General features: G+C 45.6%; 7 protein-coding genes across 15 annotated transcripts; 3 read left to right on the forward strand and 4 right to left on the reverse strand.

Moving 5' to 3' along the window:
* Positions 1-10,788: 10,788 nt before the first annotated feature.
* On the forward strand, positions 10,789-38,579 carry FOXJ2 (forkhead box J2). Of its 2 annotated transcripts, none has more exons than XM_064463072.1 (11): positions 10,789-12,345; positions 26,924-27,276; positions 27,783-27,857; positions 29,940-30,008; positions 30,372-30,512; positions 30,954-31,149; positions 33,067-33,393; positions 33,794-33,895; positions 34,349-34,549; positions 35,336-35,434; positions 36,001-38,579. In XM_064463072.1, the coding sequence occupies exons 2-11, from the start codon at positions 26,944-26,946 to the stop codon at positions 36,087-36,089; spliced, it is 1,632 nt and encodes a 543-aa protein (XP_064319142.1). In that variant the 5' UTR covers positions 10,789-12,345; positions 26,924-26,943; the 3' UTR covers positions 36,090-38,579. The 2 variants fall into 2 exon arrangements, with proteins under 2 accessions (XP_064319142.1, XP_064319133.1); XM_064463063.1 differs by having other exon boundaries at positions 10,790-12,345; positions 30,951-31,149.
* Positions 38,580-39,574: 995 nt separating this feature from the next.
* C3AR1 (complement C3a receptor 1) lies at positions 39,575-49,552 on the reverse strand. Of its 6 annotated transcripts, none has more exons than XM_064463121.1 (3): positions 48,528-49,552; positions 42,956-43,148; positions 39,575-41,011 (listed from the first exon to the last, which is right to left on the reverse strand). In XM_064463121.1, the coding sequence occupies exons 2-3, from the start codon at positions 43,125-43,127 to the stop codon at positions 40,005-40,007; spliced, it is 1,179 nt and encodes a 392-aa protein (XP_064319191.1). In that variant the 5' UTR covers positions 43,128-43,148; positions 48,528-49,552; the 3' UTR covers positions 39,575-40,004. The 6 variants fall into 6 exon arrangements, with proteins under 6 accessions (XP_064319191.1, XP_064319182.1, XP_064319166.1 ...); XM_064463112.1 differs by having other exon boundaries at positions 42,956-46,894; XM_064463096.1 differs by having other exon boundaries at positions 42,956-47,217.
* A 299-nt stretch (positions 49,553-49,851) lies between these two features.
* Positions 49,852-57,358, forward strand: NECAP1 (NECAP endocytosis associated 1). The gene is made up of 8 exons (XM_064463141.1): positions 49,852-49,986; positions 51,233-51,333; positions 51,470-51,574; positions 51,951-52,032; positions 52,438-52,546; positions 52,626-52,812; positions 54,784-54,877; positions 54,998-57,358. Exons 1-8 carry the CDS (start codon positions 49,889-49,891, stop codon positions 55,044-55,046), a joined length of 825 nt encoding a protein of 274 aa, XP_064319211.1. The 5' UTR covers positions 49,852-49,888; the 3' UTR covers positions 55,047-57,358.
* Positions 57,359-57,504: 146 nt separating this feature from the next.
* LOC135315363 (C-type lectin domain family 4 member E-like) lies at positions 57,505-76,040 on the forward strand. Of its 2 annotated transcripts, none has more exons than XM_064463164.1 (6): positions 57,505-58,903; positions 70,639-70,755; positions 73,533-73,625; positions 74,243-74,394; positions 74,609-74,730; positions 75,439-76,040. In XM_064463164.1, exons 1-6 carry the CDS (start codon positions 58,864-58,866, stop codon positions 75,578-75,580), a joined length of 666 nt encoding a protein of 221 aa, XP_064319234.1. In that variant the 5' UTR covers positions 57,505-58,863; the 3' UTR covers positions 75,581-76,040. The 2 variants fall into 2 exon arrangements, with proteins under 2 accessions (XP_064319234.1, XP_064319224.1); XM_064463154.1 differs by lacking the exon at positions 57,505-58,903 and adding an exon at positions 60,738-67,430.
* Positions 76,041-96,885: 20,845 nt separating this feature from the next.
* On the reverse strand, positions 96,886-111,353 carry LOC135311576 (C-type lectin domain family 10 member A-like). Its single transcript, XM_064441472.1, has 3 exons — positions 111,299-111,353; positions 105,597-105,692; positions 96,886-97,283 (listed from the first exon to the last, which is right to left on the reverse strand). The coding sequence occupies exons 1-3, from the start codon at positions 111,351-111,353 to the stop codon at positions 96,886-96,888; spliced, it is 549 nt and encodes a 182-aa protein (XP_064297542.1).
* A 709-nt stretch (positions 111,354-112,062) lies between these two features.
* Positions 112,063-122,930, reverse strand: LOC135315371 (C-type lectin domain family 4 member E-like). 2 transcript variants are annotated; one of them, XM_064463244.1, is made up of 6 exons: positions 121,258-122,930; positions 120,639-120,731; positions 114,478-114,570; positions 113,709-113,860; positions 113,373-113,494; positions 112,063-112,664 (listed from the first exon to the last, which is right to left on the reverse strand). In XM_064463244.1, exons 1-6 carry the CDS (start codon positions 121,292-121,294, stop codon positions 112,523-112,525), a joined length of 639 nt encoding a protein of 212 aa, XP_064319314.1. In that variant the 5' UTR covers positions 121,295-122,930; the 3' UTR covers positions 112,063-112,522. The 2 variants fall into 2 exon arrangements, with proteins under 2 accessions (XP_064319314.1, XP_064319303.1); XM_064463233.1 differs by lacking the exon at positions 121,258-122,930 and having other exon boundaries at positions 120,639-120,952.
* Positions 122,931-123,029: 99 nt separating this feature from the next.
* Positions 123,030-133,411, reverse strand: LOC104052778 (TRPM8 channel-associated factor homolog). The gene is given in 8 exon segments (XM_064441594.1): positions 123,030-124,199; positions 127,828-127,937; positions 127,939-128,064; positions 130,020-130,221; positions 131,311-131,320; positions 131,726-131,820; positions 132,605-132,650; positions 133,367-133,411. Coding segments are annotated over 8 exon segments (963 nt in total). The 3' UTR covers positions 123,030-123,870.
* Positions 133,412-140,991: the final 7,580 nt, after the last annotated feature.

Raw genomic sequence — 140,991 nt, forward strand, 5'->3', positions numbered from 1 at the left:
TGAAACAAAGCCTTAAAATAGGGTTCATGTGTTCCCAGAGCTTCATCTACAGATCTCCATCTTCTTTCTGAGCTGGGGAGGAGAGCTTCTTCAAATCTTGTACAGCCTATCAAGAACTGAAGAGGAGTACTGGCAAATACATTGCATCCCTGAGCTACTGGCCTGCATGTGGCAGAAATCACTAAAAAGCTAGAGTTGGGGAAGCACAGAAGTTCTAAATCCGATAGGAAACAAATGGTAAATAAGTCTTCCAGGCCAGAAGTGGTCATTTTGAATATATGGTTACTCATCTTGCCAACAGTAATTCTTCCAGAGGCTGCAGGCTAACTTGGCTCTGAATATTTTGCATCATCACCTGCATGTTGTAACTGCAGCAATGCTATTTTAAGCAACCCAGAGCAGAACTGCTGGCTTATACAAATTCTTAAGAAGGGCTAAGGATGATTCACATAAAGATTTCAAAGCTCACAGACTGAACCAAGCCTACCGGCGTTTAGGGACTCTGCAAATGTTTATCATCAGTTTGTTACCAAGTAATCTCTCTCCCTGGCACAGACTCCTTAAGGAGAGGGCAGTATTTTCAGGACAGGAGCCATTCAAAAAGCCTTTGAAAACCTTACACATGCCTTTGTAAATAGGTTTTTTTTTTTCCCCTTCTATTCATCCTGTGTCTCCTCAAATGTTTGAGACAAAAGTCTTCTGATTATGCACAGGAACACAGTTATCCCAGTTCCTCCTTTATTGGAAAAGAAAGGCATCTGATGCTCACTTTTCCTATAAACCGACAACTTCAGTTTTGAATTTTGTCAAAAAATCCTGCAAGTAATTAGGGCCATGTCTGGCCAATGATAGCACCACTTGAAGGAATATGTTGTGCTTTCAAATGTGGTCTGATGAGAAAGCTTTAACAGTTCAGAGAAGAAACTGAATTAAGTTCAAGTTAAATGGCTGTTTCCTTTTCCTGTTTCCACTCTACCACCTTGGGCTGGGTGGAAGAGTAGGACGGCAGATGCCTGTCCATGAAAGGAAGTGTTAGTCAGCCCCCTTCTTGAGCTCTGTATCTTCATTTTAAATTCATTTATGTTTCAGTGTGACTCACACACCTTTGGGACATCCTTCGCTACAGTCTCTCCTGAGCATCAGTCAGTTACCATGCATCCCCAGCCAGGATGTTCCCCCTCACAACCTCTCAACAGCTCGTGGGGACATAACCCTAACAAATACCCCCGTTCCAAGTGTATTGTCATTGATGACAGTGCTAGACACTCATAAGAGCTACATAAATGTCTGGTTCTTTCTGAAAGCTAGTGCAGTATTTGGCTCAACCACTTCCTTGGGCAAGAAATTCACCAGTGTAATCTCATGATATGGAAAAGTGTCTCCCCATTTTCACTCCCCAGTTTCATTGAACGGTCCCTTTGATCTCATATTATGGTACAGGAAGAACAGAACCTCTCAAGTCTACTTCTCCTACTCTCGCGATTATTTCATAAACTGTCCACTTTTTTATCTCTCCTTTCCAAAATAGCAACCTCAATTTTCCTAATCTCTCTCCCAGAGTTTTTACAGGCCTTAATTGTTCATGTCACCATTTCCTGAAGTCTCCTCTTTAAGGGCAGCCTTGTGTGTCCTCCCCAGAGCATTCAGATAAGATTGCCCACACCGGCACTGAAATCTCATGCCTATGATTATTATAGAGTTAATTTAAACCCCAGAAGGGGTAACATCAGCCCTTGCCATTGCACTGTGACATTGAATTTCAATTACTGATGTACTGCCCAGTCACCTTCCCTGCTTAGGTCTGACTGAAGTCTTCCAGAGACCCCTCTAATATGGCTACTCTGAATTACTTTGTCTTCTGCAGAGGTTGTTGCTTCACTGTTTGTTTTTACCTCCTCTTTCCAAATGAACAGTAAAGAAACACAACAAAGGGCACAGGATAAATTGTTAAGGCATTTTGCTTTTAACCTTTTGCCATGATGAAAATTGCTCAATTCCACCCTTGCTTGCTGTTTAAGGACAGTTCTTGTTCAAAGACAATTCTTCTTGTCTTACACTGTAATGCTAAAAATTGTAAAAAATTTTTTGTTTGCACAATTTGGATAAAGACATTTTGGAAAGTCTTGATATAATTCTGGAATTTTTTTTTTCTACTGTTCAGCCTAACTTTGGCCACTCTATACCTATTTGTTCTTAAACTAGCATCATCCTTCCACTTAAAAGCTCCTTTCCCTACCTGTTGCTTACTGACAGGTGTGTTCGTGACCAACCATCAGATCTCTTCCAGTCTCCATTTTACTAAGCAAGGTTCTGGTAATAGGATCTTCATTCTCCAGAAAATCCTAGAAGCCATTCTTACATCTGTTTCAATTTGAATGAATCTTTATTGAGAATGAATGATCAGAATTATTCACAATATCCTATAGGAGATGTTTTGAATAGAAAATTCTCTTGATACTTTCCTGGATCCCATTTACCTTTTAGCAGTTCATGGTGCATGACCAGCTAATACTCAAAGATCCTTTCCCTCCTTCTCTCTTATTTCCAATTGGTGAGTTCTCAGGAATTTTGCATACCTGAATCTCATCCAAGATTTCATTTCATCCAAACCTCTGAGGTCTTTCAGTATTTGTTTATAACATCCTGATCATTCTGTCCTTGTGCCATCAGCAAATTTCATCCAAATGCTCTTTTTTTATTTTTGCCAAGGCCATGAATTCAAATACGAAACAAGATAAGGCCCCAAAGTGACCTACATTAGTAATCCCTTCTCCCTATCAAGATTCTGTCTTTGTGGAGCAGTCTAAGATGCCTTTTAAAAATCTAAATATATCCAATTAAATGTTTCTCTTTTATTAACTTCTTTATTGACACATCCAGAAAACAGAGAGGGATTTATGATATACTCTTTGCTTAAAGAATTCATCTTGGTTATCACAGTCTTCCATGTGCTTTGACATATTTTAAATTATCATTCCAACCAGCTTTCAAGAAAGAGATAAAAGTTTCACTATTATTCCCTGCTTCATCCCTAGCACCTTTTTTTAAATTGTGGTTACAGCCTGTATTGTCTCCCCTGATGCTCTGGTACCAATGCAGAGACCATGAGAGACCTACTATGAGAGACCACCTATTTTCCTAACCCAAGAAGCCAAGGTGCCAAACTACTTCTCACTTTAAGTTCTCTGGAATTCTTGGAGGTATGCCATATTATGTTTTAAAATTATTAGTTTGGTCCAACATTTCTCCTTATGACATCTCAATCTCCAAAAGCTACTTCATTATAAAAAACAGAATGGACGCAGGACAAGAATATAAAAGCCTCCCACATCCTCAAAACTGAAGGTGGATATGAAAAAGCAAACTTTTTTTCTTGATTGTCCTCTTTAATCTCCCTTGATCCAACACATCCACTAATTCTTTCACAGGCTTCCATGTTCTCACACCGTGTTCTAGCTTCCCTTCTAATTATTACATGCTGCAAATTCAAGCTACTCCCTACCGTAAATTTTGAAGAACCTATTGCATGATTCCCCATTTCTCAGAAATTATAACTTAAGTCACACGGGTATTCCTTTTGATCCACAGGAATGCCTGTCATCCGAGACTATCATTATTGCTGATATCATAGGTATCCACAGCACTTCTAAGGATTTTAATCTTACTATTAGCTCTGATGTCTGCTTCTCAGTCAGAATGCAATGGCATGAACTGCTCATGAGCTACTGCGATCAAACTTTATATCCTGTCTACATTTTCACACCATCTGCTTTTGAAGTGGTAGACAGACAGACTGTTAATCAGACTTACTGTGCTTCAATGTCTGTGAAGTGTAGGGGCTCTTTAAAAAGTGACTTGAGGTGGTTCTGCATTTACTGTTTCACAGCAACTTCTGTCTGCACTTACAGGCAGACAGAGCCTTCCTAGCTGCCAGTCCTGGGATGTGACCACAGCTTTCCTTCCCTGGCACTGTCGCCTAATACAAAGACCCACACTTGAATGCACAAAACAGGTTTTTCCTTTAAGGACAGCTAGTAATTTTTTTTTGTTCTTTATTCACTATAACTACTTGAAACTTAGAATACAATTTTGTCAATTCAGTTCAGGAAGGAGCAGTATCCAGCTTCCTCTCTCAGTTATTTTAATTCTGCAGATCTGACAAGCAAGAAAAACAGTAAAAATTATTTCAGCCCATCAAGTCAGAAGATTAGTCAGAATGCACCCAAGCATCTTAACTGCCAAGCAAGAAGGTATGTTTTCACGTACAGCCTTTTAGCAGAGAATCACTCTATAACTTTGCTGCATTTTGCTTTGTACTCGTTGAGCCTATAGTAATGTAACATGCATAACAGTACCTCTGTGAGCTTTTGGACCCTAGAATCTGATATTCATTACCAGCTTGCCTGTCTAACTACTGAAACATCTCACTTGTGAGATATAATCCTTAACGTAGTAATACTACGTAAACCTTCTGAGTCAGGAAAGTGCAATTATCAAGCAAATAATTTTCTCGTGCAAAACTTTTTAGATGTTTTACACTAAGGAAAAACAGCATGAATTGAAAATGTATGTAGAACAAATTCACTTCATACACTGACACCCCCCTTCTCTTCCCAAGAAAGCTCCTTTGCATCATCCAAGCCTGCTAGAATAGAGCACAGAAGACCCTAGGCCACTGAAAATGTTTCAGAAGGCCTTGGCACCCTTGTCTGCCAGTCCATGATGGCCAGGAATCTCAGCCCCAGGGGTCCTCTGCTCCCTAGCCTTACAAGCACCGAAATCACAGAGGAGTCTACATTTAAGTATTCCTTATTCTCATGTAAGTGCTTGCTGACTCTGTCAGCTCTGACTTCACCCTCCAAGCTTTTCAGCTTGAACAGAAGCTCCAGAACAAGACTCCTACGTATGATTTTCCCCCACCAATCTGTCTAGAAGGCATAGCTCCTGGAGGCCCACTCAGTGCACATCTCAGCCACAGGGAACCCATAGGAAGGGCTGGGGCAGACCAAGCCCATCATGGTTAAAACATTTTCCCCAGCTTGTGGGAGATCTGGATCCCAACTCCTGCCTCCCCACATTGCTTTCTGTCAGAGATATCACAGCCTGAACACGCAATTAAGTATCTTGCAGTATTTGTCATTTTGTATCTCCCTGGTATCTCCCATATACTGATTCAACATCCTGAAGACAGGGGTTTATAATCCATCTGTTTTTGTCTCTGTGAATATTTAATCACACAAAGAGGAAGAGCTTCAAGAAAATAAACCTTTAAAAAGCTACCGCCTCCGATTATTCAAAGCTGGGTAATGAAAGCATTTACCTAAGATATGATGGCATGTCTCGCTTTCAAATAGGGCATTTGACCTTGGGCAGGCACAGGAGCAGTCTCCTTCTGCTCACGATCCTTGGGAATAAGCCCTGCTCTGTTCTGATACCTACCTACAGCCACTAGCCACTGTCTGAAAGATCAAGGGAAAAGCAAGTGACCCAGGTTTAAAACTTTGCTATAAAGCTATGAGAAGAATAAAAGTCCCTTGCAGAGATCTAAAAAGCCAAGAACTTGTGTAGGGTTCATGAAAATAAGAGACCAAATACAGGAGAAAGACTATTTTTGTCCTTGCAGAGGGAAAGGTCATGGTACAAACCAAAGATTTAAAAGGCATCAGAGAACCAGAATGAAAAAAGACATCACAAATGCACCATTAGGGGAAAAGCTTCAGTAAGAACTTGTGCCTTATCAGTCGTCAAAGAATCCAATTATGAGACCAAAACGGATAAGGAACCAGGCTTTGTTAGTTCTGCAATTCACAGAACTACCTGCCTCAGAGCACACTGAAGCGCTACTGTAATCTGAAAAATGACTATCAAAACTACATGCAATGGCTTGGAGCCTGCACAGAGTCAGGCTTGGAGGAAACAAAGAGCAAACTATCAGTCACTAAGAAGTGAAGGCTGGGACTTCCCTTCTTTTGAAAAAAAAAATCAGTATTGAAAGCATGGCCAACGTCCCCATTTTAGACTTCTGAGGGTTTCAGGGAAGGGTTCGTATAGTTGCGGGTCCTATTTGAAAGAAGGGATGGGACCATGGCAGAGACAGGATAGACCACGTGGAAACTGTACTTCTGTGGGCGGTGAGAGACAGAAGGGTTTCTGTCCACCCAAAATATTACATTATTTTTCCCAGTGACTAAAACCCCTGGAGCAGGGCCGATTCGATTTTGTAATGTAACCTGGCAGGGTTACACCAGCACACTCCTTTAGCAGGCATGGCTGTAACAGATAAAACATGCTCCATTTTTGAGAACACAAGCAGGGTTTAAGTGGGAAAAGGATGCATTTCACCCTGTGAATTCTGTCATACCTGCTGGGCAAGTGACCAAATTAAATTCAACGGCTTCTTTTACTCCCATCTACAGTGGCATGAGCACAACTACAAGAGCAAGAGGGATGCTGCGCTCCCCCATGTATGGTCACCGCTACCCACCCAAGCGCTGCACGCTACGTTTGAACAGACGCACGAGGATCCCAGCGCGGGCGCCTGAAAGCCCCGCAGCCAGTCACAGCCCCGCTCCGCTCGCAAACGTCGCAGTTCCCCCGTGGGCGCTGCTGCAACAGACAACATGGAGCCCCTTCCTGCCATTTTGCAGGCGGCGGGACCGGGAGAAAGGGTCTCCCCCGCACGGCGCCACCGCAACCCGGCTGACCCCGCCTGGCGGCAGCGCCGCAGCCTCCCGCGGGAGCGCCGGGCCCGGGCCGGGCGGGGCGGGGCGCGGCGCCGACCCTCGAGGCCCGCCCACGGCCACCGCACCTGCCGCGCAGGCAGCCCCGTGCGGGAGGCGGCCCCGCGCCGCCCGGCCGGCCACCGTCCGCGACGTGACGTGACTCAACGCGCGAAGTGCGGCCAGGCACCGCCACACCCGCTGCGCATGCGCCGGCCAGAGGACAACGACGCCCGCCTCAGGCCGCGGAGTTAGCCGGAAATCGCCGGCCACGGACAGGAAGTGACCCCTGCGCACTTTGACAAACAGCCCCGCCGCCGGGGCCCCCTGCCTGCGCCCCGCGGCCCTTTGTGACTCATTTGACTGACACGCTGGGAGTGACCAATGGGAGCTACTCCTCCCTTCCCGTCTGGCACATCTTCTCTCGAGCCACGGCCAATCAGAAAGGCAAACGCTCCTCCGTGCCGTCGCCTTTTGATGGATGGAGGCAGGAGCCAACCAGACAGTGGACTGCGGGCTAGGGCTGCCCCCGCCTCCCGCCAATGGGCGCTACGGACTGAAGGCGTTAGCGGGACGGGACGGGGCGGGGGGGGAAAGGGTCGTGCCAGGCTCCCGCGCCCCCACCCAGGGAGAGCTGCCCCTGCGGCTGGCCGCCCACGAGTGCCCCCGCCCCCCGCGGGGGCTCTCATGGCGGCCCCGGGCCAGGGCGGCCCCGCAGCGGGCAGGCGCGCTCCCCCGCCACACGTTCCCAGGCTGGATCCGACACGGGGCGGGGCGGGGCCGCCCGGCCGCAGCTTGCGGGGGCTCCTCGCGCTCTTAAGGTGGCCCGGCCCGGCCCGCCTCGCCCCGCCCCGCCCCGCCCCGCCTTTCCCGAGGGCGTCCGTCGCGCCCGGCGCCGCCGGCGGGAACGGGACGTGCGGCCTCTGCCCGGGCTGTAACGGTGGCCGGCATGGCGCCAGGCGGGAGCTGCGCGGTATGAGGGCGGCGTGCGGGGCTGCCCGGCGTCTCTGCTGCCAGGCGGGGCTCCCTTCGGAGGGGCTGACCCGCGCTGCCCTCAGTCCGGGGTTCCGGGCGGAGGGGGAGGCCGCCCCAGGCTGTATGCGCGGGGAGGTGGGAGCCCCGCGCATGAGGCTTCGCGGTGAGGAGCCATTCCACCGAGGGGACGGCGGCGGGAGGCGAAGCCTGTGCCTGGGCAAGTGTCCGAGGCTGGGCCGGCCTCTGGAACCCCCCGCAGGTCCGGCCGCCGCTGGCAGAGGCGTGGGGCGCGTAGCCTTTCCTGTAGGCAAGGCCCATAACACATGTTTAAAGCACCCAGCTTTAAAGCACCGGGTTTAGCCTCTTGATCATCTAAGACGCATCGTTACATGTGGCTACCCTGAAAGGGGGGCAGATACATAATTTTCACATAGTACTTCTAAGGAGTGATACAGGGGATGTAACGTGAGCAACTAAAGTAAATTTTTACATACGTATTTACACACAAATACATAAAAAGGAATATTTTCCTGGGTAAGAGGTTCTGAAGAAACTCCACAAACCAACCACCAAACCTTGCTCAGGGAGGAAAATAAACAGGATACCTGTGTGTTACACTGGATCGCTGAGGTGCCTGTTTATTACCAGTTGCAAAATGGAAGGAACAGCCTTTCAGCCAGGATGTGGAAGAGAATTCCTTCCCGAGTATTGTAAGTTTCAGTGTCCTAACTGCCAAAAAACAAAGCTACCTCCTACACCTTCCTGGATACCAGAAGTCCCAACTGCCCGCTATCCATCTGTCAAAATTCATAGCTTTCCCTCCTAGACAAATATTAACTATTCAGTCATGCACAAAGCCAGTGGCATCTTGAAAAAGTGGGAAAAGGGTAAAATATGTTGAATGTAATGTAAAAATAAGTTACATGGTGACTGGTTTACTTTTTTTTCCATGCCTCCATCTGCTAGCCCCTATCTTCTACTTAGCTTGCAAAGGCTTTGAAATAGGTCTTTTTGTTCTCTGAATGCTAAATATGATAATGGGATCACAATCCATTCACTTCTGTGCATTTCTGCAATGCTGATTCTTTGGCCTGCCTCCCAAGGGCTTTTTTTTGTGTTGGATGGCATTTTTGTATTTCTGTTCTTTCAAGTAGCAGAGTAAGTTAGATACATCTTTGTTGTTGTTGTTGTTGTTGTTGTTGTTGTTGTTGTTGTTGTGTCTATAAAAAGCAGAGACTATCTCAGACATTCATTTGGTGGAGAGGATCCTGAAAACCCAAAGGAAAAATAAATGGGGATCGCACATCAGGTGCCTGGCATGTGTCGAGTCCAACCGCAGTTTTCTAACACCTCTGCAGTTGGCTATAGATCAAAAAACTCATAGATACCACCAAGTGCCTCCCAGCACAATGATGCTTCTGCCTTCTCTCTCAGTAGAATCAAGAGGAGCCTGTGCATAGTGTATCCAGGACTGGAGCAAGGCTGGGGGAAAGGACAAAATAGGACAGAGCTCTGCCGTGGCCTGCGGAGGTGGGAGAGAAAGAGATGGATGTTGGCCCTTGGTAATGATTAGGAACACTGTAATGGGATCGGTAATGAGATAATATTAATAATATGGGAAAAGGGGCATGAAATGCTTCTTGATAGGTAGTAGCACAGGGAGAAGAGCTACGGCCAGACCTGTTGGTATAGGAGCAGAGGAAAGGCTTGGTGTGGGAGAAAAGGACACAAATCATCCTGAAAGCATAGAGGTTGAGTGTTTGTTCTTGTGACTTATTGAAATAAAAGCATGGGACTTTGGCATAGCTTTTGACCTGTTGAAGGAATGCAAGGAGTCATTGCAGGTACATCGGCAAGCTAAGTCCTGCGAAAGAAGCAAGGCTTGCAACACCCCCTCTACTATCAGAACAATTAAAAAAAAAAAAAAAAAAGAAATTATTTTACTCAGAAAATGCCATTTTCTCCCAGCATGAGTCCTATCCTCTAGACCAACCCTTACAGTAGTGTTAGCATTTGGAGGGATGCAAATGTGAAACTACCCACAGAAAGAAGAGATTATTAAACACAAGGAGTCTTTCAGATAACTGGGGTAGGGACCCTAACGGAGGCTGTTTCATGACTGTGCATTTTGGATTTCCATGCAGAAGCGGCCTGTCTATGACATTGGCCTCAGATGTAGGGGGATCCCAAGCAGTTCCTGTTCTTTCTCACACACACATTCTGGAGTTTTTGATCTGTATAGTTTTCTTCACTGCTCAGTCCCCTTTAATGTTGTAAAATAATGGATGCCTTGGTCTGCATCCCTAAGACTAGCCTTATGACAGGCCAACATGAGACTCCCAGTTTCCAGCCAGCTGGGTGAAAGCAGGACAACGCTATATAATTCACGGTTTTCTATATGGTTTTGGCAATACGTTGAACAGACAATGATGAGACTGTTAAACGGGGTTGTGGCAGAAACGCGTCTTTAAGGTTTGGAGAGGTAACTGTGATAGGTTATTGCCAAATACAAGGCATGAGGGAAGAGAGATGGAGATTTTAATTTTGTGGGGTGGTAGACGACTCTGAGCATCCTGGGCTGAAATGGGACAACCATTGCACGGCTGGTAGAGGCAGAACAGGTCACCCAGGGCAGCAAGCCTGCCCCGTGGCAGGGGCTGCCAGGCCCGGGCCCAGGCGCAGGCAGCCATTTGGGGGTGGCGACCCCGGGGATCGCCCTGCGGCCGGAGAAGGCAACCGCCGGGCGGGTTAGCGACTGTTGCAGGGGTGGCACAACAGCTGCCACCGCCGACGGGGGGAGTGGCGAGAACCTGCTGCTGGCAGCGACCTGAGGGGCGAGGGCCCCCGGCCGGTGGCCACCTCCGGGGTGAATCGAGCCCCTGGGCCGGGTCGGGGTAGGGGTGCCGGGGGACGCCCCGGCCCCGGTCGGTCCCGACGGGGCACCAAGGCTCCCCGGCGCCGCTGGGGTCTCCCTCCTCCGGAGAGAGCAGCCGCAGCCCCCGCAAGACAGCCGCAGCTCCCCCAGCCCAGCGCCTCCTTAACCCCGGGAGGCGGGGGCGGCCGCGGCTGGGGGGAGCCGGGGGAGGCGGAGCGCAGGCCGGGGCGGAGCCGGGGCCTGCAGTGGAGCCGCAGCCCGGAGCAGCCGGAGCAGCAGCCGCAGGAGCGGCGGGGCCTGGAGAGACTCAGCGCCGCCTGGCCGCCCCCCCCCCCCCCCCGCACCGGAGCCCGGGGAGCCTCCCGGGGACGAAGCCGAGGCCCGGCGGAAGGCGGCGAAGGCGGCCGCTCAGCCCCGCGCAGGCCCGTGAGCCGCCGCGGCCTCCCGTGGTAGCCGGGCCCGGGCAAGAGGAGCTGGGGCCTGGGGGGAAGCCAGGGACGGCCTCCGGGCAGCCGGGGTGGGGGGACACCCCCGTAGCCTGTCGGGGTGGGGGAGAGACCCCACCCACAGCCGTGAGGGGACGCCCCGTTAGGCAGCCCTGCTCCCGGCGGGGGGGACGCCCCGGCGGCCCCTCGCCGCCCCCGCCCCGCTGGCAGGCCGGGGCGCACCCGCCTGCCAGCCCCCTTCTCCGCACCCGGTGGGGGACCTTAACACTTGCCCCCTTCCCCACTAACGAGCCCAAGGGTGGGCAGAGGCCCCCCGCACTTTGCCCTGGTAACTAGAAATAGGTCTGCTCTTTCTTGCTGTGGAATAGAGCCCCCTGGAGCTCCCTCAGTACCCCTTTATGGGAGAGGTGTTCTCAGACCCCAGTTTCTGAGGGTTGCGAGAATAACCCTTACTGCCTGCTCCCCCTGCTACTGAGGAAATTCCTTCCCCAAGCAGAGGAGACAGCTCTTCCCCAGACCAGGTAGCAACAGGGGAGTCTTCACAGAAGAAACCCCGTATGCCCAAAAGAGGCAGTCCCCAAGACAGAAATAGGCAGGAGCTCAAGATACTTACCTAGTAATTTTAATTATTTACATCTGCTCAGCAGGCAGCAGAGAAAGCAAAGCAAGGCAGAGAAAGGAGAGGCAGATTTAGATATTCTTTCCTTTTCCAGTTGCTCTTAACCACTGGAGATAAAGGTAATTTCCAATACTGACCTCATCTTCCTTCATCCCAGGGAAGATCCCTCAGCCCCTAATCTCAAGAGCATTTTCTTCAAATATCCTGTGCAAGAAGAGAAGACACATCTCCCACTTACAGGGAAAGGAAATAGCAGATTTTGCTGTTAATATCCGCAGAGATAGTAAAGAATTTTTTCAGAGGAGATTTGCCCACCCTTAAGGACAAGCTGTACCTAGAGGAAAGAGAGGTTGACAGGTAGGGGGAGGTTGGGGGAATTGATCTCTGAAATAATCTGACAATCGGTGAAAAGGCTGTCTCCTAGGGGAACACCCCTTTAGCAGTTAGCTGCCAAAAGGGAGAGAGGATATCCATCCTGGGATAAAACCAGCAGTTTTATGGGACTGACAATCCCAAGCAGATTGTTTTAATACTCAAGATCCTGATTTCATCCACAATCCCTTCGCCCTCAAAATATTTCTTGAAGAAGCTCTTGGAGTAGCTGACAGCAACACTCTGAGGATGAGTCTCAGAGAAGGGGTGTGAAGGGCAGCACCCCAGAAATCAGCTCTGAAGATAACCCACCTCCCTCCAGAAAATCTTCCAGACAGAGTGAGTGACCACATTATATCACCTCTCTGTTCCTAGCTGTCCTTCTCTTTTGCCTTCTGTCCTTGTTTTCCATGTCTCTTCTCTCACTGTATGTGCTTTCCTTTTAATATTTCCTCTCTCTTTCTGAACCTCTGCCCAGCCTTCTTTTTCTGCATGTCTTTCTCCATCTTTCTCATTTAACTCCCTTATATACTATATGGAATTGACCTGATTCTTCCCCTCACTATATAGCTTATTGCAGACCTTAGCCCTATTTAATTGTAAGAAACCTCTCTGCCCTTTCCCTTCTACTTTCTTTCACTGGTGTATTCATCCTGGACTCAGCCTTTACCATCACTGGTGTGAAATTAATTTCTGTCATTTAGGTGTCATTGAAAAGGATAATACTGGCCAAAAAAAAAGTGTTGAGGAGACAGGAGCAGTGATTTGTAGGGCTAATGTCCAAGAATGCACCCGTGGGGTTGGAGTGTCAGTTGTTCTCCATGTGGGTCCTACTATGCTTGTAACTGTGGGAATAAAATCATTGTGCGATGCAGACCTTGCTGTGCTCGGGAGCTGAACATACAGATCCCAGTGCTAGTACTCCAAGATGTGTGTGCTAATGTACCTAGGGGCTGTGGGATGAATTCTGGAAAGAGTGCCCTTGAGAGTGGGTTCTGTGGTGCTCAGGGGCCTGAGAATGAAAATTCTGACAGTGGATTTCAGAGCTAGCGGAACCTGCTCTGAAAGCCAAAAGAAGCCATTCTGTTGCCACCAGCCTTCATCTGTGTTTTATGCTGTGTTCAGGGGCTAGGAATATGAATCCTAACGCTAGTGCCATAGTGAGCCAAGCTGGCTGCTTTTTGTAAATGAGGCAGTTAATTTCCAGTTGCAAATGAGTATTCTGACACTAACGTGGTGATTTCCTGAGAAATCAAGTCCGAAGGAGACTTAATCTCAAATGAAGCCAAAGCAGGTTCCCGTAGCAGAAGAATCGTGCCTGAGGCTCTCTCACCTGAGATATTCCCGTTTCTGTTCTGCAGTGAGGAAATCCAAGATCAAAGGGTCCTTGGCCAGGACAGGAACCCTCTGCAATCCATTTGGGAGCAGAGTGGTTAACAGGGAGTCCCTGAAGAGGAACTCCTTAGTGTAATTTGCTAGCAAGATCAGACAAAAGATGCCAGGTCCTTCCATAGTGATTCCCCATTTTGGCAGTTATCTGTAGCTTCAGAAAGTGCCTGTTTCCAAGGGAAGGCTGAACCATGAAGCATACATACGTTCTGGGGGTACTGTTAGATGCCCTCCTTACCTGTTGCCTTTTAGTTATGCAATCAGCCTATTTTGGGTACAGCTGTGTTATGTAGCACAAGGGAAGAGATAACTGAGGCATTTTGGCCTTTGTACATTCAAGGGGGTAACTGACTTTTCATGCTCTTGAGGTTAATTTACCTTGCACTGCCCCCTTCCTCACAGTAATGACTTGACATTTTTCAAGTGCTTTTGGCTCTGATGGATGCCAGGGCATTTCACAGAATATATATGCCAGCCTTACAAAATTCTGCTCTCTCACAATTATCTTTCTGTATATGAAATGTTTTTTTTCTTCATTATTAATGATAAAGATTAAGATTTTGTATTTGCTGCCTGAGCTTTAAATATTTATTGCAGACATACAAGGCTGAAAGTCTTATGCTGTAGAGTAATTGTTATTTATTTGTTAACTGCTGACAGGGCATTTGGTGCTGACTTGGAAACACAGAATTAAGACAGACTATGAGATCTTCAGAGCAGAGTTTAAAACACAGCTATACAAAAGCTATGACATACTGATAAATTTAAGGAAGTGAATAATTTTTAGAGGGCATTGCTCTTCACTGTGATGATGGTATTTACATCAAATGTTCATCACAGGCAAAAATGCAGCTTCCTCTGAGGTGGAATAGTGCAGCTGTTTTGTACCATTTATTTAATACAAAAGTATCCATAAAATAAAAAAGAGTATTATTTGTCTTTATAAAAGTACAATGTACTTTATAGACACATGTAAACAAAAGTGCTATGTCTTTAAGAGTTTGCATTAAGAATGTTAAGCCTGAACACCTAAAATTAGACTTTAAAAACCACATTTAGGTACCTAAGTAAATAGCCTAATTATCGTAAGTGCCCAGGAACATAGAGTTGACTTTAACAGAAGCAATGAAGTCTTCAACATCTGAGTAAGAGACACTAAGTTATGTGTGTATGGGTTTGTAAATTTAAATTTGGGCATTCATGCTTCCAAAAGTTGACTTTTAAAGTTGAAGCAGTCTGATCTTGTCCTGTGGGTGCTCTGCTCCCATCTGAGAACGGAGCATGTGGCATTTCTCAGGTCAAGTCCTTAAGTAAAATGAAATGAGAAGGTCTAGAGAGTTTTGGGAAAAGGATTACATTACTGAAAGATCGTGAGGTTATATTAATGTTTAAGTATGTGTTCTCTAAGGTCTTGGGTTTTACCTTGAAATCTGGTTCTGTAGGCAAGTTTCTAGGATAGAATAAGGAGTCAGAAAAGTTGGAATGAAATACAATAAACAGTTTGAGGAGTTTGGATATAATTTCCCAGTCCAAGATGGGGTTGTGACTAGTGTAGTACTTTTTTTTTTTTCCCTCTCTCTAAAAATACAGCAGAATACCAGTGTCTATGGAGAAGTTTTTTCTTGCCCCAGAGGTACAGGTATCTCTTTTTACTACCTCCCCCCCTAAACTTCATATAGTGGGAGACTGAGCCTGTGTCACAGTCTGGATCCTTGGAAGTAAAGAGCCAAGTGTCAGAAAGGAGGTATGGTTAATGGCAACTGTGGTATGGACAGCTGTCCCTCAAAAGCAGGACTGAGATGGTTACCTCATTTTACACAGCTGTCAGACAGGAGTTACATCTTGGTCATTAGCAACCAAAAGATGCAATGCTTTTGAACTCATTTTTCTGTTTGCTTCTCCCTACCTTGGGTAGAATTGTAACCAGTAACTTTCATACAGAATCTTCTGTGTTTTGTAGTGTTCCATTTGCAGAATCTGTTGATGAGTGATGTTTCAGAATTGAAACTTTAAAAAATATTGTTTCTAGCATTTTTGGTCTGGAATACAACTTTGAAGATATAAGTAGTGCCCAGATTAATGGACAGACTAAAATGGCATCTCCAAAATGTTTGAACTCTGCAGTTGTGTTAACTCTGAAGGCTAAAGAAAAGCACTTAAATCTCTGTATTGCTGGACGTTGCACATCATGTTATTTTAGCAAGAATATCCAGTTGATGCATTCAACCTCCAAATGCTTATCATCTTGGTAGGAGTCAATATTGCTGCTTGCTGTTTTGCTGTTGTTGTTTCCTTCTTCCTTCTAAGGGACGTATGATGAACTTAAAAATCTATAACATATTTCTGCCCTGTACTCATGTTTTCACTTTTAAAGGCAGCCTATGTATGTGTATTACAGAGTGAGAGCAAGCGTGCTGCAGTATTTTTCACAATTAATTAATTGCAAATTTTAATTTTAAGTTTGAAATGAAAATGCAAAATATTGGGAATGTTTCAAAACGTGGAGACCTCACAACAGAGTTTAGGACCCATTTAACGTCATGTCCTGTGGTACTTTGCCAAGATGTGGACTAGACTGTTGTTTTATCCTTCTGTCTTTGACCTGCCCCATCCTCTATCCCATCCTATTATGAACCTTGGAGTTGGTGTCTTAAGGTAGACAAGGAACAGATTTTGCTTGTTCCTGACCTTTGTGAACCCTTTCCTGATCCCATCTCAGGCTTCCTAGCATCTAGTCATGGTCAGGTTCCCCTCATGCACCTTTAAGGCCCAGTGTGTTTCCACCCCGCCTGCTTCTTTGCTCTCATTTCCTTCTACACCCCACTCCTCCTCCCAGTTCTCTCTGTACTGCTCTTTGCATCTAATTTTTCCATGCTGTCCCTTTGGTATTCTGTCCTTTGGTCCTGTATGCCTAAAATGCTGCTTCTTTCTTCAAGCAAGCATCCCTCATCTCCTCTCTAGGATTCTTCATTGGCAGGAATCCTTTCTCACAGGCCCTGCTCTTACTTCCACACCTGTATTTTGACCTGTTCTTGGTTTGGCTTTCATTGGATATATGGTTGTTGTCTTGATGTTTCTTGCCATAACCTGTTCTTTTTTTTACCACTATATAATAAATAGAATTTTGTTCATCTGAAAGTATCCAGTTCTGCTAGGCTGGGGAATGGCACTTTGTCTCCATAATCCATCTGACTCATTCATTCTCCCACCCTCCCTTCTCCCCTGCCCCCTTCCCTTCCTCAGGAATAGTTGGATTTTAGTTGGTTAGAATGAAGAGCATTTGCGTAATGTTCCTTGGTACCTTCCAGTGCTTCAGGATCTTGGTTTTGAGAATAGGGGCGAACAATTCGTGCACAGTCCAGTATCTCATTCCTTATCTTTCTAAGCTGGCCAGTTTACTTGCTGTGAAGTCAAGAAATAAGGGAACGTGTGTTCTGTTTTGGCCCTTTTTTTAATGTGTAAGAGAGACTGAGGAATGAGGGAGGGGGAGAGGATGAGTGAGAGCTTTTATACCTCGAGGAAAAAAATATTTGCTTTTTTGTGTTTTTTTTTTTTTTAAATTAGCAATTCAAATTTTGTTTATGCTCTTTGCTGTATAAAGACTGTGGCTGATTATAGCAGAAATATGTAATTACTGTTTAAAGTTCACATCTGAATAATTGGGAAGGAATCTGAACTTTTTGTGGTCACAAATTAAAGGAGCAAAGTTTCTGAATTCTCAGTTTCCCCAAAAAAACTATTGTTAAGTAAAACCCAAACAATTCTGCCTCCCCATCAGGAACTTGCAGAGAAAAAGAAACAAGCTGCTAAAATAGTTATCTCTGAAATTCCCTTTATTTCTACCTGAACAAAGCAGACAAACTTTGCATGTAGAGAACTGGCCTGGGATTTGGGAGACCCGTGTTCTCTGCATGGTTCTGCCACTCCTTTGCTGGCTGACCTTAGGCTGTGTGCTTCTCCATGCCCAGCTTCCCATTTGTCCTGGAATAGGTTATGGACTCTTTATAAGGCTTCCAAAGTATAAGGATGAAAAACACTTCATAAAGGCTGGTTCTTCTTGCTGTTGGTTACCTTAACTACAATGTGATGTTGAATTCCAAACCTTTATATGCCACTTTTTGTGCCATTAAGAAACAGTGAAAGCATGATGACCCAATTAACTTTTGTTTCATGGAGGGACCGTGACTCCAAAACTGAGAGATCCTGTACCATGTCTGCAGCCTAAAACTGCTTTTTGAGTTGACTTAAGTATAGATGTTCTGACTCCCTTGAAGCTTCTCCTAAGATCTCTATTCCATCTTCATCCTTCTTGGCTCCTCTGCTGTTTTTGACACTTGATCATGCCCAGTCTTGAAATCTTGTCCTCCTTTGACTTCTGTGGCACTGTTTTCCTGGTTTCCCTCCTACTGTTCTAGTCATTCATTCAGTAGCTTCTGCACTAAGCTATTTACCTTCCTCCATATTTTTTGTTTTTGTAAGTTAGACACAAAGACCAAGCTCTGGTATTCTCTCTTCGCTTTTCTTTACCTCCTTCATGCCAGTGAAGTTAAATTATGCAACTTGGCATACTACTTTAACATCTTTGTTTTTTGAACAATTTGCTGCAAGTTTAAGATCGCTGAGGCCAAGATGGAACTCCAGAAAGCTCCTTTGAGATTTCCCTTTGTTTCCTGCTTTCCTCTGTTGTGAGCCTCCTCAGCTGGGCCTATAGGGGTTTCTTGTGCTCTTCTTGCCCTGCACATACAGGATAGGGGCTCATCTTCCAATTTCATGGCCTGAATCTCCTGCTGCTTCTTCCTCAGTCTCTTTGGGTAACCCGTATGCTTTGTCCTTCGTTTACTGTCTTAGTTACTGCTAGCTCTTCTTGCTGGCATCTGACAATGGTGTTACCTTCTTGTCTTGTTAAAAGTCTGTTTGTTGGCTATTATCCACTACATAAGGTTCCAGCTTCTTGTACTCACTGTAAGGGGCCTTCCCATTTATGTTTCTCCCCTATCTGTCACTGTCTCTTGCTGTCCTTTGCTCTGCCAGCAACCCAAGTGTGACATTATGCTTTTCCGTTTCTTGCATGAGCATCTCTTCACATTCTTCCTCAGCTGACTCATACCTTGATACATATAGGAAAATTGCCAGCCAATAGGGGCCAGACATACTGGAAACTACTTATTTGCATATTTGAAAATTATTCAAGAGGTCCAACTGATACTCAGCTGTAGTTGTCTTATTACATGTACCCTCTTCTCCCTGGCTTCTTTTGTTAAGAAGGACGATTACAAAAGTAAATAAAGATTGTGGTAAGCAGGGACACATCTCAAAGACTGGGAAGGTCAGGGTTAGAGCAGAATAATATTTACTTGCAGTTAAAAGGTGGCAACTGTGGCAAGTATGTGTGTGGAAGAAAGGGACTTCTTTCAGTACCTGTAAGGAAGTGAACAGGAGATTTAGTTTGAGGATAATACACAAAATGGAGCATTTTATGAGTAGGATGCAGACAACCAAGTAGCAATACTAGCGTTTTAAGCCAGAAGAAACTGTTAATGGGTGTGTGTTACTTGCCAGTGTGGTACTGAATACTCTTGACCTTCAAGCTTTGTACAAACCTTTACAAGTTGTGAGACTGGCTAGGGATTGTCAGGTGTTTAGTCTCCTGGAAGACAGTTCAGTCAGTTTAATTTTGAATTAACAGCTGACAGAATAGTGAAAAGGAATTATGTTAAAACAGTGGTTGAGACCTAATTTATGAGCTTGACACCGTATTACTTGATTCTTCTGATCATTCTCCAACTTCAGTTTCAGCTGCACTTTGCTTCCAGGCTCCTCTTTAACAGGCTTTTCTGTAGTGCTTTGATAATCTTAACTCTGGGAGCATCTGCTGTATGTACATCTTGGCCACGTGGTATCGGACTAATCTGCACTTGATACCAATTTCCTTATTTTCTATGAATTCAGTACCTAGTTCTTGCTAGGTGCTTGATAACCATTTCCACAAGTGGGACAGAATGGGTTGTGGCTTGTTTCAGCAACTATTACAGAGTTTATATTGACTAATCTATTTTCAGTGGTTCAGCCTTTGGTGAACAGGTTCTGACCACTTGCAGTCAGATTTTCATTTTCACTATGCCTGGCTAGCATTCATTTAGCCCTGGGAGCTCTCTTACGTTAGAAGCTTTGTAATATTACTGTTATTAAACTGCAAGGTTAACAGTAATTTTTCATTGATAGACTCATTTTTTTTTTAATGGGAATAAGAACACAGTTTTCATTTATAAGTGCATGTTGCAATCTTTTTACCTGTGTTTCTGTACCTATTTTGCAACAATGTGAAGATGATCTGAGCAAGATACTCTGCATGCTGATCTAATTCTGATGTTGTCTCTAATTTCAGAGAAAATCTAGGTATCATACCAGTGTTAGCATATCTTGTACTGAAGGTTTGATACTGGATGTGATTCTGATAGGCATTTAAAACTGAAATCCTTCTCTTCAACCTGGGTGCTCCCACAAGGCTGTGGGAAATACCTTCTCTTAGATACAGTTTCTCTACCACAGACTTTCTGCTTTCCAAGGGAAAATTTCATTGCAGATATGTGCTCATAAATTAGAATTATTAAAAAACCAATACCCAATACCTTTCTCAGTATAAGAATAATTGTTCTGTTAATATTCTTAAAGCAAATGCCAAAGACTTGACTTGCCTTCCTTGGCATATGTTTAGAATTACAGCTCTTGCTTCCAATGGTAAAATATTGAGTAGTGGTACTGCGCGTGGAGAGATGCTGTAGAGACATTTCTGTTGTGGTGATGTATTTTCATTGTGCTTCTTCAAAGTGCTTGGCTTACTTTTTACTTCAAATCTGTTATTGGGAGGGTTGTCATGGGACATTCGGCTTATTAATAGAATAAATCTTTTATAGTAGTCTTATTACAAAGAAAATAATTTTCGGCTCAGAAGTATTTTAGTCATACCAGTGTTCTCGATATCATTTGCTGTTTCTTTTGACAGGTGTTACATATTCCCCACTTTCACTTACGCAGCACCATAAATAAGCAAACTAATCTTAACTTTGAACACATATTTCCAGATTGTCTGAGGGGTCTCTGCAATGTTTGAGTACTATTTCTCTCTGCATTTTTACTGCATGTTTATATAGCAGACAAAAATATTTGATTAGTTGGTCTTATTAAAATCTGGCAAGGCACTAGCTATGCTTGATCCCAGCCTTTTATGCCTGTAAAGATACTGTTTCCCTTGACACAAAAATATTTTAGACTTTGGCTGTAATGCCATCTGTTGATAAGTTTAAATAAGCAGGTCAGGTTTTGTAAACTATACCATTTTGTCAGTTTCATACAAGACTAGTACATAATTGCTTTTGGAATTGGATCCTGATGCACTTCCAACATCAGGGTTTTGGTGACTTTATAGTCCCCACAAGACTTTGTGCTTCATTAGTACAAGAATGCATGCACTGTCAGTGCCATTCATTCACTAAATTCAAAATACAAAATTATTCCCTGCTCCTGCACCTTTCACAAAATGGAGGGAATTGAAAGATCCTGTGTTAAAATGTGCTGTTATAGTATTTATGCAATTAGTAACTATTATGAAAACAAATTTGTGTTCTTTTTATTTTTCCCTGAGACTTAATATGAACCTTATGTTGTTGAGATTTGTTTGTTAAAAGAAAACCATATATGTATAACAATGATAACAAAACAATTAGTTCAAAGATTTCTATTAGGTTATACATGGTCTAGAAGTTTTTGTCTTCCTGTTAGCCTGATTTTTCAGTACCATCTTAGTGTGCTGTGTTGTAACTTTTAGCAAGTTTCCAGTTCAGTGTCATAATTACTGTACCACCTGTGTTCTTTTACACAAAATAGCATTGAACATTCAAAGCCGTTCTGTCTTGCACATGAAGTAGTTTTGAGTAGTGGTATAGAGTCAGACCACTGACATGGACAGGCGCAGGTTGTGGCAGTTCATGTTAATATGGGTGATACTATGCTGTACGCTCTTAGTGACAGTAACTTCCTTTGGTTTAATTCTTTTTTCCTTTGTGGTTCATGACGAGTGAGAACTGTGCGCCCCTTATTACCATATCTGCAAGCCTATAGTGTATTGGGAAAATGTTTTTTGGCTTGTTCTACTGCTCCCAAAGAGAGGACACATGGTTCTAGGGTATGACAATTTCTCTTACCTCTTTACCTCAGGGACTGGTTTTCTGCCTTTCATGGCACTGCAGACAGACGTGTACTTTCAAACTGCAGTGCTTTTCTTTTGGTTTGCTGATATACTAACATGACACCTACCACTTCTTCCAGGTTAAGTTTCATTTTATGAACAATACCCAGCAGCCTCTCTCTTCCTTCTGGATTTGATTCCAGAAATGTAAACATTTCCTGAAGGTTTCTCACAAGTAGTTACCAAAATGATGGATACAATTACAGACTATTCAGGTAATCAGTATCCCTTTTTTCTGATTTCTTACATGAAACAAATATCTCTCGGTGATGATGTTTGCTTAGAGGAGATAAGATTTTTAAGTGTTTTGGTCCTGCCCTCTTAGTTCACACCTTGTTATTTTTGAAAGAAAGCACATATCTTATAATGGCAAATTTCTCTTCCTGCCAGAGTTAGCAAAATTGATTTTTTTCCCCTTTCTGTATTGGCATAAGAGTACAGGTTTCTGGCATGTGTAATTTACACAAGTATGTCAAAATTGCCTTTTTCCATTAAAGTAGAAGCTGTTCATTTCTCCATGCATGTGGTGGTCTTGTGTGTTACTTCTCTTCCTTACTTTTCAAAGCAACATCCTGCTCACCTTTGTGTCTCAGAAAGGTCGCAGTCAAGTGGTTCTTTTTTGCCAGTTTGTCAGGTTTGAGGGTTTTTTATTTGTTAAATACCTCAGAAGCTAGGTGCATCTCTGAGTATATTAGGTAGATATTGTTAGTTAGATCACTGGATCTGTGTTTCAGGCACCTAAATAAAAGTGGCCTTATTTTTAGATGTGTTCTACAGCAATGCCTCTCACTGCTTGGTAGTTTGTTGTGTGTTTCTTACTTCCCCGAGTTTATGTTGAGAAACCTAAGTTGACTCTCCTTTGACTGTTTTCCCAGAAGTGTTTCACTGGATTGGAATATCAGCAAATAAAGCAACAGTGAAAGTAAATATAGGAAAGTAAATGTAAATATTTATTCTAGAATATGCATCTTCTGTAGGCCGTGCACACCATAGTTTCATTCATTGTATGACTCTGCTTCAGTCGTAACTGATTCTGACTGGCTAGCCTTTGAGTTCAGCCTTAGAGAATGTTTCAGGCTATAAATGTTTATTAACTGCATTCAGTATGACCCTTAGAGTGCTGTTCCCCACATTTCATACATTTTTCATTCCTCATATATAAGCAGCAGTGATCTTGGATAAGATCTGACTGGCTTAGAGCAAGCGTTTGCAAAATAGCAGGGCAGGCAAAGTACAGATTTCTTCAGTCCAGTGGCAGGGATAGTACAATCTGATAGATAGAAGGCTTCCTTCCATTTTCAGCCTGAGGTTTGATTTGCTAGTTGCAAATATTCAAAGTAAGGAAGTAGCTTTCCTGGAAAGCTGTAGTGAAGTATTACTAATCCCAAGTGAATTAGTGGTATTAAAAGGTATTCAGTGCTAGGATTTTCTTTAACGATTAATAAATTTTCCTTATGAGTTAGACAGATTCTCGTCTGTTTAATTGTTCTTTTGGATCAGTGCTTGGCTGTCACTTTTGCATCTCTCTGACCTGTCTTGACCTGGGGTTGTACTGGAAGTAGTTAGTGCTTGAGAAATGAAGACTGTGCAGTCAATTTCCAGCTGTTGATTGTGCTTATATCTTGGCTACCTTACCCTTGGTTTTTAAAGTCAGCCAAATACATAAACAGATACAATTTACCATGTAAAGTAGGAGGTTATAAATTCTGGTCTTCAACTTTCTTTTTATTTTTTTAAAGTTAATTCTGGCTTGCTAATGTGGTAGGATTTCTTTAAACACCCTTGATTTCAGATCAATGTGTTTGTTAGTCACTAGTGGTTTTTTTTTCCTTTGTTTGAGTGGGATCGTAAGAGAAGAGTTTGAAGGAAGGTTTGCCAGGCAATAAACTGGGAAGGGAAAGTTGGAAGAATCATCAGCTGCTCTGGTTTGGCTGCAGTCTTGTTTTATCATACCATGAAGTAGTGCCAAGCTGGTGTACTGCTTGGATCAGGTGAATGATATATGCAGCACAAATTATAGCAACTATTACTGTTATAGTAAGTATTCTTTCAAATAGTTTAGTAGCCAATTACACCAAATTATTTTTGCACTGACAGTGTTCTGGAATTGTCACCTCACCTGAATTTTGACTATGCCTGATTATTACAGATCCCATATTGCCAGGACACAGACTTAAAAATCTAGTAACATGATGAAGTTTAAACTTGGGGGGTGTGTGTGTGCACGCGAATCTTACTTCACTGCTTTGAAATTTCCCGTGTGATTTGTACTGGGACTGAGTCTTTACTTTCTGTCCTAAATTACTGTCTAGTGTATGTGTTCTTAAAAAGCTGCTGTATTTTACTGAAAAGTAGTAGTTTCAGTACTGGGTGATTAGTGCATATATATAATCAGATTTTTTTTTAATTTAAGATTTTGGGATTTTCTTTACTTGTCAAAGATTTTTATAAACCAGGGAATGAAAATATTCAGATTCTTAGTGTGGGCATAATGTGACCCAATTCTAACCTTGCTTGTCTCCCTGACAAGTGTATTTTACACAAATGCACAAAAGTTTATGTATCTGACAGTTGGTGTGTGGTATATCAACCTTATATTTCACTGCATAGCCAATCATCCCAAATGCTCTACTGACATAATATGGGCAAATCTGAAGGTCTGAAAACTCCAGTGTTTGCTGCTGCTTCTTGAATTTCTGGTGTTTCAGATTGGTATCTTAACCTGCCATAGGCTTTTATAACCTAATTTTCTTGATTTCTGTGCTTGTCTTAAAAAAACAAAAGGGGGGGTGGCTGGGAAATTTGTGTTTATTTTACTTTGGATTTGTATTGTTAGCACAACTGATATTTCATAATGGCTTAACATCTGTATGATAAGCAGCAGTAATTTGTTCTTTGATTGCACTGTGGAAATTAAGATTTATATGAGGAGTACTTACAAAATTAAGCGTTCAGCTGATACTTAGTTCATGTTTGTTTTCTGCCAAGTTTTAGTGAGGGCTGTACCTGTAAAGTTACCTGTAAAGTTACGTGGATACCTTGGTGGTCTGTCCATTGTCCACTGGGTGAAAAAACGTTGTTGCTTTACCTTTTGTATAATTCAGGAAGGAATAGTGCTGCTTTTTTTTTTTTAACTGAAAGTGTTTGAGATTAAATCAATTCAGCCAAAAAGAGCTATATTCAATAAACAACAGCTTGCAGAGGGTGGATAATGGAAAGCCTTTTGCAGCTCCGATCGTCGAGTTAGCTGGGTAGCAAGTAGTCATCGTTATCATATGTGATAGTGTGGCAGATGAGTAGATAGATAAGTTAGTAGCAGTTGGGCTTTTCCTTTCCTCCACAGACAGAAAAATGTTTCCACTTACTACAGATACTGTAGTGCTGCAATTTTACCTTTCAGTCTGTGCGTGCATATGAGTGTGAGTAATAATGTTAGCTGTGCAATTAGGAGGTGTCTTCTGAGCCCAGGGCTTCGGAGCCACTGCTGTGGTAGTGGAGGGATGGATTTTGTCAGGGTATTGTGCAGATGTTTGAGCCCTAAGAGGTGTGGTGAGCACATGCATGAAAAGGAAAAGTTGGAGCATAGACTCTTAAGTGCTTTTGTGCTGAGAGCACTTTGGTGCAGAAGTGTAAGGCATAATGCATACGGTTGTTGGGGAAGAATGGGGAGCTTTTCTGTCAAAATGCAGGGTGTATCTGTCTCTGGATCTGTGCATCCACACTGTGTTATTGTCAAATACCTATTTTTAGAATGAGTATCTAATTGATATTCACGCAGATGGGTGTCTCCCTGTCTCATCTGATCCACTCATCTGAGTGATGCGCTTGGTGGGAGGTGTCTGCTGATGAATCTTTCCTAAGCAGAGTGTGTTCATGTCGGTCTGTTCCCTTTTACATGTATGCATGTGTTTAATTTGTTACACGAGTGTGTACATAAGTATGTGCACATGTGTTTGTGCCTTTACCTTTTGTATGCACTTGCATGGTCAAAGATTGTATAATCTAATCCTATAAAAAGAATAATTTCAAAAATGAAAGATGCAGAACTTACAGCCCTTCAAGACATGATTCTTCTCTTTATGCAAAGAATAAGTGCAGAGCAGTGCAGGTTGTGGCCATGGAAGCTTAGCTACCTCAGTCCAGACTTCAAGGGGTTGCTCCTAGTGTAGTGATGCAGCCAATTATGAGTAAGAATTATGGTCTTTATGCTGCCTTGACTACTACAAAAGATAGGATACAAGTTTGTGTGCTAAGTGCACAAGTTCATACAAGTTCATGCTGCTAAATATTTTCTTCATGTAAAATATTTGTTAAGTAGGAAACCCTGGATACAAATGCTAGCCATGTTGGACAGGTGTGTTTTATGAGGGGAAATATATAATATTTATGAGAGGAAAGATCCCGAGTCTGTTTCCACCCTATGGCAAACTTCTTGTGTAATTTTGGACAAGTAAGTTTTCTTGTGTCTCAGATTTGGGGAAAATACTTGCCTGTTAATGTTTTGAATTAGCAAGATTTAATTGAATAACATGACATGTATATTTAGGAAAAATGGGTTATGGTAGGCAAAGCTTTAACTATTATGAGCTTAATATAGTCTGTTCCACCTTGCATGGTAGATGTAATTATCTATATATAGGATTATGCATGATCTTGGTGTTTTAAAATGAGATATGTAATCCTAGCTCTAAGGAATAGATTCATTATAATGTCACCTGATGCAAAAAGAGAGGCTAGGCCTTAGAGAGAAGTTAATTTTCCCCCAAATTAAGATAGTCACAGACATGACTTTTCCAGATGATCTAATGAATTTTGGTTTGTATATGGCATGGAGTATTCCCTTTTAGCTATGATTTTCCTCTTTCCTAACACAGTAAATCTACTGGATTACAGGTAATCTTGGTGAAGGGTCCCAACACTATATTGTTTACATAGTAAAGGAGTGAATGTGATACAGCTGCTGAAAAGGCTCCATTTCCTTTGAATAGATCTTAGTTTTTTACCTGGGAACAGTGGGGATGCTCTGGCTAAGAATGTTCTAGCAGTGTTGCCATCAGCACTGTCCCAGCTACTGTCAGTAAGGATGGTCCTCCCACAGACACAGTCATAGGCCTTTTAGGGTGAATCTGTCTGGCTGTGAATAAGGTATATGAAGTAGGATGATCTTCACACAGGTATTTGTGATAGGAGGAGCAGACAAGGAATGCAAATGGATGTTTCTGTTCTTAGGGTTCACCTTGTTTGTATCTCAGGAGTTCCCTTTCTGCTCCTTTCTCCTCACAGATACTCCTGCTTCCAGCATCATGGCCTCTGACCTGGAAAGCAGCCTCACTTCCATAGATTGGCTCCCACAGCTTACTTTAAGGGCTACTATTGAAAAATTAGGGGGTTCCTCACAAGCAGGACCTCCAGGGGCTGCCCGAAAGTGTCCTCCAGGCTCACCGACAGATCCCAATGCCACCCTGAGTAAGGATGAGGCTGCAGTTCACCAAGATGGGAAGCCACGTTACAGCTATGCCACTTTGATCACATATGCCATCAACTCATCACCTGCCAAGAAGATGACACTTAGTGAGATCTACCGTTGGATCTGTGACAACTTTCCCTACTACAAAAATGCTGGTATTGGTTGGAAGGTGAGGACTTGCATCGCGAAAGTACCCTTTTTGTCTAATTACAAGAGTTATTTTCTTAATACTGAGCAAAACAGAAAGACAGATGTGAAACTAAGTTGACTGACTGGAGAAAATGCAGAGCTGGAAGTCCCATTTTCTCTGGGAATTCTGTTGTATGTATGTGGTAGGTCCTTAAGAAGGAGCCTGCAAAAAACCCACCAAGAAAAACAAAACAAACACCACTCCCCAACCCCTAACCCCACATCACTACCAACCTCTGCATCACGCTGATAGTATTTTCATTGTACCTTCTGTAGATGTGTAGGTGGTTCAGCCCCATAATATTAATCCTAATCCATCCCTCTTCTTTACGCAGCTTCTGTTCTGCTCCATTCCAGGTACAGGTAGTAAGCTTTGGCTTTTGACTATGCACCATCCTTCTATTTTCTCTGCCTGCTCCTGGGCATACCCAGAAGGCTGTATGTTTTTGTTGTAGCACTTACCTGTATCTCTTACTCTCTCGCCAGAACTCTATTCGTCATAACCTCTCTCTGAATAAATGTTTTCGGAAGGTGCCTCGTCCGAGAGATGATCCTGGGAAGGTAAGAAATCTGCATGCTCCTGGGTAAGCAATTTAAAACTGCAGGGAATAAGCCGGGGTTGCCCTTTCTAACTTATGGTTGGAATTTGAAACCTAAAGTGTAGGCAAAAATGGAAGCAGTAGTAAGATTTACTGCAGTGCTTTGGCTACAGAAGCATACACTTAAAGGGAACCTGTAAAGGGGCCTTAATGGTTGTAGCAATAATTTTTCTTATCTGTGGTCTTTGGCTGACTTAAAAGATACTGGAAGAAGGAAAAAAATTGGGTTGAATGTACTTTATTAGTTTTGCTTCTTTTTTGTCTTGATCTTTATGTGTAAAACGTGGGTCTAGTCCAACCTGTTCTATTACGAAAGACCAGGGGTGGTTACTGGTGAATGGCAGGACTATGATGTGACACGGAGGTCACATCCATGGTTTCATGGAGGCAAGATCCATGGAAGTAAGAGCAGATCTACTATCTATTTAGACTGCAAAATATTTGGTGTTGGAAAAGAATGTCACCATCAGATAGTTCAAATCTGTAGAAATCATTTGCAAGTAAAACTCAAGAATTTAGGAATTTGTTGGCTAAGTAAGGACTAATAATGCTCTGTTAGTGTATACAGATTGTAAAGGGGAATTGCTAGCAAAACCAAGACTTGGCATCTTGGCATGCAGATATTATTACTGTTAAAAAAACCCAAAAGAACAAGTAGGAAGAGATGGTGGGGACAAGAAGCTATGTATTTAGACAGAAAGATTGTTTCCTTCCCCCCCCATCCTAAAGTTACCAGAAAGGGCCACTTGCTCAGGCCTTTTATTTCAGGTTATATTTAAAGGACTAAGTGGTGCTCAGTTGGCATCTATAAATGGAAGTAGTATATCTTTGAAGATCACTGCTCAAAAATACTATTCATTATATGGCTTATTCCAGGAAATCCTAACTGACTTCAGTGCATATGTTTGCAGGTGTTCATTGGCATGTTGGGCTGGGTTTATAATGAAAACCTGTCCTGTGCTTGTCACTGATTATTCAAATTTCAATTGGAGGTTAAAATGAGCTAAATCACACTCTAGAGTTCTCTTTATACTTGGAAAACAACAGACATAATTATAGACTATTTTATGTTGAAAGGGACCTCTGGAAGTAAACATGCACCCCCACTCCCCTCCCAGACAGGGACAATTAGATTGGGTTGTTGAGGTCTTCAGTGAGTTTTTAATATCTCCAGGGATGGAGATATCACATCAGGGCACTTGTTCCAGTGCTGCACCACCATTATTGTAAAGAAATTTTTCTTTATATCTAATTGTAATTGCTAGAACTTGGTAGAACTTCTGTTTATTGCCTCTTATTCTTGTGCTGTGCATTTCTGAGAGGAGTTTGATTCTGTCTTCTCTATAATCTCTTTACACAGTTGAAGACAGTGATTAGATCCCCTTAGCCTTTTCTTGTGCAGGCTAAACAGATCTCTCTGCGTTAAAAGCTTGTATATCATGTTGGGTTGACTGTTGGAATTGATGATCTCAGAGGTCTTTTTCAACCTTAATGTTTCTATAAGTCTGTGTGTTTTAGTTCTTAACCATCATGGTGGCCTCTCTTTGGATGCATTCTAGCACATTGGTGTCTGTCTTGTACTGGGAACTCCCCAAATGGGCACAGTACTAAAAGTGGAGTCTCACAAGCATGGAAAAAGAGTGATCCTTCTAGCTGTCTCTGCCTGACCTGAACATTGAGTTGGTTCTCCTCAGTCAATAACAAATTCAGGTTGTGAGGAAGTTACTGAAGGGAGTGCGCAGGCCCAAAAGAGTTGGCCTAGCTTGGATCAAAACATCTTTTGCTGCTCTTGGTGTGCTATCTGGAGCGATGGAAATGTAGAGCGTTCTGCCTTCCCCAGTAGCATCATACCTCATTGTTCAATACAACCAAATGCAAGAGAGTAATCTCTTTCTAACACCCAAGTCTCAGTTGTCTGATGTTCTGGAGGGTGGTCCTTGTGGTCCTAATGTTTAGTTGGTGCTGCATTCTTTCAGTCAGTAACCCCCTGCTTTGGGAAGCTCTTTGATTTAATCATGCATTCACCAATGGGTTTTCTTTCCAGGGCTCTTATTGGACAATAGATACGTGTCCAGATATATCTCGCAAGAGGCGGCATCCTCCAGATGATGACGTGAGTGGTGTTCTTTCCAGCCAGCATGGAGCAGGAGTGGGAATTCCTTTCTTGTTCCAAGAAGTCCTTCCAGCACCAGGCCATAGTATTGTTCTGGGGGCAGGGTGTACAGATGGGGAGAAAAAGTTTAGGACTGAATGAACTAGTGTGACGTCCTGCTGATTGGCTGTTGTTGCTGCAGTTCAGTAGCAAAGTTAATCTTGTCTAAAGTCCTTTATCCTGACTCTACAGTGACTAAGGCCCAGTCCTCCTCTTTTCTATGAACTTCTACATCAAGGGAGGTGGCTTCCCATCTGCAGTTTCACTTCTTCATCTGTTTTTGATTTCTGCTCCTTTTCTTTTCTCTTTCTTCCCCATCCACAGATACCACAAGACTCCCCAGAGCAAGAGGCGAGTAAAAGCCCCCGAGGGGCTGTTCCAGTCAGCACAGAAGCTTCTTTGCCACCTGAGGCCACCCCTCAGCTGTCGCTCCAGAGCACCACCCCTATTGCCAACTACAGTCAGGTGAGCAGCACGGAAAAGGACGGAAGCCTTCTAGTGGGGTAAAAGGAGAGGAGTGCATGAATGGACAAGCAAAGTGGTGAGAAGAGAGTGAATTGTGAAAATGGTGATCTAGAGGCAAAAATAAAAAAAGGGGAAGAAGCTGAAAGTGCAGAGACAGAAAATAAGGAGGAAGTGAATTTTAACCAAGAGCTGGATGGGGATAAGGATAAAGGCATAATGGTACTAGATAGCTGAAGAAAAGGCTGGAGCCAGTGTGCTGCAGAGGGAAGGTGGTGGTTGATCTTCCTCAAGGAAAATGGCATTTGGGAAGATTTGCTGGGAGATGAGCTGAGTGATATGCGGTATCAGTGCATGTTCTACCTGTATCTAGTCTCTGGATCCCTGTCTTAAATTACAAAACATAGCACAAGCTAATGGCCTTACTTCTGCCTTCCTTAGCAGGGTGCAGGGCCTGTGGATGTTGCCTCTACTGTAGCAGGGGGGCAGGGCCGTGAAGGGGCTGATGTGCCACCCCCACTGTACAGTACCAACCATGACTTCAAGTTCTCCTACTCTGAGATCAACTTCCAGGATCTTAGCTGGTCCTTCCGAAATCTCTACAAATCCATGCTGGAGAAATCATCTTCCTCTCAGCACGGTGAGTAACTATATGCGTCATGTGGGGTGGGCAGGTATCTGCCCACACAGTCTTGTCCACTGATCTATCCTTGGTATCTCTCAGATCTTTCCTTGTTTAGGAGCCTGTGCAAACAGACTTTCCTTTTTTGGCATGCTGTAATTAGTTCTGCCAGGAGCAGATAAGAAATCTGCACGTCCTTTATCTGTTGCTTCCCCTACTTCTCTCAGAATAAAGAGGATAATGATTTAAAAATACCTTGCGTTGATGCAAAAGCAAATACTAAAATGGCAGAAGCTTAGAGAAATGAAGTCCTGAAGAAAAGCATGTCAGAGAAGTATTCACAATCTGTCAGGCTAGAAACCATAAGAGGGGGGTTGGTGCATGTGGAGTTTCTCCAAAACAAGAGCGGAGAGTCATCGTTCCTCAGATCTGTTAAAACTAGGTTTGCACAAGGCCTTGGAGAATTGAGCTTTGTGGATTGAGAGCGCAGAAGAGAGAGCCTGCAACTCCGTTCATAACTTGCATTTCTGGGCTTGAGGAAGCAGCCACCAGAGGGCAGAATCGCTGTAGGAATGAGAGGAGATGTCCGAGGAAAACACTTCAGAAAAACCTTCCATTGTTGTTCTTGCCTTTAAACACTCTTCTAAGTACTAGTCTGCTGTAAAAAGGAATATGTGATTAGATAAGCCTCTCACCTACACTGTCTACCATCATACAGTGCAGGCAAAGTTTGCTGCTCTAGGAGGAGCCTCATGAACTTGCAGTGAAATAATTTATTACTTTTACAGCTTTCATCATGCTGGCACTTGAGATTCCTAGTAGGAGCCTGTTTTGTGACATGTTGTAGAATGAGCAAGCTACAAAAATGTGGAGAAGAACCTTGACTCAGTGTGTGCCTCTCTTTGTAAAAGATTAGCAGTGGTCTGTTTTGGGTTTGTGGTTTTTTGGGTTGGGTTCTTTTTTTCCTCTCCCAAGTCTTCAGCTATAAGGTAGTCAAGGAAAACTTGCAGTTTTTGAGGAAACTTTGTGGGCAACTTTTGAGTCAGGATGACAGTATTCATCCTTTTGCCCCATCACAGTGTAGGATGCTCTAAGGGTTGACTTTGGATCTAGTGAAAAACTGAGGCTTCCCTGCAGATGGTCAAGAAATGGGTAGCTCAGGTAGTGGCATCCAATGTCCTTCAGTGTGATTTTTTTTTTTTTTTTTTTTTTTCCCCTGGAAGTTCCACAATGTAAGGGGAGAATGAACCAAGGAAGCAGACATAAGAGATATGCTGAGCTCCTGATGTGGGGAGGAATGGAGAACACTGATACTCTTGCATGTAGGGGATGGCTGAAATACAAGAGGATAGAAATGACACTCCCAATGAGTCAGAAGAAATGGAAGTAATAAAGGAGCCCTGATGCATGCAGTGTGGTCTTTGTACAAAAGCAGTAGAATATGTGACCTCCAATGATCTGTGTGAGAAAAATTGTGAAGGTTCCCAACTAAGCTGCTTGTAAGATAGGAACTTGAAGGGAGCTTTTGGAAACAGCAAGTTAGATTTATTAAGTTATCTGTTTTCTAAATGTCTTGTTTAAGTTTGCTTAATGGTCACTTCTAGGAAAACAACACATGTATAAAATTCCAGGAAAGCATGGGTTACTTTGGTAAATACAGGAAAAATCCAGGGAGGAATTTAAGTGCTTTAAGAACTCTGTACTAGAAGTTTAAGTCCTGCTGGGGCTCTGATGTAGAGCCTTTTGTTTTGGACAGAATCTGGAGCACGGTGAGGGCATAACTGTGTAGGTGATAGTTGTTGGCAGCCTGCAGAGGGCACTGCAAAAGCTTCATAAATAGCAGAATGAGCAGTGTGAAATTAAAGATGGGTAAGTTAAGCAGAGGTCTGAACCAGGCAGCTCTTAAAGCTCCCTCCTCTTTCTTTTACTTGGCAGGTTTCTCTTCTCTCCTTGGTGACATGCAGCCCTCCAACCACAACTACTACATGTACCAGCAGCAGCAGCAGCAAGGCCCCTCATCAGTGGGTGCTGCTCCCCCACTCCACACTCCAACCCCAGAGGGTTGCCCATCCCAAGGGGGAAAGCAGCAGGGTGGTGAAGGTTATGGCCCTCCACCAGTGATGTCCATGCATCCACCCCCAATGCAGCATGGAGGCTACCACCAGCATCAACAACATCACCCACACTCCCACCCACAGCAGCAGCCACATCAGCACCAGCAGCAGCAGCAGTCCCAGGCTTCAATCAACAATGCTGGCTTTGGTGAGTCAGGGGTGATGGAAGGAACAGCTGAGGAAGAGAGAGCAGAGAGGAGCCCCCAGACAGAAATTCTACAAGCGAGCTTTCCCTAAGTAGCGCCTATGTTGTGTGTAGAAAAAAGGGTGGAAGCCAGTTATGATTGAAATCTGAGAGGGAAATTGCTTTCTTACTGAAGGAAAGGAGGATACATCCACACTGGGTTTGGAATTCTGTATAGGGATGCAGGATGAAGTCAGGAGCTAAATGAAAAAGGAGACGCCATCCCCGGTCTTCGAAGGGAGAAAGGATTTCTAGCTACTGTACCATCAGGCTCTTTGGTGAAGAGGCGCTAATCATTTCATATTAAGGGGTGGAGGGAAAGGGTGGTCTCTGTTGGAATAATCTTGTCCTCATTTAATTCCAGCATTTCCCCCTGATTGGTGCTCCAACATCGATTCCCTGAAGGAAAGCTTCAAGATGGTGAACCGGCTGAACTGGTCTAGCATTGAGCACTCCCAATTCTCAGGTCAGTGTTGGTTTAGCGACTCAGTGACTAGGGCTGTAGTCTAGAATATGTGAGTGTTGTGCCCAGATCTTTTTTCAGTGTAACCGTGTCAAGTCCATGGGTTTCTCAGTGACTCAACTCTTGTATTTATAAAATGAGGTGTCCTCCTTTGTAGGATCTGTTAAAGACCCTGAAGCATTTGAACACTGTAAGAATTTGGGGAAAGGGGAATTAATTCATAAAAGTATGTCAGAAAGCTAACTGAGATTTTTCCCTCCTACTCTTCCCTCCCCTACCTGAGTCAGTGAGACAGTATCCTAGATATGGAGCTCTCCAGGAGTTTGGTGACAGATTCGAAGCAATGAAATTGGGTTTTTGGGGAGAAGGTAGGATTTAGGGGTAGGAGATAGAAACTCTTTGCAGGGAAGACCACAGCTGAGTGCTGTCCTTGACATTGTCCTTTGTCCCCTGCAGAGCTGATGGAGAGTCTGCGCCAGGCTGAGCGGAAGAACTGGACGCTGGATCAACACCATATTGCCAACCTCTGTGACTCCCTTAATCACTTCCTTACCCAGACTGGTCAGCTCCCTCATCTGGTTGGCCCACAGCAACCCCCCCGAATCTCTGATTCTTGTGCCCTGAACAGTGGCAAACAGGAGCAATCCATGAACCAAGGTAATTAGGAAGGAGGCTAAAGTGACATGTAAAATGAAGACCCAATTCTGTGAATATCCTAAACTACTTTCTGCCTTGTCAGGCAACGTAGCACCAAGCAATGCAAGGCAGGGCTGTCAGAGCTGTTTGTAGGAACTCTGCTTTCTCTGGCTTTTAAAGAATTAGGATGTCTTATGTCTGTGGCCTAGACAGACTGTCACTGTGATGTGTACCATTGACAGGCAACCTCTCCAGGCAGAAATACATTTAAAAAGTAAACACATAAAAGGAGAACGGGGTGGTGTCTTTTGTAGCTGACCAACAGAAAGGAATGGCAAGGTAGAGAGATTGCTGTTCCAGGTGACAGAAGCTGTAGGAGCTGTAAAGAAGAAAGCTCTTGCACCCATGTCGGAGAAATACTGACTGGACAAGGAATAAGAAGTTGCACTCTGAGGAGAGCACAGAGGTTGTCATGGTCTTGATACCACTGTGATGGTGTGTGTCATCTAGTGCTGAACTAAATGGATGATATTGAGCCAGCTTGTGGTGTTTCTGGATGAAAATTTTCTTCTTTTACAACAATAGAGAAACTCCTGCTGGTTCCAAGAACAAGATTCCTGACTAAGCTATAGCTTGCAGTTAGAACCCAACAGCTGAACATCTCCTCAGTATCCCGTGGGTCTGAGTGAGTTGCTCTGTGGCTGAGCTGCCACCCAGTCAGGGCCAAGACAGCTGACCAGAATGTTAACAGTTTGGTTTTGGGTTTTGTTTTTTGTTTTTTTGTTTTTTATTCCGTTCTTTTCACAGTGAACTCCTATGGTCAGCCCCAGCCTCCCCATCTCTTTTCCGGGCCATCTCCTATGTACCAGATTTCCACCCAGGACTCTCCAGGATATAATCGCCCAGGTAAGGGGTGACATTAAGGCATATTATACCAATGAACATTAAAGAACCTGTTCCCAAGCCCTTTGTGAATGTCTCCCGAAGCACTTACTAATCAAATGGAGCACTGAGTGTAGAGAGGGAGCCTGGGCTGCAAGGGACTCCCCATTTAGGGCTCTGCCATAGCTCTGGCAAGATTTAGGATTTCAGCAGCCTGATCTCTTTCACTTCACATTAATAGTCATCTAGCTCAGCCTCACCCTCAGCTGGTTGCTTGAAGGGAACTTTACATGAAAATCTTCTGTTGAAGTCCTCTGTGTTCTATCAGCAGTCAGCTGTAAGGAAGTTAGAGGCTGAAACTTAACCTCTGTAGAAGCTGCTGTGGAGAATTTCACAGCAGTCCACCTACAGACTTTGGTAGGTGCTGTCTGACAGGGAGAAATTAATGCCAATAATGTTCATGCTTGTTAGACTGTTGGAAGTCCCGAATCCCTTATGTTTTCTTTTGCCCAAGGGCCCATGTGAAAAAGCATTACATTTTTTAATTCTAATTGTTCTCTTTCCTTCCTTTTTTTTTGTTTTTGGCTCAGCTCACCATCTGGTCCCTCGGCCTCCAGGGCCACCTGCAGGCGCCAATGAGGAAATCCCTGATGATTTTGACTGGGACTTGATCACCTAGCGAGTTACAGACTTGATAGCCCGTCCTTTGTGAAGGACGTGGGAGGGCAGGGGGACATGGGGTGAATGGTGCCAGCACCACCCTCCCCAGCCTCCCTGCCTTGCCTGTATATAGATATATATTCTCTATCTCTGCCAGAGAAGCCACCGCAAGATGCTGCCGAAGATAACCCTTCCTTGCGTCCTGTTTTATCTTCTTTTTCTTCTTTTGTTTATTATTATTATTGTTGTTATTATTATTATTACCAATAATTGAGCACAGCCCTCCCCCTTCTCTGGTGGCCTCGGATGCATCAGATCGGCTCTTTCGTGTTGCGTGGTGCCCCATGGAGGGCAGAAAGATGGGTCCTTGGTGCCATGAAAAGACCTCGGAAGGCTGAATCCTCGAGTGCATCTTTCTCTGCCTCCATCATTTTGCGTTTAACAATCCCTCTTTCCCTTCAAGGTGGCCGGTGAATCTGTCGTATTGGCTACTGGAGTGAGAGAGCCTAGTGGACCCTGGGAGCCTGTAGTCATGTTGTTTCGTAAATGTTGTAAAGGTCAGGGGGCTAAAGGGACACTGGAGGGATGATCTTAGCTCTGTGAACTTTCTCGCACCAGCAGGAAAAGCAAGAAAAGAAGTAGAGTTCCCGAGTACAAAGAGAGGATAATCTCTGAGGTAGGGAGAGCTGAGCTGAGCTGGGAGGGTAGACCTGAGTTTGAAGAAAGGAAGAATGTAGCAGAGATGGTACTTCAGCAGAGAAGTTGGGTTTCAGAATGCAGTGCCATCTGTGAGGACTGAGAGATATTTTGAGGGAATCCTGACCTATTTCCTACATTGCCTTTTGCAGTCTCCAGGTGAAGCCTACAATACCCATCAGGTAAAAGAAGCAATCAGGGGTGTCACATGTGATTTGGCAAATTCTATTTCCTGGCAACTTCACACCCCACCCCTTCAAGCCCTTCTTCAAAATATGTAGTGAGGCTCTTACTTGTATATGCAAATTTGGAAGACTTCTCCCATCAGTATATTTTCAGTTACTATTTGGCCCTCTGCCCCTCATTTATTTGGAGACTGTCCTTGCCTGTGGTTTGAGAGTGCCAACAACAGGAGCCTTGTTGCATAGGTGCAAATTCTCAGTCAGTGGTTCCTACTCTGTGAATGAGTGAATGATGGGAAGAGGAAGCTTTGGCTCAGATGGAGGTGCATTAGGGAACTTCTGGTCAAGGGGCTGGATCCTCTGGTCAGGTAACTGGGAGGCCCTCACCAAGTGGTTTTTTGTAAGAGGTGCATTAGAAGAGAGAGGATGAAGTGGCACAGATTTTTAAACCAAACAGTCAAAGAGTGTAGTATAGAAGGGAGGAGGGTGGGTAAGACCCCTTGCAGTTCAGCTGGGGAGATGATGGAATCTAGCATAAATCCCAAAGGATGAGTTTTGTCAGCACTTGCAAATCAGGAAGGTGGAAAAGGTACAGGAGCAGGAGTGAGTGTTGAGATGCCTCTTCCCCAGCCCTGTGTCCTGTGTTCCCCTTTTTTCTAGTATGGCTCTGTTCTGCCAAACTTCTTGTTTCCTCTTAATATTTTGTAAAGCCTCCCCCTAGCCCTTATCTCCTGTTTACCAGTGAAGGGAACCAAGATGGAAATAAAACATTGTGGCTGCTTGACAGACCTGGGGCAGGGGAGTAATAACCTCTACTCTGACTGCAGGAAGGTGGGGAACTAGCATTGCTTTTTGAATTTGCTGTAGGGATAAACCAATTGGATCATTGTCAAGGAAGTGGACAGAGTCTCTTTGTATTGGGGGGGGGGGGGTATGACATTTCTGGTTTTGGTTTTTTTTTTCTTTAAGTGTGTGTTTGGGGGGGCAGTTCATCATTGAGCGTTTCCAAGAGAAATGAGGTATCCCAGAGCCAACTTCAACGTGGAGTCAGTTGTTATCTTTGCTGCCTCAAGATGGGAATGATACAGCTTGGAAGCATGTGTGATGGGCTTCTGTGGAAAGTGGCACCAGAGACAACCATGAGAGCCAACCTTTGGTAGGTGCCAGCTAGTGCTTTGCAGAGGATGTTACTGAAAGCCGGCCCTGTGGAAGTCTGAAAACACCATCAGAAGAAAAACCAAGATGGCTCCTTCTGCGTATCCAAGTGCTCCTCATTTGCATATTTGCCTCATTTGCGTATTAAGTTGCGCCTCATTTGCATATGTAAATACATGCCGGTCAGTGTGCAAATTAGCCTCGTTCCTCTGCCCCTGAAATAAATGTGCATTGTTAGTGCGTGGGAAGGCATCGGGTGGGCGGTGTGGACCTCTGCAGTGTGTGTGGGTACTGGCCTGCAGGGAGGGGAGCGATGCCAGCCTGTTGAAGAGAGGAGTTCTCGCAGGCCCCCCCTAGTGTGGTGTGGCCCACCCATGCTTTGTGTCAGTGGTCAGGGAGAGAGGGGCGTGGTCTCACGAGTTTATTTTTGTGCATGCTTTCTTAATAAAAAGAAAAAGTGAATGTTTATGGTTTAACTCTTTTGGTGCCAGTATTGAATTTTTTTCCATCAGCGCCTGTCAGGTGGGCTCAGTTCCCACCTACTTACCGTAGAAACAGAATTTGGATGTGGATGTTGCTAAACTAACCGCCCACACCTATATGTACTTTATGACTGAGACTTTTTAGGATGTCAGGAGAAAGACTGGGAAGTTCTCACAGCTGGCTGTTCTCAGGGCACTGAGATCAGTGAGTCTTTCAACTTGTGCTTGCCAGAAAGGCGAAGTGGAAACTACCAATGCTTAGTGGCTGTTTGTCATACCATTTGTTGACCTTAGTCCTTCCTTGAAGGAGTAACACAAAAAGCAGATTTTTAAACCACTTCCTTAGAGTACCTTGTAAACACACAAATACTTTTCAAGAGCAGGGAACATTCAAGCTGGGGAAACCCCCAAGTGGCCTGACTGGATGAAATTTTTATCTTTTATCCACCTGGAGGACATGAGAAGCACATTTCTCTTAAAGAGCAGGACATGACTGTTCTGCAACAGGCTAATTCCCCATCTTCTAGGGGTCAAACTGGGGGTTATTTCTCAATGCCAAGGTTTTACCAAATGGCTGCTGGACTATCAGCCACCAAATCTGGTTCATCAATGACTGCAGTTGCTCAAATTCTGCTCGTGTGCCATCTTAAAATACAATAGATACATTTGAATAATCTTGGTCTACTTCCTAAAAGTAAGATTTTGGACTCTGGTGCTGGAGGGAGTGTTGGGGAGAGGGTGAGTGAGTGCATGCTGATGAATGTAGCTACAGCACGTGCATTAGACCAGTACTACTGTACAGTGATGTATTTGCCAGAACAAAGAAACATCTTGGGCATCTACCAGGGCATGAAAGTCAGTTCAATGCAGCTGACTGGGGCAAGTGCTGTTATAATGTACTGTTGTAAGAAAATGTAGCACTACCCTCTAGAGAAATCTTCAGGGGAAAAAAAAACCCTCAGCCCCCATGTGTAGTCAAAGGAGAGGAAAGATGGGATGACAGATTCCAAGGAGAGACATCAAAGTTAGTTTCATCTGCAGTTTATCGGAGACGTAGAACATAGACATGCAAATAACTCTAATGACATTCTCATCTAGCAATTCAGCGGTTAAACTACATCATCTTACCACAAATCATTCTGCAAGCCTGCTTTCTTCTTTAAAGGTTAAAAGTACTCTGTGTCTTCTGCTTCACCAGAGCCCTCCCTCAGATTATTACTCTTGGTACTTCTGAAGTCCCACCTCTCTGGAGCAGGATATAAAGGGGGTTAGCTGTTCTGATCTGAATCACCTCAGTGACCTGTGTGTGGATCTGCAGATTAATCAAATGTGTTGGAGCAAAAAAAGCTGTTAAGTGGACAGTGATTGATGTGTGGGGCCATAGCTCGCCCTTTTTACAGTGGTGATTGAAGTCCTGAATTACACTGTGCTGCTAACGTCCTTGTCTGTTGAAGCCTTGCTTCTGTCAAGGGAGTAAGGGATCAGATGCGTTAGTTCCTCAGTAAAGACACCTTCCAAAATTCCTTGCACTGATTGCCGTGCCTTTGCCCTGAAGTCCCGTCCCACAAAAACATAGAGCAGGGGGTTGATGCAGCTGTTGGCATATGCAAGTGCTGTAGAGAGGTGATCCCAGAGGATCAATGACTCCCTTAGTCCTGTCCCAAGAGTAGGTGCAAGGGACAGAATCCCAATTACGTGGTATGGAGCCCAGCAGATGAAGAACGCAGCTACCACAAGCACAATTGTTCGCAGCATCCTGTTGTGTGGCTTGTGAAACTGATTTGCATGTGTTCTGAAAGCAATAAGGGCATAGCAAACTGCCATTATGCCAAAGGGGAGTACAAAGCCAAAGACAGACCTAGTAATGTTTATTACCATTGAGGCAAGGGATACAGGATAATCAGTTTCATGGAAATTTCCCCATGAGTCATTACCACTGTAGGCTAAAGGTGAGTATTCTTCCAGTAACTCATTTACAGAATCATCCATATAATCTTCGTCATCTCCAAAATTGTACCCACACTCAATATTGCCGTCATGAGTGCTAGTGTCACGGTAGTGAAAGACAGGACAGCAGAAAATGAAGGCCAGGATCCAAATACCACTGCATATTAGTGATATAAATTTCACTGTTCGATGATTTTGACACCAGACAGGTTTCATCACAAGGAGGCACCGGTCAATGCTGATGGCCACGAGTAGGAAGACACTAGCAAACATGGTGAAGATTATGACTGATGGAATGACTTTGCAGAGGAACCAACCATATGGCCAGTGTTCATGGAGGGCCAGGTGAACAACAGAAAATGGCAAGGACAAGCAGCACATAAAGTCAGCCACAGCAAGGTTTAGGAACCAGACAGTGTTCACAGACCTTTTCATTTTCAGACCAGCTACCCAGATCACCAGTCCATTGCCTAGGATACCTATGATGAAAACGGTGATAAAGATAGCAATGGAGACAATGGATTCTGATGCATAGTATACAGCAGCCTGTTCATGTGAACTGCTATTACCCAGAAGTCCAGGCATTCTGTATCTATAAAACAGAAAGCATATTATTAGGCAATTCACACCCTCCTCCCCAAATTCTTCTCTATCTCTACTGAAGCATCTCTGAATCAGGTGTCAGCACAGAGCTGTCAGGGTACAGAGGCATCAGTCTATACAAGTTTGTGCTAAAAGCTTACTAATCTGACCATTATACACCTTCCTCATTCTCGTGGTGGCTAAGCTACATAAGCCCCACTGTCCAAACAGGGGGGTTTGCATACACTTATGTTCTCCTAACTGCCATTCCCTTTGATTTTAGTCTGGTTCTTTTTAGTCTCCACTCTGAAGTGGAGCTCTCTACTTATATGCCCACACTGTCACCAGGTGTCTTTCCTGATTGACTTCCAGCTTTCTATACATTTCCTTTCTTCAGAAAGGTAAGTCAGCATTTTAGTTCCTTTTCCCTTTAAAACAAGTTATTTCTTCTGGCATAAGCAGTGAAATAGGTTTAGCTTGAGAAAACAATGCTTGTCTTAATGAAATAACCCTGTTCCACTTTCTGGGCATTATAAATAGAAGAGACACAACAGCAAGTCTGTTTGCTTAAGAGGTAGTTTTAGGGAAGTCTGAGTAAGCATTTCCTTTTCCCTGCTTTTGTTCCGAGCTCTCTGCTGGTTCCTTAGAAAGCTAGTCTTGATGAGGAGAAAGGCAAGAAATAAATGGTTTAAGAACAGACAGAGCGTTAGTTGTAGAAAGAAAAATTAAAATACAGCATAATAGCAGCAATGTTCTTGAGCCATTTTAGATATAAAAAGGTGTCTTATTGCAAGACAATGAAGCTGAGCCACAGAAACCTTAAGTGACATTTTCAAACTGTGAGAATATTAGTGGGAAAATTTTAATTGCTCAATTATTCTTGGATTTAGATATTAGTAAATTTAAAAAGGAAAGTAAAGGAAATCTAGCAAAGTCAAGACAGAACTCAGGAGAAGAGCCTGATTGTCATCCTTTAGGCATTAATAGAACTGTTTATAAAATCCCTGTTCGATAAACTCTTGCTGAATCAATGAAGGCAGTTGTGTTGCTGAAGGGTCCCTAAAAGCATTACCAGAATGCAAGGCAACTGCATAGGTAAGAGCTGAATACAGCCTGCAGAAGCAACCGAAGAGACATGAATGAGGCAATCCAGACTGATTCTATTTTAACCTCTGTTATGCCAGTACTTAAATGTCCATCAGGGACTGTTATCTGCAGGACTAAATATCAATTTTATTTTAAAAATTCCAAATCATTAATGTCTTCCTTGCATAACATACAGTCTAAATGTGGAGCAATGCATAAGTGTTAGAACCACTTCACCACAAAGAAGCTGAGATAAACAGTTGTAACAAACATTATAATTTACCACTTTTTGGTAACAATTGCTAAGAGGCTTTTAGGTGAAGGTGACCTGCAAGGAAAGCCATGAAAGATGTCACTGAAAGGCAGCTGGGGACTTAAAATTCTAACAAGTTTGTTCCATTTCCCATGGTTCTGCTGATATATGCAGAAGCAACTTTTACAGGGGCAACTGGAGAACAATGCTGCAAGAGCTGAATCTTGCTGCCTCCCCATATAGCTACAGAAGACAGTATAAAGAGGACAGGAAATCAAGGAATACTGCTGTAGAGACAGTAATACAAATCCTACACCAAAGCAAACTGAGGGATGAATCAATAAAGATACTGCCCATGCTATTTTTTTTAAGAGTGCTAAAAGGGCTGCTATGCGGTTATGAAGATGGAAGGGGGAGCTGGGGGAGAGAGGTTTTCAGGAGTGAAGAATAAGAAATTGCAAGTTGAAGAGGAAAACAGAATTCTGCAGCTTATTATACCTACCCGAGTGAAGCAGATATTTCAGTGTGTCAGTGAGCAAGTACCATGAGTCCTGCCTCTGGCTTGACTGAAAAAGGAAACTCACATGACATTTTAGGAACTGCTTTTTCCTGTACATGCATCTGTGTGCTACGTATGTTCTTTCACCCTGGCAGAAAGGCTTAAAACGATTCATATTTGAAGTTTTAGATATGATCTGCAGGTAAAATAAACACAGTCAAACCAGAAGAAGCTGAACACCATCAAAATAAAATAGTGCCCTGAATCAAAGAATAATAGAAAGTAAGGGAATGATAAGCACAAGCATATATTTTACTTTAGTTTCCGTAAGAAAGACAGCTGAATCAGATATCCTGCCTGTTGGCATAATGCCAACCTTTTCTTGATGTAATTCGTAATTCCAAACCCTGCCATGTCATCATCAGGTGTCTGATCTGTTGTATTGTAGCCACTTCCAGGTGGCTGCTTTTATCAGATCAGCACATTCACCTAGCTAATCCCATTTCTGGGATTCTTATAAATCCAGATCAGCTTCTGTCCCAGCTTGAGACAGCTTAGTTAACCAAATACAGAACATTGTATTCAACAAACCATAATTGGTCATGGCAAAGGGATTTTAATCTGCTTTTTTACTTTTCAGGGTATCTAAAGTCTTGTTGTTGGGTTTCTACTTTTTTAAAGAAGGAACTTGACTGATGAAAAGGTGGAAGTGGTTAACTGAAATGCTGGTAGCACAAAACATGGCAAGGCTATAAAGAGAAAAGACATCTAGGGCAAGTAACTTCAAATGTGCAACAACAGGGTTCCTGCTCACCCCTCCCAGTTTGGGAAATCAAGACTGCTAGCAGAAATTACAAAGCCCAGTCATACAAGAATCAGCCTCAGATTTTGGTTGTGGCCTGGAAAATGAACTAGGATGGAGCAGAGTTCTGCTCTTGAGTATGTCTCTGTGAAACACACAAATGCAGCTTCTAACACAAACCCCATGAAAACAGAAACAGGAAGGCAGGCCAGGGCTGGGCTGTACCCCCAGAGATGGACAGGCTGTCAGCAGCCTGACAGGAAAAGTCCTCTAGCTGCATCATTTTCTCAGCTGCCATCTTTCCTGGGGGACCCAGACAGAAAGCATTGATAGGAGGGTACTCCAATTGGCTCCAGTTGGCCAAGGGAAGTGCAGCCTTTTCACCAACGTATGACTCACTAGCTCTAGGCTAACTCCCCTTTGCAAGAAGGTCCTTCTCCACCAGTTGGCCAGCTCTGATCCTCCCAGTTAAAACCTCTCCCATGCAGCCAACCTTGACACAGCAAGCACTTTATCTTTAGTCCAGCCACCTCACCCTGAACAGTGATGAGATGATGTGGTCCCTCTCTGTATAGGTTTCCAGATCAATGAACCTTTTAAGTAGTTTGACTAGTGCAGTGTTTTGCACCTTAGCATAAAGGGCCTAATGATGTAGACCCTCAAAGGGGATGGTGCAAGGAGGAAAAAGACATTTTGTAACTTTCATAAAATGGTTACTTAGAGCAGACCAGCACTTCAGCTTGCAGCTTTGATGGTAATCCCAAATCACCACACTACATTCTTTTCTTCTTTTCTGGATCTCTCCCTTCCCCTCATGAAAACAGACTGAGATTAACAGCTTAGAAAGGCTCTAATTCACTGAGTCACTGAATAGTTGAAGTTGGAAGACTGTCTGGACACTGTCTAGCCCAACAGCACTGCTCAGAACAGGGTTAGCTAGAGAAGATTACACAGGACTGTGTCCAGTCAGGTTTGAGTACCTCCACAGAAGGAAACTCCACAAACTCTCCAGGCAACCAGTTCCGGTGTTCAACTACCCTCACAGTAAAAACCTGTTTTATTGTGCTCAAACGGAACTTCCTTTGTTTCAGTGTGTGCCCATTGCCTCTTGTCCTGTCACCAGGCACCACCGAGAAGAGTCTGGCTCCATTGCCATTAAACACTCCCATCAGCTAGATGATAAGATCCCCTGAGCCTTCTCTTCTCCACGCTGAACAGCCCCAGCTCTCTCAGCCTATCCTTGCATGACAGGTGTACCAGTCCCTTAATTACCTCAGTGGCTCTCCACAAGTTTCACTCCACTATGTCCATGTCGCTTTAGTACTGGGGAGCCAAGAACTGGACCAAGCACTCTAGATGTGGCCTCACCAGTGCTGAGTAGAGGGGAAAGATCACCTCCCTTGACCTGCTGGCAACATTCCTCCTAATCTAGCCCTGAGAGCTATTGGCAGCCTTTGCTGTGCAGGCACATTGCTGGCTTATGGTCAGCTTGTTGTACACTAGGACCACAACATCATCATTCTCTGCAAAGCTGCTTTCCAGGTGGCCAACCCCCAGCATGTATTAGTGCATGGGGTTGTTCCTCCCCAGGTGCAAGACCTTGCACTTCTTGTTGACCTCCATGAGGTTCGTGTCTGACAAATTTTCCAGCATGTCCAAGTTCCTCTGAGTGGTAGCACAGACACCTGGTGCATCAGCCAATCCTTCCAGTTTTGTATCATCTGCAAATTTGCTGAGGGTACACATTGTTTCATCATCCAGGTTATTAATGAAGTGTTAAACAGTACCGGAACCAGTGTCAGCCACAGCTGGACACCACTAGTGACTGGTCTCCAACTGGACCTCCTTCTTCTGATCACCACCCTCTGAGCCCAGCAGGTCAGCCACTAATCAATCCACCTCACTGTCCACTTATCTAGCCCATACTCCATCAGCTTGTCTATGAGGATGTTCATATTGAAGTTTATCTTGATGTATAGACTCAACTGGCCACCACAACAAAGTGGCTAATACCTTAATGCAAGTTACCATTTGTATTGCCATTTCAGGTTTGTTATTACAAAACTGTGCCAGTCTATCAGTTACTAAATAGTTACACGCATATACAATTCTGAAAATGTGATCAGTACATTTACAAAAGCCTCCCTCCTGTGAGACTATGCAGGTTGTCTCCAAAACACTTTGGTAAGAACTAAGAATTCCACTTGTATGGCTTATTTCTACTACTTCTTCTGTAGTTCTACAAAGCTTTGCAGGCTCTCTCAGATCTCCCATTTGTTTCTCTGCAGGTGGAGTGACTAGACAGCTATGATCGTTCACAGACCCTGAATGTTCCTTGCGTATATGGCAAACCCATCTTCCTAAAAAACTTGTCCAAAAGCCTCTCTATAAAGCTTATCCATAACCACCACAACTGTTCCTCCAGGAAGCATACTGCAGTGGTCTGGTGGCCAGTCTTTGCTGTGCACTTGTTTTCATCATCACAACTGCGTGTTTAGTTTCACAGGGACTCTCCAATGACACTAATCATCTGCAGGGTTGCCCTGCACTATTCCTCAAACTCTCCTCTTTAAAAAATCCACTGAATGTCCCCAAGACATTTTTGTACATTGCTGAATAAGCTCAAGTAAGCACTGCCTTTGGACACCAAGCAGGGAACAAAGCATGGCACAACTGGTAGATACATAGATCATACATAATTAAAAAGTAGCTCTTCGCAATAACAGGTTTTCAGTACTGGGTGAGTGTTCAGGTCAGATATTTTGTCAGGGCATGTTCAGTGAAGGAAACACCATTTGAAATAGTATTTGGACTGTTTTGTAAAAATGTTTGTCTTGGGATTATCCTTTAAGTTATCTAATGAGTAATTTTGTGAGACTGGTTTCCCCTGTACCTTCTGCACAGAGAAGGAAAATTCCAAATATTGCTCTACCCATTAAGTACATTTCTGAACAATGCCCCTTTTTTTTTCCTTAAATAAGCAAAGCAAAAAGCAAAGCAAAACCCCAAATGATTCTTCTGCATTGTTTATTATCAGGATTGGCATAAACTGTGTATTTTACTCTACCTGTGTAGCCCTTTTCATTTGCACACCTCATATGATTGAACATTGTGGCGTTCTGTTCATTCATTGTAGATTTCTGTGTGGGAAGAATATGGATCCTCCATTGCTTTCATAGTCTGATTTTAAATATGTTCTCCTTCAATATTTCAACCTCATTGCCTAATCCTTTAAAAAAACCACCCTAAAAATGTTAGCTATTATTGGCAGTGCTTTGTATTTTCTTCATCCAGAGATGCTTGTTTGAAAAAGAATGTTATGTTGTCTGCTGGTTAAGTCTCAATGGAGCTGAATGGGAGATGTATTCCTGGTGTCCTGGTGCCACTTGTGCATCTTTCCTCATATGCCTCATAAAAGTTGGCCCTTTGCCACTCTCTTGTCTTAGATGCTCTCCTTCCAGAACTGTAGGAGGATTGTGGCACACTGAATGACAGCACAATATAGAGGCAGGCAAAATTTAATATTGCTAGTTGTGAATTATGGAATTTGGGAAAGCAACCATAACTACACATACAGAGTGATGTACTCTAGGTAAGTTAGTACTATTCAAAGAAAAAACTCAGCAGTCACCGCAGGAAGTTCTATGAAAAATCACGTCAACACACAATGCTATTCAAAAGGTAAATATGGCGGGAAGTATTTAGTTGCTTCCTGAATACTGAGTGCTGTGGTGGTCCTTGATCTTAAAAACAATTATAGAATCAGAAATAATACAGTAAGTGATGGTTAGACAGCCATGGCTCAGAATGGCTTCTTTTGGTGGACAAGCTAAATAGGCTTGAATGCTTCACCTTGGGAAAGAGACATCTAAGTGGCAGTATGAGAGACACATGGACAAGGTGACACATTAATTCTTATAGCACAAGAACTAGGAGGTATCAAATGAAATGATGAGGCAGAAGTTTGAAAACAAAAAAATACGCTTTTTCATACTGCGCAATTAGATTTGTGGCTCCAGGGTTGATAGGAGTAACCAAAAGTACAAAAAACTTTAAAAAAATCAGTTAAATTAATCTATATAAGTGAAGTCTATGAAATATTGCTAATAAATGTGCATCAAACTGCTGGCTCACAAAGCCCATACACTACAGATGGCTAGGCTAGTGTACTATGAAAGTGTAATTCTGTACTCTTTCATAGTCTTTCTTTAGGCAGCTCTGTTCTTCTCCAAGGTTTGCCTCTTATTAGCCTCTTTGCCTTAACTCTGGCAGCCTGGCAAGCAATGTAACAGTGGCATGTTGCAGGCAGGGGTGCAGAGTCTTTTACCCTGTGGCACATAGCTGCATTAAGTATCAATGCTGTGTATTCTTACTAGTTCTGTGCAGGCTGCACAAAAGGGTTCAATTCTCTCTTCCCAGGCAGGTATCTGTCTGCTCCAGCGTGCAGCCTGGCAGGACACCCACACAGCAGAGTGTGGGCCCCTGCTCCCTGGGACATCAAGAGCAGAGCGTGCCAGCCCCTCCCTCCTGCTGCAGGGGAAGGGGAAAAGGAAGCTGCACATTTGCATCACTCCCTATCTGTTCAGGTACTTAGCTCACACCAGTCATGCGTCTTTCATCTGTATCTACTCATACAGCTGTCAACATAATTTCTGGGGAAAACTAGGCCAGTTACATTTAGTTAAATGTTAGTTAAATTACAAGTATCCTCCTTTGTTAGGCTTAATAACCCAAGGCTACTCCTGTCCTTGACTTCAAAATAGCTTCACTTACCAGATCTACGGAATCAGCAGCACAGACTCCCTTTCTTTGTTTCTGGACTGGAAACTGTCAGAGGATGTTTGACCTGACAGGACAGCTTGTTTGACTGCTATGATTGAGGTTCATTACCATCCTGTTCCACTTAGCTCTGGAAACAGCAAGAAACAAATCCCCAGGTACCGTTTCAGCTCTGACAGCATTAAGTAACTCTATTCCATACCAGAAAAAAAATAATTTCTGTAACTTAGTGCTGGTTCCTTCACTTTTTGCTTTACCCTCAACAATAAGCTGTGCTCCCTCAGTCTTCCATGGGTAGCTTAAATTACTTCCTAGCACAATTAGCTCATGCTATGCCTACCTTTGGGTCTGTGGATATGTAATTGTTACTTTTCTTATGCTGCTTCTTCCAGTTTTCAGAGTAAATATTTACTACTTTTAGAGACTCAGTCACAGGCCACTGCATAGTAGTACACTCCAACACTAGTCTTCACTGGTTTAAACGTTTAAATGCTACTAGTCTTTATCTTACCATATTGGACAAATAAACTACTATCTATACACTTATTTTGGCCACGTTTCTGGGAAGTCACCCTCCTGAAATTAACCTTTACATAGCAGGCGTTTTCATCACTTCTAGCTGCAAAACTTGTGATGGTTTGCACCGTGTTTTCTCTTTGGTTTGCTCTTTTACCAAAGGCCTCCTGATTCCAGCACGACAGGCCACGCAAAAATACATTTTCACTTAAAACCCAAGCTTTGACCCAAGGCTCCAGGAAAGAAAAACACGCAGGGGAGCAGCAAGACGCCCCAGCCCACCGCCGTGGGCACACAGGAACCCACGAGCGCCCCCAGGTATTTGCGTGGCGGCACAAAACTCGCCACCACCCTTCGGCACGGCCCAGCTCCGGTTTCCCAGCTCTCGGCGTGACACCGGCGCCTTTTGCTCGTTGCCACCGCGGTGCGGAACTGAGCCCAGCTCGCGGGGGGGAACCCGGCCAGCTTCCCCAGGGGCACTTCAGCCCGCCCTGCGCGGCTCTGCCCGCTTCCAGCATGGCGCCCGGCACCACTCCCTCTGCCCGAACCAAACATGGCCGCGCCAGGCTCTGTGGGGGAGCTGCCAGGGTTCAAGATGGCGCCGGCTCCCTCTGCTGTGTCAGAACCGGCTCCAAGATGGCTACTTCTCCACGGCCGCGCTTTTCTGCCAGGATCCAACATGCCTTCCTCTATGCCTTCAACGTGGCTTGCTTTCCACCCGACAGCTCCAGCGGCCGTAGGCGGTGTCTGCCCTCATCAAAGATGGCGGTCGGAAGCGCCCCCAGTTATTAGGCTCCCACCCCTTGCTCTTCGCCGGCTTGTTGGGGTTCGCGGCTGAGATGGCGGCAGCTGAGCTGGAGTACGAGTCCGTCCTCTGCGTGAAGCCCGATGTCAACGTCTACCGCATCCCGCCGCGCACCTCTAACCGCGGGTACAGGTGAGAGTGCGCGGCGCCCGGGATCGCCCTGGCTTGGTGCGGGCCGGCCCAGACCAGCAGCCGGCGGCGGGCAGGGCGGCCGGGGGCTGGGCCTGGGAAGGGGGCGTCCTCGCCCCCAGCGCGGCCTTGGGAGGCCGCGGGCAGGCCAGGCCTAGGCTTTAGTCCCCGCCAGCAGCAGATCTGGGGGACGTAGCGGCGTGAGTCGCCTCTCGTAGGTGGTCCGCGCCGAAAAGCGGGAGCCTTCGGTCCGTGATGTGGAGGAGTGGGGGCTCCTCTGTAATCGCGTGGGGGCACGTCAGTAACTTGCTCTTGCAGGCAGAGCTGACACCTCCCCCCCTCCCCAGGTGCGCCCCGTTCCCTGGGATGGGGCTCTGATGTGGCATAGCGGGGTGCAGAATTTGGTCTGTTGGCTCTCGCAGTAGCAGAAAGGAAGCCGGGAGTTCAGCATGATTCTTAAGAAGAGACTGCAGGACCAGGAGTTAGAGATGCCTTCTCTCTTTCCTTAGCCAAAACCGGTGGAGTGTGACTTTGTAAGCTGTGCCCACAGTCTTTCAGGAGAAATAGGCTTGTGCTCTGAAGCACTGATGGGTATCAGTGGTACTTGCTGAACTTGGCAAACTGTTGCCATCATGAGTGCCACATCTGGTTGCAGGTGTTTGTTTCCAGTTGTAGAATCCTGTAGGTTGGGGTTTGCTTTCTCTCTCTCTTCCCCCTCTGCCCCCTTTTCTTTTTTTCCTTCACAAAATCTGTAGCAAAGAGTTTGATTAACTAGTCAAGATGGCTGGGTGTATGATGACCTAGCGTAAGCTAGCTTGCTCTAGGTTCAGAGGTACTTGATATTACTTTACATCAACAGGGTAGAATAATGGAGTGGATTTTCAGCGTGCTATTAATTAATTTTAAATTAATTTTTCCTGCTGCTCACAAGGCACTTATTAGTTGCCGTTTGGTTTACTGTTCTAAGTGAATTTCTGGGTTTCAGTCTCCCTTCTTTTGCTAGGTGATAAAGGTAAAGACAGAGTTGGTGTTTTCTGGGCTGTATCTATTTCTCTTTACCCAGTTAGAGCCATGTCTGTCAACTGGTAGCAAGGGACAGGATCTGAGATGTCATATATTGTTTGGGGAGAGAATTGGAATACGGTAACTGCAGGTGTCAAAGGCTTGGGAGCAGAGACTTCTGCTGAGGTGGTTGGGCAGAAGTGGAGGGGTTGATGTATCATCTGTGAACAGTTGCTTTTCTTTTCAGGGCATCTGACTGGAAACTGGACCATCCGGACTGGACAGGGCGGCTTCGTGTCACCTCCAAAGGCAAAACTGCATACATAAAACTGGAGGATAAGGTTTCCGGTAAGGGAAAGGTTGTGACTTGGCAAGATTGTGACTATGATTGTTGCTTCTAAACTTGCTCGGAGTAGTGAGTGGCAACCCTGGCCACTCTTTAGCAAGAGGTTGCTCTCTTTAACAGCTGATTCTTTGTTTGCAGGAGAACTCTTCGCTCAGGCTCCTATAGATCAATACCCTGGCATTGCAGTAGAAACTGTGACAGATTCCAGCCGCTATTTTGTCATTCGAATTCAGGATGGGACTGGTGAGTTGAGGGGTCATTGATGTGCCAAGTGCTAGGAGTGGGAGAATCTTAGCCTCATGGAGCTGGGTGTATGCCAAGTGGATTGAAATGGTGTTGGGAGTGCTAAAAAGGCTGGATAATGTGCCTGGAGGGGTGGGAGGGCAAGGTTAACAGAGGAGGGTTTCCTGCATTGTTTCTGAGTGCGCCACATGGGAAGAAGGACGTGTCCTGAAGTCTGGGAGCAATGGACTGCTGTGAGCTGCTGGTGTCCAGCTGCAGGTGTGTCACAGGGAGGTAGCACAGAATGGTTTAGGAGAAGCAGAAGGATTTTGGAGTGAATGAACAGAAGGGCCCATTTGCGGGGCACCTCTAATGACTCCTCCTGTCTCCTTGCTAGGACGAAGTGCTTTTATAGGCATTGGCTTCACGGATCGTGGTGATGCCTTTGACTTCAACGTCTCTTTGCAGGATCACTTCAAGTGAGTTATGTTTTTCTGGAATGCTGTTTTTCCTCTGGTCTGTAGAACATGGTGGGTGGTGGTGCATGTTCATTTACTGCAGGCTTCCTTGGGATGGTAATGAAGCCCTGCTCTGGCTCCATCAGGGATGTCTGAATGTGCTGCCAAATGCCATGCAAGCTGAGAGTCATGTAGGGTCAGATCTGTAAGTCTTAAGCTTAGGCCCTGTGATGCTATAGGTGCAGTGTTAGTCTCTTGGGTTTGTGGTGGTCTCAGCTTTTTGCTGTATTACACTGGGAGTAGGAGGTAGCTGGTTAGTCAAGGCAAGGTAGTTATTTGGCTGGGTGGGGAGAGGAACCATGCACTTTTTTTGAAGCCTTGTTCCCCGTTGCTACAAGGTCTTATGTCTTCCTCTCTTCTTTTTAGGTGGGTGAAGCAGGAGACTGAGATCTCCAAGGAGTCCCAGGAAGCTGACACACGTCCCAAATTAGACTTAGGGTTTAAGGAAGGGCAGACCATCAAACTGAACATCGGGGTAAGCCCAGTTCACCCTACTTATTTCTCTGGATATGCCAATGGAGACTATTCCTCACTTGTCCTTTCTCTTTACACAGAACATGATGACAAAGAAAGGAGGAGCAGCCAAGCCCCGTGTGTCTGGATCAGGGGGCCTAAGCCTGCTGCCACCCCCACCAGGAGGCAAAATTGCAGTCCCTCCTATACCCCCCCCTTCTTCCACAGCCATTGCCAACCATGTCACACCACCACCCTTGCTGAAATCCAGTAACGGGAGCGGTGCAGGTAAATATTAACAGAGAGCAAACAGTCTGTCAGACACTAGTAGGTGCATAGAGAGGACTGAGGCCTGCTTCAGGGAACTAGTGTTCAATCTAGTGCCAACAGTGCCCTGTGAGACATGATGTGTCCTGAGGGCTTTGCTCTCTTTGACCTGAGGATCTCCATGCTTGCTTAATAATACCTGCTTGTTCTCCTTGCAAGGAGGACAGCGTTGGAACTCCTGTCCTTGCAAAAGGCAAAACCAAAATGATCTGGAGGGGAGTGTACGAAATTTAAATAGTTGGGTTTTTTTGGAATTTATATGTGCTTTAGGGGCACTGGCAGAGCTGTGTAAGGTATCCAGGAAAGCACTGCACAGTCACTTGCTTTCTGCAGAAAAATATAGATAAACTTGTGGTTATTGTTGAAAGATGCAGGAAAAGCACTTCTTGAGTGGCTTTGAATAGGGAGAGAGGAAGAAGTGTGAAGTATAGTGGGATTGTGGGTATAGTGGGTTATTTTAAAAATAAGTAAAATTCTATATAATATATAAAATAATAAAATATCTAAGAATATAAATGTTGAACTTCATACATGCATATATATACACATACATGTGTGTATATATATGTATAAAGTTCAGTAAGGCCCAGTTCAAGGTCCTGCATCTGCGGTGGGCCAATCACCAGTATCAGTACAGACTGGGGTTTGACTGGGTTTAGAAAAGCCCTGCAGACAAGGACTTAGGGACACTGGTGGATGAAAAATTGGATACGAGCCAGAAATGTGTGCTTGCAGGTCAGAAGGACAACAATATCCTGGGCTACACCAAAGGAAATGTGGCCAGCAGGTTGAGGGAGGTGATTCTCTCCCTCTACTCCACTCTCATGAGACCCCACCTGGAGTACTGCATCCAGCTCTGGGGTTCCCAGTACAAGAAAGACATGGAGCTGTTATAGTGGGTCCAGGGGAGGGCCACAAAAATGATTAGAGGGCTGGAGCACCTCTCCTGTGAAGAAAGGCTGAGTGAGTTGGGGCTTTTTTCAGCCTGAAGAAGAAAAGGCTCTGGGGAAACCTTACTGCGGCCTTTCAATATATAAAGGGGACTTGTAAGCAAGATGGAGACAGACTTTTTACCAGGGCCTTTAGTGAATAGGACAAGGGGCAATGGTTTTAAACTGAAAGACTAGATTTACCTTGGATATAAGGAGGAATTTTTTTTACATTGAGGGTGATTAAACACTGGCACAGGTTGCCCAGAGAAGCTGTGGATGCCCCACCATTGGAAGTGTTCAAGGCTGGATTGGACAGGGCTTTGAGCAACCTGGTCTAGTGGAAGGTGTCCCTGCCCATGGCAGAGGGGCTGGGCTAGATGATCTTTAAGGTCCTTTCCAACCCAGACCATTCTGTGATTCTGTAACAAAGAGGTTGCTGCAGTCTTCTGGATACTGTACACTCTTTTAGTGTGACCACACAGAGATGTCTGGAGAGCTGATGAAGTCTCTTGAAGGCAGAGACTTTAACAATGCTGTACACACATCAGAGTGAGAAGAAACCACAAGCTTCTCAATAGGGCTGGGCTCCAGTGCATGATTCGTACTTTTAAGGTGATGCTTGCTTGGCAGCTGTTAATGATTGCTGAGTTTGGGCTGTGTCTGAGCCATATTTCTACTGGAAGAGGTAATATGTCACAAATCTGCCAGTTGGTATGCTAGGTGGAGTCTGAATAGTTCTTGAAGATGATGTACCCCTGTAGTAGGAGCTGGAGGCTTAGTGCACATTCAGCAAGAGGATCTGCTGTTATGTTGTTATAACAAAATCCTTAAAAAGTCTAAGTGCTTCTGGAGGGAGAGCTGAAGTCACTTCAAAGATTCTCTGCCCCTGCATCCAGCAGTTTATGTAAGGTGATAGTTTAAATGCCTGTGGGTTTTTTTCTTGATTAGCTTGATTTTCCACCCCCCTTCCCCCCCTCCTTTTTTTTCCCCTCTGCCTTAGATATTCTATTAGACTTAGATGCTCCTGCATCTGCATCTAAGGCACCAGCATCAGCTACCACAGACCTCTGGGGAGACTTCAGCACTGCATCCAGGTAAACTGTGGTGAAGGGAAATGCACACAAGAAATGTCGTGTCCTGATGGGCACTGAAAGAGCCATAAGTTAAGAAGTCTTATTGGATCTGCTCCTTTGATTGTCCTTTCTTTATTTCAGTGCTGTTCCCAATCAGGCTCCTCAGCAGTCCAACTGGGTCCAGTTCTGAATGGTCAACGCAGTGGAATGGGACAAACTGATGACCAAGAGGCTCTAGAGGCACCAAATGGAATTGGAGGGGACACAAACCTCTCTAGTCTTCAATCCAAATTGGGACAATCCTTCTTTTTTAAACTGTATCTTCGCTTCAGTCAAAACTTGCTATTCTTGACCCCACAGTGAAACCACTGAATCTAAAGAGAACATAATGACTCTTCACAAGGTGGGCAAGGAGGAGAAAGGTAACTTAATCTCTTCCACCCAGTTGGCCGTTACATGGTACATCCTAGCTCTTTTTGCCTGTCTTTCCATACAGGGAAAGCAAGAATCCTGAAGAAGGTGGGTACAGGAGGAGGTTGGGTAGGTGCCTCTGGGTTCCTTGTCCTTTAAATTTTCTCTGGTTAGACTGTTGCTTTTTGTGGCTGCTTTGAATAGTGGCTCAAGTCTCTGCAGTTTGGCCTGTAGTGCTAAGGGCAGCTGCATTTGGCTGCAGCTTGTAGATGGAAGCTGTAAGGAGATAGGTCTTGTCTCAGCACAAAACCCTCTTTGATTAATTACATCTGTGGTAAGGGGTAAAACTCCCCATGCATGCACTACTCTTCCTCTCTTTGGTGCAATTCTTGGTAGTGTTGGATATTCCTGTGCCCTTGTGGGAGGAGTCATGCAACTCCTTGAGTAGCCCCACTGCTGTTGTGTTGTAGCTTCAGGTGGGCTCCCCATCCTGAGGCTCTTTGTTTGGCTTGCAGGTTCACTGGAGGAAGTTTTCTCATTTTCACTCCTTTCTCCCTCCTGCCCCATGCAAAGGCCTCATTGTTATTGAGCTGGTTTAACTGGAAATAGCTTTTTTTTTTTTTAAAAAAAAAGCCTGTTTTTAATAATTCAGTAGTTACTTGCACTAGATAGTAACCAGGTAATCCCATCACTGAGCACTTCATGTTCCTGCATCACTGTCCTGAGCCCTGGCCTTGTGTTGTGACTTGGCACTGTGTTATAAGTATTGCGTATCTGTGTCACAGTAAGAACTATGGTGGGACAATGGATTATTCTCTGGTGAAGGGACAATCTCCTTCCTCTTTTCAGCTCATACCTATCATTTGGGCAAGAAATGTGTTGTAGGCCCAATCTTGAGAACTGTGGCAGTGAAATTCTCACACCTCTGTTCCTCCTTGTGGATTTTCTCCTGAGGCTAACTTTTGAGGGATGTAACTGGTTTTTGTAACTTAGACTTTTTTTTTTAATGTACCCCAAACCCCCTCTATGTCCTGTGTAGTTTAGGAGGTTAGAAAGAGGTAGAAGGCCCTTACTCTCTGCTGTTTTCTTTGGGAGAGTGCCTATGTCCCTTTGATCTGGACACTATTCCATCTTCAGCAGCTATGAATGTGATCTGGGATGTAGGTCTGCTGATTACTCTGGGCAAAGCCCATGGGCAGGCTGGAAATCTCACAATGCTAGCTACCCTCTGTGCTAGCTGCTAAGTGAAAACACTAGCTGGGAAGGTGGTCTTAGTGACTCTTCTACAGCTGTACCGAGTTACTAGAACACTAGGGTTTTGGTACTTCACTGGAAGGCTTCTTGTTATGAACGCTCAGCCAGCAGCAACACTTTTGTAACTGGAATATGCTCTCCTAGCATACCTGTGCAAGTAAATTTTTCCCTTTGGGCAAAGATTTCCTGGTGAGATTTTTAAAAGAGAGTAGTTAGCTGTATGCACCTTGTACTTGAAAAGGTCTTGTCCTTTTTGTCTTCTTTCTACGCTGAGGACATTTTGGAGACAAAGTTTCCACTTAAACCATCCCTCTGGGAAGCAAAATTCTTGAAAATAGCTCTAAAGCTGCTACAGTTCCACTTGTGGAAGTGGGGACCAGACTGCTCTTGGATGTATTTTAAGTAGTCATTTAATCCTGATCCCCTGGCTCTCATGGTGTTCTCCCTGCTGCCCTTCCCCTGCCTTTGTAGTCACTCCTGCAGTCTCATTGTATTTAAACTCCCTGCCTCCTCTGAATTTGTGGGTAGCTATAATCTCTTAGCAAAGTCATGGACTCTGCTGGTTGGCTTTTTGTGGTGTGTTTTTTTTTTTTTTTTTCTTAAATCACTGTGAGGTCCTGTCATTTCAACTATGTATCAGTTACCCAAATCAAGGAAGTTCATGGCACCAATTAATAACTAACTAGGAGCCTCTTCTGTATTGTCTTATTTAGTGTTTTGGAGATAATATATTATGTATTTGAAAAGCTGAAGAAGCAAAAATTAAAGATATATGTATATAAAGCATAAGATGTACTGGTGCAAATGGTAATTAAACTAGTAATATTGGGAAAAGGATGTCATGAGTCTAAGTGGTCAACTTGTTGCTTTGGAAGGCCTGCAGATTGAAGGTCTTTATGTCTCCAGCAAGATCCTAGTAGCCTACTTATCCTTCTGCCAAGTGCATTATGGCCTGCAGGCTGGACAAGAACAACTTTAGGAATGAATGGGTTCAGGCTCTCTCTAGGCATGGAAGGACACAAAAAAATATCTATGGCTTTTCCAAATTCGGTAAAAAAATAACCAAACAAAACCCCAAACCAACATCAACAATAAAAACTAAAACCCAAACAAAAAACCCACAACAACTTGGAAACAGACCTGGCTGTAGGTGTTTGTGTGGTGCTTGGTAAGAATGTGCATAAAACTAGCAAGTGAGAAAACTTAGTTGCCCTGCCATTTAGCATTGCAGACATTAGAGGCTTCTATACCCTGCAGATGTTCTCAGAATTGATTCTCACCACACTTGTAAATGGGAAGCAGTCTCTCTCCTGACTGCAGAGATGAGCAGGGCGAGCTGAGTGGGCCCTTTTTCAGGGAGGCGCAAGAGTAGGCTTCTCTGAAAGGGAGAGCAAGCTGAGTTGCATCAGAGCAGGTAGGGGCAGTGGCCTCACCAACAAAGGAACAGTCCCAGAGTAACTAATCAGGAAGATCAGAGCAGGTCAGGATGAGGATTTAGATCAGCAAGGTAGATGGCCAGGCACAGGCATGGCTGCACTAGCCTAGGCAGGGATCAAGGGTGAGAACCTTAGCTGAAATAAGCTCGCAAGCAAACCTTCCTGAGGTTTCTCAAAGCCAGACACCTATATTATTTAAGTGGGACCTGAGTCTAGGCAGCCAATCACCCAGAAGATGGAGAATATGCTAAGGGCCCAGACATTCTATCAAGCCTACTCACAACCATATCTTCTTGCACAGCCACACTTGCTTGGTGTTCCTCTGCCAGACAGCTCTACATGGGATTGTGTTGAAAGTACAGCAGAAACCTTGTGGCCAGGGTAAAGATGGGAAGTCTTAACCTTTTAAGTCAGCTATCTGAATGACACCAGTAAATGCTAGTGTCATTGTCAATTATTCTAGCATCCATGGGAGCCAAAAAAACCCCAAACTCTACATTTCTTCAGATCTAGGAGAAAAGCTGTTACCCTGTTCTGGTGAGTAGGGTGGATATGTTGTGTAGGTCCTGGCCAGACAGAAGGTGAAGGGTCTTGTCCATATGCCATCAGCTTCTCTGATTTTTCAGTAGGTACTTCCAGCAAAAAGCATTGAATAGCCTGAGGGTATTTCTCCAGAGTATGAGGATTTTCAGGTGAGGGCGTACCTAAGGGAGGTGCTGGGATATACTCATGCTTGTGCATAGAAAAGCATAGAGAATTGGGAAACAGTTAATGAAGGGGAGCTTAGTCCTCTCTGGAGATCTTACTGGTCCCTACGTCTTTCCTCACAGTAGGGCCTGCTAGAATGCAACAGCTTGATGTGTCTTGTGTAAATCTTCTCCCCCTTCACCTTGGTGACCATCAGGAATGATTTTTCTGTCCCCAGTGGGAGATGTTGGCTGTGACGGTAAGTTAGTGGTGAAATGACTTGGCCTTTGACTGGACTGGCTGAATCCTCCCATCTCTTCCTGCACCTTCTGTTGCCAGTGGTTTCTTCTGATGTAGCAGTAGCCTGTATGCAGGCTCCTTGAGACCTACAGTCTCAGATGTTGCAGACAATATCCTTCTCTAGGTAGAGGATTAAGGCCAGGCCTTTAATATGGATCAGCAGATCAAATGAGTGATACCTCCTTGAAACTTATTATGTTCCACATAATAGATCAACTGGTTTACTTAGGCAGCTGGGAAGATCTGCCCTCAGTCTGAGAGGGACAGTGGTCAAAGGGGGAAAAAAGTTCATGCCAAATGGGGGAGAGACTGTAGCACATATAGAAAGAGCCAAGAAACAAGCTTCAAAGGGAAGATCCCAATTTTGCTCATTATTGGTTGTTTCTTTTGTGAGAGGTATAGTTGAGGTGGGATGTGAGTTTTTCCCTCCCTTGCCCCATTAATTTTGTTCTGTGTTCTGCGACTCAAAACTGACTCACAGCCATGTAGTAACGGGTGCCTGGATTGCAGGCTCAAACTTGCTAGCTTTAACAAAGCTTTGGTGTTGTGTGTAGACTCCTGAAGAAATGGAGAAGAGCAGATGTCTATTGGAGGAAATGAAACAAAATAAAAACCAAATGAGAAACCAAAAACCCCAAAGTCTTCCTGAGCTTTGGTGATGAGGGAACAGGATCTGAAACTGAATTCATCCTGTTAAATCAGCATAAACCTACACGTCTGTAGGAGGGAGCGCAACTGGGCTGTCAGTGCATAAAAACAGAGCACAGGGGCCTATATAGTTACACACATTGTAATGCCTGAAGGTCTAAGCAATCTACTGAGTACTCATTACATTATGTGCACAATGGATTCTCACTCTGGAGACTGTTTTAGGTCTCTTCCTACCATGTTAATAGCTTTGTCCATGCTAATAGTCAAGAAAAGCATATTGCAGGATATAGTGCCCTTCTAGTCCGATAGCTTAATTTTGCCAGCTGCTATAGCTGTGTCTTCATCCAGAGTTGGGACTCTGACAGACCTACCTTGAAGCTGCCTCTGAGCATGGGAAGATAAGTCAGCAGCACTTGGTGCCTGTAGTGGCTCTCAACTAAAGCCATGTTTTGCCAGCTGTCACTGCTGAGAGTATGTGGTGGACTTCTTTTATCACTTGTGTTTGGGGCAGGCCAGCCAGGTAACTTACAATGGCCTGCTTCCCCCTTTTTTTCCCCGGGCATTGTAGGAGGGCAACTCCTGCATGCTGGGGCAGAGGCAGCTGGCTTGCTCAGGAGACCAGCTTTTTAATCCTTGAAGCAGTCTGAAGACACATTCCCTGAAGGGAAATGTCCTCCCTGAGGGAGCTGCCTGTAACTTGCAGCCTTTGTGTTGAGTCTTGTGCTGTAGGGATGTAAAGAAATGTGATACTGCCATGCCCTCCTAGCCTGGTCTGCAAGCCTGGCTGTGTTGGTGACACCTGTGACCAGGGCTTGCAAGTTCAGTCTCACCGATGACCATGTGCTGCTACCTGCTGCTGAATCCCCTTGTTGTGGGGCTTCTGGCAATCACTGGGCTCAGCTGCCATCTCCAGTGACTGGCTGGGCCCCTGCAGTTGGGAAGTGGGGAATGCAGGCAGATATCACCTGGGACCTGGCTATATCTGGTGAAGTGTGTCTGAAAAGAAATCGCAGCTGGCATCTGTCAGCAAGAGCATGCTGACTCCTGGGTGGGCTGCCTGCAGTGACCTTCCCCTGGACAGGGGAGACTCCCCGGGGAGTGCCTGTGGGTGGGATGTGGGCAAGGGCTGGACCTGGGTAAGGAACAAGCCGCAAAGCAGAACTGCAGCATCCGGAGGTGTTCCCCGGAACATCTGAGATGGAGGAGAAAGGAAAGGGTGACTTGACTTTGGCACACAGCAGGCACAAAGGAGAAAGAGGTAGGCAACCAAAAGGTAACAGGGCAAGGACTTCGGTGGATCTGGTTTAAAACAGGCCAGAACAGCTTTGGGTGACAGCAGAGTTTCTATTGACTTTTATTGAACACTTCCCTCAGTCCAATAGCAGCTTTGACCTCATGTCCACCAGTATCATAACTTGTCATTCAAATGCTTTCCTGAATGACTTCAAACCAACCCTGGTCAAGTTTACAGAAGCACAGTTTAAAGATTTTTTTTTTTTCCCCTCTTCTTCCTTCTTGACAGTTTGGCAGTAATGGAATTGGTGCTTCCAAATGCAGACATGTTCTGCTATTCTAATGCCCTCATGCGCAGTGTAGTGTAGGGCTTGGAATCGAGATGTCCCAGTCTTGTGGTCTTCCATTGCATATACATGTGTGTCTTGTGTTGTTTTTTAGTTGGGTCCTATAGGAACTGAACTCCTCCTGGTCTTTTTCTAAGTGAAGTCTAAGCACTTGTCCATGAGCTTAGGGTGTTAAGCAAACTGTTCAAAGAGGTGTGGAGATGCTACATCAGTAGTGCTACACAAGCTGTTATTTTGGTTAGCTGGCAGGGACAAGGAACTGGATTCCAGTGAGCAGCAGCACCAAGAGGAAAGGGGTAGGAGATAATTTTCTTTGGAGACTATGTGCTAAGGAGCTATAGATATGGTGGCATAGGCTACGTGTCTGGCCCAGAATTAGGGGCTGCTGTCATCAGTACCTGAAGCTGAAGTCAATACTGTAGGTACATGTACAAAGCATGCTTGGAAATGATTGCTGGATACTTTTTACGTAGAAGAACAGGAAAAGTCCTTAAGCAATACATTCCATATGGAAATAGCATTTCTGTAAGCAGAAAACCTGACCTGAGTAGTCTGGTCTAGCTTCAGAAGTAGCCCTGCTTTGAGCAAGTGTTGAGCAAGATACTTCCAGCCTGAACTATTTTGTATCATAACTTTTGTGCTCAGCTGTGGTTAGGTGGGTCCTGCGGTGGGCCAGCAGTGTCTGGTGAGACATCTGACACAGGGTTTGCTAGATGATGAGGAATGCTGCAGTCTGATGCTGAGCCTTCATCTCAGGAAGGGCAGAGGCTGCACAAGGACCAGTGTGGTGTGCTGTGCCTGCCTGGTCGTAAAATGCTAAATATGCAAATAAGTGTGAACTAGAGGCAGAGTCTGAGACACAGGCCACGGTGCTGCAGGCCAGTGTGAGTCAGCAAGAAGCACTTTGCCCTCTGTGTCAGTCCCAGATGGCAGCTGCAGGGAGTCAGCAGCAGGGACCCTTCACCCTCTGACTCAACGCCGGCTCTGTGCTGGAGGCTGGCACCCAGGAGCGCGTTTGCTCACCCTTCACTTTACTCTGCTAACATTGACTTCAGTGCCCTACGTGGTAAAAGTGGCTGACATAGGCACCTGGGGAGGGAAAAAAGTGTCCTTCCCCATCTGACCACGTTGACATCTATGACATGGGGAGGCTCCTGTGTAAGCTAGAATGCTCACTGCCTGGCATTAAAACTTCCCCAGTGTATTTCAGTGACAAGGTACCAGGGAGTGTCGAGCTGAGGTGACTGCCCTCCCTGGGTTTAATTCAGCTACCTATAGTTGTTTCCAGACGGCTTTTGCCTTGTCCCATCCTGGCTGGACATGTAGGATGGCTGCGCTGCTCTGGAGGCAGGTGGTGTCCTTCGCCCCACTGCCAGCCGGTAAGAATATAGCATGCAATGAGTGCAGAGGCTCTAAATGGTGTGCAGGGCTTTATTGGCTATAGGGTGTAGGGTAAGGGTCAGTGCAGGCCATTTACAAACGTCCTGATAAATCACCCTTGAGGACAGAAGCAGCACGAGGGAGCCAAACGATGCCAGCGCTGAGGCAAGTGCTGCAGGGCCTGGGAGGTTTGTGCTGCTGTTCCAGTGCCATCTGGTGGGACAGCCTAACCAGTGCAGCTCTCCCCAAAACCTCCCTCTGCGGTCTTTACTGCATGTGCATGGATGTGGAGGGAAATAGCTTGAGGTAAAATAAGTGTGGCCCTAAGGTTACAGCATGGGTGGGGGTGACCTTCCCCAATAGCCCCCATGCTTGTTTGGTGGCTGTGGTTGTTTTCCATTTTTGTGCTTTTCTTTCCAATCTTCCCGCTCCCCCTTCAAAAGAGGGAGATCTAGTACATGCACCTCACTGGGCAGAGGTGTAGCCAAACTGAATTCAACGCTGTTAAGTTCTGTGTGATCCTTGGACAGAACTGACAATGAAGCATGAAGGATTGCTTCTGTGGGGAGGTGTTATGTGGCCACAGCTTGTTCATGCAAATTCCATGTGCCCACTCTTAAGAAGCTAAACTTCACAGCCCTGGGTCTGACCAGAACTTGGATCTGGCCCAGGTTTGGAGTCAGATGTGCAGCTGTGGCAAGCAACTGCAGTATTTAGATCTGATCTCCATTGATTTCTGGCCTTGAGACTTGTGGCTCAGACCCAAAAGAGGAAGGGGGTAAACGTTCCTAAGAATGGCATAAAACAAAGCTGTAAGATAATGCATCTGAATGTGTCCTCTGCTGGGTTTGGTTGAATAATTTAATTCTCTTCTGAAGAAGCAATCACAGGTTAGTGGGATATGTAAAGAGGCAGGTTGGGGCTTCTTGTCAGTTTGAAGGTTCCCTGGATACTGTTCTTCTTTCTCCTATTCCTTCTTTTACACCTGAGGCATTTCGGGACCCTGTCATCACAGGTGAGCACACGACTTTCTCATTCCAAAGCTAACTGAGTTTGAGCTCCCTCAGCTCATATAGCTTTGGGACATAGTGCGTTCTGCGTGAAACCTTCAGCTCTTCCTAAAACTTGGCAGAGATGTGGGTGGAGGAGGAACGCACAAACACTTTTGGCGAGGAACATCTCTTTCTCATCTCTCCTACTTTTCTTTCATTCTACCTTATTCCGCATGGTACTGTAAACGCAGCATTTTGGGGAGATGCTGGGCTCTGTCAAAATGCTAGAGTGCCACTTTACGTGGTTTTGTTCAGGACACAGTGGTGCTGCTGACTCAGGCCTACCTGCAGTGATATGCTGCCACCTGCCAGAAATCAGTGTGGCTTTGCAGTGCTACCTCCTGTTTTATCCCTCCCACTCTGCTCTTGTCTTTCTTACTCTCCATTCAGTTCTTCTCTGTTTCCCCTTCACCCGTGGATGCTCAAATGCCCTTTTCCCTGAGCTTTCACAGCTCTCTCTAATCCATTTCTTCCTAGGTCTCCTAATGCATCTGTATGGCAGCCTGGTTCACCTTCTGTTATCAGCAGGGGTGACTGCCTTCCAGAAGAGGTTTCTTTTCCCTGCAGCTCTGGCCAGTGTTGTCAGCCATGCATAAGATGGGCATAGGATGCTTTTCTCTCAGGTCCCAGCAGGCTGCAGTGCTGTCACACTGTCGTCTAGAGCTGGAGGACCTCAGCTCCTGCAGTGAGAACTGCAGCATCCTGCCCCTCCCTTCCCTAGCCAGCTCCTTACAGGAGGGTACACAGTAGAATCACTTATCACTAGATCCCCTCTAACCAGCCAAATCCCTCCAGGGCTCTCAAGGACCTCTGGCTGCCTGAATCCCTTTGATTAGATGCCTGCCATCCCTTACTAACCACTCAGTGCCATGCCTTGGGGCCCCACTCCCCGTGCTTCAATGCCTTTTTATGCTCTTCCCTTGGCTGCAAGGGCTCTGCTCTGCCTTTATTTCCATGGCCAATTCTGCCTTAATCCCTAGGAGAACAGCAAGATGATATGGAGAGGGAAGACCAAGAGGGTAGCGTGAATTCACTTCTGATGCTCTCCTCACCCAGGTGCAGGGACAAAAAGCCAGGATTGGGTTTGGGCTGTCTTTATCTGAGTGACGTGGAGAACTGCACAAAGTGTGAATTTTGGGTTTTGTTTTTTTTAAGCAAGGTTTTCTTTTTTATATTTTTAGCCCCATAACTAACTGCTGGGCTCATTTCTCCCTATCTTTCACCCATTTACATGCCATCAGTTCATATGAAATTCAAAGCACAAATTTTACTCTCAGGAATATCACCTCACTGTTGCATAAGAGCCCAGCATTGTATCCTATGGAAGTACTCTTCAGAGTTGAATTTTGACAGCAAGTAACAACTCTGATGGCCGAGAAGGAAAAATTGAGATGTACCCTGATATTTGAATGCAATCTAGTGTATTTTAACAAAATCAGCAGCTAGATCCTGAATTTGCGATCAGAATGGCTCAGCTGTGTTTGGAGATGCATTTCAATGGCAAAACGCTCATGAAGGTACACTGTGACTTCCTCCTCTGTCTGCTGATTTTATTTCCCATTTCTTCATGGTGGAAAGTTTAAAACCCTGCCCTGGCAGGGCTTTGCTTCAAAGTTAGCCTTTTCCCCATGAGACTGTGAGTCTTTTGTGGCTTGGTTAGCCGGGGGTAGGGGATAAGCACACAGAGAATTACTCTGACTGAAATCTCAGCATGAAATTTGAGGGCATAACTAGGTTTCAGCAAACACTTAGGTCCAGTGAGAGGGCCAAGCCTGAAGACATAGGAAAGTGCTGGAAGGATGTTGGAAAGAAGAGCAGGCAGCATGCATCTTCTCAAAGGACCAACCTTCTGCTGCTCTTCTTGTATAAAAGTCACCCTCTTTGTACATGGTACAAAAAGATGTGAAGCCAGGTCAGTGCACACAAGACATGAGGAGGCGCCTTGGTAAAGAAATCCAGCTACATATGCCCCATTCTCTTTAGGAGCATTTCTCCATAATCTGTGTTCACATGTCCACCACATCCCTCCCTTGCCCTTTACCTTCTGCCACATTGTTCTCTGTTGTCTGATGTGTGTTCTTCCTTGCACTGTCATATCTCACCTCCAATTCTGCCCTGTGTACCCTCTGTGCTAGCTCCCTGGATGTCCTGCTAGTGTGTCATTCTGGTCTGCCTTGAGGAAGTTCTAGCTAGCTGAACTAACCAAGCAAAACTTCCTCCTTCTTCTTTCTGGTTCTTTTGGAGACCTCATTGTAGCTTTTCAATATTTAGTGGGGGCTTATAAGAAAGATGGAGAGAGACTTTTTACCAGGGCCTGTAGTGACAGAACAAGGGGCAAAGGTTTTAAACTGAAAGACTGTAGATTTACATTGGATATAAGGAAGAAATTCTTTATGATGAGGGTAGTGAGACACTGGAGCTTGTTGCCCAGAGAAGCTGTGGATGCCCCAAAATGGGCAAGGTCAGACTGGACAGGGATCTGAGCAACCTGATCTAGTGAAAGATGTCCATGCCCAAGGCAGGGGGTTTGGACTTGGTGATCTTTGAAGGTCCCTTCCAACCCAAACCATTCTGTGATTCCTGAGTCCTATCTGCTGACTAAAATCTTCTCACCCTTTTTCTCCAGGGTATTCTGACTCATTGGCATTTCTTCTTGGAAGTCTTTCTGATTCAGCGTGTATCTCAGCAGCCATTTCCCTTAAATGTCTCCTTTCAACATCTGCCTCAGCTTGAAATCAGACTAAACAGTAGTCTGACGTTTTCCCCAGCATAATATCAGAGGCCTTTACCAGAAAGCAGAAAAGAGAAATAAATGCCAGTGTTGGAGCAAAAAAATATAAACCAGCCCTTTCAGCCTCAGAAATGGAGCCTGACTCCCTGAGGCAAGCACTGCTCTGAACTTCCCCAGGCTATAAGTCAGTTTGTGATAGAGAGGTCTCTGTGTGTGTTCTTCCCAATAATCTCTCAAACCATCAACACCATTTTTTTTAATTCCACTTCGCTTTTTCTCCCTGGCCTCATCCTTCTCTGTTTCTCTTTGGATATAAAAAAGTTCTGATTATTTCTATTCCTCTGCCGAAGACTGTAACTCCCCAGTCTCACTTCTACAGGAACAGCTCCTTGTTTGACATTTTTTCTAGTGCTAGCTGCCAACTGGGGCTGACTTCCCAGGATGAGACATAGCATGCAATACTTGATGTAGGAAATGCAGCTTAACCACAAGAGACAAGTGAGGGCAGAATGCATTTTGTATTAGGCTGTGCTGCAGGTTAAACTGGGATAAGTCCTATGACAACTGCAAACCTAAGAGAAATGGCAGCATTACTATCAGACAAAGAAAGGCATGAAGATAAAGGAAGGAGAGAGAGTAAAAGAAGAAAAAGAAAAAAAAATCTTCAGATCTTAAAAAGGAAACCTATCAGCTGAGAATCTGGTATGAGGAAGGAGTACAACTTCCTTTTCAGTTGTTAGGTTCTAATTTTTTCTCTCTCAGAAGTTTCTGTAGTGCTGGCACTGATTTCCTGGGCTAAGAAACTGAAGATCTGTTCAGACCATTTCTGAGCTTTCAGGAATTCTCAGGCTATCACCAGTGCTTCCAGTGTTCAGCACAGCCTTCTTTGACACACAGTGGGTGAACAAGCAGATGGGAAAGGCTCAGTAACTTACTGGTGTCTCCCTCCGGAATCAGGGACCAAAAAGGCCCACCTTTTACATAGCAGAACTAAGGACAGGGATCAGTGGTCATACTGTGATTAAATGGCATCAGAAATCACCTACGCTGAGGTGAAGTTCAACAATGCATCACCAGCTGCAGTGGTCAAAGGTAAGGAACGGATGGGTCGTTCAAGGGAAGGGGACCTGGAAGGAGCAGGGCTGAAGAACAGGGAATGGAAACTTCTTTCTGTGACTGGTTCCTACCTGGCCTTGACAAATTGGTGGGGAAAAGGAGTTGTCTACCATTACATGTGCAGACTGGAGGAGTTTTGAAATAAGAGGGTCAAGGAATGTCTACAAGAGGAGAGGTGGGAATCTTTAGGTGGTTGGAGCTGCAACATGAACAAAGATGACTACTGGGAGCACAAAGAGTAGGTTTCAAGTGAGCATTCAGCAAGGAACATACTTGGGCCCCCTTAGTCCTTATCCCTGGTACCATGCAGGCAGTAGCTGCCTCTCTATATGTTATCCAGTCTTGGATGAGAGAGTAATTTTTGGACAAATACTGAGTACCAACAATAGAGAGTACGGTTTATTACAATCAATCTGATCTGTCACAAAGGTGGAGGGGCTCCCAGGGCAGCAAATGGCAGCAAATGAACCCAAGCCCTGGCTGCTACTGCTCTTCCCTCTGAGAGAGTAAGGCTACAGATTCCTGCTTATGGGGACAGCAGGAGTAGGGAACAAACATGCCTCCTTACAGAAGAGCAGAAAATTTCACTCTGCCATCACTCCTGAAAAATAATTAACACACCAAACAATTTTTTCATTGCTTTTAAAAATCACGGTTGTAAAATGGTGCCTTTACTAGGCTTTGTATAAATTTAAGACATGTTCTGGTCAGTATGTATTCTGTAGTTATTATGCCACAAGTAGGAACATATAGAGATGTTCCATGTATGGCTCATTTCTTCTACCCTTAGATGCAGGACCCTACACAACAGCAGGTTCCAGAGGGGTAAAAGTAGGTGTGCATAAATGAATAAATGAATAAATGAATAAATATTGCTGCTAAGGATATTATCTTGCCTATATACTGCTTCACCTCAGTTTTACAATCCCAAACAGACCAGGCATCAGCTCCAGGTTTATTCCTGGCCTCCTCTAAGGTATGAGTCATGGAAATAAAGAATGTGCATACTCCTGACTGCCTTGAAAGCTCACTGTTTTCAATGCACCAAGATTAGCTGGTTCTGGTTACAGCTAGTATTTCCATCATGGTGAGGTGGGGGTGGTGGAAGTTCTCTACTATGTTCCCAGTGACCTGTTCCAAAGACACCTTATCCTGCCATGTTTGCCTATGCTGCTGATGCCAGGCTCATGCTATAGGTTTGGCTGTGTCCTTAGGGTCTGTCTTTTAGTGCACCTGTCCAAGTGCTTATATGTTGAATTCAGAGAAGTGTCCAGTAGTACCATTGCACACAGTGCTAATGCCTCTCACAACCTCATAGTATGCTTGTAAGATAAGAGTTAGAATTGAAAATTGTTGAAATATTGAGGGAGTCTTGCTGCTCTGTTGTCTTTCTGAGTGGTTACTCTGGCCATGCAGGCTCCATGCTGATAATGGCCAAGCTCACCTGGGTTTTGCCTTCTGTAGCCTCTTCTAGTTGGGCTGTAGAGATAACAAAATTTGCAATCATTGGAAGATAGAGAGGAGAAGGCAGCAGCTAATCAATGTATAATCTGTGGCAGGAGATGGCAGAGACTAGTGGGGTGGGTTTCATACCACAGTGCAGTTAGGATTCCTGCATTTCCAACCAGGATTTCCCAGGCAGAAATGTAGGCATCTGTGCTGCACAGCACTTGTTACATTTGCCTAGGAGATGTTGAGTTTACATGCTAAATAACAAGCACATGCTCATCAGGATCAGGTCTGTTGTGTTGTGATCATGCTGGACATGATGCAAGCATGCAGACTAACTCTAGGAAGTGTTTTGCAGGGAGATTAACCCACTGAGTATGCACAAAATCTACTGCACTTCAGTTGTGTTGGTGAGGTGAGTGCATACCGCCAGTGCTCTCTGTGTCACATGGGTGTGAATGTGAGATGCACAGGTTAAACATTTAATCTGTGGACATGCAGCACATCAGAAAAAATCGTTTGGACTGGTTGGATCTGTTGTCTGAAATAGGTGGCTGGACTCCAGATCACGATCCAGGTCCTTGTTTTCACTACAGACAAAAGCTCTGGCTAGAAAAACATGATTTGGCCAGGGAAATCTGGATCTTGTCTGTCTATAAATGTTTACTCTTGTGATAATGAAAGATGATGCTTTTTGCCCTGCTCTAACAGCCTTCCCCAAGCTCTTCGGAAGTAGTCAGAGGCCTTCCCCAAACAGCAGGTTTCTGGAAGTCTTGTTCACTAGGCATGGCAGGCACATGTGGTTGCTGGCAGACTGGGGAGTTTCATGCTGAACAATGAATGAGGTCTCTGTAAAGCTTATCATTAATATCAGTCTCTCTCAAAACTTCTTTGCTCCTGTCCTGCAGCAAGTGCTGTTGTCTCTTTACCCTCCTGTTTCCTCTGGCTTGTATATGTGCCACAACCTAGAAGAGTCTCCTAACAAGTGTTTGCTTCTCCTTCATGTGACCTCCTCAGCACTGGCAGTATTCCTCTAGACAAAAATCAGGCCCTGGCAAGTGTGAATCTGAGCAGGATACTTTACTCAGGCTGCTGGACACAGCCCTCTGGTCTCCCCAGGCACCCAGCCCAGCACAGCCTAATTCTACTACAGCAAATCTCTGAACCCTGGGTTGGAAAGCAGAGATGGAAGGGAAAATAATTTCTTTTTCTCTTCCAGTGATTCTGTGCCATCATTGCTTTACACATTTTTTGTCTCCTGCCCTCATTCAGTTTACACCAACCTTCTACACAGAAAGTCCAAAAAACTAAGAAGAAACTGAAGCAGGCATAAAAAGTTTTCTGGGGAGAAGTCAACATGAACTGTTCATGTGAATGCCTCAGGTATCACACAGAACAATATTTTATTTGGCAGCTCTGGGCACAATCTAGAAAGACATGGTTTCACTCCAGATTTTGAGGCATGTGAAGGCCTCACCCCCAAACACCAGCAATTAGCAATGCTAGCTCACCAGTGGGGCTGGGGCTATGAACAGTATCGCTGAACCTGACCTTCTCCAGAAAACACAGAGATCCCCTGCTCTGTCCCAATCTGCCCCTCTCCCAAACTGTGTAACTTCCACATCAGAAATGAAACTGCACTTTTTTTTGAGCAGATCTCCCTTGAGTTGTACATCCTTGGTATGCAGGCTGACTGAAGCATAGTTGATTGTGTTGTTGTGTTTGGTACTTTTAGTACCTCCTGAAATGAAGAAGCATGAGCACCACTCCCAGAAATACCCTTCTTGGCTCCCGTGGCTGATCTCACTGCTGCTCCTCTTGGTGTGCATTGCCCTTATCATTTTCCTCCTTGGTGAGTATCTGCAGACTAGTTACGGGAGAGAGGTCTGGGGGAAGTGCTGGGAGAAAAGCAGAGAAAACGAAGCCCAAAGGGGAACATCTCCAGCCAGGAGGGAGCTTTTACTCAGGAACCATTTCTGTCCTGAGAAAGGATGCAAGTGTCAACATTTAGTCTCAGAAAACCTCAGTGTTGAGTATCTGAAAGGTATGTTTAGAAGCAAAATCGTTCCTGATTATTTAAACAGTGGGGATTTAATGTTAGGTACAGTTGCAACATGACACAAACTTCTCTCTTGCAGGCCAGCCAAACCAGATGTTTTGGCCAACTGGTGTGCAGGAACTAGGGACTACCACAGCATTATGCGAGATGGTTCTGTTGTACATATCCTCTTTCTTATGATGGGAAGAGTTAGATAGGAAGGGAATTCTGGAGGTCTCTAGTCTAATGCCCCATGTGAAGCATGGCCATCTTCGAATTTCAGGGTTGTTTGGGCTTTCTGTAAGGTCTCTTTTCTGCCCTGACTTTGTACATGTCTGCATACATCCCCCAAATCTTCCACTGTTTACCCTGAGGCCTTTTCAGTCTTCCCAGATTGTACATCCCCATCTTGCTCATTCTCTTTGGAACCGTGGAACAATTCTCTACCACACAAGTAGAACTTAATTACATTTAGCAGAGGGAAAAAAGCCTGGAGATGACAGCATAAGTGTCTATACAGGCAGCTGGACCTGCACTTGAGCTCTCTAGGTGCATTGACACACTCTGTGTCCTAATAGAAAACACAGCTTTTCACAGTTAGTCCTGGCATCTCCAGGATTAACTGCGCAGTGCAGACCCTCATACCTTTTTAGTGTTAACTGCATTCTACTAGCATAATTCATTAAAAGTGATTCTTGCACACACAGTTTGCAGAGATGGTGATAACTGTTGGTTCTCATTTTCTGCATTCTCATTCATGGCATGTTTGCACAAATTGTCAATAAAGGTGATGGATTCTGGAAGAAAGCATGCAGTCAGGCTAAATTGATGAAGTCCCAGAAGCCTGTGTTGCTTTGTTTCCAAATGTATTGTTTCACAATACTCTGTTAAATGGTTTGGGAGGTTTAGGGTAGGCTGTTAGAGTCTAATACTGTCTGGCCAGGTTCTTTTAGATATTCCACACAAGGAAGGACTAATCTTTAATGTCAAATTTACTTATCCAAATTAACTGATGTTACATAGGATTTTGATTTAGCAGAGTGACACAGCAATGCATTTAAATAGAAACCCATGTACAAATTGCACTTAGCAGAGGGTAGTGATTGCAATGCACAGTTGAATCACAATACAAATGTGATTCTCGTTGCCAGTCTCTGCAACATGGTCAACATCAAGACACTGGGTGTCCCCATTCACCAAGAAGGACTATGTGGGCTAAAGCCAGCTCATTGCTTTCTTCAGACATGGTCTTGTTGGTCATTCAGTTTTTTATATGCTTTTGAACTGAGGCACGAATACCCTTGCCCCATGCTGGTCTGGCTATCTTAGGAAGACACTGCCTTCTTTTTGCTCTTTAGAGGGATGAACGGTTACACAGCTGGTGAATTCACTCACCTGATAGCACTGGTTGGTTCACTCGCCTGAACTAGAACAAAGGCCACCATCTGGTCCCCTTTGTGTTGAGACGAGGCCACCTTTCTTTGCACAGGTGTGGTCAGCCACGCATCGCCCTTGCCCATCTCCTCTGAGCCTGCTCCTGTTATAGGAATTCATTCATCAGTCACAGAGGCCGCTATGATTACTCCGCCCTCCTCACTAGTAACAGTATTTCCGTGTGAAACGGTTGATAAAAATAGACATCTGTAGCACACCCTGATCAGCTTGCAATCAAGATCCCCAGAGTCTTTGAGTTAGTGATAACTCTGCAGTCCTTCAGGTTGTGGATGTGGCCTGCTGACACCTGTCACCAACACTGTATTGTTCCCCATAAACTGGTTAGGAGTTTACCTTGCAGCCTGGTTTCAGCAGCTCTAGCTGTATGTGATTACCTTCACCTGGAGTGTCTTGGCTGCTGCCGAGGTAGACCCTTCTTATGTGTTACTCGTCCAAGTTACTGTTGATGTCTATCTTAGGAAGAGAGGAACCGTGTCACCAAAGTGCTCCTTTTTATTCACTGATTGTAAAGAGATTTAGGCGGGCAGCTTGGCTGTAGGTATCTACATAGTAAATGCCTGTGGCTGGGTGGAATCCATCCCACCCTGCCCGGCATGTCCTCGGTGTGAGGTCCTTCCAGTGGTACTTCTGCTCTCTGACATGGAAGATTGTCTCTTCCTGCCTGGGAAGGCAGCCATGGCACTTGTTTGGGCCAGTTTTCTCAGAGCCTTGGACCAGGGATCCACCAACCCCACACCTTCAGCTGCACAGCCCCCAAGGGGGCCTGATGTCAGCTGCTAGGTGCTGGGACAGGGTCTGTTGGCAAACCACAGGCCAGCAATGGCCACCAGGCACTGCTTGGGTGGGTCTTGGGCTTCTCTAGGTTTGCTGGCCAGGTCGCCCTGGCTAGATCTTGTCAGTCATTGGGCAAAGGAGTCCTTGCGGGCAGCTGTGAGATGGTGGGAGCAGAAATGCCTGTTCCCTTTGCTGAGAGGGTGGCAGTTGCCACTTGTGAAATGGAAAGAGACGGCCTGAGGAGAGGTGATGCTGAGACAGTGCTTGGTGGGGAAATGGGGAAAAGAGAGAGAAGCCCAGAGATGGTGTGTGAGGAGCTGGGAGGAAGGGGTAATCCTGCTGCCTCTCCTCTCCCTTTCCAGTCGCATCCTTCTCCCATAGCAGCGACCAGCCCACAGCCCTGCAGCAGAAATTCATGGAGTGGTGGTGCGTCTCTGCAGTGCCACAAGGGAAAGGTCAGTAGTGCTGGCAGGGGTGCAGGAGGTCTTTGGGATGGGGACAATGAATGCTGGGGTCTGCTATGACAGCAAGCAGGAGTGGGAGCAGACTCCAGAGAGGCAGACTGCAGGGGAGAGAGGTGGGGATGAAAAGGGTTTCCTGCTAACAGCTATGGGGGAGGAGAGGGCCATGCCAGTGATGTCCTGAAGGGCAGGGTGGCTGTGAACACTGACAAAACAAAAGGGACAGCAATAGAGCTGCACAGGGAAGGTTAACAATGGAGCAACAATAAAAGTGCCGCTCTAGTCAAGGGAAAGAAGCCAGATTCCTTGTTCCCTGGGGCTAAAGCCCTGAAGGAGACTACAAGGAGAAGTCAAACCAGATCAGCAAAATAACTTTGTCAAGACCTGAGATCATGTTACAAGGATTACCCTGGGTTTGTGTGCACAAAGCTCACTGGTCAGACCCCAAAGCAATTGGAGGAACTATCTGTAGTATCCTTATTTTTTCAAGCCCTTTCTGTCAGGAAAAGTGACCTCAGGAGAACACGAGCATTGTTCCTGGAGAACTGGGACCCTTGCAGTCACCATCTCTCTTGTTATTAGCATTCACCCCTGTGATCTCTCCTGCACAGGGCAAGGCTGGACGTGCTGCCCGAAGGGCTGGAAACAATTTCAAGAAATGTGTTACTACCTTGCGGATGATGAGATGTCTTGTGCTGAGAGTGTGCAGAACTGCACTGGGATGGGCTCCCACCTGGTGGTGATCAACAGCGAAGCAGAGCAGGTGTGTGCAGGGCTGAGAGGGGACACAGCAGACAGTGCCGGGCCCCGGAGGGGACTCAGCGCTCCCTTGCTCCTGCAGGGGAGGTGGGATGTCGTTTCTGCATCCCTTCAGCACTGGCTCCCCTCTGCCACCAGCCCCACCCCACAGGGACTCCTGCCGCCTGCCTCTGCTCAGTCCGGCACCTCATGGACATTGTACTCTCCCTGATTTCCAGGTTTTCCTCACTAACGAGCTACGACAATATCCACTAGCACGGAATTACTACATCGGTCTGAATGCACAGGTGGTGGGCCAGTGGCAGTGGGTGGACCAGACTCCATATAATGAGGCGGCAGCGTGAGTACCCCTGGATGGAGAGTGTTCGGTGCAGCTCCTGGTAGTGCAAGAGAGTAGGAGAGATGTGAGGGTGTCTGTTGGTGCATGAGAGGGAGGTGAGACACGTCCCTGTGAGAGGACGATGATGGAGCAGGAGAGGGCTGTGTAGGACACCAGGTTTACACAGTCCCATCCGTGCTGGTTAGTGGTTGTTAGTTAACTACCTGTGATGTGGCCATCAATGCTGCAGGCACAGAAGAAGCTGCATCTGGCCAGCAGGAAGAACCCTGGCTGGGTAGGATGACCAGCCTTGCCTGATCTCCATACTGCCCCCACCATGCACATGTGCATGTAGTATATGCATGGGCATGGCCAGTGCTGTGATGCTGTGGGAGAGACAGGGCACCAGGGCTGTCCTTGCTGCGTCTGCTTCTGGAGGACAAACTTGCACTGGAGGCAGGCACATGCCTCTGCTGGGTGTGAAATGCATGGGGTGAGTGGTGGTGAGCAACTGCCCCCACCAGGACTGACTGGCTGGAGGAAGAAGGCAGGTTTCCCCATGAGACTGGTGCCAGTGGGATAGCAGAGCGGGAGGTAGGGTACTGCTTCTGTCCGTGAATCAACACCTGGAAGTTTTCTCTCTTCTTGCCAAGCATTGCATCGTCCTGTGGCCTTTTCCAGCTTTGGTCTATGGGGTAGGCTGGGAGTAACAGTCTGTCTCTATCTCAGGTTCTGGCGGAGTGGGGAACCAAGTAATGTGGCTGCTGAGAAGTGCGCTGCAATCCATACGAGTTCAGTAACGCGTAATTGGAACGATGTCCGATGTGAGGAGCATTATCGCATTTGTGAAGCTGCAGCAGTAACTGTGTGACGGAGCAACCTTCATCCTGAGTAAAACTGGGGGATGAGCTGGGAACAGCTCAGGACTGTGTTGGGAGGGATGGTGGGCCCTGGATCCTGGACCTTTACTCTGCTTGGTGGGACAATGTGAGTGGAAGTGGTATTACCCTGTGTAGAGCACTCCCAGTGCACGTATCAGCTCATGGAACACATGAAGGCTCAGCATCATCAAAGCAGGTCTTGGGCTCTTGCGTCCTCTTCCCTCTGAGTGGGTCTGGCAGCCGGTGGCTGAAAAGAGGTTGAGTTCTCCAGAAAGAAGACACAGGAATGGAAGACAGATGTTCAGAGCTGCTATTTCCTTTCTCTGCTTGAGCAGAGGCTTCTGCTTTTTCTTGGGGCACTCAGAGAATATCTTATTCTTGCATTGGTTTTGCTGAACAAATACTGATTGCCTGTATAAGAAAAAATACGGTATTAGACCAATGAAAAAGCCTCTGTGCTCTATGTGTGTGTGTTTCTCTCCCTCTCCCTCTCTAAGCTGCAGGTGTTTTGTATAAGCAGGATCAAAACATGTTGCTGTGCCAGGATAGCAGCTTACGCAGCTACTGCAGCAGAAGTTGCATCCACCCAGCGAGAGTAAACCCCTCAGAGACAACCTGGCTACGCAGTCCATTGCACAGAGCTAAAGCTCTGAAGGGGACTGGGCACAAGAAAGCAGCTCTAGGGATATTACAAGTATTTGTTTCCGTTGCTGAAAGTCTTGCCCAGAAGAGTAACAGGAACTTGTGTCAGGAGTCTGACCTGCACACGGCTGATGAAGTATGAGGAGCTGTCCCCACTGGCAAAATGACTGGGGTCTTCCGTGTCACCTCTAGGAAGAACTCTTCCCAACTCAGAGATGATCTTAGGCTCACCTGACACAGCAGCCATTCTGGGAGGTGGAAACCTAAGTGGTCCCTTTAAGGGCATACCTACCCATGCCAGATGATGCTGCAGAATAGGCAGGGCTGCTGCTGCACATGAGGTCCCATCCAGAAGTGCATTGCCTAATGTGCCTTTGTGTACTGCTGCAGACCATATGCCACAATGGATCCCAGCTTTCTCCACCCATTCCTACTTCCTGCCCAATGTGCTCCCACTTTTGTTTGCATCAGGAAACATCATCTGCTTTAAGCCTTTCTGACCAAACAGTGCCAGCTCCCCACACAGCACTGGTGCACATCTCCTGGCTGCACAGCTCTGTGCTACCTATGAAAGCAAATCCTCTCTCTGTGTCCCACAGAGAAGGGACAATTTGTACTGGAGACAAGGTGACCAGAATATTTGGCTTCTTAAGCCAATTAATGGGAGTAGTGGAACAGCAGTGTGTGGTGGCAGGAACTGCTGAATCCCATAGCCCATCAGAAGCAAGGCTGCTGCAGCTCCATATCCCCAACTCCAGCCAGTAGTGAGACTGAGCTTATATGTACAATATGTACATATGTAGGTACATATAGAAGAAAAAGAATATGTACATATAAGTAGCCACACAGGTCACCACAGGCAGAAAGCACTGATGCAAAGACAAAACAATACGAGCAGCCTGATCCTATTCCCCTCTCTGGCTGCTAGCAGGATGAAAGCCTGGTAGCAGAAAAAATATATGTTTACACATATGCAATATGGACCCCTCCAGTAGCGAGGCTTACTCATTCAGTCTATACATAGCTGGCCCCTAAATCCCCCAGTCTTCCCTATACTCTGTTTCATGCCAGACACAAAGAGAAAAAGGTGTCTCTGGTAGCTAATCAAGACTTCTGGTCTTTCCAGTAGCTGCCTCCCAGACCCCTATGTCTGTCTGGGAGCTTGGACACCTGGAGTCTCTGATCCTTTTTCAGTAATGAGGTTCCTGGTGTTCATAACTGCCTGATCCTGTTCAACATGTAATCTGACAGATGGGAAGATTCAGGAGTCCTTTTCTGGAAACTAGCCACCCACACTGGTTGATAGGGGTATTTCCACCAGTGTAGTATTGACACTTGTAGAGATTTGACTTAATTCCAGAGGATACTGTCAATAACACAAGACAACATGAAGCAGTGTCACAGACAGCTGTCAGAAAGTCGTGGTCAGCAGAGACTTGTGGTGGTATCAGGGAACTGGAGAATTGCAGTGCTGGAAATTGCCTCCATTCCTGGTGATCTGGTCCTCTCCAGCTTTCCAGGACAACGGTGTATCTCATGTAGAAGAAAATCCTTCTCTGCTGCCACTTCAGTTAATGTCCTCCAGTGTCCTTTGGTGGGAACGTGACCACTGTGTTCTTCACAGCCTCTTTGTGGCTAAGGTGCTTCTCTCCTCCCCTTTTCCAACTGCTTTTTCCCAGTGCCAAGCCTCATCTTTTTTCACAGGTCTTACTTAACAGACTTCACCATTTTTCTTCCTTTGCCTCGAACTCATAGAATCATAGAATTCTCTAGGTTGGAAAAGACCTTTAAGATCATCAAGTCCAACCATTAATCTAACACTGCCAAGTCCACCACTAAACCATGTCCCTAAGTGCCATGTCTCCACATCTTTTAAATACCTCCAGGGGTGGTGACTCACCCACTTCCCTGGGCAGCCTGTTCTAGTGCTTAATAACCCTTTCAGTGAAGATTTTTTTCCTAATATCCAATCTAAACCTCCCCTGGTGCAACTTGAGGCCATTTCCTCTTGCCCTATTGCTTGAAATGTAGGAGAGGAGATTGATTCCAACCTTGTTACAACCTCCTTTCAGCATGGATCTCTGCAAAGTTAGGGTCTGCCTCCTGGCTGGTGTGATTCATAACTATAGAACAGGAAATGGGGTCCCTAATACAGAGCACGACTACTTCTATTCTCTTCAAACATTCAAAATGCTATGCAGTTCTCCTGTGGAGGTTCAGAGGAAGATGTCCAGTAACTCCAAGTAACCTGTGTTCTTCAGTGGGATTTTGCTCTTCCTTTAGATTACTAGCTAGCTGCTAGAGATTAAATACACATTGCTGAAAAAATTAATTCATTTACAAATCTTTTATGCTCAAAAGACTTGGAGGTAGAGTTTACATTTTTGAGTGCTTGTCCTCTGTCTGTCCCATGGCATATTACAAAGACAGTGTTAACTCTCCCCTGTGCACCCCTGCTACCTCCACCAAAATTTATGTGAGAAGTAGCCATGGTATTTATACAGCTAGATATCTCTTTAGCCTCACAGTACAGGCACAAACATTAACCTCCTGAGTTTTCTATGTTCCCTTGCTTATGGGATATATTCTGCATTGCTGCTATTTCTGCAGCAGACTTACTGGGGTCACGCTGGTCATACCGATTCTTTCTAGGTAAAGCCAGTGATTGAATCTGAGTAGGTACCTAGAAAACAGTGGTGGTGTCTGTTTCATGAATCCTTATGGAAGGGATTGTATGCAGTGATATACCGGAGTACATAAGCAAGGTGCAGAAGAGGAGGCCCACATGCTGCCTCACTAATTCATTCTCTGACATTGAAACTCACCTGAAGGGCGAGGTCTAGTACTGGTTGGCCAGAAACTACATCTGCCACAATACACATCGCATCTAAATTGTTATGTTCTCTCACCTCGTTGACCAGATGTTTGTAGTTGCATTTCATTAATAAAATGAATTCTACAGGCAGCAGAAGGGAGATGAAGGGAAAGAAGGGAAAGAAAATTGTCTGCTCTTTCTCTGCATTCCTAACTTGGTGGAAGAAGTTTATGGAATTGTGCCCATTGCCTCTTTCTGTGTCACTGGGCACCAGTGGAAAGAGGTTGGCTTAATCTTCTTTACATCCCCCAATCATATGTTTATACGCATTGGTAAAATCCACCTGAGCCTTTCCTTTTCCATGCTAAACACTGCCAACTCTCTCAGGCTCTGCTCATATTTGAAATGCTGCAGTACCTTGAGCATCTTCATGGCCTTTCACTGGACTTGCTCCAGTAAGTCCATGTCTTGTACTGGGGAACTCAGACTTGGACCCAGCACTCCAGATGTGGCCTCACCAGTGCTGAATAGAGGAAGATTCTTCCCCTTGACCTACTGGCAACACTTTTCCTAATGTAGTCCAGGATGCTGTTGGCCTTCCTTGTGGGGACACCTTGTTGTCAACCAGGCACTCCAAGTCCTTCTCCCCAAAGCTGCTTTCCAGCCAGTTAGACCCCAGTGTGTACTGGTACATGGGGTTATTCCTCACAAAGTGTAGGACTTTGCATTTCCCTTTGTGGAACTTCATGAGATTCCTCTCTGCTCATTTCTCCAGTCTGTCAAGCACCATCTGAATGGCAGCACGACCACCCGGTGCGTCAGTCACTTCTCCCAGTTCTGTATCATCTGCAGACTTACTAAGGATGCACTCTGACCCATCATCCAGGTCATTAATGGAAATGTTAAACAGTACTGGATGCAGTGTCCACCCCTGGGCGACACCACTAGTGACTGGCCTCCCGCTGGACTTCGTGCCACTAATCACAATCCTTTCAGCCCAGCAATTCAGCCACTTTTCAATCCACCTCACTCTCCACTTCATACCCACGCTTCATCTGCTGGTCTTTGAGGATATTATGGGAGACTGTTAAAAGCCTTGCTAAAGTCAAGATAAACAACATGCACTGCTCTCCTCGTCCACAGAACAAGTAATCTCATTGTATAAGGCTATCAGGTTGGTCAGACATGATCTCCTCTTTGTAAATCCATGCAGACTACACCTAATCACCTTCTTGTCCTTCATGTGTCTGGAAATGGTTTCAAGGGTTAGTTGCTCCACCACCTTTCCAGGGGTTGAGATGAGCCTGACTGGCGTGTTGCTCTCCAGATATTCTTTTTTGCCCTTCTTGAAGACAGGAACATCATTTTCTTTCTTCCAGGCTTCAGGAATGTCTCCTGATGGCCAAGACATCTCAAAGATAATTGAAGGTGGCTTCACAATGACATCTGTCTGGTCCCTCAGCACTTGTAGGTGCATCCTGCAAAGCTCCATAGACCAGTTTGTTTATATGTTCTCTAAACCAATCCTACCCCATGAAGCCTAAATCTGTATTGCTCCAGATTTTCCCTCTTATATGAGGGGCCTGCAATTCCTGAAGGCTGATCTTAACAGTAAAGACTGCAGTGAAGAAAGGATTAAGTACCTCTGCTTTTTCTGTATCCCTTGTTACCAAGTCCCCTACCCCAGTCAGCAGCAGGCCCACATTTCCCCTAGTTTTCTTTTTGCTGCTGATAAACACATACCTCTCTTGTTGCCCTTCACATTCCTTGCCATATTCAACTCCAGATGGTAGGCTTTAGCTTTCCTAACCCCACCCCTTCACACCTGGACAGTGTCTCTATATTCCTCCTGGGTCCCCTGCCCTGCTTCCACCTCTTGTATGCTCCCTTTTCATACTTGAGCTCTGTTTCATCCATGCAGACCTCCTACTGCCTTTGCTTGATAACCTTTTCTTGTTCATTGGGATGGACTGCTCTTAAACTTGGAGGAGATGATCCCTGGATATCAATAAGCTTCCTTGGACCCCTGTTCTCTCCATGGGCGTACCCAAACTCTTTGGATTCTTCCAAGCATCCAGGATCCTTCCAAGCAGATCCCTGAACAACCAAAAATCTGTTCTCCTGAAGTCTCTTCTTGTGATCCTGCTTTTCACCATGCTCCCTCCTCACAGGATCCTGAGCCCAGCCATCACATCCTGACCAGTTTTGCTTTAGAGGTCCAGCAGAGCACCTTTCTTTGTCGACTCCTCAATGACCTGTGTCAGGAAGTAATCATCAAGGCACTCCAGAAATCTCCCGGATTGCTTGTACCTGCCATGCTGTCCCTTCTGCAAATATTGTGGTTCAACTGTCCCACAAGGACCAGGGCCTGCAAACATGGTGCTTCTGCCAGTTGCCTGTAGAAGGTCTCATCTACTTCTTCCTGATCAGGCAGTCTAGCAGACACCCACTACACAATCATTCATGGTGGTCTGCCCCCAGATTCTGACCTGTAAGCTCTCAGCTGGCTCATCTGCTCTTGCCAAGCAGAGCTCCATGCATCCGTGATGTTCTCCCCATAAAGGTGTTCTTCAGTCTCCTTGCTTTCCCAGCTTGTCCTTCCCAAAGAGCCAGTAGCTGCTCATTTCAGTATTTCAGTTGTGTGAGCTATCCCACCATGTCTCTGTGACCCCAACAAGACTGTAACCTTGTAACTGCACACAGACTTCTAATTTCTCCTGTTTGTTCCCTGTGCTGCATGCCTTGGTGTACTGGCACATCAGAGAGGCACCCCAGCATGCTGATTCCCCAGAAAGGGTATGAAAGTTTTCTCCATTAATGTGTCTTATGGGCACTTCTGTATTTATGTGCATGTCCTTGTGGGGATGCCACTTCAGCCTTGTTTGGTTGACTATGAATATGTTCATTATTTCTGTTCATATCAAACCGGAACCTTTCCTGGAAGAACCACTTCCTGACTTAACATGATTGCTGGTCATCCTCTCCTTCCTCTGTAATTCCTGTTTTATAGCTCTTCACAGGATCACAGAATCACAGAATCACAGAATCACAGAATGGTTGAGGTTGGAAGGGATCTCTGAAGGCCAGCTGGTCTGACCCCCTGTTCAAGCAGGGCCACCTACAGCCAGTTTCGCAGGATCATGTCCAGTTCATTTTTATATCCATCTAAGGATGGAGACGGCACAAACTCTCTGGACAACCTGTGCCACTGCTTGGTCACCCTCACAGTAAAAAGGTGTTTCCTGGTGTTCAGAAGGAACTCGCTGTGTTTCTTTTTGTGCCTATTGCCTCTAGTCTTGTCACTGAGTGCCATTTAAAGGAGCCTTACTCTGTCTTTCTTGCACCCTCCCTTCAGGTATTTATATACATTGATAAAATCCCCCTCAAGCCTTCTCTTCTCCAGGATGAACAGTCCCAGCTGTCTCAGACTATCCTCACAGCAGAGATGCTCCAGTCCCTTCATCGTCTTTGTGGCCCTTTGTTGGACACTCTCCACTATGTCCATGTCTCTCTTGTACTCGGGAGTCCATCACTGGACACAAAACTCAAGGTGTGGCCTCACCAGTGCTGAGCAGAGGGGAAGGATCGCCTCCCCTGCCCTGCTGGCAACATTTCTCCTAATGCAGCCCAGGATGTCATTAGCCGCCTTTACTGCAAGAGCACATTGTTGGCTTATGTTCAGTTTGGTGTCCACTAGGACCCAATGTTCTTTTCTACCAAGCCATCTGGGTGGCCCCCAGCATGTACTATTGCATGTAGTTATTCCTCCCCAGGCAGAGGGCTTTGCGTTTCCCCTTGTTGAACTTCATGAGGTTCCTGGCAGCCCATTTCTCCAGCCTATCAAGGTCCCTCTGGATGGCAGCATGTTCCTCTGGAGGAGGGAGGAGTCACTCTTCCCAATTTTTTGTCATCAGCAAATTTGCTGAGGGTACACTCTGCCCCAACATCCAGGTCATTAAGGAAGTTGTTAAACAGGTTTGGATCTAGTTTACAACCCTGGCGTTCATTGCTAGTTAACTGGCCTCCAACTAGACTTTGCGTCACTGATCATCACCCTCTTGGCCCAGTGATCACCATTCTCTTCCCATCAGCTTGGTTAGCCTGTTGGCAAAGATGTTTTTGCTCCACTTAGGTGGGTGCCATCTCTTCCAAGTATCTCTTCCAAGCAGCTGTTAATCCTCGAAGAGTGTCCCATGTTCATAGGAACCTAAACCCTGTTGCTGACTGTAGTGATCCTGACTAGGCTAGAGTTAGTGATCCATGTAACAGTTAACCTGAGTAGGTGCAGGTCTATGCTGTGCTTCTCTGTGATGTGTGTACAGTGTGGCCTTCAGGCTGTGTTGTGCTTCCCATATCTCTTGCCCACAGGATAAACTCAGCTGATGATTGTAACGAGCCTGCAGGCAGCTCCCACTCGGTACAAGCAATTACACCAACTGCGTGTACTTGCCTTTATCTAAGGCTGCTGCAAGAAATACCCATGTGAACAGCCTCTGTTGGACAGAAGAAATGATGAATAGAATTGTTTTCCCTGTAATAAAATACTGTAAGATCTCAGAGCAACAAAACAGGGTAACCCTTGCAAAGATGGGATCTACTTGGCATCCTGTGACCTGACTGGAGGCCCATTCAGTGCTGCACAATGCAGGGTTCCCAGCATCTCAAGGGCCATAAGATTATCTGTACTATCCAGTCTTTCTTTACAGTGATATCTCTGGTAAATAGCATTTTAACTGGTACTTTACAGAGTCTGAGTGACTTTCTTTCTGGGATCATAATAAAACAGCAGTTCTTGGTGAAAAACACTAACACCAGCTGCACAAGCAGTTGTTGGCCTACAGAATCCATCCACTCCTCCTCAGGTCCTTCCCTGTCACTGGCAGGATCAAGGACAACTTCACTTGGCTTCTTATGCCCTTGACCCTTGCTCCCCAAGCCATGTAGTCCTGCTAGATATGCTCCAGGTCTCCGCTGCAGTATCAATTGTTGCCCACACAGAAGAACAGGAGGGAGTAATAGTCTGAGGTCTGGACAAGCGTCATGTTTTTCCACAACGTCACAAATACAAGCCCCTGGCAAACAACAAACCTACAAACCTGCCTAGATGATGTATCAGGTTGGTAGGTGAGGGCCTCTGTTCCCTGAGCAGAGAATTGTCCACTGAGGCAGAGGTGGCCCCAATGGAGAGATGATCCAATCCCTTCTGATCCAAAGACCACTTTCAAGAAAACTTCTCACTTACCTTGAGTTTGTCAAGGAGAGCCAAAAGGGAACCACAGCAACAGTTTAGCACCTCAGCTCTGTATTACTTTGGTAGATGGGCACTAATAATGCAGCTGTCCTGGGACATCACCAGGATGCATGAAGTTCTAGCTCCCCTGTGCCCTACAAGACACCAGCACTGTTGCACCTGCATGGAGCCAGCAGTGTTGTACCACCACTCAATGCACATGCCTAGCAGAAATATGGGATAGTCTCCTGCCCATATGGCTGTGCCAGAAGAAAAATAAATGGTAATGGCAGCTCTGCGGTTGCCTTGCTAAGTATCAGCTGCAGGAGAGCTAGAACCGCACAGGCTGCCTTGTTGAAGCAATATATAAGGTCTTCCTCTGCCTTCCTCCTGCCAGAACTGCTAGTCTAGTTCACAGACATGAGTAGGCATTCAGGCAAAATGGGTTGCAACTGTAGTACAGGCACTGTTTTGCATAGGCAGAGCCTCCCTCATGGAGTTATGTTTGTTTAGTTGCATGGTACTTGAATGTTTGTGCAGGAAGCACAGATGCTTGTTCTCTTGTGGAACCAAGTAATCAATAACTCCATTGTCTGGAACTCCCCAGAGCAGGGGAGATACGCTCCCATTAACAGTGTGATAGCGTTTGTTACTTGGACAGTTTTTCATCCAGTGCTTTCATTTGCTTTAGTAACACTTCGGTGGACTCAGTAGCTGTGGAGCAATGGCTGGAAACCTCAACACTCCAGGACTAAAACCCACAGTGCTTTGGAAACTTCTTGCTTTTCAGATCTGCAAAACAGTATCACAATTTCAGAAATGACTCATAATGTTTTGGCTGTGGGTGCAGCCACACTATATGGTCTCCACATCAGCCATTCTTCAGGCAGGGGGAAAGGATAACATTAATCTGTCCCACAGCATACTCATCTCAACCTGCCCCATACTACCCTCAGTTTTCCATCCCTCTTTGACAGGGTGAACAGTGTCACGCAGTAGAATGGCTTCCCAACAGCCAGCACGAAAAGAAGGGAAGATGAACCATGCAAGGGTCCTCCTGAGGGAAGTGATGCATGGCACTTTTGCAAGTAACATAGCCAGAGGACATTGGATTAACTATAGAAGTTAATAAAAGAGGGTTTTCTTTCCTTTTGTTTTTCCTTTCATTGTTCTCTTCCATATCTTCTGGATGGACATCAAACCTGCAAAGAGCAGAAGGCTTTGCTGCAGTACTTCAGAATGGAGGACTGTGGCAAAAGTTGCTCACCAGGAGCAATGTAGATTGCCTCTTCTTAACACCTCCTATGTTAGTCAGGCAGCTAACTTGCTCCCACACGTCCCCACTCAAAATTTTTGTTCTTAAAAACAGTGGGACAGTCGACTATGAGGTAGGACATAGGGACAAAGAAAGGCAACAGACTGCATTTCAAGTCAGGGAGTGGAGAAATAGTGACAGGGGTAAGTCTGATTATGCTGAGATACTACTGTTTTTTTCCAGGGACAGATTTCTGCAAGAGTGGTTAGATCCACTATAATCAGCTTGTTAATGTAGCTAGAGCTTCGTTTAGAAGCTCTATTAGGGAGACCTTCTCATAACCCATATTTGTAGCAGTCTTGGCAAAGGCCTAAACACAGGATAGCAAGTCCTTAGACATAGGGAGGAAATGATCCTGTGTGGTTCCCAGGGACTATGGGTTATCCCATGGAAATCATTAGTGTTTGCTCTGTGCTTGTCCTCCACACACAGGGTGAGGCAGGATCTGCTGTCTAATAGGCTGGAGAGGTCTTCAAGTCAGCTGCTCCTACATATTGTCTGATATAATGTCCCAGCAATGGGAACAAGAACTGCGATGGGATGGGCTCCGACCAGATCTGTACAGGTGCTGAGAAGGTAACTACAGAGCTCAGCAGTTCTGGGGGGATCCTGCACCTCCCACCTTGCTCCTGAGTTGGACCCTCTCTGGGCTGCTTGCGCCCTCAGTTCCACGGTAACCCACAGAGACTCTTGTCTGCTCAAGCCCTGCCTCTACTGAAGAATTAATTTTATGTTTTAGCAAGATTTCCTTTTCTGTTTGGCTCTAAGTACTTGCCACAGGCAGCAAAGAAATAAACTTCTGCATTGGTCTGGGTGTGGAGAAGGCAGAAGACTAAAGCCACTGGGCATGCCACATTGCAATGTATGCTCTACGATGGAAACAATTTGTCAAAGCACACCAGAGAAAAGCAGGGCTGAAGATGATGTTGGGCATGTGTGCAGCTGGATGCTGATGCATGTGTGAAAGAGATCATGATCTTTACTTGGAATGAAGTCTTTCTACTGCCACAGCAAAGACTGTGTTGGGAGAAAGTATCCACTCCTCTCAGGGCAAACTTTCCTGTGTGATTCTGAGACTCTTCCCACCCCTCCAGCTACAGCTACAGTCTTGCAATATCATAGAATATCTCAAGTTGGAAGGGACCCTTAAGTATCATTGAGTCCCAACTCCCTGCTTCTCACAGGACTACCTAAATTAAACCATGTGACTAAGAGCATGTTTGGTTTAGTATAGCTGCAGCCATTTCAGCAATCAGGAAAGCAGAGTTAACCAAGGAAATAAAAGGTTCCACACAATGAGCTGAGTTACTAGCTGTTACAAGACCTTTTGAAGCTAGAGATAAGACAATCTATACTGATTCCTATGCTGTATGGGCTGGAGCTACCCAATGGCTTGGAAATTGGCAATGACATGACTGGTAGGTAGGGGAAAGAGAAGTTTAATAGTTCCCTTCTGACACAAGGACATTTCCCTCTTGCAGAGGCTGGTACCTAGAGGTACTTAATCACACAGACAGGAAAGATTTCTTGTGTTTGTGAAAGGAATAATGTACCAGAATGGAAACAGGAATTGTCTGCTTTTCCTTGAGAGCCTGTCACATTTGTGACACTCTGGAAAAACATCTGTGAAGGATTTGTTTCATCTCCTGGGTGTGGGGCTACAGCAAGAGGAATCACCCTGGCTCTGTTGAGGGAATCTGATGAGAGAGGACCTAAGGAAACCCTGAATCCTGGCTCTTATTATGCCAAAAGAAGAGAGGCTGAGGTGGCTTGGTTCAGTACCTTGAAGCCAAGAAACAAGCATTATTCTTTAAGCAAATTTCAAACATTTAAGATGTGGCAGTGGATGGTGGCCAACCTACTGTGTAGAGACTTCTTATGAGTATTGAAACATGTTCTGGAAATTGCTTGGATACAGATTTTTCTTGAGAGATAATCCAGGGCAAATGAGACCCATACTGCTAAACTTTGCATCTTCTGTGTAAATGCTGTGAATCCAACAGGTTTCTTGAAATAGGAATAAGGGAGTAGCTCCTCTTGTCTGCAAACCTCTGTGAAAGCAAAGATTCAGCTTTTAGGCAAAGAAGGGTGAAACTTCTGTTAATTGCTTTGGCCCCAGTGGCAATGTACATGTTTCCAGCTGGGGACAGCAGTAGTTTCTACTATCTTATAATGAATCTGAAAAAGGTCAACAAGGAAGCAAAAGCCTGCCTCATACGCTCTACTCAGGAATTTTGTCCAGCCTGCCTTCCTCTAAGCCAGCTCAATTCTGTCTCAGTTTGTCAGATGCAAAGGCCTCACAGTGTCTCTCAGCCAGCCTAGCCCAGTGAGCAGCTGATCCACGGGTACTGCACCCACTGGGGTAGAAAGCCTCCAAGGAAAATGTGTCTGCTACAGGTGTAGTCATGTAGGACCTGACCATGAAAACTTGTGATTGCTGTGCATATTTCTGTGTGGCATAGGTGCAACTTTCTGAGCAGGAGAACAAAGTTTCTGCTGAGCAGGTGAGACTTCTTTGGGGTAATCAGCATTTTGCTGCTGCAGCTTTGAAAAGCTGTCTCCTCAGGGCTGTGGGTGAAGCTCTCTGCATTACAGCTTCTGTGACACAAGCTTGCAGCTGTTCCTTGTGCAGCACAAATGTCCAGCAGTCCCAGAGACCACCTGAGCTGCACCAGCAGCCTGCCATGACTGGCCACTGTCCCGTGGGACAGGCTTATGGCCCAGGGCTGATTGGTACTTTCCCTGATAGCTGAGCAGGGGTGAAGGGAACAAACAGAAGTCCTTGTCCCTCTCCTCTTGGCAGGAGGAGGATGTGTTTCCTTCACAAAGGGGGTCCTTTCCACCCTGCACATCCTGGTCAGCTGCTTCCACCCCTGCCTCCCTTCCCCGTCTCTCCCCAACCATAGCTGCTGATCATTCAAGCCCTCTCCCAGCAACCTTCATATTCCTCCTGTCTCCTGGCAGCCCCCTGCGTGGCACCTGTCAGGTATATCCCACTCAGGCCCTGTCATCTCCTCCCCATCTCTCAGCAAGCTGCACAAAATCACAGGCATCCTGCAGCTTTGAGAGGGCAGCCCTGGCTGCCATGCTCCAGGCAGGGCTCTGAGGCAGCAGACTCCTGCTTGGGAGGAAGGCAGGCCAGCCCTTTTGGCTAAAGGACCTTGCAAACAGCTGCCTTCCTGCTTGTTGTGATCCAAGAAACCTCTGCCTTCCAGACTACCTGCTGTTCTAGCTCTGGGCCCCTCACATAGCTGTGACAGTGCCCCCACTCCTTTTTCTCTTCCAGCCAAGAAATATATCTCTCTTCCACCAGAGGCTCCCAGACCTTGTTGGAAGAGCTGGAAGGATCCTACCATTTCATTTTAGGCTGGAAATTAAATTTAGTTTTATCTCAGGTCATTGGGCCTTATAATTGCCCACAGCTGGAAATGGCTTTGTCTAGTGGTTCCAGTTTGGAGCCACTGAGCAACTGGCACTGCAAAAGGCTGAAATAACTGATTTTCTGAGGTGGATGAAAATAACCCTTGAACTGTAATTGGTCATCTGCAGAGGATTTCTTCTACATCTGCTTGGGAAGGAGAGAGGAAGAGATTTTTTTTAAATTTCCTTTTTTATAAAATGATAAGCAGATTGGGACACTCTGGAAATATGTATTGATGGCTCAATCTAAAGTGAGCTGAGAAGGCACAGGCTGTGCATAGTATTTCTTCATAAGCTTACTAACCCACACTTCCCTTGCATTCCACCACATCAGTATGGTGAAGAGCAGCAGTTTCATGTATTGCTGCAAGACAAAGCTGGATCAGGTAGGAAACCCAAATTCTTCCCTGAGAGTGGTGTGGCACTGGAACATGTGGCCAGAGGAACATGTGGGATCTCCATCCTTGAGACTGTCCAAACTCAACATGAAAAGGACGTAAGCAACTTTATGTAGCCTTGAAGATAGCCCTGCTGCTAGCAGTAGGTAGGACTAACAACCTTCAGGTGTGCAATCCTACCTAAAGTACTCTATGATTCATCAAAGCTACTAAATGGCAGGTCAGTTTCATACTGCACTCTTACACTACAGAAACTATAGATAAGAAAGCACCATACACAGCAACTGTCTTCCAAAGCAACTGCATTGCTTTGGCACTTAAACTTGCCAATCCTCAGGATTCCTTGGCCAAAGTCCAATCAGATCAGACCTTCATGGCTGCTTTGAGATATATGACTGCATATCACTTGGCTGCATGACCAAGAGATCCTCTTCTAGATGAAAGAGTGCTTAATTCACATACTCCTTCCACAGTAGTCTGATACTGCTGCTGTGTCTGGTACTGGTTTTTGGCTGGTCCTTGCTGGATACCACACAATGGCCTTTGGCAGCTGAGCTCAGAATCCAACTTGGTTTGCAAAACCAAGAGCTTGAAACATTTTTTCCTTAACCTCTAGGGCAGATCTTAACCTATTCCTGTCTCTTTTCCTCTCTAGATCCTTCACACCTGAGTGAACCTGACCCTGGGACCCAAATCCAGGAGAACATTGGAGGGATCCCCCTTTGACAACCCACTGGCCCCTCCATCAGGTCTGTATCTGAAAGACTAGATGTGGGAGGGTGGAGTAAGGTGGGATAGGACTCCATCCTAAAACTAAGTGATGTGGGATGATAGAGAAAAGGGCAGCAGAAGTGCAACCCAATACTGCTTGTGTTTGAGGGATAAACTGTAGCTGCATAATTGGAAGTAGCTGTGAGAAATCATAGACCTGTAAATTGATGAAAGGAGTTAATTACTTTATTGGTCATTTAATTGATTTATTCATTTCTCAGTAGTGTGTTGGTTAATCAATAGTCTCTTGAATATACTCTCTCGGACCAAATATGTCTCAAGCTTGCAATCTAAAGAGGAAGGTCAAATCACAGAATCATAGAATGCTTTTGGCTGGAAGAGACATTTTGAGGTCAACTAGTCCAACCCCCCTGCAGTGAGCAGGGACATCTTAAACTCAATCAGGTTGCTCAGAGCCCCCTCCAACCTGATCTTGAATGTCTCTAGGGATCGGGCCTCCACAGACTCTCTAGGCAACCTGTGCCAGTGTTTCACCACCCTCATTGTAAAAATTTTTTTCCTTATATCCAGTCTAAATCTACCCTACTTTAGTTTAAAGCCATTACCCCTTGTCCTGTCACAACAGGCCTTGCTAAAGAGGTTGTCTCCATCCTTCCTGTAGTCCCCCTTTAAGTACTGAAAGGCCACAATAAGGTCTCCCCTCAGCCTTCTCTTCTCCAGGCTGAACAACCCCAACTCTCTCAGCCTGTCCTTGTAGGAGAAGTGCTCCAGCCCTCGGATCATTTTTGTGTCCCTCCTCTGGACCCGCTCCAACAGTTCCTTGTCCTTTCCATGTTGGGGGCTCTAGAGCTGGACTCAGTACTTCAGGTGGGGACCCACCAGAGCAGAGTAGAGGGGCAGAATCACCTCCCTCGACCAGCTGGCCACACTTCATTTGAAGTGGCAGAAACTGGAAACAAACATGTTTGCAGCTATGAAAGTGTTAACCCTTCACCTGTTGATTGACCTGTTTATGTTGGGCTCAGCATCTCACCAGTGCCTTTCTTCCAGTTTCTTTTATTCTGTAAAACCTGGGCCAGGCATTTTTAGCCCTGTCTGTGCTCCTTTCAGCAAATCAGTGGCAATGCTACAGGATAATTTCCTGCCTGTGCAGAGAGCGCTTAAGAGAGGAAATGTCTTCCCACCATTCTCACCAGCTGATTGCTTCCTCTCTCAGCATGGTTCATTGTGTCTTGGTGGTACTGATTTCAGTGTTTCATGAAAGTGATTTGTGAGAAGAATGAGAATTATTTTTCTTCTCCATAAAAAAAAAAAAGAAAGAAAGAGGAAAGAGCAGTGGTCTTAGACCCAGATTTTTTGGGTTTTAATCCAAAACACAATACGGCACAGTAGACACTTGTATCAGTATAAGGAATGGGCAGCTAACTGCAGAACAAAGGTGGGAATGAGATGCCAGGGTGGAAATGGAAAATTCCTAAACCAATATCACAACAGAGTTACAACAATGCCCCTGCAAGAAGGTGCAAGTGCATTAGCAGTATGCTCATTGTTGTCTCTCTCCTCTGCTGTCGTGTTTGGTTGCAATGCAAACATTGGGACTTAAAGCTATTACTAGCCTAGTCCTTCTACTTTGTACCAGATAATGGACCTTTCAAGATGTATGCAGACATACCATGCAGCAGAAATCCCCAGCAATTCTGAAGTAGTGTGGCCAGGCCGCTGCCATGATAATATCCATATTAGCTCATCCAATCCTGACTTTAGCTGGACAACAATTTGGCATTAAGAAGTTACACAGCAAATGTGGCCAGCCTGCCACAAGTGAGCTCACACACCTATTGTACAAGGAGGATTTTTACAGCCAACAGGAGGTTCCAAATCAACTCACTACTCAATTCAAGCTACCAAGAAAGGGACACAGCAGGGGTGCTCTGTTCAGGGATGCACTGTAAGACCTCTTTTGCACAGGAAAAACAGACTAACGCAAAGGGGGTCAAAACAGACAGACCCCCTGCTGGGCACTGCTGCCCACCATTGTGGGGACATCCTATTCCCTGATCTGTGACTTGCTCAGAAGGTGTCAGTGGCTCAGGAGGGTGAGTTATCAGAGTGATGATTACTTTCTGTAGTATACTGCAACATGGTACAAATCATTATTCCTGGTGTACTGAACTCCAGTTCAGTAAGAAGCTCATCTTACCTAACACAAGCCCTTTCGCAAGAGAGTGGTTCCCTTATGACACTCACTAATTTACAGCTCAGAAATAGCAGTTTCAGTTCAGTTGTCCATTATTTTTCATCTCCTTTACTTTCTTTTTTTTGCATTTAGACCACAAGGTCTTTGCAGCAGGAACTGTCTTCTGACATCTGCTAAGGGTATATCTATTAAACGATTCTGTGGGCGCCTACCCAGGCCTCTGAGAACTATAGGAGTAGTTTGGAGCAAGGGAAAAATGTTTAAATCCTACGTACCATTAAAGCAAATCACTGTAGAATAAAGTTTTTGGTTGAGTGTTACTTTTCATTATCAGTTTATCTAGGAATAGTAATTTCCACATATTCAATAATCTCCGCTTTCCTCTTTTCTTATAACCTTTTAAAAGCCAGAACAGATGTGTTTCCACTGTCAGAACTCCTTTAAACGCCATTTCTCTCTTTTAGTTCTCAAAACAACATTGTATGATCCTCATCCATGGTCTAGCAAGAAAAGGTAAAAGGAAACCAAATTAAAAGAAAAAAAAGAAATAAAAGGGGAAACAGTATGAGAGACAGCAGGAGTACAAAGAAACATAAAAAAGTAGAGGAATAAATGTTGTAAGGGAGCATGGAAAAAATGGGGTAAGATAAAAGAGAGAAAAAGTGAGAAAGAGGAGAAAGAGTAGGGAGGAAAATCCCTGCTTTGTATAAAAAATATCACAGGCCCATGGAAGAAAAATTTATAGAAAAGTCCTCAAAAAAAAAAAACAAACCAAAAAACAACATTGGCTGTCATGAAAAACACATACATTGCACTTTATTTCTTCACTTGGCTTGGGAAGGATCATCATTTATTAAAGACAGTCAGGTGTATCCTATAAAGAAGAATCAGCTGACAGAACAGGGAGAAGAAAGGTAAGCCAGCATATGCAAGTGCTCTCCAAGGCAACAGGGAATTTTTAAAGTGGGTTAATACACTGTTAGTGCAAGAGACCCTGCACCACCACTCTTCTTCCATGTGATCCTACAAGCCAGATGACAGTACCTGCACTGGTCTTGCCTTCTCCTGCCTAAAGCTGTCCATGGACACAATCAATGTCTTCTTCTGCACCAGCTCATACAGGATACACATTTTTATCACGTTTTCTGAAAATGTCTTGCTTCCCCTTCTCTCTCTCCTCAGTGATGCGTGTCATTTTCTTTCCATCTCTTGCTGATGGACATAGTGCTTGCCTGCAGCAGAAGGGAAAAAACCAACCCTTTCTACCTAGGCTGCTATCTGAACTGGTGGGACAAAACCAGCAGGGCACACCACCACCTGCCTGACAAGGTTCCCACTGGGAAATTTCAAAGTGACTTGCAGAGTAGGATTGAAGGAGTGGGAAGAACTGACTGTGCCTTCCTCTGCAGAAAGATACAATATGCAAGAGAATGAAGTGTATTCCCAGGCAGTCCTTCCAATACAGCTCTTCTGATATTCTTTCCAGCTGATGGCAGCATCTCAAAGGCTGGGTATCACATGCTTTCCTGAGGAAAACCAGAAGCTAGCTCAGGTTTGAACCAGAAGATAATTTTTTTGCTGCAGTCAGACCATGTCTTCAGTGTATATATTCTTAGACATGAAATGTCACAGTGGCTCCTTCCCTACCCTCAGACCTGAGCTCCTTTCCAAAGGTAATGTGCCAAGGAGTGGTGAGCATCCAGGTCTTTTTCTGACAGGCAGTTGTGATGTGGCCAGGATGCCCACCTGAAAACAAGGACTACAGATGCATCATGAAGTATGCTAATCTGATAAAATTTTTGTCCTTTCTGCCCAACTTCCTAGTTCAACATGCAGGGATTGTCTTTCTGAAGCTTTTTAAAAGTGCTATACCTGACTGTATATCTTTAAGTCTGCCTCTTGCTATGACATCTGTTGCCTCCTGAACCAAGACAGACTTGAGTCATAATGCCTGTTTCTCATATGTTGGAGAAAAGTACCTCTTTCAGATAAATCTGTATTAAAGAGGAATACATTAAGAGGAAGGCTTTTGTATTATTCTACACCTGTGCAAACACCTACTGTATATGGAGGCCATTGCCACCTAAACCATGAGTGCTGCTATTGGGGGGGACTAGTCAAGGGCATTGGCTTCACTCAGACATGACTGAAACTCTTGCTCAGAGTTTTACCACTTGCACTTCAACAATGGCTGCACAAAGCAGGGACAGGGACCAATTCTTCTGTCTACCTTCATTTACTGTATTGTAAAACTAATGTAAAAGAATTAGTTTGTACTTGGGGATGCATGTATATGTGTGTGCATGTTTGCAGGGAGACGGGATCAGGAACTTCCCTTCAGCCTTCTGCAGGCAAACCCAGTATCATCTCCCAAGATCCCTCTTTTGTCAAGACATCTCAAGAAAAACTTTGTGTTCTGAATTTGGGGCATGGAGACTGTTTCTAGCAAGTTACATTTTCTTGCAAACCAGTCTTCTGGTGAGAGTTTTGCTCTGTCCCATACCTCCTCTCAGCAGCCAGAACTGCAGCTGCCTCTAAAACCTGTAAAACATTGATCACTCTCTGTGTCTTATCTGCCCCATTTTCTTCCTCAAAACCCTGCTGCTGTGGTTTCCAGAACTGAGTTCTAGGAAATCAAAAGAAGTCATCCATTGCACTGTTTTTGTTTGTTATCTTATTGGACAGGATGACAAAGTTTTCTCCGCTGTAAAAAGATCCCAGCAACTCTAAAAAACAGGAGACCAAGACCTTGCAACAGTCAAGGTTTTGGTCCAATGGCTAAAATAGTAACCTGGGAAATACATTGCTTCAAGTGGAAATGACACAAAATTGTGCTCATATTTTTTGATGAATAAAAAAAAAACAACACCCAGAACTGATTTTTCAGGGTGTATTTTTAGCCCTAAACCAGAAACTCCCAGCTCTTCAGGGTGTATGGATTTCATTGATGAAAAGGGAGGAATATACAGACAGAGGTTTGGGGAACCTGGGGGAAGCAGAGCACTTGCTCAAGACTATGTGTCTGATTTGCAGTGATGCCTCTGGTAGGGATCTTCTACCCTCTTCTCACATTAGAAATCCCTCCTGGGGAGACTCTGGCTTTTATCCTTCATGTGGTATTTGATGGCTTGCTTTTCCCTTCATTGCCATGCTTAATCCTGCCACGTGTCTCAGCAGAATCTCCAAAATCCATCTCCTTTCTGCTACATCCTGGGCAAAGAGTTGTGGCATTGACCACTACACAGTCTGCTCTGTTGCTTCCCTCACACATGATTCTCCAAAAGGGTTCACAGCCTTTCTCACATGTTTGGTTGTTCCTGTTTCTGGCTAGTCCAGCACACTCACAGTAATATTCTCACCCTAGGTGCTAAAAACACTGAAAAGTTAAATCCACCTGCAGAGAGGCTGGGTTGGCAAGGGCCTGGGACTTGTTGCTCAGAAGACAGCCTCATGCAAAAAGCAGAATTAATGTACTGATATTTTTTTTATCTTATCAACACAAAATATGCTGAAGGAAAAAACTAACATTGAAGATAATCCATAAATAATTGTTCCCTTCAGAGGTGGGCCAGGCACACTCCACTGAATGCTCTTTCAAATTCTGCTCCAGTGATTTGTTGGACCAGTATCCTTTCATGAAACAGACAGAGGGCCTTTTCCTCATCATTAAGATATCAACTGGTCCTGGAGTCAAGGAAAGTACTGGAGGATCAGGGCACCCATCTATGAAGTAGGAGACTGAAAAGGGGCACAGTAGGTCCTTGATATCAGCCTGAGCGATTTCATCCAGCACTGATCTTTAGCTTGGAAAGAGATGCAGGGGCACAGGCTGGGAATTGAGGTCCTTTAGAGCTGCAATTCTGTGGCAGGCTTGCTCATCCTACACTGAAAGATAAAACATTTGTGTGGATTCAGACGAGCTTTTCATCAGCTCTTTCATGAGCTGCTGTTTCTCAAGGATACTCCTTCAGGTCCTTCATCCGAAGTGGAGTTTCCTTCCTCAGACAAATCTGACTGCCAGTTCACAAATTTGATAGCAACTTGTGAAGCAAATGATATTATTCCAGTTACTATAAGTGCTGGAATCTGTGTTTCCCTTGATGTGAATTGCAGCACATTTTTCTGCAAAGAGTAAATTGGGTTCCCCAGGTTTCCAGAACCTGTTAAAGAAAGTTCCTCTATTGGGAATGCACGGGGATGCATGACAGCAGGAGTGAAGTCACCTCAAACAGTTGTGGAAGAGAAAGGGGAAGATTACTGTAATGGAGATCAGGAGCTCTGGCAAAGCAAAGACTAGTAACACCTTTTTACTAGAAAACGAGTCAAGTTTTCTGACTTATAGTGCAGTTAGGGACAAAGACCCCTCGTCCCTAATCACACCTGCCTTACACAGTGTCACTTGGGCTGAGGGATGTGAACTGCAGGATCTTCCTCACTCCCCTGGGATACTCACGTGTCTGCCTTCCTATATGGAGTCCAATCCACCCACTGCCATTGCCCATTTTCGTAAGCAGTTAAGCCTATGTAGTATTTTGTTTCATAGGCATTAGTAAATACGCCTTTTGCCAAGTTGAAGAGGAATTCCTGGAAAAAGCACAATGTCCATGAGGTGGCTGGACTGAGCAGAGGGAGGCGGCAGGAGTCCCTGTGGGGTGGGGCTGGTGGCAGAGGGGAGCCAGTGCTGAAGGGATGCAGAAACGACATCCCACCTCCCCTGCAGGAGCAAGGGAGCGCTGAGTCCCCTCCGGGGCCCGGCACTGTCTGCTGTGTCCCCTCTCAGCCCTGCACACACCTGCTCTGCTTCGCTGTTGATCACCACCAGGTGGGAGCCCATCCCAGTGCAGTTCTGCACACTCTCAGCCCAGGACATTTTATCATCCGACAGGTAATAGCACTTTTCTTGAAATTGTTTCCAGTCCTTTGGGCAGCACGTCCCGCTCTCCTCTGTGGGGTAAAAAATCCTGCTTTTGAATAAGATATGCTGTCCTTCATCTTAGTGAGCTCAGTGTAGGGTCGGTATTTGAACCACACTTTTAACCTGCACAGAGGTAAATGCTCTCTTCCAGGTTGTGACAGGTTCCTGCCAAAAGACCCCTGCCTAAAGTGCCTTTCCATTTCTCTATCTGTTCTATCTGTCACTCTGTCACCTCTTTAGTGAGAGATACAGCTTCTGCCTTACCCTTCCTGAGAAAGTGAGATGGGAAGTAGTTGGCTTATGCTCCCCTGGGAACAATTCCATCAGAGAGGTGTTGTCCAAGTGTTTAGCTCTCAGCTCATGCGGACTGACAGACATGTACAGTAAACTGCTCTGACAGCCTTGCTGCCACCACAGGCAGTTCCTTATGCTAGCCATGTTTTCCTAGAGATCTGTTTTATAGCCAGAAATCACATGACAGATTAAAAGACCACAGATATATTATCTTAAAACATGAGACTACATGCTTTGAGGCTATATATCTATATCTATGAGCTGTATATATTTTACTCTGAATATATCTCTGTATAGAATTGTCGTGGTTTAGCGGCAGCTCAGCCCCACACAGTCGCTCGCTCACTGCCCCACCGGTAGATGGGAGAGAGAATCAGAAGGGTAACGCTCGTGGGTTGGTATAAGAACAGTTTAATAATTAAAATTAAAAGAAAACAACAATAGAAATGCAATGGAAAGGAGAACAACGAGAGGCGCAAAGCCCCGGGGGAGGAGGAAGGGAGGAGAGAGGGGGAACGAACCGCCGGAACAAACTGCCCGCGCCGCAGCCGCTCGCCGCCCGCCGACCCGATGCCGCGCCGCCTCCACGCTCCCGCTGCAACTGCCCCCCTCAATATATTGGTCATGGTGTCACATGGTATGGAATGAACCTGCCATTGGCCAGTCGGGGTCAGCCGTCCCCACCATGGCCCCGCCCCTCCCAGCCCCCCCGCCACGCGGCAGAGCGCGGGAAGCTGGAAAGGTAGCCGACCCCCACAGTGAGGAGAATTAACCCCTTCTCAGCCAAAACCAGCACATTCTCCACCCCTTATTCCATACCATTTACACCATGCCCAGGTCCCATATGATACAATACAACCATACCAACCACCACCCCTCCCCTTCCCATCCTTTAACATAATACACAGACATCATTCCCTTAGTTCATGGACCTTCCCTGTACAATGTCCATTAAAAATGTCCATTGAGTTCATCCAGTCCATGACTCTGGGCTGCATCTGTTGTATCAGTCTTTCCAGGTGGGAGAGATGGTGTGTGGCGTTGGGTCGCTGCATACCGAGTCAGTCATCGTTCCATCACTGCTGCACGGCTTGTTTCATAGTTGATCTTCCATGGGTTGGGAGGCTCGTACTCTGATATCATTGGTACAACACAGAGGTGACACACAGTATTATATAGCAGTTCACATTGTGCCATTCAGTTCATTGACTGTTTTCGCCCAAAATCAAATCCCCTTGAGGCACACATCGGATTTCTCCATCCTCCCGCATCACCCACCAAGTGCACCCAGGTCCTCGAGCAAAAGCAATCCCATGAATGGGTTTGCCTTTGCCAGAGGCAGGAAGAACCCAGACTGTTTTGCCCAGCATACTTTTTGTGTGCACTACAGGGACTCTATCCCCTTCCACAGTATGTAGGATTTCTGACTGGGCAGGGCCAGCTCGGTTGGCAGATCCCCTCGTGTTGACTAACCACGTGGCTTTTGCTAAATGTGTATCCTAGTGCTTGAATGTTCCACCCCCCATCGCTCTCAGTGTAGTTTTTAACAGTCCATTGTACCGTTCAATTTTCCCAGAGGCTGGAGCGTGATAGGGGATGTGATACACCCACTCAATGCCATGCTCTTTGGCCCAGGTGTCTATGAGGCTATTTCGGAAATGAGTCCCATTGTCTGACTCAATTCTCTCTGGGGTGCCATGTCGCCACAGGACTTGTTTCTCAAGACCCAGGATAGTGTTCTGGGCAGTGGCGTGGGGGACAGGATATGTTTCCAGCCAGCCAGTCGTTGTTTCTACCATTGTAAGCACATGGCGCTTGCCTTGGCGGGTCTGTGGGAGTGTGATATAGTCAATTTGCCAGGCCTCCCCATATTTATATTTCAGCCATCGTCCCCCATACCACAGAGGCTTTACCCGCTTCGCTTGCTTGACTGCAGCGCATGTGTCACATTCGTGGATAACCTGTGCAATAATATCCATGGTCAAGTCCACCCCTCGATCACGAGCCCACCTGTATGTTGCATCTCTCCCTTGATGACCTGAGGTGTCATGGGCCCACCGAGCTAGAAATAGTTCACCCTTATGCTGCCAGTCCAGGTCCACCTCAGCCACTTCAATCTTGGCAGCCTGATCTACCTGCTGGTTGTTCCGATGTTCTTCAGTGGCCCAACTCTTGGAGACGTGAGCATCCACATGACGTACCTTTACAACCAGGTTCTCTACCCGGGCAGCAATATCTTGCCACAATGTGGCAGCCCAGATGGGTTTGCCTCTGCGCTGCCAGTTGCTTTGCTTCCATTGCTGCAGCCAGCCCCACAAGGCATTTGCCACCATCCAGGAGTCAGTATAGAGATAGAGCACTGGCCATTTTTCCCGTTCAGCGATGTCTGGCACAGCAGCACTCAACGGTGGAGTGACTTCATTCAGGCCACGATAGTCTACTGTTAGTCTCCACTCTCCATTAGACTTCCGCACTGGCCATATGGGACTGTTAAAGGGTGAGTGGGTCTTACTGATGACTCCTTGGCTCCTCAGTTGGTGAATGAGTTTATAGATGGGGATCAGAGAGTCTCTGTTGGTGCGATATTGCCGCCGGTGCACTGTTGTGGTGGCGATCGGCACCTGTTGTTCTTCGACCTTCAGCAACCCCACCACAGAAGGGTCCTTTGAGAGACCGGGCAAGGTAGACAGCTGTTCAGTTTCCTCCGTCTCCAAGGCAGCTACACCAAAAGCCCACTTGTAACCTTTTGGGTCCTTGAAATACCCTTTCCTGAGGTAGTCTATGCCAAGGATGCATGGAGCCTCTGGGCCAGTCACAATGGGGTGCTTCTGCCACTCATTGCCAGTTAGGCTCACTTCGGCCTCCAACACAGTTAGCTCTTGGGATCCCCCTGTCACTCCAGCAATGCTGATGGGTTCTGCCCCTATATAGTTTGATGGCGTTAAGGTGCACTGTGCGCCAGTGTCCACTAAAGCTTTATACTCCTGTGGGTCGGACGTGCCAGGCCATCGGATCCACACAGTCCAGTAAGCCCGGTTATCCCTTTCCTCCACCCGGCTGGAGGCAGGGCCCCTCTAGTCCTGATCATGGCAGTCACAACTCACTTCCTGCAAATGTGAATCAGGAGTCCCTCTATTACACTTAGAAATAAAATCTGCGCTTCTACTCCTCTGTCTGGGGACTTGCTCGCTGGAAACTGGAGCAGCAGCTTTCCTGGAAGAGCCTCCCTGAGTGACTGTTCTTCCTTGCAGTTCATGCACTCGTGCCTGTAGGGTCGAGGTAGGCTTGCCATCCTACCTCATCATGTCCTCTCCGTGGTCACGCAGGTAGAACCATAGGGTGGCCCGTGGTGTGTATCCCCTTCTTTGAGCCAAAGGACGCTTATTCCTAACAGCTGAGACACTGCTCTGTCGAGGTGGGGAGTAGGACTTCTTTGAGTTGCTGGACCTCTTGGGATAGTTTCTCCACAGCAGAGACAAGCGAGAAGAGATATTTGTGTCGTAATCTCGGAGTCTATCTATCACCTCTGCCACCGTTGGTGTCTCGTCATCTTTCCAGGACATCACTGCCAATGAGTTTGCATGTGAAGATGGTGCGCTCCGTACAAACTTCCGCCACATGGGTCGTGTGCACTCGGCTTCATCTGGATCTTTGGATGACCATTGATCGTCCAGGTCACCATAAATCACCTCAAACACAGCTAATTCCCTTAGATACTGGATGCCTTTCTCCATAGTTGTCCATTTTCCTGGGCGATAGGTAACATCTTCTTTAAAGGGATACCTTTCCTTCACTCCAGACAGGAGTCGCCTCCAGAGGCTGAGGGCTTGTGGTTTTTTTCCTATTGCTTTGTCAACGCCCCCTTCCCCAGAAAGGGATCCCAATTGTTTGGCTTCTTTTCCCTCTAGTTCCAGGCTACTGGCCCCATTATCCCAGCATCGGAGCAGCCAGGTGACGATGTGCTCACCTGAACGACGGCTATAATCTTTTCGCATATCTCGCAACTCGCTTAAGGACAGGGATCGGGTGGTCTCTATTTCATTTATTACTTCTCCCTCCTCTCCCTGCGATGGCCCTGGTTCTTCATCATCCCGTTCTAAACGAGTTGATGTCCGCTTCCAATATTTTGTCTTGTGTATGGGGGCAACTGATACTGGTACGGGTTTATTTTCTGAGCTAGCTCCAGTACTTGTTGTGGGGGTTTGAGTGGCTGCAGTGCCTGTCGTCAGGGCTGGATTGTCTACAGTGCCAGTCACTTTGCATTTCAATCCAGAGACATTCTCTTCCCCCTGGGGGCATTGAATGCTGTTGAGCAGGGCTCGGTACGCATGGGCCAGACCCCAGCATGTTGCAGTGATCTGTGTCTCTCTGGAGTTCCCAGCGTAACAACATACTTTCTCCAAATATTCTACTAGTTTTTTAGGATTCTGCACTTGTTCGGGGGTGAAACTCCAAAACACTGGGGGTGCCCACTGCCCTAGGTATTTGCCCATGCTATCCCACATGCCCTGCCACTCATAACTATCAAGCCTCGGGGCAGATTTCTGGGTGATATTCTTAAGTTGCTTAGTCAAAACCAAAACAACCTGCCCAAAAACTAACAATAAGTGCACCTTAACCACCCAAGGATGTTCAAGATACAAAGACGTTGTTGTAACAAAGGCACAGACATCATAGAACAAAGTTGCAAAGGTATTATTCTGTATTTCCTCCATATAAAATCTCTCAGAGGAGGAGGTATAATTGCTAATTGCCTCAACAAGGTGGTATCCGAAGTACAGTAACGGTTTCAGCAAAAACCCCAAATACCAGATAAAGCTGAAAACGAGTGTTTGTATAACAAATCTTGTAGGCAAAACATTACTAATCACAGTAGCACACAGCAGACTCAACAAACCAACACCGATTTTTAACACCAACTGCAAAAAGGACAACATGGTGCTGTGACCAGCAGCTGTTGTTATCTCCAACCCTTGAGCCTCACGTTGGGCGCCAAAAAGACTGTCGTGGTTTAGCAGCAGCTCAGCCCCACACAGCCGCTCGCTCACTCCCCACCGGTAGATGGGGGGAGAGAATCAGGAGGGTAACGCTCGTGGGTTGGGATAAGAACAGTTTAATAATTAAAATTAAAAGAAAACAACAATAGAAATGCAATGGAAAGGAGAACAACGAGAGGCGCAAAGCCCCGGGGGAGGAGGAAGGGAGGGGAGAGGGGGAACGAACCGCCGGAACAAACTGCCCGCGCCGCCCGCCGACCCGACGCCGCGCCGCCTCCGCGCTCCCGCTGCAACTGCCCCCCTCAATATACTGGTCATGGTGTCACATGGTATGGAATGAACCTGCCATTGGCCAGTCGGGGTCAGCCGTCCCCCACCACGGCCCTGCCCCTCCCAGCCCCCCCGCCACGCGGCAGAGCGCGGGAAGCTGGAAAGGTAGCCGACCCCCACAGTGAGGAGAATTAACCCCTTCTCAGCCAAAACCAGCACAAGAATATATGGCCAAAAAGTTCATCCAATAAAGTCAACAAACAAATACACCTTTGTATGTGCTACCTTAGGTGCTTGCTCTGGATCTCAGACCTCACATGGACTCTATTCTTGCATTTCCCAGTCAGGAGCTATTCAGCAGGTTGCATGCGGTGACAATGCCCTGGTCAAGCCAATGCTCCAGCTCACCCACAGCAAGGAAGCACAGATAACCCTGTGCCCTTCAAGAGCTCTCTGCACAGCCCAGAATCTCACATCCCGTTCTTGGCACCAAATGGATGGAGTAGAGTCCAGTGAGTGGAACAGCTAGCAAAACTTTTATTAACCTACCTCTGCTCTTATATATTGAGACCCACTCAAGGCGTACCATTATGTACCTTTGTAGAAACAGAAACCATGGCACCAGAGAGCATCAGAAAATATGCAAAATCAAGTTCAAGCACTCTAAGGAACTTGAAGATCTCTGTCTCTGTGTTGCCCACCCTGATCTTTCACTGAACTGCTGGAGGATGGCCTGTAGCCATCACGTACTCTGCAAAACTTTTCCATCTATTCCTAATTCCACAATGAAAGCTAAAGTTTTTCCACATGAATAAGCAGTGCTGGACAATTTCTTCTGAATTCTTAAGTGTGTTGGTTGGGAGGGTCTGTCTGCTGTTGAGTGAACGTGCTTGTGCCTTGTGGAGCAAGGCAGGGGTTTTTTACAGGGAACAGCAAATTGAGCATGTGTAGAACACAGCTTGTCTGGCTTTATGGGTTCACCATAAGAATAGGTGGACCATGCCTATTTTATACCTGCCAACACCTTTTTATCATGGACTGTAAAGGGAGTCTGAACAGCTAGCTCAGGTGTATGTGTTAGCCTCTGTGCAAACTGCAATCTGTTTCTGAATGCAGTGCAAAAGAGAGAACAGATTTCTGAACTGAGTTTGGGAATTTGCACTGCAGGAATTCTAGCACTTGCCATTGGCATCACTTAATGTGTGATTGCAGCCCAGCTCTCCAGCTACTCTAAACTGCGTAACAACATCCTCCTACCCTGTCCCTTGCATTGACCGTGATGCTTGTGTGGACAGGCAGTGAGCCAGCACAGGGAGTAGAGCTGGACTGAACCAGCCCTTTACAAAAGCATAAAGCACTTTCAGCTAGATTAGTGAACTGGACTAGTGGTCAAGGGGTGTGTGAGGGCTAGTGAGAGGGGAAAAGTAGGAAGGGTAGTCAAAGGTAGGTTGGGAACAACCCACCCTCTTCCACTGAAAACAGAACATGTTTTCATAGCATCCTAAGTAAAATTGTGCAATACAACATTCTCTCTCCTCTACTTTCCAGCTTCCTTCCTTAAAAGAATCCAGCTCTGGCTGACAACCACATTCCCGATCTCAAGGGCTGACTGCCACCAGAGTAAATTTTGGTGAGGTTCTTGGTGTTGCTTCTGAGGCTCTTACCATCACTCATGTTTGCCTGCAGCTATGGTGGGGATGCAGCGCCATTCTAGCATTCTGGAGCAGTGTCTTGTACTGGCCATAGCTTCCTTGAAGGAAAACAACTGGGAAGAGAGAAAAGAGAAAGAAAGCACCACTGTCATCCTTTCCTCCTCCTCCATCTAGCTTAGAGCCCCCACAGAGACTCTGTTATGTTAACAAGCTCCAAAATCTGTATCAAACAAGCAGATGAGAAACAGCAGGCTGTTTCTCCCACTACCGGTCACTCCCTCCTTTGAACAGGCATTAATCAGATGAGCTTCTCTTACCTCTGCTGGCTGAGAGACTCATTTTCCCAGCTTAGACATCCTTCAAGGATGGGGTCAGGAAAGGGTCAAAGAAGTCATGGGATAAGCTTAATAAAGGTGGGATATTAATATACATTCCCTCTTAATCTTACTGGGTGTTGCAGCTTTAGAGCACCAATTTAACCCTTATCAAGAACGGGTAGGACTGTTGAGTGTCGAGGCCTCGCCCAAGGTTGTTAAGAAGAGGCACAGAAGAGTCATCCCAGAGCAATATGATATTCCAGGACAGTACAAGCAAAGGATTTCCCTTTTGGTTGGCCCAGGTAGTGTGTGGTATGCGGCTGGAGCATTTTGGTGGATCCACCCCCACCCTGCTAAAGTATGGGCAGCCTGGTACCAGTATTTCCAAAGAGATCACACTGGCTCCTTGGCTGCAAAATTGTCACAGGGAGTTTTGAGATGCCAGGTCAGGGGAACCAATATCCAAGAGTCAGCCTTCGGGGAACCTACTCAGATGCCCTCTGACACTAAAGAGACTTCTCAGCTCTTGGCGGGAGGGGAGAAACTGACTAGCTTCATCCAGGACTGGCTTTATTCAGGCAGGTGGGAAAGTGAGAAGAGCAGTACGAAGGCCCTGCCAGGGAACGAACCTTAGCTGTGGAAGGGACCCTACTCCCTAAGAGGGCAGAGGAGGGAGAGGGGCAGCAGAACAGGCTGTTCTGGCAAAGGGCATTTGTCAGCTGGCACAGAGACTAGGGTATTTTTTTTCCATCTGAAAAAGGCAGTCAACTGCTCCCTTTGTCCCAGGGGACTTAAGAGATTCTGGAACCCACCAAGGCAGACAGTTACAAAGGCAATTTTGACAGCAAGGACAGAAACAAGGAAGAACCAGGGGTTCAGCCAGGAGCAGCTTCTCTTGTCTGCTGGGGCTGAAAAACAAAAGGCAAGAGTGGGAATCCCCCAGCCCAGAGTCAGTGGCAGCATAACGCAGATGGCTCTGTACCACAAAAACATGCTGGTACCCTTGTTCCAAGGACTGGGGAGCCCCACATGTGCTGTAACCAGGTCCTGCTGTAACCAGGTCCTGCTGTCATTAGCAGTGGCTCAGACCCACAGAGTAGGGCAACATGGGGCCTGCCCTGAAGCTGCTCTTTTATTTCACTTTTAATCACAAGCCCTGCCTGTACTCTTCCCAAACTACACTCCTCCTTTCTTTGTCCTGTGACACCTCCTTTCTCCTCAACACATCATCCTTGTGGCCCTCCATTACCCCTGTCTTTCACTGAATGCTCTTTCCATATGTCCCTCCTCCTCACCTCTCTTTCATCTTCTTTCTTTCAGCTACCTCTATTTTGGCTCTATCCCTCAAGACCTTTTATGCAGTAGTGTATAGTCACTCAAAGGAGTGACTGTCCAGCTCAGTGTTTGCAGAGGCAGACAAAAAGAACAGATTGTTTCCACAGGGGGAACGGGCACTTTGAAGCTCTTGGGAGAGACCTCTCTTCGCTCTCCTTAGAGACACCAGAGATGGGAGAAGTAACTTGTACTTAGCTTGATGCAGATAGTTTTACCTGGATAACAATAGTAGGATAGCACTCTTTGGTCCCATAATTTACAGAAAAAACATGGAAGGGGATGGCAGACCATAGTCTGCCTGGACTTTCATTCCCCTTGGCTCTGGGAAAAAGGTCATTCTCCCAGCCCAGGCACTCCCCAGTTCCCTCAGCTGTTTCTTTGCTCTTGTCCTAAGCCCCTTCTCCTAGTATGAAGCAAGTCACTATACCATGCCCACTATCTATTCCAGCCCTGTGTTTTCCCTGACCTTTTCCTTCTTCTACAGGAGGACAGAAAGGAAGGCTTTGTAGTTACCTGCAGTTCCAGCACTGACTCTTCCTCGGTGATTCATTATCTTTATCCCAGTATCACTCTTCACCAAGAGTCCACATTACCAATACTGGCCACGAATATAGACTTCCTCCTGCACAGAAGACTGCATTGGGGCAGCTCCCACACCAGTGAGGAGCCTTCACAGTCTCTAATTCAGTGTGCAGAAAAAGCCATATCCTGGGTATTCCCCACAGCACATGGAGATGGGGGAATTTTCATAATTTCTCTGCCAGGACATTTCACAAGATGCTTGTTGCAACACAGAAACTCACAGAGACAAATGAAAACAGATGAAAAGTAGTACCATTCCAGCTCAGGCAACCTCCTTTTGCACATATTCAAGCAGTTTCACAGGACATACTACTGGCCTTACCTCTTTGGTGTTTGTTCTTCCCTGGTGAGTGAGTATGTGTGTGAAAATGCCTAGGCTGTTGGTATTTGTTAGCAAAGGGCTAAACCCACTCAAAATGTCCTGCAAAACAAAGTCAAAAAATGGCAGGAAATCATAATTGTGAGTCAGTCTGGGCAAGTCCCCATGTGAAGACAGAGCCCAGTAACCCAGAGCACAACAAAGAACTTGCCAACAGTTTTTAACTAATTGCTTATGAGTGGAGGGATTGCATATGACCTGGAGCTGGAGCTCAGAAGGGATCACTAGACAGTGCCAGAATCCCTGTGCATTACAGATCGTGAAGTTTTACTTGGTCACAACTATGAAAGGTACAGCCATACGTGGTTGTTCTAGTACTGCACAAGGCAACTTGATTCAAAACCCTGCAGGATAAAGTGTCCCTAAGGATATCCCTAAGCATAAAGAATCCCTACTGGATCTCATTGTATTTTGAATGGACTGGAGTGTGTACACAGCCTTTGCTGTGTATCAGCTAGTTTCTACCTGTGAAGAGACATGCATGGATGCACTGAAGAAGGAATAGGATAACTAAATGCAACAGCACAAGCTTATTGGCTGAAGTCTCAAAAGACCAGGGCACAAAACTGGTTACAGATGAGGACAAGCCTAAATTGTGTGTAGAAAATATCCTCTAAGTATGTTTTTTTGTGCACAACAGGCTGCAGGCAGGGTCGAATCATCCAACAGCTCTGTTGCATTGGAAAGATGGTCCATACATATGCTTGCTGGTATTGTAGAAGGTATGAGCTACTAGGAGGCACTAGCTACCAGACTGACAGTGCAGTGAGAGATTCTCAAGTGACATTTTAAAAGGTTCCATCATGCAGGAGAACAGAACTGAACTGAACCACAGATGCCCAAAAATGAGAATGCATTGTATTTGTTATTGCTCTAAAGTATACTTGCTTTTGCACATATGGGTGGGAAGCTGACTTCAGCTGATCAGTATGGAGAATGCAGAGGGTGCAAACCTGTCAGAAGGAAAATATACTCAGTTCATAAGGTTTAAATCTAATCAGGATGGATCTAAGCAGTTACGAATTTATTCATGACATGTAACTAACTGACAAACCATGACCTGTATATTCAGGCTCCGTATCATCAGTCCAACAGATAAAACACAATACCAGACACAAAATATTAATAAACACTTAAAAATTTCTAAACCTACGTAACTAATTCCCAAAAGCTCTAACCCCTACATACACACACGTTCACATGATTACTTGTGCAACCTCCCACTCCCTGCCACAGGAAGTGCAGGCTGCAAGAACACATCCCCTTTTCTGGGAGCAGGGGTTCCCTTATTGTCACACACTTCCTGCTGAAGATGTAGGGGTCATGAGTATCCATGACACTTCTTACAGTCTGTTAACCCACAAACCAGTGAGAAAGCATGAGGTCACATATGGACACTGAAGTTGTGGGTCTGTACATGTTGCACTCCTTTCTGCCAGGAATGGAGGCTACCCATGGCATCCAACAGGGAGGATGCTCTGTTACCAACAGAGGTTGCAAAGTTGCAGGGCAACTGTCAAACCAAATTTCGACTGTCACTTCCTTCCCACTTCTCTCTCTTCTCTCTGTTAAAAATGTTCTTGCTTATCTAAACTTTTTTTTCAGACTGATTCTTCTCTGTCTCAAAAGCCTTTCATTAATTCCCTGGTACTGTTAAGTCAGTTGCTGGTGATGTGCTTTAACAATAGAAGGTTTGGGGGAAATGCCCTCTCAGATAGTTTCAGGTATTCAATTCACACAGCTGTTTGTTTGTGTTCCTATTTTATGATTTGTTGCTGTCCAGGTCATTTGACGAAGATGAAGGTCTGTGCAAGCACCTTCATAGGAAAGCACTTTGGTGTCTGAACATGGTCCAAAGCAGAGAGACAGCAAACGACTTTTCTGCATCACAAACCAGGATACTGTTCCCAGCAAATCAACAGCTGTCCTCACAACACTCAGGTGACTAACAGCTCTGTCCCATTCCAGGATAAAGAGTCTCAAAGTGGTAATGGTAACCAAACTCTGCACTGACCTGCACAGAAACTCCCTAGTAGTCCTGCTGCCAGGCAGCTGGGACCATTGATGGGAGAGGTTACCTCCTGAGTGGAAGGCTCTGGAAAAATTGCAAATATCTTATATTTCCAAAATGGCAGGAACTTTTTTTTTCCTGCTCCATAAACACTAGCATCATGCTTAGGAAGATCATGTATCAGTGACCTCAGTCTCCCTGTATGTCTTTCCACAGTTCTGTAAGTAAAGATTTTCAGCTGTTTTCTACCTGTTCCAGTCATTAAGAGCTTCATAAGTGACCCTTGGTTGTTTCATTTCACAAATATATGTGTCAGATCAGTGTGCTGAGACAACAGGGTGGCACCTGGCAATGCAGACTTGCCAGGGACTCCTCCCCTGAACCGCTAAAGACAGTGGTACTTGGTTATAACAAGTGCACCCCTAGAGCAGGCACTGGAGAACATTGAATCTATTTTCACAGACCATTGCAGTACAGACAAGAGTCAACAAGCACGGCACGGATACAGAAAAGATACATGGGACATGAACTAAGGAAAATATTGCAGTTATAGGGTGTCTTGCAGGACTCAACGTTGCAGGAGAAGACATAGAATGCAACTTCCCTCAGAGATACTCAGGATCTGAGAAGCTGAAAGCCAGGAGCTGGAATATAAAACTTCATCAGCTTTTCTGCAAAATTATACCATACAATAAATCAGTTGCAGCTTCTGTTTAAGAGGTGGAAACACAGGGAACCACACATTGGGAGTACTGAAGGTGCCTGGATTTAGAAGCAACTAGCTACCTGAAGCAGGATGGAGAATAGAAGAGAGAGTTCCAAACACCAACAAAGGACAGCAAGTGTGCTCACATTCAGAAATTAACTTGCTGAATCTAGTTAACTTATTCTCAGAGGTTAATGGCAGTTTCTCCATCAACTTGAATCCCCTGGGGAGTCCAGCTTTCCAGTTTTCTTCAATTCAGAATGATTTGAAAGGAAAGACTTACATGCAACAGTCAAATAAAGGCAAGAAGTCTAGAAGGGATTACTGACAATGAAAGGCAGAAAATACAGAGGAAGTGCTACCTGTGACAATACAGGAAAAGAGACTTAATCCCACAGGAAGTTCTTTCCAATGTGCCTGTCTGCTTTGCACTTTCAAGGACTGAAGACCAGCTCCACAGTCCTGAGCCTCAGCAGTATGTATGAGAGTGCAACCTACAGAGGCAGCGAGCAGGCTTAGCAGTTTGTGTAGCAGTTTACAAGCTTTGTTTCCAGCAGCAAAGTACAAGCAATCCAGGAGGTTTCTGGAATGCCTTGATGATAACTTCCCGACACAGGTTATGGAGGGCCTGATGAGGAGATGTGCTCTGCTGATCTCACACTTACAAATGAGGAAGAACTGCTTTGGGATGTAAAGGTTGGGGGCAGGCTTGGCTGTGGTGACTATGAGATGTTGGTGTTCAGGAACCTGTGAGGAGGGAGCAGAGCAAAACCTGGGATCACAACCAAAAACTTCAGGAGAGCAGACACTGGCTGATTTGAGGATCTGTTTGGAAGACTCCGATGCAAATACTCCCAGTTACCTCACTTCCTTCTGTATTGGTCACTGTGGGACCCCAACCCTGTGCTGGTGTCCTTGCTTTCATTCCAGGACATCTGCTCAATCAACATGTGGTAGCAGCATTTTTTTAAAGCATCTCCAGCCTATCATGCGGTGCATCCAACCTTGCACTTAGTAATGATAGCAGGCTACAGAGTGAAAGCTACCAAGAGGACAGAGAGGGATTATGGTCTGTTGTCTGGAGAGTCACCAAAGTAATGAGGACAATGCTGTATTGTTCTCTGTAGGTTGTTACCCAGGCAGCTGACCATGCCACTAACCATGTGTCCAAATAAGCTACAGGAGGCGGCCAATCTCATGGCAAAGCCAGTATCTCTGCCAGCCTGCAGTAATTGAGGAAAGTTTCCTATGCTGTGAAAAGGCAAATGGAGCATCTTTTGGAGGATCCTTCATATGAAGAGAGGCTAAGAGAATTAGAACTGCTTAGCCTGGATAAGAGAACATTGGTGCTCACCAACTGCCTGGCCATATCACTTCCACTCACATATTCCCACCCTGCAGAGGGAAGATGCAGGCTCCAGCATTCACACCTATTCAAAAAAATACTCTGTCTTCTTGCCAGGTCACTCAGCTGGTCTCTCAGTTTTACTCAGGATGTTACCTCCATCAGACAGTTGATGCTGCAGCTTCAGAAATTTGAAGACAATGGCTCTCATTCATGTAGAAGATTATGCCAGCACTGGTGTACTTCTGCCTTCCACTGGATTGAAATGCGTATTTGTATTTGCATCAGTGCTTTCTGTCTATGGTGACCTGTGTGGCTGCTATTATGTACATATTCTTTTCCTCCTATATGTATTTGCAGGTGTACATATTGTACATACACGTTCAGTCTCACTACCGGCTGGAGTCGGGGATATGGAGCTGCAGAAGCCTTGGCTCTGCTGGGCTGGATTCAACAGCTCCTGCCACCGCACACTGCCATTTAAACAACTAATCCCATTAATTGGCTGAGGAAGCCAAATCTCCTGGTCACCTTGTCTACAGTACAAATTCTCTCCTCTCTTTGGGAGGGAGAGAAAAAATTCTCAACATACTTTGTCAGCCGTGTGCAGGTCAGACTCCTGACACAAGTTCCTGTTACTCTTCTGGGCAAGACTTTCAGCAACGGAAACAAATACTTGTAATATCCCTAGAGCTGCTTTCTTGTGCCCAGTCCCCTTCAGAGCTTTAGCTCTGTGCAATGGACTGCGTAGCCAGGTTGTCTCTGAGGGGTTTACTCTCGCTGGGTGGATGCAACTTCTGCTGCAGTAGCTGCGTAAGCTGCTATCCTGGCACAGCAACATGTTTTGATCCTGCTTATACAAAACACCTGCAGCTTAGAGAGGGAGAGGGAGAGAAACACACACACATAGAGCACAGAGGCTTTTTCATTGGTCTAATACCGTATTTTTTCTTATACAGGCAATCAGTATTTGTTCAGCAAAACCAATGCAAGAATAAGATATTCTCTGAGTGCCCCAAGAAAAAGCAGAAGCCTCTGCTCAAGCAGAGAAAGGAAATAGCAGCTCTGAACATCTGTCTTCCATTCCTGTGTCTTCTTTCTGGAGAACTCAACCTCTTTTCAGCCACCGGCTGCCAGACCCACTCAGAGGGAAGAGGACGCAAGAGCCCAAGACCTGCTTTGATGATGCTGAGCCTTCATGTGTTCCATGAGCTGATACGTGCACTGGGAGTGCTCTACACAGGGTAATACCACTTCCACTCACATTGTCCCACCAAGCAGAGTAAAGGTCCAGGATCCAGGGCCCACCATCCCTCCCAACACAGTCCTGAGCTGTTCCCAGCTCATCCCCCAGTTTTACTCAGGATGAAGGTTGCTCCGTCACACAGTTACTGCTGCAGCTTCACAAATGCGATAATGCTCCTCACATCGGACATCGTTCCAATTACGCGTTACTGAACTCGTATGGATTGCAGCGCACTTCTCAGCAGCCACATTACTTGGTTCCCCACTCCGCCAGAACCTGAGATAGAGACAGACTGTTACTCCCAGCCTACCCCATAGACCAAAGCTGGAAAAGGCCACAGGACGATGCAATGCTTGGCAAGAAGAGAGAAAACTTCCAGGTGTTGATTCACGGACAGAAGCAGTACCCTACCTCCCGCTCTGCTATCCCACTGGCACCAGTCTCATGGGGAAACCTGCCTTCTTCCTCCAGCCAGTCAGTCCTGGTGGGGGCAGTTGCTCACCACCACTCACCCCATGCATTTCACACCCAGCAGAGGCATGTGCCTGCCTCCAGTGCAAGTTTGTCCTCCAGAAGCAGACGCAGCAAGGACAGCCCTGGTGCCCTGTCTCTCCCACAGCATCACAGCACTGGCCATGCCCATGCATATACTACATGCACATGTGCATGGTGGGGGCAGTATGGAGATCAGGCAAGGCTGGTCATCCTACCCAGCCAGGGTTCTTCCTGCTGGCCAGATGCAGCTTCTTCTGTGCCTGCAGCATTGATGGCCACATCACAGGTAGTTAACTAACAACCACTAACCAGCACGGATGGGACTGTGTAAACCTGGTGTCCTACACAGCCCTCTCCTGCTCCATCATCGTCCTCTCACAGGGACGTGTCTCACCTCCCTCTCATGCACCAACAGACACCCTCACATCTCTCCTACTCTCTTGCACTACCAGGAGCTGCACCGAACACTCTCCATCCAGGGGTACTCACGCTGCCGCCTCATTATATGGAGTCTGGTCCACCCACTGCCACTGGCCCACCACCTGTGCATTCAGACCGATGTAGTAATTCCGTGCTAGTGGATATTGTCGTAGCTCGTTAGTGAGGAAAACCTGGAAATCAGGGAGAGTACAATGTCCATGAGGTGCCGGACTGAGCAGAGGCAGGCGGCAGGAGTCCCTGTGGGGTGGGGCTGGTGGCAGAGGGGAGCCAGTGCTGAAGGGATGCAGAAACGACATCCCACCTCCCCTGCAGGAGCAAGGGAGCGCTGAGTCCCCTCCGGGGCCCGGCACTGTCTGCTGTGTCCCCTCTCAGCCCTGCACACACCTGCTCTGCTTCGCTGTTGATCACCACCAGGTGGGAGCCCATCCCAGTGCAGTTCTGCACACTCTCAGCACAAGACATCTCATCATCCGCAAGGTAGTAACACATTTCTTGAAATTGTTTCCAGCCCTTCGGGCAGCACGTCCAGCCTTGCCCTGTGCAGGAGAGATCACAGGGGTGAATGCTAATAACAAGAGAGATGGTGACTGCAAGGGTCCCAGTTCTCCAGGAACAATGCTCGTGTTCTCCTGAGGTCACTTTTCCTGACAGAAAGGGCTTGAAAAAATAAGGATACTACAGATAGTTCCTCCAATTGCTTTGGGGTCTGACCAGTGAGCTTTGTGCACACAAACCCAGGGTAATCCTTGTAACATGATCTCAGGTCTTGACAAAGTTATTTTGCTGATCTGGTTTGACTTCTCCTTGTAGTCTCCTTCAGGGCTTTAGCCCCAGGGAACAAGGAATCTGGCTTCTTTCCCTTGACTAGAGCGGCACTTTTATTGTTGCTCCATTGTTAACCTTCCCTGTGCAGCTCTATTGCTGTCCCTTTTGTTTTGTCAGTGTTCACAGCCACCCTGCCCTTCAGGACATCACTGGCATGGCCCTCTCCTCCCCCATAGCTGTTAGCAGGAAACCCTTTTCATCCCCACCTCTCTCCCCTGCAGTCTGCCTCTCTGGAGTCTGCTCCCACTCCTGCTTGCTGTCATAGCAGACCCCAGCATTCATTGTCCCCATCCCAAAGACCTCCTGCACCCCTGCCAGCACTACTGACCTTTCCCTTGTGGCACTGCAGAGACGCACCACCACTCCATGAATTTCTGCTGCAGGGCTGTGGGCTGGTCGCTGCTATGGGAGAAGGATGCGACTGGAAAGGGAGAGGAGAGGCAGCAGGATTACCCCTTCCTCCCAGCTCCTCACACACCATCTCTGGGCTTCTCTCTCTTTTCCCCATTTCCCCACCAAGCACTGTCTCAGCATCACCTCTCCTCAGGCCGTCTCTTTCCATTTCACAAGTGGCAACTGCCACCCTCTCAGCAAAGGGAACAGGCATTTCTGCTCCCACCATCTCACAGCTGCCCGCAAGGACTCCTTTGCCCAATGACTGACAAGATCTAGCCAGGGCGACCTGGCCAGCAAACCTAGAGAAGCCCAAGACCCACCCAAGCAGTGCCTGGTGGCCATTGCTGGCCTGTGGTTTGCCAACAGACCCTGTCCCAGCACCTAGCAGCTGACATCAGGCCCCCTTGGGGGCTGTGCAGCTGAAGGTGTGGGGTTGGTGGATCCCTGGTCCAAGGCTCTGAGAAAACTGGCCCAAACAAGTGCCATGGCTGCCTTCCCAGGCAGGAAGAGACAATCTTCCATGTCAGAGAGCAGAAGTACCACTGGAAGGACCTCACACCGAGGACATGCCGGGCAGGGTGGGATGGATTCCACCCAGCCACAGGCATTTACTATGTAGATACCTACAGCCAAGCTGCCCGTCTAAATCTCTTTACAATCAGTGAATAAAAAGGAGCACTTTGGTGACACGGTTCCTCTCTTCCTAAGACAGACATCAACAGTAACTTGGACGAGTAACACATAAGAAGGGTCTACCTCGGCAGCAGCCAAGACACTCCAGGTGAAGGTAATCACATACAGCTAGAGCTGCTGAAACCAGGCTGCAAGGTAAACTCCTAACCAGTTTATGGGGAACAATACAGTGTTGGTGACAGGTGTCAGCAGGCCACATCCACAACCTGAAGGACTGCAGAGTTATCACTAACTCAAAGACTCTGGGGATCTTGATTGCAAGCTGATCAGGGTGTGCTACAGATGTCTATTTTTATCAACCGTTTCACACGGAAATACTGTTACTAGTGAGGAGGGCGGAGTAATCATAGCGGCCTCTGTGACTGATGAATGAATTCCTATAACAGGAGCAGGCTCAGAGGAGATGGGCAAGGGCGATGCGTGGCTGACCACACCTGTGCAAAGAAAGGTGGCCTCGTCTCAACACAAAGGGGACCAGATGGTGGCCTTTGTTCTAGTTCAGGCGAGTGAACCAACCAGTGCTATCAGGTGAGTGAATTCACCAGCTGTGTAACCGTTCATCCCTCTAAAGAGCAAAAAGAAGGCAGTGTCTTCCTAAGATAGCCAGACCAGCATGGGGCAAGGGTATTCGTGCCTCAGTTCAAAAGCATATAAAAAACTGAATGACCAACAAGACCATGTCTGAAGAAAGCAATGAGCTGGCTTTAGCCCACATAGTCCTTCTTGGTGAATGGGGACACCCAGTGTCTTGATGTTGACCATGTTGCAGAGACTGGCAACGAGAATCACATTTGTATTGTGATTCAACTGTGCATTGCTACCCTCAGCCCAGGACACCTCATTGTCCAACAGACAATAGCAGCTTTTTTGAAAGCATCTCCAACCCTTCATGCAGCACATCTGCCTCGCTCTGTGCGGGGAAAGACTACAGAGATGAACGCTAATAACAAGAGATATGGTGACTGCAAGTATCCCTGTTCTCTAGCAACAATGCTGAACTGTTCTCCCCAGTTCACTGTGCAGGGCAGTGATCTCATACAGTTTGGCTTCTGACCCAGCAAAGACAGAAAAGTTAGATGTTACTGGAGATCATGCTCAGTAACTCCCATGCACTCTTTCAGGGGATGGTGACCTGTTCTATGTCACCTTGATGTCCATCATTAAACAAACCCTAAATTGTTCTCCTGAAGTAGTCTCAACCGTTCACCCAGAATAAGCCTGTGGTAGTCTATTTGGCCCCAGCCATGAGGACTGTTTCCTCACCAGCAACCTGAAAAACTCTTCTTTCATACCTTATTGCTAACACCCTGTGCTCCTCTTCCCAAGATGTTCATACCTACGCCACCCTGTCAGGAGTCCATGACTCCACCTCTGTCTTCTTAGTCACTGCATAAAGGTTCCAGTCTTCCTCTCCTCTCCTCAGGAGTCCCACCCAGCCCTGTCCATCTGCTTGACCTTTAACCAGACCTTGAAGGGCCCTTTCTCCCAACACCAGACTTGCATTTTTGCTCATTCCCATCTCCCAGGCAGACGCTCGGAGCTGTGATGGAGGGGGACAGCTGCAAAGGGAGAGGAAGCATTAGAGAGATCATAGAATCATAGAATGTCCTGAGTTTGAAGGGACCCACAAGGATCATCAAGTCTAACTCATGTCCATGTACAGGACAACCCCAAATCCACACCATATCTCTGAGAGTGTTGTCCTAGTGCTTCTTGAATATCGTCAGGCTTGGCACCGTGACTGCCTCCCTGGGGAGTCTGTTCCAGTGCTCCACCACCCTCTGGGTGAAGAATCTTTTCCTAATATCCAACCTAAACCTCCCCTGGTGCATCAGAAGAAAAGGAGAGGAGTTGTTGTAGGTGATTCCCTTCTGAGGAGGACAGAGGGCCCAATATCAACCAGACCCATTCCACAGGGAAGTCTGCTGCCTCCCTGGGGCTCCAGTCAGAGATGTTACTAGGAAACTCCCTGGTCTGGTATGGCCCTCTGATTACTTCCCACTACTAGTTGTGCAGGTGGGCAGTGATGAGGTTGTGGAGAAAAGCCCAAGAGCAATTAAAAGGGACTTCAGGGCACTGGGGCAACTGGTTGAAGGATAGGGAGCACAGGTAGTGTTTTCCTCAATCCCTTCAGTGGCAGTGAAGAACAATTCTGAAAGGAAGAGGAAGTCTTGGGCTTACGGTTGGACTTGATGATCCTAGAGGTCTTTTCCAACTTTAATGATTCTATGCTCTTCCTACCACTCCCTCAGGTCCTATAATTGGTCACGAGAGAGAAGAGATCAGCACCTGTCCCTCCTCCTCCCCTTGTGAAGAAGCTGTAGACTGCGATGAAGTCTCCCCTCAGTCTCCTCTTCTCTAGGCTGAACAAAACAAGTGACTTTAGCTGCTCCTCGCACAGTTTCTCCTCTAAACTCTTCACCAACTTCATGGCCCTCCTCTGGACACTCTCTAGTAGCTTTATATCCTTAGCGTACTGTGGCACCCAAAACTGCACCCAGCACTCAACGTGAGACTGCACCAGTGCAGAGTAAAGCAGGACAATCACCTCCCTCGACCGGCTGCAATGCAGTGCTTGATGCACCCCAGGACATGGTTGGTCCTCTTGGCTGCCAGGGCGCACTGTTGGCTCATGTTCAACTTGCCATTGACCAGAACCCCCAGGTCCCTCTCTGCAGAGCTGCTCTCCAGCCTCTCGTTTCCCAGTCTGTATGTACAACCAGGGTTGCCGTGCCCCAGGTGCAAAATCCAGCACTTGCCCTTGTTAAACTTCATACAGTGGGTGATTGCCCAGCTCTCCAGATCTCTCTGCAGGGCCTCTCTGGCCTCGAGAGTGTCAACAGCTCCTCCCAATTTAGTATCATCAGCAAACTTAATTAGTATTCCTTCCAGTCCTGCATCCAAGTCACTTACAAAAAGATTAAAGAGTACTGGCTCCAGGATGGATCCCTGTGGAACCCCACTAGTGACTGGCCGCCAGCCCAATGTAACCTGATTTACTATAACCCTTTGAGCCCAACCCATCAGCCAATTGCTCACCCACTGCATTATGTGTTTATCCAGCTGTGTGCTGGACATTTTGTCCAGGAGGATACTGTGAGGGACAGTATCAAAAGCCTTACTGAAATCCAAGAAATGGTGGTTTAGGTTGGAAGGGATCTCTGGAGGTCATCTTGTCCAACCCCTTGCTCAAGCAGGGCTACCTACAGCCAGTTTCCCAGGATCACGTCCAGATGGCTTTTGAGCATTTCCAAGGATAGAGATGGGACCACCTCTCTGGGCAACCTCTACAAGAGCTCAGTCACCCTCACAGTAAAAAGGTGTTTCCTGATGTTCAGGGGGACCCTCTTGTGTTTCAGTTTGTGCCCATTGCCTCTGGTCCTGGTCACTGGGCACCCCTGAAAGGAACCTAGCTCTATCTTCTTTGCACTGTCCCTTCAGTTATTTACACACATTGATAAGATCCCCCTGAGCCTTCTCTAGGCTAAACAGTCCCAGCTCTCTCAGCCTCTCCTCATAGAAGAGATGTTCCAGTGCCTTCATCATGTTCATGGCCCTTTATCAGACTGTCTCTATGATAGGACCTGAGGGAATGGCGGGAAGATATGCCCAGGGAGGTTTAGGTTGGATATTAGGAAAAGATTCTTCACCCAGAGGGTAGTGGAGCATGGGAACAGGCTCCCCAGGGAGGTAGTCATGCACCAAGCCTGACGACATTCAAGAACCATTGGGACAACACCCTCAGACACATGGTGTGAATTTTGAGGTTGTTCTATGCAGGGACAGGAGTTGGACTTGATGATCCTCGCAGGTCATTTTCAATTCAGGACGTTCTACAATTCTATGTCCATGTCACCCTTATACTGAGGAGCCCACCACTGGACCAGCACTCCAGGTGCGGCTTCACCAGTGCTGATCAGAGGGGAAGAATCAGTTCTCTTGACCTGCTGGAAACACTCCTCTAATGCAGCCCTGGATACCATTAGCCACCTTTGCAACAAGGGCACATTGTTGGCTCATGTTCAATTTGCTGGACACTAGGATCCCAGGTTCTTTTCTGCCAAGCTGCTCGCCAGCTGAGTGGAGAAAGGTCACAGACCACAAGTAAGGGCAAGGACTGTGGAAGCAGGGGGAATCAGACACCTAAATTGCAAGTTGCCTGCATTGTAACTGCTCCTTTCTGCCTGCTAGTTAAGTCCTGACAGGTTATGGCTGTTCTAGGGTTATCCATGATGTCAATGCACAGGATTTTGAGCATGTGGAGATTAAGCAGCACAGTACAGCAAGGGGGAGTAATGAGGCACTACGAAACGAAGCCAGGGTGAATGGTATGAACTAATGCTCTGGGGCCTGCTGGTAGGATGCAACTTTAAAATATTGCCATGTAGCAGCTCAGGATAGGACTCACATCTGGGATGTCTTGTGCATTCAGCAACCAGTAAAGCATCAGTGATATTTTTACTGGAAGGAATGCTCTGCATTGAAAATGGAGTAAAGCAAAATTGCAAAGTCTGTGTAGCCCAGAAATCACAGGTTTGCACTAATGATTAGGGGACCATTTTGATTTGGAGTTTTATTCTCAGTCTTTCTCCCATGATGAGGAGGACAGGAAATATATTCTTTCATAAATGACAGCTTAGCTTTCTGCTTACAAGTGTCAGTCACTGAGAAAAATCCCAAGCAGGAGTCTCGTGGAAAGACTGCAAGCAGCCAGTCAGCTCACATCCCAAGCATAACTACCTACATGTGAAAAGGCAACAATGTGGCTCTTAACAGCTCATGCAAGTCAGGGCAAGGGTGGCTTGGACCAGTCCTGGGAAGGACAGTCCAGGGAGCTCCAGGGACCATGCTGTTCCCATGACCAGTGCCAAGTCAGCTGGCATGAGACAGAGTCAGTAGGCACTCCAACTCCTCAGGCCACACAAAGGAGTAATGGAGCAGTTGTGCAGCAAAGATTCTTCCTCACCTAGAGACTAGCGTCAGGGGCCCCCTGGAAGGCCATAGCTCACATTAGGTTAAGGCGGCTTCTTCCCATCTCACACACGGGATGTTGTGGGGTAGGAATTCTTCCCATTCTAATAAGGACCAGCTTACACCCTCATGCACAAGGGTGTATTACTGCTCCTTAAGTTCCTCAGCCCAGCAACTATCACACAGAAACATCATCAGACTGTGAGGATCTCTGCAGCTGAGAGGCACACTGGCCACCACACTAACCAGGAGTGTCTGTAGAGCTGTGAACTGTTTAAGCAAGAAATAGTCGAATCAACTGTTACATGGTCAAGACAGTTTCCAAAAGGGCAACTGAAGCTTCTCTAATCACATTTCCTTCTCCCACTTCTCTCCTCTCCCCCCAGTCCCTTCCACCTCCAGGCAAAATAAATAAAATCAAGAACCCACCAAGGCAGATGGATATGAGGCTTGCTTTGAGGACAACGGCAAAAGCGAGCAGAACCCAAGAGCTAAGCAGTGGACACCTCTTCTCTGCTGGGGCTGAAAAACAAAGGCAAGAGCAGGAGTCACACACTGCCCCAAGACAAGGACAGGATTGACCAGGAAACTCAGCAGCCCTCACTGGAAGCTGGCCTCCTGCAATGCAGTGTCCAGAGAGAACAGACCCTTTTGTAATATGCGGGCACTGAAGGGGACAGCAAGCCATAGTGTCTTTGCTTTGCTGGAGCTCCTCTCCTTCCCCCTTTCCCCTGAGCACTTGCCCAACCCTTCACCCCAGCTCCCTTCTCTCCCCTCTCTAGCTATTGCTCCCCTCTCCCATGCTTTTCTTTCCCATGACAGTCACAGTCCACACTGGTTGCAGAGGGAGGGTCCCTTGCACTCATGATAAGCACCGGCACTGGTTCCAATTAGGTGGTATGTGGGGCTTAGACACTGCTCACCTTCCCATTGCTTAGAAGCTGAAGAGAGTGGGCACCTGTCCAGTCTCCCACCACCAGTTCACAGAGCCTCATCCATCCTTGTTGCCACCCTGCCTAGACACAATAGAGGCAATCCCCACCATCACCTGCAGTCCCTTGACTGGGGCTCCCTCCAGGAGTCATCGTCTTTGATCAACAGTTGCTTTTCTCTCTGCAGAGTCCCAGGAACACAGGGTGTTGCCAGTACACAGCTCTCATATTTCAGAGACAACTACACAGAGCTGGTTGTCCCTTAGTATGGAAGTTCAATGACTTCTGATGCTATGTGGTGACAGAGGCTTAGAGAACAAAAAGAACAAGCACCCTCTAGTGTAGTGACACACATAATCACTTCACATTTTGTGCCATTTCTCAGGAGATGGTCATTGTAAAGCAAGCACTGAAAGCCCTGAACTTCATGCAGCAGCATTCTCACAGAAAGAGAGAGCTTGGACAGCAGAACTCTGCATCAGCCCTGTCATACACTGCTTGTGCACATCCAGCTAGTTTTACCATCTGCAGTCTTAACCTTGCCTCTGTTGGTTTGCTTCCTGGAAAAGGAATGGCTAATAAAGGAACAGCCCCATTCTTGACTTTTGGAGCTCCAGTAACCATTTGTGCAAACCAGTGATTTCTGGGCCACAGGCACTTTTTTCATTAATACAAGAGCTAGTGGTGAGAGCCAGCTGTGCAGCAGTATCACCTCTGCCCACCTCTTCCCACCAGGAAGGCCTGAAAAGAAAAACAGAAAGAAACAGAAAGGTATCTGGCTGACATATTACAGAACTGGAATTTTCCTGCCACTCATCCACTTGTTCAAAAATATAATCCATTTTTTCTCAGTAATATAATAAAATGTCTTCAGACACCACTGAGCAGAGTTGCTCAGTGCAAAGCTACTGTGCCAATTACTGTGTCTAGCTTTTCTGCCCCTTGATTTTGGAGGGAGTGGCTGTCTTCCATCTTCAGTCCCCTAGCAGGAAAGAGGGGCAGATATTACACCATTTCTTGCATGGTTCTGAAACTAGATTTCAGCTTTGCCCAGCAGTCTTATTGTGCCTGGAGATAACAATACATTGGAACTAATTTTAATTTCCAAAAGGAAAACTTTTCAAGAGGAAACTTCACCTAGGCTGTGGAAAAAAGGGGTAGTACTCCTCTACCTGCCTAGCAGGAAAGAATTCTCCATCCAACCTTGGCAGGGAAAGAGTTACCACTGGACATCTGCAGAGAGTGACTGGTGACTCCTCACAGCAAGGAGGAGATGAGCTCCTGTGAAGTGGGGTCTCTGGTCATTAGGGACCCTAACACACTAAAGGCAGACTTGGGAGGGAGCCAAGAATGAACTCTTCTATCACATCTACAATGTAGAGCTGCTTCTCAGATCCATTATAATACCATACCATTCAGACACCATTTAAAACTATTGCAGAGCACTGGCTTTATCACAATCACATTTTCATTTCCATGAGAAAAAACCTGCTTAGGAGATATATTGCTTCACTGGATCATCTAACCAACCAGGGAAAGAAACAGCTAGCTGCTGGGAAAGGATCTCCTTGACTGGCCATGCCCAGGCCTTAAAGAAAGGAGTCAAATTCTTCTTTGTCACATGAGAAGAGGTTTCTGCCTACAGATTCAATTTTGAGTAATTATCATTGGGAGCTCAGACATATTTTGGAATTCAGAAAAGATTTCAATTAAGGCTTCCTTTCCAAAGGCCTCTTGCAGCTATCAATCGTAAGAAAAGGCAAGAGTACAAAATTTATGTATGGAAGTTTAGAATTAGTCTTCCTGCATTCTTTAAAAATGTTTTACTAAATTCAGTTACTGATCCCTTCACAGGGTATTTTTCTTTCTTTTTTAAAAGTGTAGCTACCTGACAAATTCTAAATGCCTACTGAAGAATCAGCATAGCCCTTTAACACCGTTAGACTATTCAAAATGCCTATATTTCTCATATTCACACAAAACCAAAAATCAAGTATTTATATAAGTTCTTTTCATCCTGAAGGGCATGGCTGCACTTAAAGGCTTGATTGCTACTTTTTTTTTTTTTCCACAGTTGTTACAATTGCTCAAAACAAGACTGATACAAGTATCAATCCACCTCTGCATGTTTATAAGTATGCATACTTACAATACATCTGCATACTTATACATAAGACTCTCTTCTCTCGGCACAAAATACACGCTCCCTGCTTGGTGACTCTGTACTTTGCGTTTGGACCATCAACTAATCCTGGGTACTACTGAGTGAAATGTTGCACCAACAAAACTGAAAGGCTGGCTTAAATTAAAAAAAACAACACAACAATTATCAATGATCAGAAGTAATCTTTGGTAATGCCCAAAGGCTGTGGTTTACCATCACATCCCAAACTGGAACATTCCACAGACCAATGACCTTTACACTGTGCTGAGATGACAAATGACTTCAAAACAAGTACATTTTTTGAGGACTGCTTCAAAAACTTTTCCCTGCAGCCCTGGATCTCCTGCTGAAGTGTGCTACTCAGAGTCAGATCAAGACTGACTCATGTTGGTTTGTGAAATCCTATGAACAAAGACACTGTTGGAGACTAATAGTCAGAGAGAGACAATCCAGGGTGAGAATCAAGTGGTTGTAGAAAGCGAGGAAAAGGAAAGAAGCAGCCCTGGATTAAAATGACCAGCTTCTAAATCTGTTGCAAGCTTAATTGGCCTGCAGATTACTGCAGTCATGTCTCCAGGGCAGTAAATACTTCCTAGTCCTTCAGCTGTGATCCATTTTCAATGTAATCTCAAATCCTCTTCTAAGTTCTAGTACAAGTGGAATTGTGGGCCTCATCTCTTGGGATGCCCAACACAGTCTCACTCACATAATCAGACCAGTGATTGCAGGTGGCTTCAGTGGTGAGAGGGGGAAACTCCCATTCAGATTGCTGCTGATTGTGGCCAAGGTCATGAATGGCACCCCAAGGCTCACTGGCTTGGAGGGATTGCACATCTACCATTTCTGTCACTGAGCCCAAATGATGATTGACTGAGTAGCCAGCATGCATCCAACCTGCAGGGAAGGTAAATCACAAACAATGTTGGCAATCTGTCTGGGAAAGCTTGTGGAATAGGACACCACAGTGAGGAAAATACAATTAATTCTCTTTACATTAACTCATTCTTTTGAGTTCTTTGTCATGGGAAGGTGTTGCTCATGACGTGCTTCCACCCCTGTGCTGGACTATCAAATGTATCAACCACCAGCAAAAGCTTAATGTGCATATTGTATGCTCTTCTGCTCCGTTTCCACTCCTTAGCACTATCCAATGGTAAGAGCAAAAAAGGCAAAATTACTTTTGCCAGAGCTACAGACATTGTAGATGACTGTACTCCCAGCTACAGGAGTGGAGAGGAGGTGTAGAAATCTAATTCTGTCTATAGAAAAAATTTCTGTTGACACTGGTCTTGTCTTATTTTCAGATCTGGCAAGGAAGATGCTATTGCCAGGACAGTTTGTATCCCTGTATAGCCAAATAACTGTATGGTTTATGTTGATGAAAGTGTTGCTGAGCACCCTCCCCAGCTCTCCCCAGAAACTCTGCAATGTAAGTTCTGGCTCTGGGGGAAATACATGGGGGAAAAACCTCATGATAAATAGCAGACACAAATAAAGTAGAAAAATGGATTATTTTTCCTGAAGTGCTCCCAAAGAAGAAACAGATTTTCATCTTGAAGGCAGGGGACTAAAATGTTTCATTGCAAAATTTTGTGTCAGGGCTCTGAGTGCACCAAAAGGCTTCAATGGCCCTGAGCAGCCCCACCTGAGGATTCTACTCACACCTCCTGTTGGTGGCCCCAGGGGCTGCATTTCAGCTCATCCCTGGGCCATGAGTCCCTGCCTGAGCTATATTGTAGGTGTACTTGTCTTCAACTCTGTCACAGCCATGCTTGTGTCTGGCCAACGACCCTGCTGACCCAGACCCTCAGATGTGCCTCATCACAATGGGCCTGCCTGGTAATCCCTGGACTATGTCTGACCCTGGTTGCCATCACTGGACCTGACCCTGACCTGTGGGTTGATTTCCTTACTTCATCTCAGACCTGCCTCATCCCTGAGGACTTGTCTAGCAAACTGGACTCTCAGCTGACCCTGTCTGTTGTGCCAGGTCTGCCCTGCTTGCCTCACTCAGGTGTTGTGCGATGGTCCCCAGCTGGCAGAGGCACCTGTCCTGCTGGCTCTGTTACTGCAGTTGGCTCTTGACTCCCTGTCCCTCAGGGAGTAGCTGGCCTCCACTGTACCCTGACAATGTCTAATGCACCAGAAAGCAAAATGTGAACTGGGATATTTTTCTTTTTCGTGAAGGCAGATTCTTGTCAGTGTTTTTAGTAAGGCAGCTTTTTAGTATTGAAAAATATTCCATAGTTCACTTCAGCTTTGGATAGAACTTGCTGCTGATGGCCACAGTTACTACTTCACTATAATTGTCATCACTTTGGTTCCAGTTTTGCTGTTTCTCATGCTGTTTGTAAAAATCTTTTTTCAGAAAAGACAAACAGACTTAACATACTGCTTAATATCTCCCATAAGTTTTCTCAGTATTGCTGACTACCAAAATCAGCTTTAAAAAAAAAATTTAAAAATCACATTTCTGTAGCTTTTCATAGGAATTTACCCTCTTTAGTTCTTTTCCTTCCATACCAATTCAATTGGCTCAATGGATCCTTCACTAGTTTCTTACAGCTCCAGAATAGTGCAGGAAGGACACAGAGCCATTCACGTCTCTGACATGGTGCTACTCTCCACTTACTTCAGCAAGCGTGATAGAACCTGGAAGACTTTTGTATGTTGGGTTCTACCAGTGTGGCCTCTGGTGGATATAGTGTCTATCACATGGTGAGTATCTCTGCAAAGGGCTGGAACACATTAAGAGAAGGAGCCACATAAATCAGAAATCCAGAAGCCTTTGTTTCTGAGTGCGGCTTCACTCAGAGAATGGCAGCTATCTAAAGTGATTCTCGAGGCAGCTCCTCAGTCAGTGCAAACTCATTTGAAAGACCTGATTCACAGCAGCTGTGAATCAAGTCTGCATGTGTTAAGGGTCATGTTTTTTAACACTTCTGTTTCTCTACAGCTTAAGAGAAGGGAGAGCAAGTGGCTTAAAGTTCACCTGTATCTGTAGACATACAAGCATTGTAAACCCTGGCGTTTGGAAATCAGTTCTTCCTGTGTATCAGTAAAAATTACTGCTGAACAGCCACTTGTGTTAGCAAAAAACCTATTGATTGCCCTGGATCATACACATGCTATGGTTTGCTTACTAGGCTTACAGAGTCAATACAGCTAAAACAGAGCAGGGAAAGGGATGAACTCTGCCCTCTGACATGAACTGCCAAATGAGCTGCTTGCTCATCCTTTACACCTGTACAAAACTATTTAGGACAATTATGTTACCTTTGTGTCCCAAGTCTGAATTTTCAAATACGGCTGTCACTAATGGTAAGAACAAATGAGAAAAATATAATACTCCCATGCTCCTTGTTGAGCTTTTGAGGATTAGCAGTTACAAAACTGCTATGCAGCAACTGGTATGTAATCTAAACACAATTGTTGCAGAATCACTGACAGATTACAACTTCATTGTTAAATTCACAGCCACATGTGGACAGATGTAATGATTACTCTGATAAAATCTTTCTTAACTGAGGATATGCTTGGATGAGCCCATGCAGCATGGAAACATAGCACTTATTTATTCTGGTTCTATTTCACTAGTGATTATAATTAATTTGTTATTAATAACTGAGATGCAAGTTGTTTACGCTCAAGCCAGCCTCTCTCAAATTAGTCCTACATGACTGACAGCAGCTACACCACGTGAGTCAAGCTGCTAGAGCTGTGGATTATTGACAGCATGGTGGCCTGGGCAGCTGATAACTTATCTATTCAAGTGGTAGAAAACACCTTTAGTGTTGCAATCAGGTAGAGCTGAAAGAACCTGCCAATCCTGTTGAGAAAAGTGCAATACTTGAACAATGATTAATTGCAACTAATGGTGAGACTTGGCAAACTTGCCTTTAGAAGCCTCCTTACCACCCGTAATAACAAATCAGCCTGCTCCAGCCTGTTTGATTCCACTGGCCTAGTGAGTTGTCTTTAAGCAGCACATTTGTTAAATGACAGATAGCAAAATGCTGCTTACAACAAACTTTTCCCCCTACCACTACTCTCACTTCCCCACTGATATAAGTGATCCTATGCTGGCTAACATCAGGGTCATATTACATAGTAGGTTGCCTGCCTGTTACATGCCTTAATTTAAGTTTCAAGATCTCAGTTGTCCTGCCTAAATCACCTAGCTTTGTCTCTTCTTTCTGTCACAACTAGCATAAACTCACTCCCACAGTACTAACAGTAACATGACACAGTATACACATAATTTTGTGGCCAGCCTTTCTCCCTCTGCAATGTTTTACTCTGGGATAGCCTCAGATTTAGCAGCAGAATGCATTACTTTGTGTACCAGCTCTTGACAGTCACAGAAGATTCTTACTCTCACAAGGAGTCTCCTTGAATCTGGTGGGATTAACCTCCTGATTTGAGAATCTGCACAATCCTGTGTTAATGTTACTGCCTTGTGCATTTCCCTTAGAAATATCCATCACAGATAAAGACAAAATGTTCAAGTTATGATACTTGCCAGGAGGTATCTGGACATCTGCCACCATCCTCTCTGGCCTTGGAAAAGTTGCTGGGATGGCTGCCAGTCTGGCTATTGCATTCATCATCTTGTTCCAGATGGAAAGCAGACTCTGCGTTGTCCATGGGGCATACATCAGCAGCTGGTACCCTCACGATGATGTTCTCTGTGGTCAGCTCGGCCCAGAGGGCTGGGTACTGACGGATTGTTGACTGCAAGGCACAGATGTCAGTTCCCCTAATTCAGCATTCAGGTGAATAAAGGTAGCCAATTTAAAAAGAAGTTTTAAGTGTGAAAAGAGAGGAGAATCATCATAGCTAAAAACCCTCTGCATAGCCTCAGAAACATTAAGTTAATCTAGATATAATTGGGTTTTACTGAACCAGTGGACAGATCCTGAGAGTCTGGCGAGGGGTCTAGTCATCTTTGGTGACTCCAGGTCCACTGTCACTGCAAGGGGTTGACAATATTCACTTTTCAATACCAAGCCACTTTAAAGGTGGCTCAGGCATGCTCATACTGGGAACATGGGCAGAGGTTAATTCCTAAATTAAAGTCCTATCAATATACTTCCTGCACTGAGAAATGCAAAGCCTTATGCAAACCCTTTCCTGGGTCATTACTTACTCTGAGGTCTCCTTCATACATGACCACAAAACCCCAGGAAAACATAAGCAAGCCAGCAATAAAGAAATACTGCTTTACTCACCTGCCTATAGTTAGGTTTTTGGAACCACTTACCAAACCTGAAAAATGGGGCCTGCACAGCCTCTTTAATTGTGACTGATATTTGGCCTAGTGTACTCTCCTTTGGCATATACATAAGGCCACCCCACAGACTAGAGACTTCCATGGTGGTTCATTCAACTTTGAACTTCTTTACCAAGGGAGGCCTCTGCAGCTCTGCAGCACAGCTGAGGTCATCATTGTGACAGCCAATCTGCACCTGGCAGGGAACAAGTTACCAAAAGGCAGTGCAACTTGGACAGGCTCAGGTAGCTCCACTCCAAACTCTGTGTGTTCTGTAACTACCATAGTCAACAAGACACTCTTGTCTCAGCAGGAAAAGGCAATGGTATGCTACCATACGGAACATTGTTCTTCACCTCAGCACAGACATCAATCAGGTGAAAGCAGCATGAAAGAATTAAAGGGCAGACTTAAGCCCCATGAAGAAGAAAATGGAAATGCTGGATCAGTTGCCAAAGAAAACTAGAATTATCTTTCTACAGCTCTGTTTGATAGGAGGGATTTCACTGGTTTTGAAGAAAATGGAAAGTTGGTTTGCCCCACTTTTAGCACCCTTACCTCCCATCTCAGCAACCACAGCTGTGCTGCTATAAACGGATAGCTGTGGTGGATTCACCCTGGCTGGACACCAGGTGCCCACCAAAGCCACTCTATCACTCCCCTCCTCAGCTGGACCAGTGAGAGAAAATGTAAGGAATAGGTCAAGATAAGGACAGAGAGATATCACTCACCAATTACCACAATGGGCAGAACAGTCTAGAGTTCAGGAAGTTAATTTATTACCAATCAATCAGAGTAGAATAATGAGAAATAAAACCAAATTTGAAAAACACCTTCCCTCACCCCTCCCTTCTTCCTGGGCTTAACTGGTTCCACTTCTCCATTGCCATCATCTCAGGGACACATCTTTTCAGGCTAAGTTTTGCCTTTGTGGAGCCCATTTCCAGCAGGTAGGCACACACAGGTTTAACAATTGTCACTGAATGAGTGAGACTAGTCCTGTAGCTGAGGCAGGGAAAAAACAGAAATCAGGTCACTGTCTCCCAGCTGTACTGACTCTACAGTGCATTCAGGAGGGAGAATGAATAACTACATGTGAGTCAAAGCCACTGCAGTCAGAAGCTCTGCCTCTTAACAAACCCAAGCAGCAGAAGAGCTGAGTGAGACACCACCAGTTTGGAGAGCAGGGAGGCATCTGAAAGGGTCAGTGTGGTTTTTTTAAGCCCTGCCCTGCTATGTTTCCATTGTGACAGTCACTCACAATTATGCAAGGGTCACAGTCATTTAACACCTTACATATGTTCCCAGTCTGGTTTTAGCAAAATAACCTTGAAGGAACTGACATTGTTGCTAGAGGCCACTTGTCTCTTAGCCCTTGAGAAGGCCATATGGCAATGTACCTACCAAATGAGATCTGGACATTTGTTACAATCCTCTCTGACCTTGGGAATTTTATTGGTATGGCTGTCAATTTGCTTATTGCCACCATGATCTCATTGCACAGGGTCAGCAGCGGTTGTGGGTTCTCCATGTAGCGGATGCTGTCAGATGGCACCATCTGGATGCGATTCTCAACAGCCAGTTCTGCCCAGGGAGCAGAATAGTGCTGGATACAGGTATTCCACTGGCTTTTACAGGTCTCCCCTACATCAACAACACAGAAAAACGGTTAAGCACAGCTCTGACTTTTGAACATGCTCCCAGAGGTCAAGCTGGAGAAAGAGACCACAGTCAGGAAATTCTCTTGGAAAACAGTATGTGGTACTTGCATGACTGGGGATGGTGGCTGTTAACTAGTTAATCCTCATCCTGTACTTGGGAGGTCTCCTCAGGCTCTTTTATGGATGGGAGACAAACAGAAGAGGACTGGCATATACCAGAGTAGTACCATAGCAAGAACAGATCCTTGTATTCCATCTGAGAACAAGCACCACCAGGTTTCTCCAGTGTCTCCTGATGATCTCAATTCTTATTCTCCAGCAGAGATTTGCTGTTTCATATAACAACCCTGGTTTTGTTTACTTTTACAGAAAAGCAAGAAGAAATTGCATACAGGAAGAGAAACTGACAGAAACACCCGACATTCAGCAGAAAGATTTACTGTAGGGACTGGAGATGGCCATACGGGGGCACAACAAAGCAGGCAAAGTGCAAGGCAAGCTTTGTCGTGGCAGGAGTCAGCCTGTCTCCTTCCAACACAGTGGTTTCTATTGGAAATGACAACTCCAGCCTCCAAGAAATGTCGGTTTGGACAAATCCTGCCCATTTTGTTGCAGCTCCCTCACCTATCTCCTGCCATGTAGCAGGCACAGAGCGACTAACTGACTTACCCAGAATCCTAGAGGAGCTCTGTAGCATGCAAGAGGTCATCCATGTGACACCCAATCTGCACCTGGCAAACAGAAGGGTAGGAACATTACTACTGGGTCAACTACATCCTTCACTACCAGTTCAGGGTACTGCAGTGACTTTACCCTTTACCAGCATCAAAGTCACATCCCATAACATATATGGCAAGATGTGATCACTGCTGGCTTCTTTTATTGTGCCTCTGCCTTGGTCCTCATACAGTGAAAGAGACAGCATGTGGCTGCAGGATCAGACAGAAACAGCTAAATTACTTTGCATTTCAGCTGCAGGGAGCTCACTGCAAAAAATATCCAACCAGGTAAACATTTATCTGTTTCATACTTTGCAGAGAACAGGATCCCAAATAACTAGTTAATATCTCACCTGGATACATCTACATGAGCAAGAGTGACAGCACTCTGAAAGTACCTTATGAGAGATCTTGAGAGACAGAACTAAGTTTGGCACTTAGAAGGGCCCAAATACTTATCTTGGGCCTGAAAATCACCTTGATCAGTTCTCTTTGCACAATAGCAAAGCAGATACAGCTGCCTTCAAGCGGCAGCCATACTCAGTTATCCCTCCAGCACACAGAAATAAGAGGAATGCAACAGAAGAGCGTGGGAAACAAGGTGAAAAATTATGATAATCCATTGAAAGTGCCACAGGGTGGCAGCAGTAGGAAAGGACTGAAAAGGCAGCAAAACCAGTAAGAAGAAAACCCTTCTCCGTGCTATTTTTGAGCGTTCACCTGGCAAATATATCTGTGTAAACAGAAGCCAAACTAGAGACAGCTTACCTTCAGACCAGCACCGACTATCAGGCAAGGGAATGTTATAACTGCTGTGTGCTCTTCAGGAAGGTAGAGTCCCATATGCCTCCAGGCTGCCTTACCTAAAGGTAAGAGAACACAGAACAGTCAAGCACTTTTTCAGCCTGACATTATGGATTCTGGAGATTTCAAGCTGCAATAGAAGACTCTTCCATCCTTTTCTTTTCCCCTGCTCTACATTCACAGAATTGTTTCACGTTTTAACCAACTTGTCAGAAATACAGTTTTAAAGCAATAAGGTAGCAATCATTGCACCATTAGAAGCAAGCCCACCCAAATCTGAACTTCTGGAAATGCCAAGCTTAGAAGTGTTTACCAGTATCTTTAAAAAAAAAAAGAAAAAATTCAAAAACCAAAATGCCACACCTCCTCCACTCAGATCCTCTTACCCTAGAGCCCTCATAGGAGGTGCATACTGTGGTGGTATTAAACACGTTTGAAGTTGTAATGGTCATAAAACATTTTCTAAATAACAGACTGACAGGAACATCTCATTTTTTTCTTACTGACTGGTCCAGCACAAGCAGGGGCCTACAAGAATTACCATTTCTATCTGATTGAAGCTACGAGAAAGCCTAAAAGGACTGTCCTATGCTAGGTGTAACTGTAAGATGGGTACCCCACTGTACCACTATAATTCAGCATGTTTCTAGACAGTCTTCCCATGGAAATGCAACGGTCCTCTGTCTAGATCTCTGCATACAGTGCAAAACTGATCTGTCTCTACTGTACTGATCCAGCAAAACTGATCACTCCATAGTTCTGACAAAGTTTACTCAAGCATATTTCAACACAAACAGCAAAAGTCCTAAGAAGAGCTGAACTGTCGTCAAGCACCCAACTTACCTTTCCTGTCCTCCAAGAAAGCAGGACCAGTTTTGTCAAACAAAACCTAATCCAAGGAAGAATGCAAATTAGACCATATCACAATGTTTTGCCAATTCATCTGTTTTGCTGAATGTGCACCAAAGGCAGTTTTGAAATGGTGTTCAGGGTTTGCTAGCATTTCTTTCTTTTTTGTTTATGTGAAGTGACACAAATTCTGAATATTTCTGGTCAAACAAAATACTGTGTTCAATCCAACATGTTCAGTTCAGCCAACCCTAACAATTTTCCCCTTTTGCCCTGACTCATTAGCATTAAAACCAGTAAGCAGTTATTCCACAACTTTTCTCTCCACGTATCCTCTGCAGACATCACCACTCCAGAACAGCCTCCTTCATCTCATTAGAATAGTTTGGAAACAACTCTTCTCAATCATATTCCAATGCAAAAAAGTCAAGATTAATCTGTTTATTATCAGGGGATAATACCTTTCCAGTGGAATTTAACCTAGAGTTTAAACATATCAGCTGTGAGCAGGAATCTCAGCAAGGTTGTACAGATACAAGGCCTAACCTTAGACAAGTTATTCAGGGTATAATTACCAAATACCTTGGCTTCAGTGGCGAAGTCAGCTCAAGAAGTTCCTACCATGCTTCCAGCCTCTTATTTTCACCCCCAAAACAAGACCTTCACTCCATCAACTGGGCCAACACAAAAAGTTGTGAGACTGTTATAGCTCAGGGTGAAATTATCTAGATAAAAAATTTTGTTTCTAACTCCTACCTCTTCATAGGATGGCCCCATAGACAGCTGTATCAGCACAACCATGGCAACAACCTGCAGTGTAGAGCCCAGGGTTTCTCAACAAAGCTTTCCTGCCAAAACCAATGTGCTGTGCAAGTACCCTGATGTGCCTCTGTTTGGTGGCTCTTCTCCCCCAAGTACCTGTGCACCAACAGCAAAGAAGCAGGACTTTCATGGGGTGTTTCAGAGCACTGCAAGCAGGGCTGGTCACAAAAGGAGCCTATCTGCCACTACACTGAGGTCAGCCTCCTCACAAGCCCACCATGAAATTGCACATCTGTGTCCATGTTCAGACATACACAGACACATGCACACTGAGGACGGGCACCCCACTGATCCGAGCATCAGGATGCCTCAAGAAGAAGGGAGATACACTCCTCATCTGGGTTTGTACCATCGATTTCCACAGTGACACAGAGGGCACAGACCCCAGCAGCAGATTTCTGTGCTAGGGCTGCACTGTCTGTCATGGTAAGGGACAGCTCAGTCACCATGCAGAGAAGGACTGCCTCTTTGCAGTTGCTCTTGACAGGGCAGTGCCTGCTGACTGACATGTGGGATCCCACTTCTCTGAAGCACTTTGGTCACAATGCAGTGGAGCAAGGCATATGCAGGGCAGTCATGGGCTGGGATGTGCAGAAAGGCAATGCCATTTTGTGCTAGCCTTTGCAGCCAGTCCTTCAAGGGGGCCTTGAGCTCCTCATGCTTATCTACATGCCTGTTGAAAAGAAGGACTGCCTTGTGGAAATAGTAGTGCTTCCAGGCATAGTGGGAAGGGTACACTGTGCACCAGCAAGATGGAGAGTATGCCCCCTGTCACCAAATCCAGCTCTGACATACCACACTGGAGAAACTCAGCATCAAGGTCAAGGTTGGCCTGGTGCCTGCAAAACCAAGAGAGGCCCAGGTTAGCCCCTGTCCCAGAATGCTTTGCACAAAAGGCCACCTTGTCCATCCCTGCCTCTTCCTCCCTCATCCTAGTATATCATAACACTAGCTCTTTAGTTTAAAAAAAAAAATAAATCCATCAATACCTCAATTTTCTCCTTTTAAAGCCTCAGGTTTGCAGCCAAGCAAATCTAGAGGGATCTCAGGAGTCATTTAAAAACAGGAGAGAAAGAGGTCAAAAGGAAGTTTCTAGACCTCTGGCTTACAGAGCAGCTTGAAAATTTGAATACATTGCAGAAACTCAAAAATCAGAAGACTTTTCATATTCTTTAAACTGCAGCTTTAAACCGCTAATGATGTGGGAATTGGCACATCTCCTATAACAGAAACTTTCTCCATTTACCCCACCCTAGTCATTATCAACTAGGCAAGCTGAAAAGATTTGTGTGTCTTCTCCCAGCCTCTGCCACTGCTGAGAACTGAAGAAAGGATAGCTAGGCCAGATGGGCTAGATGGACAGGCAGACACACAGCTAGACAAATAATGAGTGACTAGAAGTTGAATCAGGGCCCTAACACAGTCCTCACATTGTCACTAGCTGGTGCCCACAATATAAAGACATTATACTGTGCAAGGCCCTCTTATCTCTGCTATTTCGATATAACTCCTATATGTCACTGTGGAGAAAGACATGTTGAATTACCCTCATTCGCTTTTTTTACACTTTCTCCTGGTTCTGCCAAACAGGTTTTCGCACAATACCTGGAAAGAATCTGTTGTTATGTGGCTATTGCAGCCAAGTCAATAAAAATAAATGATGCTGCCTTTCTGCACGCCCATAGGAGACGAATTCAGTCTGCAGCTCTCCTTTGGTTATGACGTTACCAAGACCCTTTGTCACAAAGTGTATGTGCCCAGGCATATGGCACAGCACCTGCCTTAGACTGCAGTCTGATTTTCTATGGGTTAAGCAAAGGCCAGCAGGAAGGCCCAGATGCATAAAGCTGCTGTGTTGCACAGAAATTAGGTATCTAAATTTCTCTGTGGCTCTGGATCCCGTAAAAACCACCACATAAGCACCCTAAACAAGGTGTAATTCACCCTTAGTTACCATTTAGAGTCTTGTTAATTGCTATGTAATTTTTCTCTGCTGAATTCTCTGCCCCTCTACCTCTTCCCTGCACTATGCATGAGGCAGTGGCAGCATGCCCCTGCACTGCAGGTGGGAACAAGAATCAATCAGCAAACTTCAAGTAACTTAATTTACTAGCTGTGTCCTAAGCACTTTGCCAAATTCAACAGCAGAGCTTTCTACTACCTTTACTGAGAAACAAATTGAGCATCCAGAAAGTATCAGATCCAATTATTTGTTTGAATATATTAGAAATTTAGTATTATATATCCACAAGGAAAAAGCTGTGAAGGAAAGACTTGCAGGGAATTTTATTGTAATTGTTGCAGCTTCCACTGCAGTGAAATGAAGATGCCACACAGAGAAAGCACAGCAGCGCTCATGCTCCTCAGAGAACCCGCTGTGCCTTGTGTAACTCGGCAGAAAGGGGGGGAGGCACAGCCTGGCTCCCCCATTGGAAGTGGAGAAAGATGGCAGATCGATGGCCAGGGCTCCACTGTCTGGTCGGCTGTGTGATGCGAGCCACAAGAGCCCTGAGTTTTACACCTGCTGCTCCAGGACCAAAGGGGCCAGGCTGGAATCCCAAACAAATTGAGAGCAAGGAGATTTCCTGCCTGCAGCCTGTGTCAGAAGCTGAGAAGAAAGGTGGCATCCAGCCCACCTCCCAGAGCTCTGCGCCAGCCCCAGGGTTTCACTTGCAGAAGGTGAATTTCTGCAAGTAACAGGCTAAACAGGTTTAGCAGCTGCCAGCCAGAACCTGACCAAAAGAGCTGGCCTGGTGCTCCACCTCCAACCTGGTTTTGAACTGTGGAAAAGTTGTGCTGAATGTACACACGTGGGGAGAGGAGTTCTTCCTCCTGTCCGCATGCCACTGTGTGTGCACTCAGGCACATTTGGTCAGACAGACTGCTCTGAAAGATGGCTCCCCTCATGTCCTTCCCCGTGAATGAATTCCCCAGGCCTGGGTCAGCTGCCCTGGAAACAAAGACACTGTTCTTTCCAACTGCAAAGAGCACAAAGGTCCCCCTTAAACTGGAAGACAACAGTTGCATCCCACCCTGGCTATTAAAGAACCAGCATTCGCCATCACCCTCATATCTCTCACCTCAAGGATCTTCTATAAACAACTCACCTGCATAACCTGATCAGCTGTTTAAATAGAGAGCAATTCAGATACTCACAGGACCATTAACAGGATCTTGGGAATCTTCCTGGCAACTCTAAGGATGCATGTCTCCACAGCATTTCCTGTGAAGGTCATGCCGGCCATGCTGGTCACCTGGTTCCCAGGGATTTCAGACAGGACCTTCTCCTTGCGATGTCAACTAGCCCAGTGCCAGGCAGTCACCAGTGAGCAGCCCTCCACCCCACTTTATAAAGCTAACCAGGTCTTGGGCCTGCATGCTGTCATAAGCATCCCTAGAGTACTTTGGTGCCAGCCCTGAGCAGCAGCTGGGAGAAGGAATCCAAATGAGGACAGACCCCAACCAGGGCCTCAGGGGAAGGCTTAAGCCACTCCACAGCATTTCTGAGGAACCAGGAAAACTTGGAGTCCTACAAGATTCCTTCATGGGAAACAACCACCATCTGGCCCTTCCCATGTTGTGAAATGGCAATCAGAACCTGCTTCTTAGAACTCACAAGCACAGGGCAGACATCATCTCCAAAAAGTAGGAGCTCACAAGGAACAAAACTGCCAGTGAAGTCCCATGATCCAACACGGTCCACTAACAGCTCACAGGCGGCAGCAGGTTTCATCTTCAGGTCACTCCTATCTGGTGGAGAGAAGACCAACATTCATTACATCATGGCTCAGCAATACAAAACAGCTGTAACAACCCTGTGGGGTCATTTCTTTGTGGTCTAGTTGGAACTCCAAACAAACAGGAATAATTTACTGTAAGCAGTTTTGTGGACACAACTTTTTCAGGGATTTGGGATTTTTCTTTTTTATTTGCTTGCTTGGCCTTGTTATCACACGATTTACCATTTAAACAGAAGTAACAAGTAGATCAAGATGATGGCAGAAAAGAAAGTGACTGTTTCAACAAATTCTGCTAGGCATCGTGGAGGAAAACAGCGAAATAAAGGTATTCACTTTCCCATTAACAATTTATTTGGAGAGGGAGAATGCCAGAGGGTCCAGAAAGTCTACCAGGAACTTGCCTGGTAGAGGTGGTTTACATGGAAATAGCCAGAAAATGAAAAGACCTTATCAACACAACACACATCACAATTCAAACATGTGGTTCATGTTTTAGTTCCTAATTGGATATGTACAGGCCTACTCACAACTGCTGCAAGATGGTATTCCAAAATTGTACTTTTCTACCTCTGTTTAGGATCTATAAGCCCTTGCTTAGTATTAAAAGGTGTGGTAGGGGGACAAACAGCAGAAGTGATGGGAGACAACCAGCTCCCCTGGAATAACTGTCAGTTTAAGTCACACAGTACCTATGAGAGCAGATCTGAGCCCAGGAGATTCATGCCCTAGTTCCCTGATCCACACTGCTGTGTGATCTCAGGAAAATAATTTCCCATTTCTGTAGCTTTGTTTCACCTGTTTTCCCACCTATGAAGTACAGAGAGTAGTACTGACCTTGACTGCCAAGCCCTTTGTGGTCTACAGGTGATGCATGCTCTATTTAGGCTCCCTCAGTTTGAAAGTTTGGCTTAGCTCTTCAGCAAAATTCTCTTCTGCTGAGCTGGGGCTGCTGTGACTGTGCAAATAGGAAGGTTTTGAGGTAGAGCGTATGACCCAGTCCCACCCAGTTCCTGACATTCAGGATTCACAAGGCTGATTTGGAGCACAACACCTATGGAAGTTGCTGCTCCAGGGCAGGCCTGGCCTTTTCCCTGGCAGCATCCCGTGCCAACATTGGAGCAGCATTCCCTAGTCTTCACATGCATTTCATATTTGGCTACCCTGAAAGCAAATCCTTGGCATGCAAATACAGGAAAATGAAGAAATCCTGGAGAAGCAGCATTCTTGATTTGGCTTTGTCACAAGTCCCAGAGTGCTCAGAAACAGCAACCTGATCAAGAATGACATTGCTTTTCCTCTGGACATGCCCAGAAGCTCCTGTTTTTCACCCAAACTCGAGTGAGACTCCACTGTTGTTTTACATATTATTTACAAGTCAAAGTTGCTGATTAACATAGGATGAAAACTACATTGCCCAGTAATTTAGTGCTCGTTTGCTGGTTTAGTCTGAATTCTGGCTTTATTTCCCTGGGTTTGAACAAGTCCTATATTTAAAGGCAAATACGAGGTCTACGTACCAGGAATCATGCAACAAAGTAGTAACACAGCTTGGGAAAATACTTAAGTTTTTTTTTGTGGCTCTGTGCATTTGATACTAATGTACCTATACTGATACACTGACCATGGTGTAGGGGAGAAGAAAATCAGGTGGATAGTTTCAGCAACTCATATTCTACCTGAGGACCTCCCTACGGGACTAGGTTTTAAGTAAATTCAGTAAAAACCAACCCTTATTTCAGGCCCCACCCTTCTTCTTATCACAGGATTCGAAAGCTAACATCCTAGACTCCAGACCCATGAAAGGATAGGTGCACCCCGGCTCTTGAGCAGAACAAGGTGTGGCTGTCTTGGGAAGGATTTTAACTCTCTCTTAACTGAATGCAATTATCACCATATAACAGAATTCTCAATTTCTATGTAGTCACAATTTCTCCATTTCCATTGTATTAACCATTTCAGTGTGGAGAGAAGGAAGTGTACTCATTAGACTCGAAGCAAACACAACTACAGGGAAACTCATCTTTCTAGAGAGAGAAGAGAAGACACAGCAGGGATAGAGAATGCCCATGTCTAACAAGAATTGCAGGAAGCTGCAGAAGACTGAGCTGTATGTCTGTCCTGTCAATTAGGAGGAAGCAACTACTGGATACGGTCACACAGAGAAGGGGAAGATCTTGACTCCTAGTGCCTCCCTTATTAACATGGTAGTGCAAATTCTCCATGACAGTGTCTCAAACGAGTCAAAGCCTCTCAATTCCTTGTCTTCCCTCCTGGCCCTTCCACATTACAGTATTAAGAATTATTAGAAAACAGACTGAACACCAATAAAAACTAAAAAAAAATAAAATTTAGTAAAAGTACAGCAGAATCAACCTGGCAATTGCCATCTGTAATTACTGTTATTGGTGTTATTTTTATATGGCACTTTACAGCAGTTATTATAACAGATTACAAAACACTACAATTTCCAAGCGTAGTAAAATGCTGCTGTGTTTTAAGGAAAAAAAAACAGGAATTGCCCATCCTTTCTGGTGGTGTTAGCATGCATGCATTAGAGATGCTCACTGGATAACAAGATGCAAAGAAATAGAAAACCTGAATGTCTAAACATACATCTGTCCAGCAATCTTAATTGCTTTTAAAGGTAAAGCAAGGGAAGAACAAAATGAAAGCAGCTGATGACATCTGTCTGGGTATTTTAAAATAATTTTGCTTTTGGAAAGCTAATTAATATCTTAATTAAAATGAATTTTACTAACTTCCTATGAACTGAAAGCAGGCTGATGGGCTATGATCAGTAAAAACAGCGATAGACTGAATCAGAAGAGATGTCTATACTAAAAAGTGCTGTTTAGTCTTCTTAAAGATCTGCATCTGTGACCTAAAAAGGACAGCACATATCACAGAAAATAAATTACCAAATAATAAAAAGTCATGTGCAGAAGCACAGAAGAAATCATAACCATAATTTTAAAATAAAAAAATAAAGAGAAAAAATAAAGAGAACTTGCCTAAACGCAAGTCCTATGGCTTCTAGTTTTAGAAAAGTGACACCTGTTGGTGGACAAGGAGCAGAGCAGCTCAGAAATCTCTGGGATCTGCAGACAGCCCTTTTCCAATCCCGTGTTGGAGGGGTTGAGTCTCACTTGCATGCCTGCTCTAAAACCGCTCAGATCATTTACCTTTAAGTGTTGCTAGGTTTTAAACAACGGGGTGAGCGTAGCACACTACCGTTTTCATTTGAAAAGGAGGACAGAAGAGGTCTAACGCTCTTTGCATGTGGGCCATGCCAATCTACTACATATAGTCTGCAGTGATGTGGTAAAGGATAAGGAAAACCAACAACTTTATCTCTTCTAAACTGAAAGGACAGCACAGGACTTGTTTTGCTATATACTGCCAGGAAGCAAGGGAAAGCAGGGACACTGGGACAGCTCACTGAAGCTGCAAATGAAGAACAAGCAGGGTGTAAGGCATCCTTAATGGCCTATCAACTACACGTTACACAGTGTAGGGTCAGACCAATGAAGGTTTGTGCCCTACTGTGGACTTCAAGGGTAGCACCACTTATTGCAACAAAAAAAAGTGCAATTCACATAAACTGAACATTGCATCCTCCTTATCATGCACCATTATATTTTAAAATGCAACAAGCAGAAGTATTACAAGCTATCCCTGATCTCTTAAATCATGTTCTATTCCAACTCAGTGTAAGTGTGACAAACCAACAGAGGAGCATCTGGGATTTCTTTTGGATTCTGAGACTAACCAAGCAATCACGCAGAAGAAAAGTATGCCAAGTAAAAAAAGTAACACATT

This window comes from Phalacrocorax carbo, chromosome 1 (genome assembly GCF_963921805.1).
Source record: "Phalacrocorax carbo chromosome 1, bPhaCar2.1, whole genome shotgun sequence".
In the NCBI taxonomy this organism is placed as follows: Eukaryota; Metazoa; Chordata; class Aves; order Suliformes; family Phalacrocoracidae; genus Phalacrocorax; species Phalacrocorax carbo.

Excerpts from the sequence above, each read along its gene's own strand:
- C3AR1 (XM_064463121.1), bottom strand. The coding sequence starts at position 43,127 with ATGAATCGTTTTAAGCCTTTCTGCCAGGGTGAAAGAACATACGTAGCA. Across the intron at positions 41,012-42,955 it reads GAAATATCTGCTTCACTCGG|GTATCCTAGGCAATGGACTG; the intron begins GTAGGTATAATA and ends TTTTCATCATAG.
- LOC135315363 (XM_064463154.1), top strand. The coding sequence starts at position 67,364 with ATGGCATCAGAAATCACCTACGCTGAGGTGAAGTTCAACAATGCATCA. Across the intron at positions 70,756-73,532 it reads CCTTATCATTTTCCTCCTTG|TCGCATCCTTCTCCCATAGC; the intron begins GTGAGTATCTGC and ends CTCCCTTTCCAG. Across the intron at positions 74,395-74,608 it reads TCAACAGCGAAGCAGAGCAG|GTTTTCCTCACTAACGAGCT; the intron begins GTGTGTGCAGGG and ends CCTGATTTCCAG.
- NECAP1 (XM_064463141.1), top strand. The coding sequence starts at position 49,889 with ATGGCGGCAGCTGAGCTGGAGTACGAGTCCGTCCTCTGCGTGAAGCCC. Across the intron at positions 51,334-51,469 it reads ACTGGAGGATAAGGTTTCCG|GAGAACTCTTCGCTCAGGCT; the intron begins GTAAGGGAAAGG and ends CTTTGTTTGCAG. Across the intron at positions 54,878-54,997 it reads GACTTCAGCACTGCATCCAG|TGCTGTTCCCAATCAGGCTC; the intron begins GTAAACTGTGGT and ends TCTTTATTTCAG.
- FOXJ2 (XM_064463063.1), top strand. The coding sequence starts at position 26,944 with ATGGCCTCTGACCTGGAAAGCAGCCTCACTTCCATAGATTGGCTCCCA. Across the intron at positions 27,858-29,939 it reads CGAGAGATGATCCTGGGAAG|GGCTCTTATTGGACAATAGA; the intron begins GTAAGAAATCTG and ends TTTTCTTTCCAG. Across the intron at positions 34,550-35,335 it reads GGAGCAATCCATGAACCAAG|TGAACTCCTATGGTCAGCCC; the intron begins GTAATTAGGAAG and ends TTCTTTTCACAG.
- LOC135315371 (XM_064463233.1), bottom strand. The coding sequence starts at position 120,897 with ATGGCTTGCTGTCCCCTTCAGTGCCCGCATATTACAAAAGGGTCTGTT. Across the intron at positions 114,571-120,638 it reads CCTCATATCCATCTGCCTTG|TCGCATCCTTCTCCCATAGC; the intron begins GTGGGTTCTTGA and ends CTCCCTTTCCAG. Across the intron at positions 113,495-113,708 it reads TCAACAGCGAAGCAGAGCAG|GTTTTCCTCACTAACGAGCT; the intron begins GTGTGTGCAGGG and ends CCTGATTTCCAG.
- LOC135311576 (XM_064441472.1), bottom strand. The coding sequence starts at position 111,353 with ATGAGAGCCATTGTCTTCAAATTTCTGAAGCTGCAGCATCAACTGTCT. Across the intron at positions 105,693-111,298 it reads GCATCAACTGTCTGATGGAG|CCCCAGCAGACAAGAGAAGC; the intron begins GTAACATCCTGA and ends TTTGTTTTTCAG. Across the intron at positions 97,284-105,596 it reads CTTTGTAACTGTCTGCCTTG|AGGAGAGCGGGACGTGCTGC; the intron begins GTGGGTTCCAGA and ends TTTACCCCACAG.